Genomic DNA, 144,179 nt, shown 5'->3' on the forward strand with positions numbered 1-144,179 from the left:
TGAAAATTTTCTCCAACCAATCAAAAGAAGATGTACTCCTTTGAAAATTTTGAGAGTGAATGAATGCTGGGTGTTTTCTACTTGCAGGCCAGCTGAAGACTCAACCTGATCACTCCTTTCTTGCCCAAAAACATTTGTACTCTCAAAGTATTTTTTCCCCTCATGATGAACTTAGGAAATTTTCCTAGAAAACAATTCCTTTCTATCACGAAATATCATAAGCCATATTTTCATTCCTAATTTTGCTCAGGTAGATTTGCTTTCTTCCCTGCAGATGACCACACGGATGGCCACATGATGTCAATGCTGGACAGGCAATTTTACCAGTTTATGCTCACAAATGAAAGCTGCTTTCAGGTTTTTCTTTTGCAAAAAGGGTGGTCTCCACGTCTAATCTCATAGTGTAATGACTCTTCACTTTCACATAAGTTCTTTTTCCTGTAGACTTAAAATTCTGACCTTTTTACACAATCATAATGAGCAACAAAATCTGATTTACTTAAGCCACCTCCTTTCCAATCATTATTTTTCCATTTTTTTTTTTTTTTACGTACAAATGTAATGGAAAGTGCTAATGCAACACGACCTCTCTTTCAGCAGCTTTCATTCCTTGAAGATGATGGTACAGAGAGTGCTGCATCTGTGGGCAATGAGGACTATGAGAAATTTCAGTATCCAACTTCAGGCAAGTAAAGAATTTAAAGTACATACTTGTCTGAACTAGGCAAATCCAACAAAGCTCAGACTGAATCTGTTCCATGATATCAATATAACCATAATGTCTCAAGCTGAAGTTATTGTTACCTATAGTTTGGTGGGAAAAATCTAACCCTGTGTGATGAGGTGTGACAATTACAGTCAATTATTAAATTTTGTTTTATTCTGAGGCACATTTAAATTCTGAAGAAGTAATTCTTCCTATTGCTGTAGCTATGTTCATGTTCATACTGGCAAACTTCTGGAAGTTTGAATTTTAAGAATTTGGCCTGCCTGAATGCAAACTTCCCGAAAACTTCTTTCAAAACTTGCGAAACTTCCCACAAAGAGTAGGGAAATTTCCCAAACTCCTGCAAATTAATCTTTTCTAAATTTGTGCAGTCCCAACACATGCAGCTGAAACTTTGTTAAGTTTGTCATGTGACCAGTACACTTCCTGTTTACAGTGCCTCCCAAACGAATTTTCAAGAACTTATCAAGAACTGAAAGTTTGAGATGTTTGACCCGCCAGTGTGAACACGAAGAAGCAAACTTTGTGAAGTGTTCATTGGACAAAAAGTTTTGCCAGTGTGACCTTGGCTTGTAATTATAGCTGCATATTCAACTTGAAGGGAAATCCAAGCTCCTATGGAGAGTCTAAAAATAAATCAATATTACAGCTTTGCAAATTTGTATACTTACACCATTTCTGTATGATTATCTAAAGTGATTTTACTGTAATTTGCGGCCTTGCTAATTTGAATACATTTCTGTTTGATCAATTAAGTGAATTAGTGTACAGTCAAACCTGCCTTAGCAGCCACCTGTCTATAGTGGCCACTGAAAAATCCCCCTGAGAGGAAAGCCCTGTTAAAGACCCTGTATATGATGGCCACCTGTCCAACGCAGCCAGTGGCCACAAATTTTGTTTCCCGCGGTAGATTTTAACCTGTCTATAGCGGCCACAGACCCACATGGAGCCGTAGCCAAGCTTTGAAGCCGTGACAGTCATTCATGGGCAATGTTCAGTGATCACCACCACTGCATTCATCACTCATTCAGTCATAATACTGTAATGCACTGGTGTTAAGCTTTTTTCACGGCTGTACACATGCTACTGTGCAGTAATTTGATAAACACCAGCATTGTTCAATGCATTTAACAACATGTGCGTACGTATACACATACATGTACATGTAAGTACTTATAGATGTATACAACGATGATACATGTACATGTAGGCAATGCACACAAAATTGGATAACCTGTCTATAGCACCCATCTGTCTATAATGGCCACTCTTTTTGTCTGCCTTGGGGGGCTGCTATAGACGGGTTTGACTGTAATATATACCATGAATGCAATTAGAGAATCTGTGCATTTCAATCCTTCAATACCAATAGGTCCCTCAAAGGTGATTAGGCCATCAGAATCTTCTCTGAAGCGCAAATATCCCTACCTCATAAAGGATGATGATGAGGAAGACACAGATGAAGAAGAGATGGATGATGAAGGCCAAGATAATGCTGCTTGCAGCAGTCATAGTTCAAGCAAAAATCAAAGGTTGAACTTTGATCAAAGTTTTTCGCTGCTGGAGCCTGAGAAAGTCTTCACTGTGGATGACAATAAACTGGCAGGTTTGTCTGTAGTGATTATACCCAGTGCTTGTATGCCCTACACAGTCTTAATGCTATACTGAATTCTTGCCTTTACTTTCTCTTCCTGTGCTAAAATTTTGTGATTTATGGTTTCCTGAGCATGAAGTTGCCAAGAAACATTCCTTTAAAATGAAAGGTTATTAAAGTTATGAAGGTATTACCTATCTTATAAAGATGTACAAAAGTTGTCAAATCACAATATATGTAGAACATAAAATGGTCACTCTATTCAGGGAAACTTTGAAATCATGAATTCTATTTATATGTTTGTCAGTTTAATACAAAATTACACTCCTTTTTCTCCTGCTTTGGTGAGGCAAAACTATAATGTAGTGTTACAGAAAAGGTTATCTTTCATATCCTGTTTGTGCATTGACAATGTCATGGGAGCAGCAGTCTGATGTATGAGTTCCATCTTCAGCTGTATTATAGTTACTTCAGTGTGGCCATATATACCTGACACATCGAGACACAAACGGCATTTTTTTTTTTTACAGTTCAGCAGTGAGATTTGAGTTTTTTCCAGTTTGTAAGTCCCATTCTTCTTTGTAAAAAATATTTCAATGTTTCTTTAATTATAACAAATATTCATTGCGTACAATTTTGAACTGGTCTCTTTAACCACAACTCATCTGTTCATAGACGAGTATCCTTCAGACAGTGCTGGTGGTGCCGAGACCTGTGAAGGCATCAGTGACCACTCTGTGTCTTCCTCTTGGGATAACCTGACAAGCTTCCCTGCCATGCAACTGACTGATGTCTTTGGGCTCCTGAGAAACAAATATAGTCAGCAGATGGTGGTAGGTAGCAAGATTTATCTTCAAATCAAAGCTCTTTTGGACTCTTGCTTTGGAGGTGTTGTAATACAGGGTTACTTGAAACCAGACAACCCAATGGTAACTTAACCTGATTCTTTCTCAGGAGAAAATAGTTCAGTGTGGTTCTGTTTTTTATTATACCCCCGCCAAACGAAGTTTGAAGGGGGTATATAGGAATCAGCGGACGGTCGGGCGGTCGGGCGGTCGGTCGGGCGGTCGGTCGGGCGGTCGGTCGGGCGGTCGGTCCGTTGCAAATCTTGCGTCGCGAACTACTTCCTCAGTTTTCAACCGATTCCCATAAAACTTGGCACAGATGTGTGCCTTGGGTTGTAGATGTGCAAGACGTATTTTTTGACAGTACCCAAAAGTACGTTGCCATGGTAACGGCATATTATGGGCAAAAATGGGTGCAAATCTTGCGTCTCGAACTCCTCCCACAGTTTTTGATCAATTTTTATGAAATTAGGTACAGATGTTCATCTGAATATGTTAATGTGCAAGACACATATTTCCGCAGTGGCAAAAAGTGCGTTGCCATGGTAACGGCATGTTATTGGTAAAATATAGGGCAAAATGCTTCATGGCAAAACTGCTTCATCAGTGTTCTTCCAATTCTCATGGAATTCATATTGAATGTTTGTCTTAGGATATAGGTCAGCATGACACATTTCTTGACAGTGACAAAAAGTATGTTGCCATGGTAACAGCTCACATATGAGCCAAAATGATGGAAAATTTTGTGTTGCAAACTACTTCCTCAGTTTTTGCCCAATTTCCATGAAACTTGGTACAGATGTGTGCCTTTGGTTGTAGATGTGCAAGACGCATTTTTTGACAGTACCCAAAAGTACGTTGCCATGGTAACAGCATATTAATGGCAGAAGATCAAGGAAAGATCTTGCGGATTTAACTACTTCCTCAGTTTTTTGACCAAAGCTTATGAAATGTGGCACACACCTTGATCTTGGTGGGAAGATGTGGAAGACATTTTTCGGACGTGTCGGAAGCTGCGTTGCCATGGTAACGGCATATAAATGGCAGAAGATCAAAGAAAGATCTTGCGGATTGAACTACTTCCTCTGTATTCGACTGAAGCTCATGAAATGTGGCACACACATTGGTCTTGGTGGGAAGATGTGCAAGACATATTTTTTGGACGTGTCGGAAGCTGCGTTGCCATGGTAACGGCATATTAATGGCGGAAGATCAAGGAAAGATCTTGTGGATTGAACTACTTCCTCAGTTTTTGACAAAAGCTTATTAAATGTGGCACACACAATAGTCTTGGTGGGAAGATGTGCAAGACATATTTTTCGGACGTGTCGGAAGCTGCGTTGCCATGGTAATGGCATTTAAATGGCAGAAGATCAAGGAAAGATCATTCCTTGGGTAAGACTGTCGTCACGGGGCGGGGGTATTAATCACCTTAAGTGATATTTCTTTGTAATCTGCATACATTTGTTGGCAAACATGCAGCACTACGATCTCATTTTGACATTTATCCTGCACTTTAGCATCTGCTCATGTGGCTTTCCTTTATATTGTTTAGAAAGTGAGAGGAGCATGCATTATGGTAAAACAGACTATATGATGCTATCAACATGTAATGAATGTTCCAAATACTTTATTTACTAGATGAAGAGGACCCAAACAAAAAAGCTGACAGAAACTGTGATCCAGTCTACCAAGAAGCAGATGGACAAATTGTTCATGGAGCTGCACGAAGCAAGGTACATAACTGTGGCTGTGTTTAGATAATATAAAAGTGGATATTTTCTGGTGACTAATTTTTGGTGCTTGGCCGTGTAAGAAGAGTTGCACATGTCTTTAATTCTGTGGAATCAAGACATCACATACAGGAACATATGGCGAGCAAAACATTTTTCGCATGTTTTTATTTTCTTGCTAGTTTCTAGTTCCGCATAATGTGCAAACATTTCAACAACACAACCTCATACAGTCAAAGTGGTTTCACATAATGTCTCGTGTGTTGTGCTCAATGGAAATTTTGAACCACGGAGCAGAGCAGGAATACATGAATGGATATACTGTACTCAGTTGTGACCATCTACCACAAACAGATTTGAATGATGATAACCATGGGGCTTATAATGATGTGATGATATATGTATAAAATCCGACTATATTAAGTTTTTGTTTTAATTCTCATGAACATTTATGTAATACGAGTTAAGTATGACTGATAGCAATCATAGAAGTGTAGATTTAATGATGATAAAAACCTTATGCCAGATACTGGTCTCAAGAAGCTTGTCATTTCTGCGTATTTTTCAAAAGAAACAAACATAGAAAAAATGATTAATGAAATCATCCAAAAAATGGAATGATTTAATCACAATGGACAAGAGAGAAAAAAGTGAGAGATCTTCCAGCTTATGCTTGTGCTTGATTTTGATATCAGTCTTATCAATACATATGCTCTATTATATTTGAATGACCACCTTGTATAATTTTTTGCAATAGATATTGGCCTCATTCACATTGTATTGTGCTTGAGAACCATCAATATGAGGCCGTATACAGCAGTATGAGTATGCACTGTGTGCCAGATCAATTGGGAAGTATCACCCACATTGATATGGGAACATTATGTCCTTTTTGTAACCCCAGAGTATGATATTTGGTAATTTATGTAGGGATTGTTACTGTCTTATAACCTGTAACATGTTCCTTTTCATTGTTCAGGCGAAAGGGCCAAGACAAATTCCAACAAAGTATTCTCTCTGAGTTGGTGCAGTTGGAACAGTGTCTTGAAAAGCTTCACACTCTCCAGGCACATGCTGAACAATTACTGAAGCTGCAGAAGAGGAAATCCACTGAGCATGCAGAGCAGCAGTAAGTGTACTGTAGTGGTGATTATCGTAACCAATAGTAATTTCTTCTCTTTGTTATATCAAACAATAGATCATATTGCAATTTTAATTTGGTCATAAAGAGATGTCATGTATCCTAACAGTGCTGAAGTATGTGGTAACCTTTACTTGAACCATATAAATGTAGCTGATTGTTCATAGTTGGTGTCATGGACAAAAGAAATAAGGAGGAAGTAAGAGTGGAAGTGATGGTAGCAGAGTATAAAACAAATCACCAGATTAGCTTTTGGTCTTTGTTGGCTTTCTAGATTACAAAGAAAAGGCAGAGGGGTAAGTGAGGTACTGTAGCAACATTCCATGCTTTCTTGTTTTTTCAGAGTCAAGAGAATCCGCAGTCTCCATACATCTTTCTTGGAGCAAAGCAGGAATCTTGAGGGTAATATCAGTGAGCTGGTTCAACAGGTCTTCCAGAAAGAAATGAAGATGATGCAGCAGAAGTTGTTTGCAGATATGGTGAGAAACCAGTATATTGATTACAGTATATTGATTGTCAGTCATCTTGTATATCACAGAAAGAGCCTTTAAAGGGGAATGCAACTCAAATGTAGATTGAGTGAATGCTGCAATATTTGTAGAACGCACCAATAAAAGTTTTAGGAAAATTGGACAGTCCGTTGAAAAGTTATGAATTGTTAAAGTTTTAAGTGCAGCCATTGATGGATGAAAAGACTACTACAGTTTGTGATGTCACATATTAAAAATGATATATAGAAAATATAAAGAAATTTCAACCAAATTTCATTTTTTTTTTAATACATGAGATATACACATTCCCTCGATCAACCTGTGGAGATATCTTTCTTTCCATCTTTCTGTCCTACCATCCGTGATCAATTTTGTGTGAGCACTGTTTGAGGTATCTGAATGAAACTTTTGGCATGTGTAGACGAAGCTATGTCCATCAAATTTTTGGCACACGTTCAAGGTCAAAGGTCATGGGTCAAAGTCAAATTCTCAAATTTCACTTTTCCCCCCATCTCTGTAATGCTTGCAGGTATTTTCATGAAACTTCTCTATGTATGTGCTACCCGGTAAAGATTCCCTTGAGAAAGTTCTAGGCCATGAGATCAAAGGTCAAAGGTCAAGGGAAAATGCAAAAATTGTATTCTTTTTGTCCTTATTTTGAAAATGGCTCAAAGTATTATAATGAAAATTGGTGTATTTCCAGAAAGTGATTATTTGCCAATCACGTGAAACCACTGTCTCACATTTGGCAAGATGTTCTATAGACCTATTGGGAGAATACCTGATGAAACGCTATAGCGGAGACATACCATTTGCCAAAGCAACATTTCATGCTCCCCCTAATTTCTTAAAGAGGTAAGTAAAGTGCTCTCTCATTATACTGGACAAAATGAAAATATGTTAAGGTTTCATTATATTTTCTTTTCATCGTCCTTCATACATGACGCCACAAACTGTAGTAGTCTTCTAATCCTGCGATGACTGCACCAAAACTTTAACAAATTGTAGCTTTTGAATGGATAGTCCGATTTCCTCAAACCTTCACAGTTGTGTTCTACTAATATTGTTGCGTTAACTCAATCCACATGTTTCATTTCCCTTTAAACACCTTATTTCATGTACCAAACATAGTCTAGTAATTATTGATATTCATGAGAAGGAAGCTTATGTGGCAAATATCTAATCATTGTAGTAGAATTACAGCATTAATTGTTATTTTGTGATTAAAGAATTTTAGTCAATGTTAGGTTTTATACATGACAAAGGGTAGTAAGAGCTGATGACATCCCTTTCAAGATGGAGAAAATGAAAATATAAAAGATAGACGGCACTCTTTTTATCACTTTCCCATAGAGGCGTTATGGTATTGCCAGTGTAAGCTCTTAAAACTGATACGTATTGTGAATATTGATTGTGACCGTGATTAACGTATAGAATAAACAAACTAGTTTGTCAGTTTTGTTCTACACCCTATAATGTGTTATCATTGTCAATTTTCATGTTTTCTGTTTTGCAGAAACAAGAGCAGATGCAGAAGACATTGCAGTCGTTACTTCTGTTCCGCTAGAGCCTAAGTAACAGATGAAGTCCTGCCATTTTGGTTCCTTTGAATGAAAGTAATTTCGTGTCATTATCTTTGCCATTTTTTTTTTTTCTTGGGGAAAGAGTGTAAAGATGATTTTGTTAACTGTTGTTTACTGTATGCAACAATTTTTTATTCAAGTTGTCATGGTGTACTGGGTACAGCAATTCTTCAAGATACATATGTGCCAGCAATTTCAAAAGCAGGTTGCAAGTCCTTCTTGCAACTGTAAAGGCTGTATATGTTTGTTGTGTTTGGTCCAGGTTTGTCTGCAATTGACACTGTTCCTTGTATCAAACCCGTGCAACTCATGACAAGATTGTTTAGACATCTGGGCCCCATTTCATAAAAAGTTGATATGATAGCAACTCTTGCTGGAAAAGCAATTGTCATGGTAACAGCAAGAATCCAGATTCCTGATTGGCTGTCACTATGGAAAGTTGCTATGCCAGCAAGAGTTGCTATCCTTATAACATCTGTCATGAAATGGGGCTGTGTTCCACTAATATGTAGTATACATACATAGTATATGTAAATATGTAATATATTTCTCTCCTTTTTTTATCATTTTGCTGTATTGAATGAATGAATGAATTGCTTTATTGTCCATAAAGGAAATTCTCTTTTCACTGTTTTTTTACATGTAGTCCACATAGTGAACAAGACAAAAAATTACAATTACATATTACAAATTAACAATTTGTAATATGAACAATTAACAAATATATTCCTATATTATACATTACTGTTTTTGCTTCGTCACTCCTGGCTATACTGGATTTATCACATGTGATAGTAGAGTGAGTAATAAGACAAGTTTTCTCACAAGAGTGGATGTATTTTGCCTGGTCCCACCTATCCTTGTCCTCATCTTAACTTGAGTATGTACACACAATTATCTAATGACACTATGATTAAGCTAACTTTGATCACCATGATCACTGCCGTTCTAGGTATCTAATCTGTTACATAGTATAATACTAAAATGTGATGCAAGTATCAGAAGAATAAGTTTGTGATGCATAGATGCATCAGTCATTAAGTTTCTGTCAGACTTACCAATTATATAACAAAATATCAACTAAGAGAAATACAGTGGTGCATATAGCTGCCTGTGTTTGGTTGTTAATCAAATTCATGGCTGTCACAAAGGGAAAAACTATGATTCATTGTGCCCATAAGCTGTCCGAACCCATTAAATAGCCTTAAATTCTCTTCACAATGTTTCATGAACTTTAAGACTCAGCTATGTTGGTATTGTGTCCTTCATGAATGAATTACAATGTTGACATGTAAATATGTTCAAGTTTGAAGTACACGTAATATAACTTCCCATCTATTTCTTGATACTATACAGTGGACTCTCGTTATAACGAACACGGTTATAACGAAATTTCGTTATAACGAAGTAAAACTTCTGGTCCCAAAATTATCGCCATTGAAGTCTATGGTACAAAATTCGCTTATAACGAACACGGTTATAACAAAATTTTCGTTGTAATGAAATGTTTCTGAGCACCACTGACAAAGAAAAACAAAAGAAATGTGCTCCGTTATAACGAAATGTGAATCGCTTCCGAAAATACGTAGCGGAACAAGCATTTATAGCGTCTCTGCATGGGCGAACGCTTCACATCACTGTGTACGTGTTTGCTCCTTGTGTCCTGCATAGTTTCCGAGGGGGACTTGCATTATTGTAATACAACAATCTGAAATTAAACAAGGTTCGTTTTATTGTTTCGAAGGTACTTTATTACAAAACACACAGATTCTTATACACCTGAATGTCCGTTGGTTCGGAAATGAAATAGGGTTTGTTTATTACGAACAAATTTGCTGTTATTCAAACAGTTCGTTACTACTAAAGTTCGTTAAACCGCCAATGAGATATGGTTCTTATTATGACGGTTCGTTTGTCAGAAAATGATAGGAATTCTAAACATTTGTTAATCGGAACATTAAAAAAAAAAGTTTCGTTAATCCAAAGGTGAAAAAGGTGTGTCCAGTAACAAAACTTTGGAATTACAAACTTCATAATCGTCTTACGATAACTGAACCTACGAAATAACTAACCTTTCTCATTTTTTATTATTATTTACAAACCTTCTTCGGAATAACATACCTTATTTCATTGTCGGATTAAAAAACCTTCGGAACAGTGAACCATTCTCATTTTTTTCATTTACAAACCTTGGAATGACGAAACTCATTTCATTTTCCGATCAACGAGCCTTCGGAAAACGAACAATATATCTATATCTAAATTATGAACTTTCGGAATAACGAATCGTCGGAAGAGCGAAGCTTCAAAATAATGAACAAACCTTTGGATTCCCAGGAATGGCGAAACTTCGGAACAAAGAGTCTTTCGGAGTAACGAACTTTAGTAAGAAACGAATCTTTGGAATAGCGAAATGTAACGGAATCCTGAACTATTATTTTCTATACGACTTATTGTGTGACAAAAACAACTTTATGCTCTCTTTTAAATGTAATATCCAAACAAAATTTAAAAAGTACTTTCCCATTTCACATAGCTTTCCAGTGTACGATGAGAATTCAACAGACATATGATATATGCGTGGTGGTTACCTTGTTTTTGTTATATATTGTATTCGTTCGGTTATAACGAAAGAAAACGGCCGGTCCCGAGCATTTCGTTATAACGGGAGTGCACTGTATTTGTATTATATGCAAACTTCATATTGTAGTGTACTGTGGAAAAGACTACAAGAAGAGCAGTGTTGGTAGATCAATAAATTGTGTTTTCCTGTATTTTACATCCTACATGACTATTTATCAGAGTTTATCTCCAAGACATATGATGTGAAAATATATGCAGACCTGCGTCCCAATGTTATGTATATATGACTATGCATTTTACATTATTATTATTGACAGTATGTCAATAATGATTCAAAGTCCTTTTCCATGTTGCTGTGAATTTATCATATACATGGATATGCATATTTACTCAGGGTGGCTAAAATCACCTTTTTTTTCGAGAGTAATTTGTGTTCACTTGCCCATCTGATCCACTAGCATTTTTTTTTTATATAGCTCTTTTTTTTTTCAAATATAAGTAAAAACTAAGTAGTAATTTGCAACTTCTGCATCTTCTGTAAATGTGGAGACATACGTGTATGGATAATGTATTTACATAATGGGCAGTTTCAGTGAGCTTCATGAAGTTTATGATTTTTATTTATTTATTTTCTAAGGTATAGTCACATATCTAAGAACAAAAATATGTGCACTATCAATTTCACATTAGTTCTGTGGAGTTGGATATTCATGAAACTTTCCTGACACAAAATATTTTGCCTTTACAGTGTCCAGGAAGTAACATTGATAAAAGAGTAAAGGAAATTTACCAAATGAGGATATCTAAGTGCTTTTCCATGTCTGAGGTCACTTGACCTTTTAAAACAGATAACTGTGTTTCTGACAAGCTTGATAAGGCTAGCTATAGAGCTTTATTTGTAGCACACTGATGTTACAGTCTTAGGAATTTAGTGACAATACAGTTGTTGAGCTCAGATATGAACTTTGAGGTTTTAAAGGCCATTTTCAGATGTGTGTAATTCTTATGCCTTGGCCCAAAATAAATGTTGAGCTATCATTTACAAGCTAGTTGTCTCTCTCCTGAGAACAAGTTATCCTAATTTAAAGTGAAACCTTGATTGAGTTTTGTAAATGCTTGTCCTGTGTATAGTACATGAGGTTTAAATTGTGCTGTGGCAGATTTTAAGCAAACTTCCTCCAGGTCGCAGGTCACTGTGCTGTGGCTTAATAGTGTCATGTTCCAGCCACAACCTCAGTGAGGAATGTCCAATATCTATATGATGTGGTAGGAGCCATTGGAATTAAGATTCAGCCACGCCAGTGAAGTGAAAAGTCAAGGTCAAATGTCACCAAAACTATGATAGCTAAAATGTAGTTTTCACGGCATAAATTAGCCATTTATGTCCAGTGGTAATGTAATATAAGTATATAATGACAGATGTGAAAGGTCAATTTATATGGTCACTGAACTTGGGCTTAAATATCACCTGGCATTATTTCAGCAATGAATGTCCAATGATAGTGTAATTTGGTGTGAAGGATGGAAATTCAAATGAATGAATTGTTGATATTGAGGGAGCAAAGGTCAATCTGGTGCAGTGGGTTAGGTCATGAGCACTGAAATTTCTCTTTCTGAAATGAAATGACATACCTTTAGTGAAATACAGAAATTGCATTAGAATTTGGTTTTAGACTTCTTAGTTCCTTTGAGGCAAAGGCTCAAGTGGGCTTTTGTGACCATCATTGATGTGCGACATCCAGGGTGTATTAGCTGTTTACATTTTCAGCTTATTGAGACCAAAATTTCACATTTTCATCTTATTCTTGAAAAACACAAGGTAAAATTTTTTGCCACATTTGTATCATTGCTAGGATGACAAACATTGTACAAATAATCACCATTCCCCACTTGTGGTCGCCACAAGTACAGTGCCTCTTTCCCCATCCTTTTGACTGATCTCCCAAATTAGGTAGTTTTAACAAATCTTCTTGTCTAAAACCAGCACGGAATCCAAGTTTTTGCTGTAAATAGGTACACTGGTAACTGCCGGTACAAGTTAGTTTATGGCAATCAGGGATGGTGGGGGACGAAATTTCACAATTTTTACACTTTCATCTTCTCCTTGAAAATGCATGGTCAAATTTTCACCAAACTTGGCAGGTATTATCCTCGGATGATAGCATGCATATATTGTGAATAAATGCTACAATGTGAAATTTTGATATTCTAGTGAGCACTCCACCCCTGGGTCTCTGGTTTTAAACATTGTGTCATCCATATTGGTACTGCACAAATCTTGCATTTACTTCACAGGTTAGCATGTACATAGGAAGGTCATTTTAATTTTCTCTGTGCTTATTCATCACACAATAAATGGGTTTGCTTTACAGTGTTTCTTGTGATTGTATATAAGTATACATGTAATTATGTTTCTACTTCCAAAAGAAATAAACACAGAAACTAAGACAAGTTTGTGAAAGTGACCGTTCTAACCCTAGAGAAAATACATGAAAAAGTTGAAATGATTGTAAGTCTAGACCTGTGAGTGATTGCATTCAAATCTCATTGTTGTTGTTGGTTTTTTTTTTCTCAATGAATTCAAGAGTGCATTGTTCAGAACATGGAAATATGTATTGCATATATAGAATTTGTTTGTTTTCATGTGTTGCAGCTGTGTTGAGTTGGTTAGAAGCAAACTCAAAGTAACTCACTCTTTTACTTTGGTTGCTCATGTTCACCTGACTGTTATTAAATGCATTGACTTCAGCTTGTTGTGCTAACTTGTGTCTTATTTCCTTTAATATCATCCAGAAGATATAAAGAGTTGCTGTTATTGTCAGTCATCTTTTGTATTAGAATAGTACATGTATCTACTGTATGTCATCTCCTCCACTGTACCAAGAAAATCAATGAATATCTTAATCTTGTGTGTGCCACAGTGTAAACCCCATGTGCCACATTATTCTCAGAACACAACACACAAGCACTTTTTGGAAAACATATTTTGCAAAGCCATCACATGCAACTTTTTACAGAAACGTTATGCCCCCCTCCCCTCCCCCCTTAAGGAATCTTTAAAAATATGTATAACCAGAAGTGGTAATTCAATTCAATTCAATTCAATTTGATTTTATTGTCCATCTCTGGATATTTGTTTTTTTCATGCATACATGTACACATTACATTGGTACATACAAAGCACACGTATAACATAGATACATGATAAACATGATAGACGTCCAAGAGATACACAGCAATACAATATCAATTTTCATTGTTGTATATACATAACATAAAAGGAAATATTAATCTGTATATACGTCAACATTGTGTTGGGAGTGATGTGCATGTGTGTATTAAATGTGTGTCAAATTAAACAATATAAAGATCCTTAAACAATATGGGTGAATGCTTAATGTCTAAATAAATGATTGTATAAAAATCTTGAAGGTTTTGTGTGTGTGTGAGGTAGTAAGTACATTGATGAGTATAGGTTCAAGTTTGTTCAAAGTGGATCCAGGCCAGGGGTGTGCTCCCCTTGGAGCCGGTTGGAGGCCGGGGGGTGGGGGGATGGGAAGGGTCCAATGGGGGCCTAAATTGTACATGCTCATCTTCTTGAAAACCCCATTACCGATTTCAACCAAACTTGAGACGTAGCATCCCTAGGGGGATAAGACCTCAGTTTGCTCAAATGGGCACCATGCTTTCCCTTAGGGGCCCTGGGCGGCCCTGGGTGGCCCTAGGCGCCCACCCCCTCAAGTTCGATTGAAATGAGCATGGACGTTTATAACTGCAGATCCAGGGGTGCCCCCCTTGGAGCCCAGGGGTCCAAATTGGGGTCTAATTTGTAAATGTTGATCTTCTTCTTGCGAGAACACATGGTCAACTTTATTATCGCTCGGGTGGTAGAATATTGTACAGATATGCACCATATTTCACCACCTGTAGGGCTCCCTGTAGGACAACGGGGGGGGGGGGGGGGGGGGGGGGGGGACAGAACTGAACCCCCCACTTAGGGATAAATCTCCTCTCAAACCATAAGTGATAGCTGAGCTATGTGCTATGTGTAGTAGTGACCGCAGTTCGATCTGAGTTTGTGGCAGATCAGGGTGGATGCATGGGGGGAGGGGCAGACCAAATTGAGGGCAACTTTCACATAATCTTTTTCTTGAAAATGCATGGTTATTAGATTTTTACCAAATTTGGCAGAGATAATTGCCAGGGTGATAGAACATATTGGCTTATGAATCTATGCAAGTGCCTGGGCATCATTCCCCACCAGGGGCACTCCAATTAAGGGGCACAATGTGGGTGCAAAAGTTAAGAACTCTTTTTGAATCCTTTATCTAGAACGAGATAAGCTAAGTCAGTGCTATGAGAAAGTAGATTGGTCACTAGGCCTATAGTTTCTACTTTGTTCATGGCAAATCCAGGGGTGGGCTGGGGGCAACACATTTGATTTGTCTTCTTGAAAACATATGGTCAAATTTCTAACCAAACCCTGTGCATTTTCACAGGGGTGGCAATTTATGTACATTCTTGATACAAGGACCACAGAACCCTCTATTACAAAAACGAAGAAGTATTGTTAAAACATTGAAATACTCTTAGTACCGGTAATACATTATTGAATGCAATTTCAAGGTTATTTGCAGTAGATATAGGGGTTCCCTTACAAAAAAAATTGCTATGGTATACCATAAAAATACCATACAATGTATGGTACCATACCATACAATGGTATTGTATGGTATCATAGACTTATACCATTCGAATACCATATGAATACATCACAAATACCATAGCACAAATACCATATACCATACATACACCATACACATGTACCATACATATACCATACACATACCATAACACATGTACCATCCATATACCATACATATACCATACAAATACCATACATCTCATTTACATTTTTGGGACAAATTTATGCAAATTTATGCTACCATACATCTACCATAAAAAAATACCATACAGTTATCATATAACCACCATACACTTACCATATATTGTTAACCATACATCTACCACAGAACCACCATAAATTTACCATATAAACACCATACAGATCCAGCAAGCAGCATATACCTACCATATAACTACCACACATCTACCATATTACCACCATACACCACCACCAAAGCACCATATATCACCATATAGCTACCACAGAAGCACCATATAAGTACCATACAACCACCATACACCAACCAGCAAAGCACCATATACCTACCATATAACCACCATACAGCTACCTCAGAAGCACCATATAGTTACCATACAACCACCATACACCATCCAGCAAAGCACCATATACCTACCATATAACTACCACAGTAGCACCATGTACCTACCATATAACCACCATACACCTACCATCGAAGCACCAGATACCTACCATATAACCACCATACAGCAACCATAGAAGCACCACATATTTACCATACAACCACCATACACCATCCAGCAAAGCACCATATACCTACCATATAACCACCATACAGGTACCACAGAAGCACCATATAGTTACCATACAACCACCATACACCATCCAGCAAAGCACCATATACCTACCATATAACTACCACAGTAGCACCATGTACCTACCATATAACCACCATACACCTACCACCGAAGCACCAGATACCTGCCATATAACCACCATACAGCAACCATAGAAGCACCACATATTTACCATACAACCACCATACACCATCCAGCAAAGCACCATATAACCACCATACAGCTACCACAGAAGCACCACATATTTACCATACAACCACCATACACCATACAGCAAAGCACCATATATCTACCATATAGCTACCACAGAAGCACCATATACCCACCATAAATCTACCACAAAAACATCATACATCTACCATAGGAGAACCATATATATACCATAGCGGTATCATACATGTACCATATAACCACCATACATATACCAAGAAGCACCATACACCCACCATAAATCTACCATAGCGGTATCATACATGTACCATATAACCACCATACATATACCAAAAAGCACCATATAACAGCCATACATCTACCATATAACCACCATATATCTATCATATAGCCACCATACATTTACCTCAGAAGCACCATATACCCACCATAAATCTACCATAGCGGTATCATACATGTACCATATAACCACCATATCCCGAAAAGCACCATATAACAGCCGTACATCTACCATATAACCACCATATATCTATCATATAGCCATCATACATCTACCATAGAAGCACTGTGTGGTAAAAGCATGGTGATTTTGTGGTAGATGTATGGTGGTTATATGGTGTATGGTGGTTATATCCCTAATAGCAGAAACACATCTTAAAAACGTCTTAAAGACGTATTTTCCTGACCAGTAAGTTGTCGTAAAGACGTCATATAACGGCGCAAATAAGACGAAAACTTGCACCAACGCGAGACGTCGTGATGACGTCATATTTTTACGTCATTACGACGTCTTACTGGTCATGAAATGACGTATTTGAGATGTTATTAAGACCAGTAACTGACCATAATATGACGTCTTAAAGACGTAATTCTTAGCTGTCACTGGTCATGACAAGGTGTCTTTAAGACCAGTTACTGACCATAATACATTGTATGACATGTTTAAAACATAATTCACACATTTAAATGGGCATGAAAAGACGTCATTAAGATGTATTTAAGACCTGTTACAAGTCATGACAAGACGCCTTTACGGCATATTTTGGACATGTTACTGGTCATGAAAAGACTTCATTAAGATGTGTTACTGGTCAGAATAAGTCGTAATACTCTGAAAACATTTTAAAATGTATAAATGTTCACAAAGATGTCTGTGTGATATCATTACGGTGTCAATAATTGTTTTATTTTAAATTCTATTTATCATGTAAAATGAGTGGGACAGCATTAATGCATCAAAAAGACAGATTGTTCTATGGTTACAGTATATTAATGTATAATTTACAGTACTCAGTGTAATGAGCATACTTGTCTTACAACTACACCTGTCAAAACCACCTCATAAACTAACACTCAATCACTAACACAAGACAAAAACTACAATACTGCATCAAAAAATTAAATACACACAAGTTGATTAGAAACGTATTTACATAATTCAATCATGAACACAAGAAAAACACATACATTCTATATCTTGAAAAAAGGAAAACATTTTTAAAAATACACTTTGCTGTTAACATAGCAGTTTCCAAGCACATGTATTGAAGGTCTAACTAGTATATTGCTTACTAGAATCAACTGAAAGACCTGAAAATTTACACATACAGAGTAGAATAATTTAACCACCCCCCTCAAAAAAAAAGACCAGTATTTTCAACATTTGGATTTCAATATGCAAATTTCTTATGAATTTTAGGGAAAGTTGGAATTTCATCTAAAATCAATGAAAAATAGAACTCCTTCAGGTTTTCTGTAGAAAAAAAAAATCTTCCAAATGATGTAATTGATATCCATGACACAAATTCGTACAAATTTTGCACATTTCCTATTTTCCTTTGTTTTTTGTTTTTACAGAATTTTCTGCTTTTTAAAAATGAAAAGGGAAAATCTAGCCATGCTTACTTTAGACAATAATAAAATATAATTTTAAAAACTGTATACCCCCTTGCCCCCAATGTCACTGGAGGGGGGTGATTACCCACAATTTCAGAACATGAAATGGCAGTTCTCCACAAGACTGAGCATAGAATTCATGTTATTGCTGATATACTCTGTTACTGTTTCACCTTCCAAAGCTCTGATACAAACTTCCAATTTTTGGCTTGATAAAATATCCACGTGTATCAAACATTTTGAAAGCCTCTCAGAAAAAGCTTATCATACGATTGACAATCTGTAGATGTCCGAATTTTCACACTGTAACATTGGCAATTTGCCGGGGCAGCGGCTGAGCTGCTGCAAGCAAGAGCACAGAAGTGGTCTCAACTGCTCTGTGTTGGTTGTATACCTGCTGCGATGTGGCGTGTGAGAGCCATATGACAGGCGTAGAAGTCCGCATTTCACTGACTGTATATTAGGGAGTTAAGATTGCACCTTGACATACGTTGTAGTCGACATGAACCGATGGCGTCATTTAAGGCTACGTTTACATGGTGCAGTGGACGACGTTCACCCGTCTGAGATGACGTGAAATTGGCGGGTAAGGAGTGAACACATCGACGTACTGTTGAGAGTGAGGCACATGCGCAGTAGCCCTTTCGTTGCAGGCAGACATGATCTCGACTCTGTCCACTAGTGCATGTTCACTGAAATCTTAAACTCCCTATTGGGAAACCACACACAAGTAGACGTGCTAACTACAATAGGTTGTGGGTGTTGACTTTTGTTCCAGCCTTTTTGCAAAATTGTTTATTCCACACTGACGTAGTAATTTCCATTGGATGCTTCCTTGGAGACAAGATACAGCTAGTACAGGGTGCTGAGTAAAGCTAGCTTGTTACTTGCGAATTTTGCTACGGGGCTTGCTCTGGATCCTGAAATGACCAGTCATGTTGGGGATGCCACAGCTGGTTGCTGGACTTAGAGTGCTGGGAAAAGAAGGGGATGTGAAATGAAGATCTGAAATACTGGTGGAACTTCTTTTTGCTACTATAAATTACATCTTAGCCATATACTGAGTATCAACACAAGAGTTTGGGTCAATTTAACATGAGTCACAAAATTAATGCTCATCTAAGTTAACATATTCATTACTCTTCTTACCCATCATTGCTAATTTTCTAGGGCAAGGTGCTAGGTAAGCATGTGCCCGCTTGCCCTGGGCAAGTCAAAGTCGGGCAAGTGTTGTGGAGCAAAGGCAAAAACTGATTGCTCAAATCAGGCACGGAAAATTCTCAAAGTAAGGTGGATTTTTTTTTCTTAATATTCCTCAAATGCCATTATGCAGTTAATGAATTTGATCCTATCAAGGTAGGACAAACTGATCATCCAAATGGATGACTTGGTACTCTCTAGTTACTACAATCTTCACACAAAAGTATATGTTTTCATTGGCTTAAATACTCTTCATAATGATCTGACTTTGCAAGGAGAGGAAATTTGTGAAAACTTTTCAGATTTACCAAAACTATCTTTGTGCTTTATAATCAGTAATGTGATAATCACCTGATTCTTCTATTGCTGATGGTTGCCTCCAACATGGAATCCACACCTAATCTGTTGCCTTTTGACACCTCCTGGTGGCTATTTCATGATTTTCTGTGCCAGAGATAAAAGTGAAAAAGGTGATCCAAATTGTGACTGAGACCACACAAGACAGTACACAAGTGCCATTCATCTACCAATATTTCTTGTGAGCAATGGAGAGTGATTCATGGGCTATGGATCACTTTCCAAGAAATATTGGAAGATGAATTAAGCTTTAGAGGCTTATATTTTTCCCTTTCTATTCAATAAAAAAAACCTAACGATTCAAAGATCCATGTATTCATTAAGCAATAAAAAGCAAGTTACAGAAAACAATACATTTTCTATTACAAATATCAGTCTAAAATTCATATCTACAGTCTCTTTAAATCAAATTATAGGCACACTTTTTGGAGTATAAAAGTGGTGAAAATCAAGCAAGTTGAAAGCAAGCTTCACATAACACATTTCCATCATATGAATACATTGTACAATGTACATCATGTATGACCAAAAAAAAATGAATTAATCTATTCTGCACATATTTTTGTTGAATATTAATTGAACTCAAATGCTCTTTCACTGAAAATGATGTGAATCCTAGCATATTGCAAAAGTAGAGTCATAAGTGCACTTATTTGCCTCTTGAGGGTCAAATCAAATGCACATTTTGCATGTCGATTTTATGCTTATATTACGTACTACCACGGTCATTACTGTATATGTTGTCAATAGATTTTTTTTTTTAAACATGTAAAATTGTCCCTCTCGGGGGGGGGGGGGGGGGTGGCAACTGCCACTGAAAGGTGGACACCATGCTCATTCAACAAAACATGCAAAAGGTTTTTTTTTTCACGGTCAGGCAATGCATGCGCGAACAGTAGAAAGGGTATCAAAATCACAGAAATTTTGAAAAACGGGTTCGCTTTTCAATAGCTCGATATGTGTTCAGGGAATATATTTTACAACTCATGAAAATCTGAATACGAATACTTCATACGGTGGAAAAAATCGAAGGGTCATTACCGGTACTCATTTAGGGTCCATTTTGAAAGTTCATGAACGAGCATGGTGTCCACGTTGCAATGGCAGTTGCCCCCCGCCCCCGGAATTGTAATTGATGGTGATGAATTATGGGTGCTTGTGTGGTATCATACCTGTGATGTACAAAACCCAAACAAGTCATGATGTCCAGCCTCCAGGACTCAGGGTCAGGGGCTCAGAGGGAGCATTGGTCATCATCATACATGTGCCTTTCTCAGCATGAGTGGTAGGGCAGGCTGGTACATGTGTCTCGCATCAGTTCTGCCCTACGTACACGTACGAAGCTCCCATTTGTTGCCGACAAGTGTAGTTCATGTCATGGCTCCTCCAGTCGCCCTCCATTCCTACAAGCACTTTTCATGCTCACTGCTAGCAGCCATACCTTTAAATATGAAATTAAAACAAACAAATTGACAAAAACGATTTCATTACTTCACTGGAAAGTATGAGTTTTGAAAAAAAAGCCACTTCCTGCATTTAAATTGCCACATCAGCAAAAGTAAATTTGTTTCATGTGCTGTATTTTTATAAAGTTGCGTGTTCTCTATAAATTTCTTAAAAGCCTCAATCAACATTGGAAGGCAGTGTCTAACATTGTTCAATCCAAAATTGTTGAATTGTACTTATCTAAAGTTTCATTATATAAATCAATGCAGATTGCAAGAATTCTTATAGAGAACCAATATTAACGAAAACATTTTGAATCGGCAATGTGACAATAGGCCTCCTCCAAAATCCAAATGCAAATTTGACAGTATTCTGCACATAAATAGTAGTAGCATTATGTTTAATTAGTATTAAATTTGCATTCGACATTTCTAGGGTGTTATGTTTCCAGTTCCTCCTTTTTATCCACGAAACATCACCACATACTTGCATGACAACAAAGTTAAAGAGAATTCATTTTTAAAATAGATTTTAACAATGAACACTATAAAGGCTTCATTTAGACAAATACATGTAGCAGGATAACATGATATATTATTTATTTCGCAATCGCAATGTCACTCATTTATCATTATCACTGACAACTGATATATGAACATGCAATCTTCTTGAGTACACACAGCCTCATACTCACAGGCTGTAACACACTAATATGCATGGGTTAGACTGCTTCGTGTTCCATATGGGCCATGGGCTCTGACCTTGTCCTTGTCTGTAAGAATTGTAACATTGTCATTGACAGTGTCAACAACAATAGATTAATTGTGACAATGAATAATATCCTTCCAGTACTATAAGCCTTCGGTGAAGCCTTAATTATGTTGAACTTGGATTTCTGTTTAAGTTACACATGTTATGACTTATGTACAATGTAGTTGCAAGTTCCGTCTTTGTATTTTGTAATGCCACAGTAGATCTTGATTATTACGGCAAAATTTAGGAAGAATCTTGCAAGTCCTAACAAGCACAATCCTGTCAAGCACAGTCCTGAGCCGATTCCAGTTAGAATATTGTTTCCTTTGATCTAAGGTTGCATTTTCTTCTAACCAGCTAACGAGCTACATCGGTACATGTATAGCCTGCATATTCAACACACCGATCTTGATCACTTAAGTCGATCATTTCTGCGTAAGCGGGCTTATAAACTTGCAGTTGCACTGTAAATTACTGCAGAATGTGATTTCATTTTGACAGAAACTGCCCCCACATCTATGTTGGTTACCAATTTAAGCACTAACTGCGACCAGCAGCCCATACGCATAGTGTATGCATGGGGCTGCTGGTCGCAGTTAAGCACCAACACAGAAAATCATATATGGGACTGTGGGAGTAAAAACAATATTTGCCGAGTGCGAGTGGATGGAGAACAGGCATCAAATAAATTCTTACCGAATTTGACGTGGAATTGTTAGTTCTTTGATGAAACCGGCCTCTTCAGCGAACAGATGCTTTTATGCAGTTCACCTTTCCACTTCCAGTCTCCAAATTTGGCATTCAATCTCCGATCTTTCGAGACGTGTCCTTAGATCGCTTGCGTTGGGGACATCTAACGGTTACAGTTCGAACAATGGCACTGCGCTGCGCATACCGCGCGCTGGCGGTTAACGTACGAGCTGTGCTTTTTAATTTTGGCGCGCACGGCCAGGGGATGGCAGAGCGAAGGGGACTATTGGTATATGGCTATGGCAGGGCTCGACACTAACTTTTATTTTTGGTGGCCCGATCGGGCCACCAAAATCATTAATTTTTATTTTTTGGTGGCCCGAAAGTAAAATCTGGTGGCCCGAAAAAAAAATCAAGAAAAACATGAATACTAAATCGGTCCTACTGAACATAGAAAATGAAATATTAAGTATTACTCAAGTGATACATGTACCCATGTCTAAAATAAATGAAGAGAAAATTCAATCATCTTACCGTTATTCTGAGTTCTAAGATTTAGCAAATAGGCTTATAGATTATTATAAAAGTTGATGCCTATTTAGGTGGTCAAAACTTACGTTTGAAACGATAGAGTGGGAGCATTTGCAGACATTTGTGAACATCCGACATCTGTTTTGGCATTATAAAGAGCTGGAAGTTACCGTTATTCATTTCTGATTGTAAAAGCAATTATCCAACATTTACTAGTATTTTAACACCATACGGAGCCGAATGTTACTATTGTTTTTTTTTTTTTTTCAAATGTAAAAGCAAAGAACTGACATTCATTTTCGCATGTTACGGAGCTGAATGTTATCCTTATTCATTTCTGAACGTGAAAGCAAACATCCCCGATTTATTGTAGCATCTAACTGAGCCGATTGATACCGTTAATCATTTCCAAATGTAAAAGCAATAATCTGTTATTCATTTTAGCATCGTACGGAGCAGAATATTACCGTTATTCATTTTAAAATTAAAAAAGCAAACATCCAACATTTGTTTTATTATCGTACGGAGTCGAATGTTATTGCTGTCCACTTCCGAAAGTGAAATGAATTACCTGACAATTTAGCATTGTACGGAGCCGAATTTTACTGTTTTTCATTTTTGAACGTCAAGGCAGACATCAGACTTTAAAGGACAAGTTCACCTTCATAGACATGTGGGTTGAGTGAACGCAGCAATATTAGTAGAACACATCAGTGAGAGTTTGAGCAAAATCGGACAATCCGTTAAAAAGTTATGAATTTTTGAAGTTTCTGCTCAGTCACGGCTGGATGAAAAGAGTATACCATGGCTTGTGATGTCACATGAGTACAACGATATAAAGAAAGAATAAAGAAAATTCAACATATTCAATTTTTTTTGCATAACAAAAGAACACTCCACTTCTCTCTTTCAGAAGGCAGGGGGAATAGTTTACCCTTAACATACGTCAGTAGCAAGTCGAAGAAATGTGCACTTTATTAATAAAGTAAAGTTTTGTGAAATTCTCTTTTTATTTTCCTTATATAGTTGTACGCATGTGACATCATACACTGTAGTAGTCTTCTCTTCCAGCAGTGACTGCGCAGATACTTAAAATATTCGTAACTTTTGAACAGATTGTCCAATTTTCCTCAAACTTTCACTGATGTGTTCTACTAATATTGCCGCATTCTCTCAATCCTTATGTCCTTTAAATATTTTACCATCAAACGCAGCTGAAAGTTACTGTTATTCATTTCGAAATGTAATAGCAAATATCCGACATTTATCTTAGCATCGTATGGAGCAGAATATTACTGCTATTCACTTCCGAACGTATACAAGAGCAATCATCTGACATTTATTTTAGCATCTTCCTTAGCCGAATGTTATTGCTATTTACTTTCGAAAGTAAAAGCAAACATCCGACATTTATTTAATCATCATTCGGGGTTGAATATCATTGTTATTCATTTCCGAACGTCAAAGGGCAAGGGATCATTCGACATTTATTTTAGCATCTTCCGCATGATCTGTTATTGCTATTTATTTCAAACCTGAACGTGAACATCCGGTATTTATTTTATTATCTACAGTGATCTATGGAGTTGAATATTATTGTTGTTCATTTCCGAACGTCAGAGCAAAATTAATATCCGACATCTATTTTAGCATCATCCGGAGCTGAATGTTGTTGCTATATACATTCGAACATAAAAGCAAACATGAGACATTCTTATTCACCTGAACGTGAACATCCGGTATTTATTTTGCTATCTATATGGAGTTGAATATCATGTTTATTCATTTCCGAACGTCAAAGGGATCATTCGACACTTGCTTTAGCATCTTCTGGAGCTGAATGTTGTTGTTATTTACTTTCCAGCGTAAAAGCAAACATCCGGCATTTATTTTCTCATCGTACGGAGTTGAATATTATTAGTATTCATTTCCGAACGTCAAAGCTAACATTCCACATTTTTCAGCATCTTCTGGAGCCGAATATTATCCTTATTCAATTCCGAACGCAAAACCAAACATCCGACACTTCTTTTAGTATCATACGGAGCCGAATATTACCGTTATTCATTTCCAAAATAAAAAGCAAACATCCGGCATTTATTTTCTCATCGTACGGAGTTGAATGTTATCAGTGTTCATTTCCGAACGTCAAAGCTAACATTCCACATTTATTTCATCATCTTCTGGAGCCGAATGTTATCCTTATTCATTTCCGAACGCAAAATCAAACATCCGACACTTATTTTAGTATCATACGGAGCCGAATATTACCATTATTCATTTCCAAAATAAAAAGCAAACATCTGACATTCATTTTAGCATCTTACGGAGCCGATTGTTACCGCTGTCCATCTACAAAAGTAAAGGCAATTATCCGACATTTTGGTGGCCCGATTGGGCCACCAAAATCTTCATTTCTGAAATGTTGGTGGCCCGACGCGCGTTTTTGGTGGCCCCGGGCCACCGGGCCACCGGTAGTGTCGAGCTCTGGCTATGTCATGTAACAATTCTCCATTTTGACAAGTATTTTAGATTTACTAAGGTTTGGTAAAAGATTTAGAGTGAAATATGTACATATGCAGTAAACTTTAACCCTTTTATACAACACGTCTAGATTAGGTTAATAAATGACGTGAAATTGACGTCTTTATCTGGTTGCGGGAATGCACTAGCTCTGGTCAAAAAGCGACGTAAAACTGGCGTCTTAATCCCGACATGAAAGTAGGAGAAAAACACTGGTAATTTATTGGTCAATAACTGACGTAAATGTCACAGCATACTATTCTAGTTGTGCAATTCATTCGCCGTTGAAAGTCGTCATAAAGATGTTGTATATGTCGTAACACGACGTATGACCAGTTGACCTGTTTACGACCAATAAAAGACGTTGTTTGTTTTTTTGCGACGAGTGTCTGCTATCACTAAACCTAAACAGTATCAGGGATGGTGAATGGTCGTCATATAGAACATGTATGGTGGTAATATGGGGTATGTATGGTCGCTATATGGTGTATGTATGGTGGTTATATGGTGTATAAATGGTAGATATATGGTACTTCTGTGGTAGATGAGTGGTGGTTATATGGTGTAGGTATCATGGCGGTCATGATGGTAGCTGTATGGTGCTTCTGGGGTAGTTTTATGTATGGTGATTATATGGTAGAAGTATGGTAGTATTTGGTAGATGTATGATACTAGTATGATATATGTATGGTGCTTATATATGGTGTATGATGGTTATATGGTAGGCATATGGTGGTATGGTTGCACCATTTACCCACCATAGAAGTTATAGAACCACCATGCATACACCATAAACACCATACATAAATCATACTTCGTTCATATAATTACCATATATCTACCATAAACCAAAACAGTTAACACAAATGACGCATTAATCTGCCACAGATATCTACCACAGTCACCATACAATGTTCCATGTTAGCACCTAATATCTACCATATAACTACAATGCATCTATTACCATCATAGAACCAACACTATACTTAACAGCCATATTTTGTTCACATGGTTAATTACCTGTATGAAAACAAAAACCGAGTCATGAAAAAAATGTAACACAATAAAAAAATATTTTAATATATGAGCTGCATATATAACAGAAATGTCTGTATGTACCATATTCACCATATTCTACACCATACGGTATATTGTAGAACAAGCATCTACCATACAGATGTACCATACGCGATCTACTCATCATAATATATACACCATATGTGATATACCATAGAACAAGCACCTGTCATACAAATGTACCATATTTATTCTACTCACCATGATTAACACTATGTGGTATACCATAGAACAGGCATCTACCATACAGATGTACCATATTCATTCTATAATTCTACTCGCCATCATTTACACAATGTGGTATACCATAGAACAAGCATCTACCATACAAATATACCATATATATATGCATTCTATGATACACTATAAATTTACACCATGTGGTATACCATAGAACAAGCATCTACGATATTCATTCTACTCACCATATATTTACACCATGTAGTATACCATAAGACACGCATCTACCATAGAGATATACCATATCCATAAATCTGCTCGCCATATATTTACACCATTTGGTATACCATAGAACGCATATCTACCATACAGATGTACCATATGCACTTTATTCATCGTAAATTTGCACCATGTGGTATACCATAGAACATGCATCTACCATAGAGATGTACCATATGCAGTCTACTCACCTTGTATCTACACCTTATGGTGTACCATAGAACGCATATCTACCATACAGATGTACCATATACACTTTATTCACCATAAATTTGCACCATGTGGTATACCATAGAACATGCATCTACCATAGAGATGTACCATATGCAGTCTACTCACCTTGTATCTACACCATATGGTGTACCATAGAACGCATATCTACCATACAGATGTACCATATGCAGTCTACTCACCTTGTATCTACACCATATGGTGTACCATAGAACGCATATCTACCATACAGATGTACCATATGCACTTTATTCACCATAAATTTGCACCATGTGGTATACCATAGAACATGCATCTACCATAGACATGTACCATATGCAGTCTACTCACCTTGTATCTACACCATATGGTGTACCATAGAACGCATATCTACCATACAGATGTACCATATGCACTTTATTCACCATAAATTTGCACCATGTGGTATACCATAGAACATGCATCTACCATAGAGATGTACCATATGCAGTCTACTCACCTTGTATCTACACCATATGGTATACCATAGAACAAGCATCTACCATACAGATGTACCATATGCACTTTATTCACCATAAATTTGCACCATGTGGTATACCATAGAACATGCATCTACCATAGAGATGTACCATATGCAGTCTACTCACCATGTATCTACACCATATGGTATACCATAGAACAAGCATCTACCATACAGATGTACCATATATGCAATATTCCCACCATATATTTACACTATATGGTATACCATAGAGCAATCATCTACCATATAGTTGTACCATAGATTTACCATACACCATAGAGCCATACCATACATGTACCATACAATTTTTTTTTGTAAGGGTTGGGAAGGCATCAAAAGGGGGAGGAGGCAGTGTTTACATTTAAGTGTTGTTTTTTTTTAACTGCATAGTTAAATTTTGTAAACACATTATTGTACCTGATAGATATTTTTACCAGTATGGAATATGCATTATATGGACACCATGCCCCGGCCCATAGAAGTTTACATTTAAGTGTTGTTGTTGTTGTTGTTGTTGTTTTTTTTTTTTTAAACTGCATATATAGTTTAATTTTGTAAACACATTGTACCTGATAGATATTTTTACCAGTATGGAATATGCATGATATGGACACCATGCCCCGGCCCATAGAAGTTTACATTTCAGTGTGTTTTTTGTTTGTTTGTTTGTTTGTTTTAAACTGCATAGTTACATTTTGTAAACACATTGTACCTGATAGATATTTTTATCAATATGGAATATGCATTATATGGACACCATGCCCTGGCCCATAGAAGTTTACATTTATGTGTGTTTTTGTTTGTTTGTTTGTTTTAAACTGCATACATGTAGTTACATTTTGTAAACACATTGTACCTGATAGATATTTTTACCAGTATAGAATACTTGTATACATGCATTATATGGACACCATGCCCCGGCCCATAGAAGCCAGTGAAGCTGCCCCTGCCCCAAAGTATGCAATGTTCTCAGGTGTGGTAGTAGGCCTACCTAGTCTGCAAGAATGCGTGTAAGGTGAACTTGTGATACTCAGGTGAGCATGAGACGAATGTTGCAGAACCCACACTTTGTAATATATATAGGCCTACTGTATATGCATACCGCCCTGTATGTGCCCGAAAGTTTGTGATTTGAAAATAGACTGTTAGCATACAGCATGCTATGATAACTGATATATATACAATGTACATGTATATATAATGCTACTTTGGAGCAAGGGGGAATTATGTAATTTGTTACTATTTTTTATGGTAATTCGGTAATTAGGGGGAATTTCATAAATAAGACAAAAACAAACATTTTAATGAAACAGTTGACCCCATAATTGATAAATGAAAACTAGCATCCTACACTGTACTCTATAACAAAAGGATATCATTTCCTTTGTTTTATAGGATTAATAGATTTTTTGTACATTAACAATGGGAGAACTCTCCTACAGTACGATATTTTCTGCTGCCCTCTATGTTTCATTTCGCGCAGTTTCAAGAGTGTAGGGTACAGGAAAATGTGTAAACAAACTTGAAAACGAATATTCCGCCGTAAGGACGAAAATTTCCTGTATGGCCCAAATTATATATATACATGTATATATATATATATATATATATATATATATATATATATATATACATATATATATATATATATATTCGAGACTCCTGAAGAAGGTGCATGGAGGCCACCGAAAATTTGAGTACAATAAACTCATTCTTATTGGCGAAATAATGCATTACCAGTTTATTTCTTGATTCTTCTTTATATATAAATATATATATGTTACTGCTCAACATTCACTTTAAATTCTTTAGTGGCCCATCAGAAGTCTGAAATTTTGGTTGCCTGAAAAAAGGTATAATGTAGTACCGACGGTAGCTCAAAATAAATGAAAACATCAAGTGCCCCATCAGGCCACCTAAAAATACCCTTTTTGGAAATTTCATTTGGTGGTCAACGTACCTGGCATCAATTTTTAATTACCCCATTCCACAGCTTATGTCAAGCTTATCTATAGGCCTTTGGATAAAACATAAGAGTAGGCCTATACATAGAATAAGCGCATGCATAGGCCTACCTGGTATATCAAACAGCAGTATTGAACAACAAATTAAACAAATCATAATTATGATGATAGTATACAAATCATTGAATGCACAGGTGAGAGAGGTTGGGGGTGGGGAGGAAACCTACCCCCTCTCACCTCCCTGGGGTACTACATGGCATGGCCGGCACCATGTTTTTAAAAGTGGGGGCCCACTAGTTTTCTCATAAGATTTCTGATGCCACTTCTGGGTTTCATCACACAGCAGCTAACGAAAAGAAAAATAAAAAGGCCTTCCTCCCAGCACAACTTTTTTATTCCACTTCCGGGATTTCTTAAGCTGACAAACAATACAAAAACTAAAACAAAACAAAACTTAACCACATCTTTTTTTTTTTCTAGTGCCACTTGACTTCCAGGGTAAAAAACCGGGGGCATAACAAAGTGGGAGGCTAATCATTCGATCTAGGATCCATACATTTGCTACTCTACAGTAGAATACAGTAGAACTACATGTACATTGTACATGAATAGAGTCTACTGGTGAGGCCCCTACGTGTAAACAAAAACACAAAATTGACTGACTTTTGTACTTGTTATTTATTAAAGTTTCTGAACACGTGGTTCACTAATTACATTCTAATTTCTTTTCTATTTTTCTCGCTATACATCAAATGCCAGCTATCAACGCATATCATAACAGCTTAATATAGTAAAAAAAAATAATAAAAGTGAAATCAACCGGGGCGTGAAGTGGCCGCGCGCAACGCAAATGCCTTGCAAATGCATTGAAAGTACTCTATGCAACCGCAATCAGAAGTTCTGACAGTCATTTGTATTTCACAGGCCAGGATGCGACACGCCGTGAGCCTCCTGGCGCGGGAAATTCAGAACATAGCGCGCGCGCGCGCTTTCTTTTCGATTGATTGACAATGTGACTGACTGCTCTGCATGCTGGTGATGAGGTGGTTGGTTGAGCACACGTGTTTTGAGGTAACGTTGTAACGTGTGTGTGATAACATGGTTCAGGGAAATTACATGTATTGCCAATTGGAAGCCATGGTCCTCGACTGTTAGTCTTTGTGTAGAAGTTGCCTTGAGTTGTGATGAAATCAGGGCGCTTCTGCTTAAGAACCACATGCCACATTATTTTCTGTTCATAGTTTCGTACTTCCGGACAGCAGTATTCATGTACCGCCGTCTTTTTGGTGTGCATCCCATTCGACAGCGTCTTATTTTAGCAAGTTTCGCTATTCGGACTCTCTAACTAAACGCTACAATACGACTTGTCTTCATACGCTTCAACGTTCTCAACAGAATGCTGGCAACATTACATTTGAAAGATGGCACAACGTACACTGGACAGCAGTTCGGGGCCGACTGCAGTGTCTCTGGAGAAGTTGGTAAGCCTGCTACTTAGTTTTACTATGAAATTTAGTCGTCATAAAATTTGCAAACTTAGTGAATGGATAACTGACTCTGCAGCTCTGTGAGTGTGACCACCCCGCGCCCGAACGCGAAGAAGGAAGCGAGAATACGCTTCGCATTTGCAATGGTTTGTGCTGGATTTCAATGACAGAGTCTCTGACTAAATTTACCTTCAGACCCTAGAAAGTACAATTGTAGATAATAAACAATTTGTGTGTGCAGGCAGTGCCATGTGTGACAGTAAATTTAATAGAGTATAAATTTACACTTGATTTACCAGAGCTAGGCAGAGCAGAGGTGGGATAGAAATCTATAACATTAGACTATGACTAGATTATAGGTCTAGATCCTCGCGGGAAGTTATATTTTTGTTGAGGATTACTTAAGACGCTAATATTATATTTTTCTGAAGCGCGTAGCGCTGAGGAAAAATATAGTAGATCTATTCCGAGACAAAAATATAACTTCCCAAGGGAAATGAAATGTTATATTCCTACCGAAGGAAAAAGTCAATAGATCTAGTCTATCTGTTATATTAAATTGTATGACCTAAGCAGGGTAACACCCCCAGTAATGCAGTATTTGGTTACTTTTTTGCAATATTTTTCAAATTAAAATAATACATAGGCCTAGTCCTAGGGAGTAGAGGTCTAGAGTCTAGAGGTTTTTTGCACTATGGTTTGACTGCTTTATGCCATGTACACATTTTAAGCAGCGCCTCAGTCAACATAGCGCAAGCGCAGATCCCCGACATGCATAATTCATGTCGCCCCAGAACCCACCGAGAATGCCTGCCGCTCCACCGCTCAACTCCCGATTGCCTACAGAATCGTTATCTCGACTATCGGCTGTGCGATCGCAGCAAGGAGAGAGAGCTAAAAATATCTTGGCCTCTTCTCTCTCGGGCTCTCTCTGCTCGGCGATGCGCTAACAAGGTCTTACCTTGTTGCTGATTGGCTGAGCCACGACTGCATTGGCCGTGTTGTGTGCATCGTGTCTCGCTTGCTGCATCGCTAGCATGCACAGTGCGTGTAGTCACTGCACACTATCCCGCTCTCGTAACCTGTTTGTATGTACTCTAATGCACTTGTCAATGTAATGACGCACCCCACTACCCCCGGACATGGGTGCGTCATGGTCATTTTTTGACTGACCACACGGGGTTTTTGACGGACACCACAGTCACTTTTTTGACGGACATAACGCTGCAAGTGACGAACACCACAGTCACTTTGTTGACGGACAACACGTTGAAAGTGACGCACACCTCGGTCACTTTTTTGACGGACATCCTCGGTACATTTGACGCACCCCCGTAAATACTGAAACGATTTTTGCATACGTTTTATTCAAGCAATTTCATTTTCTTTTGGTTCGTACACATAATTTGTAAAAGTTTCGGCAAGTTTCCCTTACCATGTAAGCACCGTACCGTCATTCACCGTACATCACGCTGCTGCTACGATATTCCGTACAGTAGTATGTATTCTGTGCATGCAATCCATACACGACAATCACATGTGTGCAGAATGCGCTGTGTGTGCGCGGCCATTGCTAGTGCGTATGTGGTGGATGCACACTGCTGCAGCGCAGGTACACACCACGCCACGGCATTCATATTCCCGCTCGAGTACTGCGTAACTACATACAGCCTAGTCGCTGTACGTAGAGATTCGCACAGCTAACAGCGTCGCGCGTCTGGTCGGGCTATCCCGCGAGCAGAAAATGGCATGCGGCAGGCAGTTCTTCAGCTGCCGTTTCGACAGGAAAGGTTGAACTAAGTTGTTACATCGCTGAACAGTCCCTGGTTTGAGATTGAGTATGCATGATTTGGCAGCCCATGATTTCATGGGTTTGTTGGAGGGAAAATGTAAGGAGAAAGGGTGGCTTTTAAATTCTTTGCTTGCCAGATTCTGGCAAACATTTTTTCCTCTTATTCCAAAACGCTTCCCGACTTTGATTTTCACTTGCCGCGGGATAAGCGCTCACTGTAATTTCACTCGCGGTACGTGTATCCGGGACTGGTAGCGTGCAAAAATGCGTGCAGTTTTCCATAGCCAAGTAACGTACCATGACGCACCCCTCGGTTCAAAATAATGCGTGTTATTTTCCATAGCCAAGTGACGTACCATGACGCACCCCTCGGTCAAAATTTTGACCGACAATGATGGGATTTTGACGCACCCCTCGGTCAAAAATTTGACGGACAAAGCTGGTAAAATGACGAACACCTGGGTCACAAATTTGACGGACCAAACGAGGAAATGACGCATCTATGTCCGGGGGTAGTGGGGTGAGTCATTACATTGACAAGTGCATAACAGCCTCACAGCGCACCGCTGGTATCGGGTAGGTCGCTCGCTACGGAAATCTAACATTTTCAACATTGATCTATGCACTTCAAACATCCTCGCACATACATTGCACATACTAGCACACGGTAAAAGTAGTTATCAAAACACAGATAAATCGCTTGAGAATCCATAAAAAAATATCACAAGGATGAAAAAAAATTGCATGTATGACCAAAACTACTCCTTTGATGACATATTCCTGGCACAGATTGCCGGAAAACTCCATATTATAGGGAGAAATTATACGAAAAATTTGCGTTGTTTTCCAATAAGCAACAGAGGTGTACATGGTATCAACATAAAGCTTATGAATTTAGGAAAGCGATGATATCATTTTCCGAAGGCATTGTGGGAGAGCAAGCTGACCAATGAGGGAAAACCTTTCATAGTTGAAAGCGATAGCAAACTGATCATCAACCGATACTAGTTTGCCATCGTCTGCTATGGTAGGGATCAACGTCATGGTGCGTGCAGTGCGCTGAGCGAGACATGACGTCATCGCTCATGAATGGTGGGAGTGCAAACCGTAGTGTTTTGGTGACCCGTACTCTTAAAACTGGGCTCAATCCGCGCGCGCTTTTGGAAAGGAGCGCCGATTCTGCACTTTTGACGGTAAAATTTGGGATTTTGGATGGATTTGTGGAGGGGGCTAAGGCCCTTGGGAGTTTCCTGTTGTGAATGAGTATGCAAGTATGTGAATTGATGTGATTTGCGTGTGTTGTGACACTTGAACTTTACTGGCTGGTGACAAGTGATAAGTGACCGAATACCGGTAGCTGATAGAATACTGGTACCCTTACCCTACAGTACAAGAAAGAAACTGCTGTATAAAGCAACACGACTTCTCCTTTTTCAAACCCACAGTCAAATTCATGAACGCGCGTGACAACAGCGCGCTAACTGTTACCGTAGTGGTATTCAATCGAGCCATACAATGTAGGGCCTGTGAGTAGGACTAGGGCCTCTCTTCTGTCTGCAGTCACTGGTATAAGCATTGTAACAAGACTGCGGACCTGGCCCTGGTCCAGGTCCTGCGCTGGACTAGTAGCATAGAACTATCGTTATCTAAGAAACTTACTCGTCAGTTCAGGCGCTGGTAGGCCTAATGGGAAATCCTTATATTTTAGCTTCCGGCCCTGTCATGACTGTTTAACTCAAAGATACAACGTAGTAGAGATAACAAGATAGGAAGGCGCACGATTAAAATGGACACAAAATGGCTACCCTACAGTACATGACAATACAAAAGAGAGCTATGTACAAACTCAGTACACCTAGGAACATCATTCATTTCCAAAGGTAGTGTTATCTTTATTATCTTAAAAAGATTTAAAAAATTATAGTCGTAGCTTTTTTTCGATTAAGGGGATTATTTTGAAGAACGAGATTTAAAAGTAATAAGGATTATTTCGTGGAGGTAAAAATTTGGCAATAAACATGATCTCACAATCAAAGACGCTAACCTTGATAAACAACAACAATCCTCTTCATGGACAGCGCATCTCAGGCAAAGACGCACATCACCTCAGATGCGCTATCTTTGAAATTAGGTACTGTGGTCTCAGGTGATGTGCGTAAAATGCTTGAGGACCGCATGCTGTCCATTTGTTTTGTACAGGATTAGCGCGCACTTTCGTGTCTTATTAGTTAAGTGTCTTTGGTTTATCATTTACTGGAGTAGTAGGCTCTATAGCTTCCAGCACATTCTCCAGTATCGGTACGTTCTTTCTCTCTCAAGCTGCATACCAGTTACAACAGTTTGACAAAAACAAATCTGTTGCAATTTCGCAATTCTCGCTTGTAATGTAGCGCGTGTATGCTGTGCATGTTATGCTCATGCCGCTTGTGCACTGTATGTACTGTGGTGTATGGTCACGATTGCATTCGTGTGTGCAAAGCATCTCTGTGTATGTTGCGCGCATCATAACAATTGGTTTTTGATTACGTCACCCCTCCTGACATCAGGTCGCTGTTATATTCCATGGTTGTACGTAATTTACGTCATGTTATGAAAAATATAATGCTTCTTATCCTTGTGACCATGGTCACGTGACAGCATTTTGACCAATCACACATTGATATCTATATAGGTCATATAATAGTAGAACTTATCTACCGGCGTAAGTGTAAAATTTAAAGTTGGTTTTTACCTTCATTTTGCAGTAGGTCTAGTAGAAGTTGCTTAGTGTTAGAGTTAATTTATATCCAGAGCATTTTTGTAACTTCTGAAATTCCATGAAAAGCGGATTGTGAACTACTGTATATGCCAAATATTTCGTGAGGTTTTCATTTTCACGAATTTTGAGAGTCAGGTGCTATTCGCGAAAATAAAGACACGAAAATATTGACTCTCATCCCCAATGTGAATGTGACATACGCTTGTAAATATACTCTTCTGCGTTCGGTACAGGACTCCATGATCGCGAATTTAACCACTCGCAAAATAAAATTTAACCACTTGCAAAATCGTTGGGAATTCCCGATTTGCAAAAATTTAGACTCGCGAAATATATGGTGTATACAATATTTCATATGAAAGAGAATTACATGAAATGATGTTTTTATCTCCAGAAATTTAACTTTCAAATCTCTTCACTCTTACCTCTTTTTTTTTGACAAGCATGCACGAAAAGGTGTCCAAATCATATGTTTGCAAACAGCGCCTTAAAGTTGCATTCTCGTCTGGATCTCCATCCATCGGATTATGAGCGCACAGCGGTTAGAAAATATGCATAACAAGCGCAGGAGCCACTTCCCCCACAGCATCATCACACCGCATTTGCTGTTTGCATGTGTACATGCTCACTCGGTACCCTTCCACATGGCAGTTTACGTCCACGCAATTCCAACAACGCGAGCACGAGAACATGCATGCTAAAGCCCACCGCACACTATACGACTCACGACCTTACGACTGACAGACTTTGGATCCGAAATAAATCGCAATATCCTCAGAATTAACACCACTTGTTTATTTCAGATCCAAAGTCTGTCAGTCATAAGGTCGTGAGTCGTATAGTGTGCGGAGGGCTTAAGTCTTGTCAGTTCTTTAGCTCTGCCAGCATGCCATGTGAGGATATGCATCAGCCAGACATGCCACTAACATACCAGCAGCAGTCTCCATCATATCTACCCAGCACAGAAAGTGTATCGTCCAGCAGCAAATTGCATGAAAATGATGCTGCACGTAAATTATCACCGTTCCCACATGCCTTTATGTTAATACCAAAGAGCCTATCATAATCTTTTGAAAATAACCTCGATTTGGAGTTCAGTCACAAATATCAGTATTCGTAATACTCCCCCTCAATCGTACTCACAGTTTAGTGTTCAGTCGTGTCTTGGAGGAATTGACTAATCATCATGAGCTTGAGCTCTACTGACAACTTGTTTGCAAGTGTGGTTCACTCATGTGATCCTTACATAAATCCACATTACAGTTTTAGCTTCAGAGAAATATGAGAGTAAATGTGATTAAAAGCGCTTTGTTTGTGAGTGTTTTTGTATGTGTAACAAAGGCACATTGCACTGACCATTATCTTAACTCCTATGTAAGTCTTGGAATCAGTGTGTATCAAACATCGTGCATTGCAGAGCTAGTGTTTACAGGTAGCGCAGTCGCAAGCAGTTGGACAGCGTGTGCTGTGTATAGTTGTAGCGAGCAGCATGGCCACAGGCATGGCCATATGTGACCCGCTACAACAAAATGATCCTAAAGTCGGGCGAGGTTGATTATTTGAAAATTGCACGATATAATCCCCTAATCTTTCTGCTTTAGATTGATATATAACACATTTTTTAAAAATAATCGGCTGCGGAGATATCGATGTATAAAAGAGAGCATGTCGAGACGTCTGGAAAATCACTGTTTCGAGAAAAGCGCCCTAAAAGTCTTCCTTTCGACGCAATCGCGATCAACGGACACGCAAGTCAGTTTTCACCTCTGGACAATAGAAGGTAAGCCCTAGCAACCCCCAAAGAGTTCATTCAAGCACATCAGCGTCGGCGGTCTCCTCACCAACCAATCAGTGACCAGGATGTGAGGAGCGGCTGAGCATAGCGCACCCTGCCCGCACGCACCAGTCGACTGGGCAGTGTGCGAGCTTCACGCTTCGGTTAGCAGCAAGCAGCAAACTGACCAATGAGATCACTCTGGTCGGTGTTAGGGGCGGAACCTATCCGTGGCGCTCAATCCGAATTTTCGAACCAGTTTCTGCTTCGTTGAAACGCCAAAAAACATGGCTCAGAAAAACGCTATTTTTTGGTCTTTCCTTTGATCATTTTGCTTCAAAATTTCGACAGATGATAGAAGACATGTTAGACTCCAATAATATATCAAAATCAGAAAATCGTAAGTTTTGACCAATTTTAATGCTCTTACTTCAAAATCGATTTTCACGGCTTCGACCGTGCGCGACTTTAGGACCTTTTTGTTGTAGCGGGTCACATATGTACACACAGCATGCACACACGATACAGCTTCGCGCCACGAACGCCATGTGGCTGGGTTGCGTGTTGAATATGAATATGCATGAGCCCTCAAAAATTATTGCAAGAGGTGTTTTCAAGGTAAAATCCACAGTCAAAGACGTGCAGCTAGCAAAAAGCTAACCACATATAATTGCATAGGCCTATCCTGAACTATAGTTTGTGAGTATACTCACATGCTACACGCTGGTTCAAGTATCGAAGCAGACGCTGAGATATGGAGTTGAGAGTGGTTCTAACAACATTTACACCCATTTATTGTCAGATTCATGTACCAGCGCTCTGATGCGATATAGAGACAAACTTCTTCTTTCATATGACAGGGCTCGACACTAACGGTGGCCCGGTGGCCTGGGGCCACCAAAAACGCACGTCGGGCCACCAAAATTTCAGAAATGAAGCATTTGGTGGCCTGATCGGGCCACCAAAAAAGTTCGGATGTTTGCCTTTGGGCCACCAAAAATAAACGTTAGTGTGGAGCCCTGCATATGATACTAAATTTGTTATACCCCCGCCAAACGAAGTTTGAAGGGGGTATATAGGAATCAGCGGACGGTCGGGCGGTCGGTCCGTTGCAAATCTTGCGTCGCGAACTACTTCCTTAGTTTTCAACCAATTTCCATAAAACTTGGCACAGATGTGTGCCTTGGGTTGTAGATGTGCAAGACATATTTTTTGACAGTACCCAAAAGTATGTTGCCATGGTAACGGCATATTATGGGCAAAAATGGGAACAAATCTTGCGTCGCGAACTCCTCCCACAGTTTTTGATCAATTTTTATGAAATTAGGTACAGATGTTCATCTGAATATGTTAATGTGCAAGACACATATTTCCGCAGTGGCAAAAAGTGCGTTGCCATGGTAACGGCATGTTATTGGTAAAATATAGGGCAAAATGCTTCATGGCAAAACTGCTTCATCAGTGTTCTTCCAGTTCTCATGGAATTCATATTGAATGTTTGTCTTAGGATATAGGTCAGCATGACACATTTCTTGACAGTGACAAAAAGTATGTTGCCATGGTAACAGCTCACATATTATGAGCCAAAATGATGGAAAATTTTGTGTTGCAAACTACTTCCTCAGTTTTCGCCCAATTTCCATGAAACTTGGTACAGATGTGTGCCTTTGGTTGTAGATGTGCAAGACGCATTTTTCGACAGTACCCGAAAGTACGTTGCCATGGTAACGGCAAATTAATGGCAGAAGATCAAGGAAAGATCTTGCGGATTTAACTACTTCCTCAGTTTTTTGACCGAAGCTTATGAAATGTTGTTTTGACCAAAGCTTATGAAATGTTGTTTGGCGGGGGTATAACCAGTCACTGTAGCGATATTTCTAGTTAGGATTTGATATGTTCAAATGTAGACAATACCCAGTAACATGAGCCCAATTGCTGGTGTAAATGTACGAAATACACAACTTTCCTAATCACTAGATATTGTCTCTGGACTGTCACTCAATCCTTTTTTTAACCTACTGTATACGCCATATATTTTGCCAGTCTAAATTTTCGCGAATTGGGAATTCCTGGCGATTTCGCGAGTGGTTAAATTCGCAGTCGTGGAGTCCTGTACTGAACGGAGAAATGTACACACGTACGTCATATTCACATCGGGATCAGTCTTTAATTTTGCGAATAGCACCTGACTCGCGAAATTCGCGAAAATAAAAACCTTGCGAAATATTCGGCATATGCATCAAATTGTAACATTTGCAACATCAAAATGCAAAAAGTTCTTACCGTGGGAGGGGGGACACCCCCCTCCCACACCCAGTACCTGGGCAATTAGGCTCTCTAGCAGTAAAAGCAGTTTTAGTATGTCAATACATTGTATGTGACAACACAAAATATTGTAACTTAATAAGAAATTGCCTAAGTTTCTTTTCTTATGATGAGCTTCATTTTTCTTCAGTCGCTGTGTGTGCACTTGCAAGATGATATTTGAAGTTTGCGACTGGAGTGCCAAGTGGTTATGCAAAGATATGGTGACCTTTAGTGATTTTTTATGCCTCCGCCACGAAGTGGTGCCGGAGGCATTATGTTTTCGGGTTGTCCGCCGTCCTTCCGTCTGTAATGAATTTTGTGGACAGCGTAACTAAAAAACCTTTTGAGGTATCCTAATGAAACTTGGCATGTGTGTGTATTAGGGGGTGAAGTTGTGCCTATCAACTTTTGGGTGCACATGCTCAAGGTCAAAGGTTAAAAGGTCAAGGTCAGATACGTAAAAGTTCGCTATTTCCTCCATATCTATGCAATGCCTGAAGATATTTTCTTAAAACTTAGTGTATACACGTATTACCCAATTAAGATGCTCTGGTGAAAGTTTGGGGTCATGAGGTCAAAGGTCAAAGGTAAAAAAAGTCAAGTAACAATGAACTTCACTTTTTTCTCCGTAACTTGGAAATAGACCAATTCGTAATTCCACTTTGCGCATGAGCAGAAAAAGGTCATTTGTACCAACAGGCATTTTGGTTTATTAATTCACTGACATAAGTATCTGTGATGTGATCCTTGTCTAAATAGTGCTTGCCAGCACATCTACCTGATAGCAAGCCTGGTATTTGGCAATATCAAAAGAAAAAGGTTGTTATTGCAAACCATACAAAACAATGAATTAGATGCCTGCTAAAGTGTCAACTGACGGACTATTCTGGTCACCTGTTCTAAACACAAGTTCATGCTTTGTTTGAACACGAATTCCATAAATTGGTATGTCGGGCAAGCTTTTTTAAATGCATTATACCGCTTTAAAATGAGTGAAGTGCCTAACCAACTGAGAAAAAAGAAAGGTCATTTGCACCAAGGTGTACATGAGCTAATTACGAACTGGCTTATTGTTCAAGGTATCTTCATGGAACATAGCATAAATACATGTACTGACTGGTAGTGATTATCTAGAGAATTTAGGGTTCATGGGGTCAAAGGTCAGGAGTCAAAGGTCAAGGCAACACTTCAACATTTTACTATTTCCCTCATATTTATGCAATGCCAGCAGGATTAATTTTTTTTACACTTGGTGTATGCATGTATAACATAATAGAGATTCTCTGGAAACTTTTTTTTTTCATTTTTTTTTTTTTTTTGCCTCAAAGGTCAAAAGGTCAAAGATCAAGGGAAAGTGCTGAACTAACTTTTTCCTCCATATCTCAGAAGTGGCTCAAGTTATCTTGAAACTTTCTTCATATTAATGCATGTTCTGCCTGGCAGTGATTATCCTATGAATTTTAGGGTCAAAGGCCAGATGAAAATGGTAACAATGTAATTTTCAATACAGAAATTGCACTTTTTCTCCATACCTTGAAAATTACTCAATGCATAAACTTATGAATGGGCAAAGTCAAGTTTAAGTCCTTAAATCCCCAAATACATGTTCTCCTATTCATCCAATTAAACCTTCAAAGGTACTGTAGGTCAAGGAAGGTGAACATTCAACACATTTGTGACAAACTTGTCATTTTGATATTTTGCCAATTTTGTGAAAATATAATCACACATTTTCCACATGAACTAGAGACCTATGAGGAGAATCATGCGGAGGCATACCAGTCGCCTTAGCGACATTTCTAGTTTCTTTCTCTCATTGCTGCCTTCCCATGGAGCTGTGTGGCCTCAAATTGCAGCCTTGGAACTTTCATATCTCTATCTCTCTTCTGTATGATTGTTTGTGTATGTTTGTGTGTGTGTGTTTGTGTGTTTGTGTGCCTGTATGAGTATTGTGTCTGTGTGTGTGTGTACATTGTGCATCTCTATGGAGACTGCTCAGAACACTGTACAAGTTGAAATTTTTGTGGTTATTTATTTTCACAAGTTGCCTTTGAACTGCAAAAGTAACAATGCACAAGCCAGTGCAGGAATTTGTAAATGCATTTATGAGAAGAAAATGTGGTAATCAAAATATACCTGTAAACATATTGTAACCATCTTAACCAGGCATAGTATTCAAATTGTGACCAAGAACATGACTGTCACACTTTGCAAAAGGATAAGGAAGGGTTGATAAGGGAAAGAATTCGCCTGTTTCTGTATTTGTTAACTCTGTGCCACATTTGCACGTCCGACTCAGTCGATGATGTGCCAACTTCGCATTTTCTGCTCAAATGCACAAGCGATCGACAAATCACCAAATGCCGCAGTACAATGAAAGCGTTTCTCGTGCTTGCGTTCCTCTCACATATACATTGTAGCTTGCATTTTATGTTGTGATTGACTAGCAAGCAATGTTCCCGTGTAATTTCTAAGTTTCTGTCACTGTTTTGTGTGCAAAAGTCATGCCTTTTTTACAGTAGTATTTAGCAACGGACTTACTAGTCGTTTGAAAGAAAAACAATCATAGATTTGTCATACAATTAACATCAAAGCAAAAATTGGCATTTTCTCTAGATACAACTTTACACACTGTATGTCCAGCTTAACATATATCTATTAAGTAACATAGATTTGATAAACAGAATGTTTTGTCAAAGCATGCAGACGTTGGTGTTTCAGAATAATGTGGCACTCTGGGGGTTTCCATCATGGCACATAACAAGTTAAACAAATGTCTATCAGGTTGCAGATGTCAAATGTAGCCTATTTAGCTGCTGAATATGATTCATACATGTACATATGTATAGGCCTTCTTTGTGTGGTGGTAACAGGATCTTCAATATTTTTTGCATGCTGTCCAGATTCATATTAATTTTTTTGCTTTGTTTTTTGTTTTAGTCTTTCAGACCGGCATGGTTGGCTATCCAGAGTCCCTGACAGATCCATCCTATAAATACCAGATCCTGGTCCTGACGTACCCACTCATCGGCAATTATGGCATCCCTGCCAATGACAAGGATGAATTTGGTCTGCCTATCTGGTTTGAGTCTAACAAGATCCATGTCTCTGCTCTCATTGTTGGGGAGCTGTCAGAGCATTACAGCCACTGGGCGGCCCGTCGATCACTGTCTGATTGGCTGAAAGAGAACAACATTCCAGCCATACAAGGTTTGTCTAGCTCGATGACAATAACTCTCATTCTCAAAATTGTGTAAGTTTAAGTCATGAACAGCTCTCATTCGACAGGAAAGAAGAAGGAAGGACAATGAAAGGCAGCCCATGAAATAGGCATACATGTATTTTCAATAGTGCAATTTATGCTGTCGATACTGACAGTTTCAGAACAATCATCTCTGAGCACCTCATATAGGCATTTTTATGCCTCCGCCACAAAGTGGTGCCGGAGGCATTATGTTTTCGGGTTGTCCGTCCGTCCGTACGTTCGTCCGCATTCGTTTACGCGATAACTTGAGTAATATTGACTGGAATTTTACCAAACTTGGTCCAAGTATAAAGTATGATGGGGCAATCAGTTGATTAGATTTTGGGGGCAATTAGGTGAATAGATTTTGGGTGAAATCGGCCAAAGGTCAAGGTCAAATCATAAAATTGAATCTGTTTACGTGATAACTCAAAACTGGATGAAGCAGCTTTCACCAAATTTGGTCCAAGGCTGATGTATGATGGGGCAATTAGTTGAGTTGATTTTAGTGACATTGGCAAAAGGTCAAGGTCAAATGCTAAAAATGTTGCTATTTTTTTTTTTAAACTTAGTGTAGACATTTACTACTGCGTAGAGATTCTCCAGAGAGTTTCATGTCATAAGGTCAAAGGTGAAAAGGTCAAAGGTTAGGTGAGAATGTTACAATTTCACTTTCTTGCAAATGGTTCAATGTATCTTCATGGAACTTGGTACATACGCATGTACTGACTGGCAGGGATTATCTAGGGAATGAAGGGGTCATGGGTCAATAGTCAGGGGTCAAAGGTCAAGGTCAACTCAAAATTTTACTATTTCCCTCATTTACTAGTATGCAATGCGTGCATTATCATTTTTAAAACTTGATATATGCATGTATTACCTTCTGTAGATTCTCTCAAAGGTCAAAGGCCAGGTTTAAATGCCAAAAAAAAAAAATTGATTTTGTACTGTAATTACACTCTTTCTTCATACCTTGAAAATTAATCAATGTATAAACTTACAAAAGGGTCGGTCAGAAGTCAAGTAAAAATCCTCACTTCCCCAAATGCGTGTACCTGCACTCTTAGACAATTATAGCAAACCTAGTTCAAGGAATGTGAACATTCAAGATGTTTCACACAAACCTGACATTTCAATATTTTGTCAGTCATCACACATTGTGAAGACATTGTACCATACACCTATTGGGAGAATAATGCATTATGGCGGAGACATCAGTCGCCATAGTGACATTTCAAGTTTTTTTCTGTCGCCAAGTACATTGTAGTTCTAAGTGAAGTGCCTTTTGCAAGTTTTGTTGTAACTACCTTTGGACAAGTTCGTAGTGTGTTTTGTTTAACTCATCAAGGCTTGCACATATTGGCTCTTTCATTTGCAGTATACAACATTCGGTCCAGCCTTGTATTTTGTTGGTAGATGAGATGCAATGCATTGTCCTGCTGAGGCAACAGACTAGGATGATATGGAAGCAAGAATGAAGAAGAATGACAGGAAAAAAAGACCCAAACATCTGGATGTAATCTAGAGATTCCTATGTACCTTCTAGGACCTATGCACCTTACACAACAAATGTCACTTTATTATGATTGACGTTTTACAGGTATTGATACCAGATCCCTGACGAAGAAAATTCGAGAAAGTGGCACCATGTTGGGCAAGGTGAGACAGACACACTTTGTTTGCTCTTCAAAATCAGATATGCACCGTTTTCATCTTGGCAATAAACTGATAGCCTGTGTATTTTGTCTAGCAAATTACCCAAGTATTGTATTGCCAAACAAAGATAATGAAATCTCTTTAGAGGTACAGGAAGAATGTATAGTATCAAGTAATGGAGTATTGTGTAATTGATGAACTGCAGTCATGGTGATGGGCTGACTGATAGATATTAGGAAAGATGGCTGAGGGGGCAGTGAAAGCTATAGTGCCTTCATGACGTATGTAGCTTTTAGATTAGGGTAATTGCACTCTCTGAATTGTGATCATAAGAATCATGTTCTGCATGGCTTGTAATGAGAATTGTGGTTGGACTGTCAAAGCAAATGTATAGAAAAGTTTTTGTAGTCTATCTTTGAGTGAACAAATTTCTCTTACCTACATTTCATATATGTTTTTAGCAAATTACACAACATATTTTCCTTTAGAGTTTGTCTGCATCATGAACTGATATGTTTGTCTGGGTCTGATCCCCTACAGGTGATCATGGAAGGAACCAAGCCAGAAAGCATTCCTTTTGAAGACCCAAACATACTTAACCTCATTGCTGAGGTCTCTACAAAGGTGAGTTGAAAGTCAGGACTGTCTATAACTTACATTTTTGTACCAAGACAACCAAGACAAAAAACAACACATAGAACCAAAGTGCTATAACATATTTGATCATGTTTCCTTTGACATGTCGTGGTGGCTTCATTTTAGGAATAAGACAGGTAGGATTTTGAAAGGACATCACTGAACAAGTTATCCAACAGTTAATCCAAAAAAGTGATTTTCTCCAAAATTTGAGGTACAGAGTCTTGTCACCTCAGCAGCTATGGTTTAAGACGAAATGGTATTATGTGTGCCATGCATTTCTTTAATGTGATCATTACAAACTATAGGTAGTTTTGTCAACTCCTAAGAAATTATATTCCAAGATTTGTCCAAATAACACCTTTTATCTGTGATTGATTTAAAAAATGCTAGAATGCTGTGAATTGCACAATGTTACAAATATCTTCTGATTTCTTGTGGACATGTAGCACAGCCAGTGAAGATGGGTGGAAAACTAGGATGGTAGTAATAATTCAAAAACTCTTGCTGGACAGGTTGCAAGTCCAGAAAATTGTTCAAGCTTTTAAGGAAAGATGGAAGAATATTCGTTACCCCCTGCTTGTTCACGAAATACGGGCAAATATCTATGGTCTGGTGCCATATTCCATGAGGCCTGAGGCCGAATGGAATATGACACCAGACCGTAGATATTTCCTGTATTTCGTAAGAACAAGCAGGGGGTAACAATTTAATCTTTTTAAGTGTAAGTGCTCACCTTCTTTTCGCTGATTTCCTGAAATCGCCGGCTGTCAGCCATGTTGACTTACGTCTCGCGAGCTGATTACTGTATGTGCGCATCGTACACGCGCAACTAGCCGTAAGACATAACCTGAGATGTGCCGTCTTTGAAGTTGTTGTTTATCAAGCGTGTTTGAGTGGTCTCAGGTGATGTGCGTAATATGCTTGAGGACCGCGTGCTGTCCATTTGTGTTGTACAGGATTATTGCGCACTTTCCTGTGATCTTTTCAGTTAAGCGTCTTTGCTGTGTAACCTGGAATATCATGACGTCATATCACGGAATACAGAAAATATTCAGTGGTTGGTCAGTCTGAGTGTGATTGACCAACGAGATTACAGAATTCACAATCACTAAAAGATAATTAAATATATTGAATGAAAAATACAATGACAACAGATGATAAAACAGGTTGATATTAAGAAATGTTATTGTAAGTCATATTCCGGATGCTGAGGAGTTATCGGAGGGGCATTCAAGACATCTTATATAATTTTAGATTGTTTAATACATAAATTAATAGTGCCATATATAGAAATTGAAATGTGGAATTTACTGTGGGCCTTGAGCAAATACATTATAAACATACATGCTGAAAAAATTCAAAGCATAATACACTGATGAAGGATGATGACATACATGAACAAGAATTGTGGGAGACTCACATATTCCAGTAATGTCGCATTGTAATTCCATTACGACATGCTCAACAAGTTCACCTATTGTAGAATGTATGCGAGATTTCTTCCTTTGTTCTTCCTTCTTTGAATGCCCAATCATGCATTCATGCAAGTGAAGCTGCTATGTTATTATCCTTGTTCATTGTGATTTGTTAGGAATTTTGAAAACATTCTTATTCCTCACCCCAATCACTGTAAATTCTAAAAAATCCCACCCCAAATAAAAGACCCACCATCAGTATTAAAACTGATGGTCTTTTTACTGTTGGTATCATGTACAGCAACCTGTGGTTTACAACAAAGGAGCACCACTTCGCATCATGGCCATTGACTGCGGCTTGAAGTACAACCAGATCCGACTGCTGGCTAAAAGGGGTGCTGAAGTCACTCTAGTGCCATGGGATTATCCCATCAAGAGTGCAAGTCAGTATTGAAAAACAGTCTGTATTATCATGGCTATAATTAAGATGAACCTCATTGTTCATGCAAAACCTAGGCATATTGGCATGTCATGATAACCCCAGCCCTAGACGAGAGATGGTATTTTTCTTTTCAATTGTATTAAATTTGTCACCATGCTGGGAATATATCATACATTTTAGAGTATTGATAGAAAAAGAAAATATATTGTGGCCATGAGATCTATGAAATGCTAGCTCAGAGTTTGGTCATTGAAATTCCAGATGTAGTTCAGTGACATTTGCTCCTGTGACAATTGCTCCCATGAAATATTGGTATGCTATTCAAAGCCAAACATAAATTCTGCCTGCAAGTATTACCCCAACCCTAATCTTAATCCTCACATCAAACTAAACCTAAAACCCTATCACAACCCTAAGTTCTTGAAGAAAGTAAGATCAGAGCAGTTGTCACAGGAGCAAATGTTGTGTCACCTCCAGGTGTACATCCAGAGGTGTAGATACATGTAGAATATACAAAATAAAGTTGGAGACATAGTAATAGAAGTGCTTCTCAACCGAAGGGCTGCGGCCCACCAATAGACCACAATGTCTTACCCAAATGGGCTGCGATGTCTGAACAAAATAGAAATTAAAAAAATTCTTATTTGACTTACGAATGTAACTTGGCCTCAAAAAACTTTGTAGGAGCAAAAGTGGGCCTTGGAATAAAAAAGGTTGAGAAGTGTGGAATTAGAGCCCATGGCCTCCCTTTAGGTTACTCAAAAAAAGAAGGAACAAAAGAAAGAAAGAAAGAAAGAAAATAGTTCAGCATTACTGAAGACAGCTTGTTCAAGTTTGTACAAGCTTTTATTGCAGTAGAACAATTTCTGAAGACCCTATGTTCATGTTCATTTGTAGGATATGAATAAATGAGCCATGTTCTCATGCCTCTCTCTTTGAATGAGCAATTTTGTGGTTGCCATAAGTCAAGCCCTCTGTTTTATGTAGCAAGTACTTAAAAGAAATATTCTGTGTATTTTGCCACACTGATTGTTTATGTCTCATATGAAGGACACAAACAGCTGCAAGTTATGATTGTAATTTGTATGAAGACTTCTTTTTTTTACTCCAGAAGTGTGATCTTTCTTTACAGACTACGATGGTCTCTTCATCAGCAATGGTCCAGGAGACCCAGAGAAGGCAGACATCACCATCAGAAACATTCGTGCCATGCTGGATGAGCCCTCCCCGAAACCAATCTTCGGAATCTGTATGGGTCACCAGCTGACCTCATTGGCTGTGGGAACCAAGGCTTACAAAATGAAGTAAGAATATTGAAAACTCAATCATAGTTATTATGTCATCTTGTGAGCCATTTGTTGTCATATCAAAGTCATCACAAATAGTCATTCTGTACAGGGTTGTATGCATGATGCATTGCTGCACAATGAAGTAAGCATGTTTGGTCACCATTCAAATCATTTGTAAAGATACTTGTTTATAAGGCTTATAACATTGCACATACAAAATGTGTTTTTAGTGAACTCTAGTTTGACCTGACCAGTTTGCAGATAGCTTATCTTCTTTGTGATGTAAAGACCCCAATTAAGTCAATGCCTTTATGCAATAACACAGAGAAATCAGGTTGCAACCAAGGTTGACTTTCTAATTTCCACTGCAGTGATGCCACATCTAAACAAAACAATCAGTACACTGCATGTTGTTTGCTCAATATCACCATGTTTGGGTTATTCATTCAATTTTTCTTTCCCAAATTAGAGGAAAATACTGTGATGATAGAATTGCATGAATGGAGAATCCAGTTTATGGAGAATGAAGGATAAGACTGTTTGTAATGAAAAGAGCTGGAATTTTCTAAATAACATTTAAGATGCATGTTTGCATGATATGCACATGAACCAAGTACACTGTGTATGCTGCCTGCCCAAACTACATGGAGCAGAAGTAAGGCAGCATAGAAAAAGGGACGTTTCTACCTTGCTGGGCTGAGCCCCTGTTACCACATGTGCACTGCAAAATTGCAGGGCTGAGGCCAAAACCACCAGAGGAAGTCCCATATTGGGCTGTGGCTCCACCCTACATTCCCGTTCACACCAAACTAATACCCCCATCTCACTAAACGGCGATTCCGCTACGATCATCAAAAATTGACAAAGCGCAGCGGATCGTGGCTTGATCGTTTTAAATTTTCTCTATCATATCTTGAGCGGTTCAGAAGCGCGGAGAGTCGCCACTGTCGCCATGGTTGCTGCCATGGTTTTAGAGCGTATCACAATCGCCTCATGGGCGCATTAAAAGCGCCACATTCATAGCTCTTACGGGGTAGTAATGCGTAAAGTGTAACTCAAGCGCATCAAAAACGGTCCCCATCTCCCATGAAAATTATTATTGTTACGTCACAGGAACCAACCATGAAAGAAAGAAAGTGATGCTCCAGACCAGAAAGGTTGACATGGAGAAAAGCGTTTGAAATTCCTTTTTCCATGTACACTCAGTACGAATCTACTTTGTTTATTAAATTGATTGTTAGATATATCTTTATAAAATTGTCTCATTGTAGGATACGATTTGTAGTTTGCTCGTAAGCCGGTTCTTTGATAATTATATACACATTTTACCCTTTTGGATTGAATAGATGACTTAACTAATTGTGCAATTTCACATCAGGTTGTAACTTGTGTGTTCTAGAATGCTAAAATGTAAGGGTGAAACCATATTCTGCATTTCCATGTTGGTTGGATACTGACAGCTGACTGAAGAAATTCAAATACCCCGATCGCTTGATGTCGTAGCATGAGCCCGGTGTAAACGTATCACTGTCGTTCCGATCGTATCACTGTTGTTGCGAGGTCTTGATAAGCGTATGAATATCGCAGTACAGTCAGTTCGATTGCAGAAGCAGCGCATCTTGTCGCCTGGAAATGCGCCAACAACGTGGCAGAGTCATATTATCATCATGGCACTATCGCCTACAGCGCAGGTTGAGCGTGGAGAAACCATAGTGTAGTCGCCTCAGAGGCCAAAAATGGAGACGGACGGCGATCACGCCACAATTTGTAAATTTTCACAGATCACCATGGTCGCCTTCCTGGTGAGATGGGGGCTTAAGGTCACAGACACAGCTTTTGGCCTAAGCTTATGCTTTTTGTAGCACAATTATTTGACGAAATTTTTAATCAAAAGTCCTCTCATGTCATCCCTAGGTACGGAAATCGCGGACACAACCAACCCTGCACCCACAAGGGGACAGGGCGGTGTTACATCACCACCCAGAATCATGGTTTTGCCATTGACACCCAAAATCTGCCCAAGGGCTGGGATGTGCTCTTCACCAATGAAAATGACCACACCAACGAAGGAATCATTCATGACACCAAGCCCTTCTACACGGTCCAGTTCCATCCAGAGCACATGGGTGGCCCCTGGGACCTTGAGGTCCTCTTTGATGTCTTCTTGGACACAGTGAAGAACTTCAAGGAAGGGAAAAAAGGAATGTAAGTAAGACTTTGAAATATGCTCTGAATATTGATTATATGGTGTTATGCATTAGCAATTAACAACCAGCATGATTTATAAATATGTATGAAAATGTTACAAGTCTGCTGGCAGTCTTTATTTACTGTCAGAATAACCTGAATAATGTAGAATCCTATTATTTAACTGAAATGTTAGATTCCATTTTGACAGATTATGAATCAATTTCTGATAAGTTCATAATATCACTCACCTGAACTTTTCTGTCACATCTGCAGCTTTGTCCAATGCCTGTGCAAAGTGTGTTGATGCTTTACGGGTAATCTTCAATTGTTCTTGTACTTGCTGTAATTCAAACTGTTTGAGTTTCAAGAAAGGTTAAATGACATTAGTGATGATGAGATTCTTTGCTTTGCCTTCAGGCCAACAATCAAGCAACAAATACAGGAGCGGTTATCTTTCAAGGCTCTTCCAGGAACACCAACCTCCTCCACTCAGCCCAGGAAGGTGCTGATCCTTGGCTCTGGTGGTCTGTCCATTGGTCAGGCTGGAGAATTTGACTACTCAGGATCACAGGTAATCAATCGGCAGTGATCACTTAAGATTGATGGAAACGGGATGAGTGTATGATAAAGAGAATAACAGTCATAAACATTTATTGTTGGTATTTACTGACATTAAATTATAGGGTAGTCCATTGGTTATACAGGGGAGTTCGACCGTAAGTGTAATTATGTTCTTTGACTATTTAGATAACAGAGTTTTTTGCTTTTACACTTTTTCGTTTACATTGTGTGTGGATGTGTTTTAAAGCAAAATGAAAACAATACATCATATTCTTCATAAAGATAATTTATAAGAGTTTAATGTTCATGTGTTTCATTATTTCTTTGAAGTTACTGTATGTCTATGCTTATGTTGTAAATGAAGGGGCTTAGGTTGACATTACAGTGCATGGTAATCTGACTGTATGCCATTGCTGACTGACTGCTCTGTTTGTCCTCAGGCCATCAAAGCACTGAAGGAGGAAGGTATTCAGACCATTCTCATCAACCCAAACATTGCCACAGTCCAGACCTCCAAAGGCATGGCTGATAAAATCTACTTCCTACCAATCACACCTGACTATGTCACCCAGGTAAGAGGATTGCCCAGAGTGGTCCTGAATGCATTCTGTTTTATAGGCATCCTTCTGTGTGTATGTACCCTATCTTTAAGGAAACACAAAATCAATTGATTTTTCTCTATACCAGGCCCAGGAGATTGCTTTTGGCAGATTTGATAATGCTCATACTGGTCCCAGTTTTTGGCAAACTTTTGACAAGTATGACTTTTTAACATTGTGAGATCACTGTATAGGAGTTCAAACATTTAAAAGAAACATCAATATTCATACATGTTGTCCATTCTGCCTATAGATGGTATTTCTGGAGCTCTAGGGTCCACTACTCTTCCAGGAAAACAAAAGAATGGGACATAGATTCTGGTCTTAGTATTAACCAAGGAAGTTTGATAATTGCCCAGTGAAGATTTTTTTTTTTTAATACAGCAAATGTGTTGTTTTATTGGAAGGTCATCGAGAGTGAGCGGCCAGACAGTATTCTGCTGACCTTTGGGGGCCAAACTGGCCTAAACTGTGGTGTGGCTCTCCAAAATGCTGGGGTACTCACCCGCTACAACGTCAAAGTCCTGGGAACACCAGTCAAGTCCATTGAAGACACCGAAGACAGGAAGATCTTTGCCGACCGTATGCAAGAAATAGGGGAGAAAGTGGCACCCAGTTCAGCAGCCTACTCAGTGGAACAGGTACATCACTCAGTGAATTAATCTTTCATCCTACAAGTGCATTTGTGCAGTGTACAGATAAATCCTGATGCCCGTAAATCATAATTAAAGGAAGATAGAAAAAAGAGCAAGCTTCTCTTAAAAATAAAGTACCTTGGTAAACTAATGAGGCTAAAACTTTCTTGACTTATTTGTCTTCCTTCAGGCAGTAGAAGCGGCCAAGAACATTGGCTATCCTGTTTTGGTTCGGGCAGCCTATGCTCTGGGTGGTCTAGGCTCTGGGTTTGCCAACAACCCCAACGAACTGGTCAAGCTAGCTACAGCAGCCTTTGCTCACACCACCCAGGTCCTCATCGACAAGTCCCTCAAGGGATGGAAGGAAGTGGAATATGAGGTCGTCAGAGATGCTTTTGACAACTGCATTACTGTAAGTTAATGCAACCTTTTCTCCATTCTAACTTTCATCCGTAATTTGCAGATGTTGTTTCCAAGGGATGATATATTGTATGTAACTTTTTATACAGTGAAGACTATAATTGTGGAGAAAATTCTTGTTTTTAGAATATCTTGTGACAAATTGAAGGGCCCGTTTTTGCATGAAAAGTGATGGTAGAAATACAACATAATGTCACCTGTAACCAATTCCTTTTTTTGATTTACAAATAAGATATTATGCAGCATAGCCAACGGCATGTGAAGAAATTGTGAAAATGTCATTAGTATGCCATGATTCTGGTCATCTGACTTTTTTTGCAGCAAAGTTTCATCACCCATTATTTCCATTGAATCTTGAATAGACAACATCTCTCCTGGCTGTCCTGGTTCCTCACATGAATAGCACAGAGGCTCCCTGTATGGAATCTTGTAGGAATAGAGAAGTAATTGTTCGCAATGATAGTGATATTTCAGGGGAGATGTGGAAACTACAAGCCTATGACAGAATTTGCAGGAAGTATCAGCTGTAATCAGAAAGACGTCATACATGTACCCTATCTCACCGATTTGTTGAATATAATGAGTTGATGTCAGTTCATTTTTTTTTTTTTTCGTGGATGTCATAATATGTCACTCTAGGTGTGCAACATGGAGAACATTGACCCACTGGGCATCCATACTGGAGAGTCCATTGTAGTGGCCCCAAGTCAGACACTGACCAACTATGAGTACAACCTGCTTCGCATGACTGCCATCAAGGTCATCCGCCATCTTGGGGTTGTAGGAGAGTGTAACATCCAGTATGCCCTGAATCCTGAGTCACATGAGGTGAGGGGGTAGCTGCCTTTGTGGGCCATTTTACCATTCATTGCATTCTCAGTTTGTCACAAAAAGAATGTGGATGGATGTTTCTATGGTACTACTCCCTTTCAAGCCATATTTACTGTCAGTACTAAGGCATCTGGAATGAAATCTACATCTTGTAATATGCTAAACTTGGCAAGTTTAATCCTATGCCCCAGATAATGATTAGTTGAGTCTACTGTACGGTTTTTATGCCTCCGCAACGAAGTGGCCGGAGGCATTATGTTTTCGGGTCGTCCGTCCGTCCGTCCGTCCCGTTTTGTTTTTGTCGATATCTCAAGAACCGTGTGGTGGTTTTACATCAAACTTGGTATGAGGGTATATCCTTGGGGGATAATACTTTGTGTGGATTTTAGGGTCACAGGGTCAAAGGTCAAAGGTCACAGGTTATTTTGTGAAAAAAAAAATTGAAATTTCATGTTTTTCTCCATATCTCGCAAATGGTTCAAGGTATCTTCATGGAACTTAGTATATATGCTTGTACTGATGGGCAGTGATTATATAGGGAAGTTGGGGTCGTGGGTCAAAGGTCAGGGGGTCAAAGGTCAAGGTCAACTCCTCAAAATATCACTACTTTCCTTAGAATGCAATATGCCTGAAGGTTTTTTTTTTTTTAAACTTGATGTATGGCATGTATTACCCATTATATATTTTTTGGGAAGTTTCTTGTCAAAGGTCAAAGGTCAAGTGAAAGTGCTAAATTGCACTTTTTCCTCCATATCTCGAAAGTAACTCCAGGTATCATCATGAAACTGACATATTTATGCATGTTCAACCTAACAGTGATTCTCTTTGGAACTGTGAGGTCAAAGGTCAAAGGCCAGGTTTAGATAATGCTATTTTCCCATTTGATACTGAAATTATACTTTTCCTCAATACCTTGAAAATTACTCAATGCATAAACTTATAAAAGGGTCAAAAGTCAAGTAAAAATCATCAGTTCCCCAAATACCTGCACTCTGACATTTTAATCATTCATCCAATTGAACCTAGTTCTAGGAAAGTGAACATTCAGCACATTTGTGTCAAACCTGTCCTTTTAATATTTTGCCAGTTGTGTGAAACTGTCATCACACATTGTCAAGACATTGTACTATAGACCTATTAGGAGAACCATGCATTATGGCGGAGGCATATCAGTAGCTGTAGCGATATGTCTAGTTCATTTTGGCATCATGTAGTTTTCATTCACTGGAATGAGAATAACTAATTCAACACGTGCGCACAGTTTAATATACAGTTTAGACAATTTTCAAGTGCATTTGTCTGTGACAAAATGTGCCATGAAAAAAGGCTTTCATTAGTGATATTGTTTGATTGGTTATTTGTCTTTTGCCACGTTCTAGCGGTGTCTTTGGTAAACGTTTGACAAGAAGTAAGGTGCCCATGAATTTTCTGTGGTAATGGAATATGCATAAGATTGGCATGAGGGTAATTCCATGAAGTTGGGGCAGTGTCCATGTAGCTTCGTGATATTTAAAAAATACATTTCAGCATAACTCAATATCAATTATGCTATACATTTATTGTTTCTAGGCTTTACATTTGCATTGAGGCCACACATTTTCCTGAAAATTTTGTGCCATTCAGACTCAATTTTGATGAAGTTATTAAACAATATGTAACAGTGTCCTGTAGCATCGTGACGTGTCCATGTAGCATCGTGATATTTTAAAATTTGGTCCGAAGAGACAAATTATGGCAATTAGCTTGACCAAAATTTGATGCAGTATGCATTTACAAGATATGAATGAGACAGCTAAATATCTCAAATTTCCTATACACAGTTTTAATTTTAAAAGAAAATTACAAAATGTATCACGATGCTATGCAGTGTCCTTTTTTGTTACATTTGGTGGACACTGCGTAGCATAGTGACACATTGTGCAAATTTCTTGTAAAAGTTAAACTGTGGAAAGGAGAATTAAGATATTTAGCTATCTGACTAATCTAGTAATTATGCATGTCATATCAAATTTTGGTCAACCTAATTGCATTAATTTGTCTTTTAGGACCAGATTTTAACTATGACGATGCTACATGGACACGTCACGATGCTACAGGACACCGTTACATATTGTTTTAATAACTTCATCAAAATTGAGTCTGAATGGCACAAAATTTCCAGGAAAATGTATGGTCTCAATACAAATGTAAAGCCTATAAACAATATATGTATAGCATAATTAGTATTGAGTTATGCTAAAATGTAACACTTTGTGCCCCAACCTCACGGAATTACCCATATACTACAAATAGACCAAGTTGCAGAGCAAATGCCACTACACTCAGTGTATTTTACTGATATTAATAGATGTAGAGAATGATATATTATGCAATATCACAGAGCTTGCTGATTTGATCGATTGATTGATATCTTTGATGATGCTTTTCTGAAAATCAGGTTTGAGAAAATGGTATATTTTCCCAATGATGAAAATCACAAGACTGAAAAGTGATCTTTCCTTCTGTCGTATCAGCATGGTTCATCACAACTAAATCTGTTTCACATAGAAAACCCAATAAAATGGGTGATGCACACCTCGCATTTGAATCTGAGTCTAGTGTGTAAACCCCTTCATGGAATTTCCTTTGAGAGTTTAACTGTGATTCTTCCTTGTACATTCATTTTAGTTTGGTGTAGTGACATGTCTGTAGAAAGAAGAGTAAGCAAAAATTAAGACCATGAGGTAGGCAATAAAGTGATGTGGTACTCATTAGAATGTATGTCCTCGTATCCTGCCATTTTGCAGTTCTTCATCATTGAGGTGAATGCCAGACTGTCCAGGAGCTCAGCCTTGGCTAGCAAGGCAACAGGTTACCCCTTGGCCTACATTGCAGCCAAGCTTGCCCTGGGCATCCCCCTTCCAAGACTCCGCAACTCGGTCACCAACTCCACGACTGCCTGCTTTGAGCCCAGTCTGGATTACTGTGTGGTGAAGATCCCCCGCTGGGACTTGAAAAAGTTCAATAAAGTCAGCAAGAAAGTGAGTCGAGGAATTATGTTTTTACTAAATTTAGCCACTCATTATTACAATTTTGTGTGAATTGCTTGTTGTTTTCTTTTGGTCTTTTATGTACACTTACCAAAAGATTAATGTTGTGATTGTGCTGTAAGGTTGTATTTTTTTTTTTTTTTTTTTTGGCCTCTTTTTAGAACTTGTGTAGACAACACAGAACACCAGTATGGAAGTTTTCTTTCCATTTGCCAAGTACAGTTGATAATTGCCCAATTTTCTGTAGAACCTATATGCTTTCAAAGATCAGTGGTGGTCTTTAGTTTTTTGAATTGTAGATTGCACCACAGAGTTCAATCATATTGGATGTGTTGCTGTTTATACCACAGGGGGAAGAAGGAGACTTGCAGATGGTGGGTTTATTTCTCCAGCAAACTGTCCATTCATCCATCTCACCATTCACAATGGATGCCTCAAAAGTATTACTTTTGTTGGTTGTGTTTGAACTTGCTTTAAATTTACAGCATGATGTAATGCAGTACATATGCCACTGATTGCCTGGTGTCACTGTGTTTGCATATACAGAAACGTCATTGCAAAACAAAATGCATGGTACGTGTACTTCTCAAGTTAAAATGTGGTCTACATAATCTAATCACTTATACCCATGTGTTTACTGAGCCCATGAATTTGTGAACTAAACATGTTGATAATTTTAAAGTAATTGAATGAAGATGGCTCCCAAGAGATGTGCTTTCCATTACTGTATTCATAATGTGCCGTGATCTCACAACTGCATCATTTCATTTGTTGCTGTTTCAATGATTGACAGATTTTCTGGTACATCATGAGACCATGAACATGTAATCAGTAGAAGGGATCAGTCCATGCAAGGTGTTCAGTTACCTTCAGTGATCTCCTCATCTCACTTTATATTGATTGCAGTACTTCCCATTTTTCTCTTTTTGCATGATCATTAGATGCAATGGGAAACCATGGTAGGTTGTTAATTCAAACAGCATCATCAAAATAAGAGCAGAATAGGGCAGGAAAATCCCAGAGCCACCAAAAATGAAAATAAATGATTCACCTGCCTGTTAAAAGAGTAGTGATTGCTGAAAACTATTGGTGTGTAACAAGTGGTTGTGTTTCCCATTAGATTGGCAGCTCCATGAAGAGTGTGGGGGAGGTCATGGCAGTGGGGAGGAAGTTTGAGGAAGCCTTCCAGAAAGCTCTCCGCATGGTGGATGAGAATGTGTGTGGCTTTGACCATGACAAGAAGAAAGTGTCAGATGAGGTAAGTAATGTTATGACATTGGGGAAGGGTCAGAGTAGTTCATTCAACTTGGCATAAATACTTTTGAAAGACTTTAAAACTGTGCTTGAAAGGTCTTGTTACAGAAAGACCTAGTTACCTCGTTGAAACAAGATGTTAAATGATGCATACATAACCAGCCGTAGACTTTTCACATCCTGCTGAAAAAAGTGATCCAGAAAGCTTCTTAAGGAATTATCATAGTTGTAGATTAGTTATGATAAAACAATCCAGAAAAGCCCTCGGAAACCTCAGTCAAACTTGTGGAATCTCATCAGACTTCAGAATACTTGCAAAAATTTTATGCATTAAAAAATAAATGAATAAATAAATAAAATATGCTGTCTCAGAAAATTCTGTTTTGTTAACCTAAGTTTACATTGTTGGGGTTTTTTTGTGTGCGTGTGAATTCAGAGATTCTTACATCTAGTAAGACTGAACAACTGCTGATTTGATTGATTGATTGTTGATCTTTGATGATGCTTTTCTGAAAATCAGGTTTGAGAAAATGGTACATTTTCTGAAATGATGAAAATCATAAGACTGAAAAGTGATCTTTCCTTCTGTTGTATCAGCATGGTTCATCAAGTTTCAAACAAATGACATCAGGGAAACAGCTTCAACTTGTGGAAAACGAGGGGGGGGGGAAGAAAGAAGTTGCTGCTGCGTTCTTCAAGTCTCCAGTACTTGTATTGATTTTCAGCTGGCAAAACACAGCTGTTCCAGGGTGAAAATCTGTAGAGTGAATCAGTCAGTTTTAAGTTGCAATTTCTCAATGGTGCGAATATCTTGTCATAAATCATATTGCTATGACACCTTTTCCATATGATTTTCTTAATTTTAATCTCTTGTTACAATGGCTTTTAAGCAAGTGACATTGTAATAGAATTACAGTGCTACAGTATTGAAACATATAGGCCTCCTATGTCATCATCCTTGTTCAGTATTATGGTTTGGATTTTTCAGATTATTGGTTTATCTGTTCAAGGACTGCAGTGAATTTGACAAGTCTGTACATGGTGCTTATCGATTTATGTACAAGATGTGAAATTTTGTAAACTGTCTGGAATGCCCCATTGATTGGGTGATTTCATCATGAGCATTTAAAATGTTTGTGTGTAGAGTGGTACCTTTGTAGATGACTACAAAAGTTTCGAACATGTAGATAAAATTCAATGTCACATCCTGAAGAGTACCATGATATTGTAAATAACTATGCCTACAATCCATGCAATGTCCAAATTGATTCATCGTAACCAACATATGTTCTATATAAAATCATAATTGCAGTGTTTCTGAAGTGTATTTCCTTAGTGCCTAATAAAGCTAAGAAGGGATAATATGGCTCAGACCACATTTGAATATATTATGAAATGTTTTATTCAGGTATGCTTCAGTTCAACATGTGTTGTACAACTGAATGCAAGTGCATGTATATTCAAATGACATCTTCAGTATCAACCCGTTGAGGATGAGTCCCAAGTATTCTTGGGCAAGTGTCTATGGGAAATGAGTGTTGTAGCAAAATCAGCCCGTCCTCAGCAGGTTAAACCATTTACCCAAATTTGTCAACATGGCTGTCAACACCTTTGACATGCCCCAAACAAATAATTATCTCCTATAGGCTTATTCCCATACATTGTACGTAGTCAAATGATATTGGATTGTGTTTGGACATTAAAGGCATCTCAAATTGCTCCAATTTATTGTTATATACACAAGTGACTATATGATGTATAGGTTTCATTTTACTTTGGGTGACCAGCAGTAATGTATTGTTTGACATAAATGGTATTCAGTTTGTAGTGCTGGCATGTACAAGACTATGTGATCATAAGCACTAGTTTAAAAAGTGGCAATAAAACAGAATGTCACCTTTATAAGATAATTACCCAAGTTATTTTTCACAGTTTTGACAAAAAGGATAGAAACAAGTAAGTTTTAGTTGGTTTTCTAAATTTTCAATTTTGATTAAAGATTCATCTCATAACAGTTGGAAGATTGCACCATTTGGGGGTTATACCACTAGCTGTATCTCATTCAACAGATTAGACTGGCAAAAATCTAATTTTGGTAAAATTATGCATTTGGTAATTATTTTATGAGGGTGATGAGAAGTTACAGTAAAGACTGTTGAGAGATGTTGTCTTTATGTGATTCCTTACTCACAGGTCCTCAAGATCCCTACAGATGAGCGAATCTATGTTGTGGCTGCAGCACTCAAGGCTGGGTACTCCATTGACAAGCTGTACGACCTGACCAGGATTGACCCATGGTTCTTGCACAAGTTTGCAAACATCATCTCTTGCTCCACAGCCCTGGAGACAGCTAAGGGTGAACCAGACAGGGACCTTCTCCTCCGGGCCAAGAAGCTGGGCTTCTGTGATAGACAGATCGCCAAGTGCATCGTCAGGTAATGAATGGCCGCAAATGTGAGGCTACACTCTATTAATTGCAACAAATTGCCCTTCATCCAAGTAAACATGCACCAATTATTCAGTGTTTCAAGTAATAGCCATGATAAAAATCATGAGCATGCATACTTGGCTTTGATGCAAACCTACAATCTTCTGATTGTCATATCCGCTAGACTATCGAGCATCTGCCTATGGGCAATTCCGCGGTTAGTAACGTTACATTTGAACAAATTTAGATATTTATTTTTACTACTAAATCACCATTTGTTCATTTCAAGGAAAAATCATGTTAAAAACATGTTCATCCTTCCCAGGTTTTTGATATAGAAAAGAATGAATACAATCCAACAAATATTAGAATTGTTATGGCAACTTAAAGGGCTGGTTAGTAACGTTACGAAAAAAGGACATGACAAAAAAATCAATGTCTTGTAACAAAAAGTGTGCAAAAATTCAAGTTACTTCAAACAAAATGTTGCATTAATTTTAATTATTGCATCATGACAAATGTCCACGCAAAATTTTTTAGCAGTTCAACCAATAATTTATTAGCTAGACCCCCAAAAGCATGGTTAGTAACGTTACGGTTAGTAACGTTACATTTGTCCGGAGTAATTCGGCAGGTCATTTCACCCTTTTTTAATTGTCAAAATGTCACATGACTTCTGGAGTATTTTTTTTTTCAATTTCAATAGTTTATTTATTTCCATCATCACAAAGAAAAGAAAAGAAAAAGTTGACATAATCCAAAGTGATACAATTTTTTTTTTCATTTCTCTTACACTCGTCCGATAAAGGATTTTTTTTTCAATACAATATAAATTATACATGAATGATGTCGTAAAAAAGAAACAATGCACTTTGTCATGGCAACAAAAATAGTAAATAATCACAATGATGGAAAACAGTGTTCCACTAAAAAAGCCACACTTGTAAAACGTGGAACACTGGAACAAAACAACAACAGCACCAATTTGTTATACCAATAAGACATATTCATTTTAAATTCTTCTATATACTATTGTACATTTTACTCATTGATATAATGATGTTGATACTATGAACAATACTTACTAGGATTTTAGGATGCAAACGTATAAACTATATAACATATCACATTTGTGGCACAGACACTATGGGGCCAGGTGTGCCAGGAAAATTGAACTGAAAGGAAGATATGCAATCGGCCACAAAAAAACATAACGACGACAACAACAACAACAATAACACAATACACAGAAACAACAGAATTTGAGGAAATGCACTCAGACAGATACTGGACAACGAAGAACGAGGAAAAAGGAGCAAGGAAGAATAGAGAAGGAAAAGGAGAGGGATGGAAAAGGTCTGTGGACACACTACAAAATCTCAAGGAAAAGTGAAACATGACGGGTTTTTTCATTGAACAGAATTAACTGGTATATTTAGAAAACAAATATTTTTTGAGTTTATACCTAAATGTAATTAACTTCACAGATTCTTTTAGATCATTATCTAAGCTATTCCAAAATCTGGGTCCGGTATAAACAAATGTATTTTGAGTGTGTACAGTTCTAACTAAGGGAAGATGAAATTCTTTAGATTGTCTAGTGGGATAGTTATGTACGTGGTATGTATTTAAATGTATTTATCTTTTACCCTTTAGCAAAACTTTGAGGAAAAATCATCAAAGGAACCCACTGTAATTTGCATCTAAGGGCAATTCCACGGTAACTGACGTTACACGTAAGGATTTTCATGAAATTGTTTACCTTGTAGTTTTGTGAATGAAAGCACCTTGGGCTTGCAATTAGCATTGATGAATAAGTTCATGAGAATGAAGAAATAGGTGGAAAGTTTTTCTCTCAAACTGCATTTCTTATCACATAGCAAGTGAAAATGTGTCGGTAACTGACGTTACAGAAAAAGGACATAGAAAATTATGGTGTAGATGTAAATGGAAATATCTCATGTCCCTGACTTTTAGCCTTTATGTGTTTGATATGGCAATACACCTAGGTTCTTAGGAACAGGTGTGCAAAATAATGTGCACTTTAGTTGTCTCCTTTTACCACCATGCCAATTTCAGTGAAGGCATGACGGTAACTGACGTTACGTAACTGACGTTACACTTACATTTGCCATAGGGTTTACACATGCAAAATCATGATTGGGAATAGCTATGTGATATTTCATAATTCTGACCATTCAGAATAATTTGGTTGATATGGAGTCATACCTTGGTTCATCAGTCATACATTGTAAATACACAATGAAATGAAACAGTAGTCCATTTTCTTTGTGTTCTATGAAAACTTAAAGGTAAACATGTCAGTAACTGACGTTACGTAACTGACGTTACACATACTTTGCCGTGGGGTTTACAGAGAACTAATTTATTTAACAGGTTATCACACTGCTGCAATGTACCAGTGACAATCCCAGGCAACTACAGCAACAAATTAAAACAAAATCTAAAGACACAAATGATATTGGGTAGGCCCTTAGGGGGCACCCCCCCCCCCCCCCCCATGCCATAGCACAGTTGGGCAAAAATAATGTAAATGCACAAGAGGATATTTCTTGACATTTGTCTGAAGATTTTATTTTTTCTTCAACATTTATGATTACACAGAGCCATTAATAGATTAAGCAGTCCCAAGTATAAATATATTGACATGACTAAGGGCTTTTTTGTTTGTTTGTTTGTTTGTTTGTTTTTTAATGAACAGGAAAGTTTTTATCTACATAGAGTGCTCCACCCATAATACCTTGTAGTACTACACAAAACATGGATATTTTTGTGCTTGAAAAAAATATCAAAATATCTTCCAGGTCATGGGGAAAAAAACATGTATCAACTCATAAATATGCATAAATATGTATGAAATCTATTGTGATGTATTTCTCCTTCTTTTCTTTATTTAACCCCTGATGATCTCCATCATCAATTGATTTAAATGAAAAGTGTCGCACTTTTAATATTTCTCTGTGAAGAAGAAAAATAAATGCTTTTTTGGTCAAAAGAGCATTATTGTTTTATTCCTAGCTTGAAGTAATTTAACTGTTTTTCTTTTCCTTTTCACTGATATATCACGGCTTGCAAATACATTCGAGATACCAAGAAATCGGACTTTGCAACGAAAGAATACTAAATTCAATCCGATAAAAAACTCTTCCTGTTCATAATTATCATGTGTTGTATTACAAAATGTCCCTGCATGAATAGAATAAAGTAATCAACAAATACACACTGTATGAACAATTTTTTAAAACCCTATAGAATCCTCTCTCACTTTGAGCAACATCAGTTTTAAGTTTCAAACAATAATGAGTACATGCCTTACGTACCATAACACAAGATGAGCCATGTTAACTACACCACACATTTAAGTGCAAGAGAAGAAATATCTGTTTGTGCATTTGCCTTGAGGTGTAGAAACTTGACTAAGCTTCCTGAAAAAAAAAATGCCAGCAAAAGCAAACATTGGTGAAGATTGTTAAACTGTTGGTATACAGCTGTGCAGAAGTTTGTTTGTTTGTTTTTTTTTTTTTAATAGAAAATGTGGTTAACATGTAATCATGTCATTGATTAGGCCTACAAACTTTGGTAGCTTTATCATCCCGTAGGACTGGGAATGTACTAATTTGAGTGCATATACTGTATGTGGCAAACTAAACTTCCAGATGATTTAACCTTAAACTTGTGCTGAATCAAAAATCGAAAGCTCAAGCCCCCCCCCCCCCCCCCCCAAAAAAAAAAAAAAAAAGATAATCATGGTAAATGAATGAATAAATGAATTTAGAAATAAAATCAAATTAAAAAAAAATATCCATGGACATACCATGGTAATGACATCATTTCCTATGAAAGGGATTGCTGCTCTTTGTTGTAAGTTGACTTCCCAGATGTATTGAAATGGCCAAAAGTCAAAAAATTTGCCTCAGTTATAATTACTGTCATGGTAACTGACGTTACATACTCGTGTATGACGTTTCGGTAACTGACGTTACACATCTTGTAGTGTTCATTTTGACTCTCCAGTATGCCAAGTATCCTTATATCTGGTATTAAAATAAAGGCATATGGGCATACATTAGAAATCCCAAGTTACATCATACAGCTCACTTCCTTTGATGAATAAACTTAAAAATTCCTTGTTTTTGGTAACTGACGTTACATCCATCATTATCAAAGTAATTAACAGTTTTTATCAAATTCTTTAAAGCTACCAGCTTTTTTTTCTATCGTGTGGTGAAAGACTTCTCTGGTTACTGCATACATATGAAAGATTGCTGTTTAGAGTACTAATAAAGTGGATATACAGAGAGTAAGTTATGCGACAATACACTCTTTTCACCATTGAGTTATAGGCATATTTTGGAAGCCATTTTGAAAATCAAAATGGCCGCTTTTATTGAAAAACATAATGATTCTTAAAACTTCAACTCAAGTACTGTTTGAAAATGTATGGTGTTTGAAACAAATATCATTTTGAATTTTTGGCACCTGTGTCCTAGTTACCGTGGAATTGCCCCTAAGTGAATTTCAGCGTCCCCAGTCCCACATGTACATTTTAAATGATGGTTTTAGATCTTGCAAAACCGATAAATATGAAAAATATAATCTACTGAATTTGAAAGACCTGAATGATTGGTGAACATCCATAGCATTAGTTGATACGGAAATTAAAGAGTAAGATAATGAGGCACATTTCTTTTATCCATGTCATGTCCACCTAACTGCGGAATTGCCCCTATGTGCTATATGATCCATTCATCAGTGTTACAGATACATGATGTGCAGTCACATGAAGTGGTATTGTTTTATTGATAACATCACCTTTCTGAGAATTCTGTGTCATTTCTTCTTCTTTCTTTTTCTTTTTTTGCCTACTTAGATATAATGGTCCTTCAAATAGGACTTCAAACATAATTTGAAAGGATTGGCAATTAATATTACAGGAGTTTTATGCCATCAGCATGTACAAATGTTAGGAGTTGTGATGATTACCTGTGAGCAAAGCTTTGATCAGTTTCCAACCATGTTAGTCTTCACTGGTTAAGGTTTGTTGCTGACAAAGTTTTGAAGTAATGCTTAATGGTAAGTGGTCTTCGGATGATCCTCACAAATAACTAGATTACTACAATACATCATGAAAGAGAAGCTACATGTCATTTATTAAACTTCTGTTATCTTTGCAGCACGGAACTGGCGGTGCGCACTCTGCGGCAGAATTACGGCCTTCACCCGTTCATCAAACGGATTGACACAGTGGCAGCTGAGTGGCCTGCCAGCACAAACTACCTCTACCTGACCTACAATGGCAAGAGCCATGACCTGGACTTCCCTGGGGATCATGTCATGGTGATTGGGTCAGGTGTCTACCGTATTGGTAGCAGTGTAGAGTTTGACTGGTGTGCTGTCAGGTGCATCAATGAGCTTCGGAAGGTCAGTCTTTCCTCTCCTTTATCTTCACACAACAGTTGGGACAAGATACATTAAAAAATGAAAGCTATGATGTTGCATGTTTCAAGTTGTCTTCTCTCGATCTCTCACTTTGCCTTGTCTCAACGTAACATTTTCACTAATTATAATACATTTCCTTGCAATGTTAGACCTCATTAGATATTTCTTTTTTTCTGTACAGCAATTTGCCTGTAATCCTCAGTATAGGCACAATATCTTCACTCTCAGATGGGCATGTTTAGCCCTTTTTACACTTGTGTGTCTTAACCCCGGACTTTCTCTGACCCAGGACTATCGTTAGTCCCGTACCAATTTTTTCAGCTTTTTACACTGGCCAATTAGTCTCGTACTATCTATTGTCCGGGGCTAAGGAGAAAACTGACCTTTTTACACTCATATTTCTTAGTCCGGTACTTTCCAAGCCACGTGAATATTCATGATTACGCTGTGTACTGTACACGTACACGCACGCACCGGCAGCACTTGATTACCTCGTTTCTGATTGGTCAGTGAGGGTCGGACTTCGTCTCCGTCGCTTAGCCCAGGATTATTTTTTCGTTCTGTTTACACTCACTTGCTTGGCACCGCAATTGTGGTGCTAACCCTGCTATTTTGCAGGGCCAGATAGTAAGGGATTATCGGTGGGGCTAGCCCACTTTGGCAAAAACGAGTGTAAACAGAAAGTGGACTAAGGATAGTCCCGTACCAACGGTGGGGCTAAGGCCCCCCTTAGCCCCACCGTTGGTACGGGACTAAGCAAAAATTTACAAGTGTAAAAAGCCCTTAATATTACTTTGGATTTTTTTTCTAGTGAAATGCGTTTAATGGGGTGTTCAATCCCCCCTCCCCCCATTGAGGGGTTGCAGTATTACTAAAAGAGAAATATCATCTCTTGAAACAATTCCTGTAGAATGGACGTAAAACCATCATGGTGAACTACAACCCAGAGACTGTGAGCACAGACTACGACATGTGTGACCGTCTCTACTTTGATGAGATCTCATTTGAGACTGTGATGGACATCTATGAGCAGGAGCAGCCTAGTGGCATCGTACTCTCCATGGGAGGCCAGCTGCCCAACAACATTGCCATGGCACTGCACAGGCAGCAGGTAAGTTGAAGGGTGCAAGGGAGACCCCCTCAGGATACCACTCTCTTCTAGCCTGACATTTAGATCACATGGTTGTGTGCATGTACAATGATGTGATGAACTTACAGTCAGCCAAGACATTCCCCCTGGTGTCAGATGTTATACTAGGGATGCACTTGTGCAGCTATGAACAATTCTGTTTGCATAGATATGAATTTCTTTAATTATTTTAGGATGCCTGCATGCAAATGTAGCATGCATCTATATGTTTTCTAAAGCTGACAATTTAGTTGCAATATAATGTCATTTGTACAGACTAATTTAGCACATGTGCCACTTGAGATAAGTTACTTTTTCAGTTAACTGTAATGTTCCCGACAGATCAAAATGTGACCTTGAATACCCACTAGGTTTTCAAAGAGATGAATTGCCCCAGCAGTGCATGTACAATAGAAAGTAACAGGCATCACAGTGATATGTTCCTCTCATCTGTTCCCAGTGTCGCATCTTGGGTACTTCCCCCGAGTCCATTGACAACGCTGAGAATCGTTTCAAGTTCTCCCGTATGCTGGACCAGATTGGACTCAACCAGCCCCAGTGGAAGGAGCTCACTGACATCAAGGTGAGAGATGAGTGGATGTCAAACATCTACACAGAGTAGGATTGGCTTGCAATGCAGAGAAAAAAGTGTGAAATTTGTTTAATACTTACGACCTATTTCAGAAGCTATCCACCCTTTTCCTGCTGTTTTAGCATTTAATGTTGCATGAAATGTATATTAGATATTCTTAAAAGTGTGTGGCCCAGTAGTTGCTGAGATTTGGCCTGAATCTGTAAGTAGAGAAATAACCATGGTTGGCCCAACGCTGATACATCAGTGTTTGCGTAGGATGCAGCATTGTTCATGCATTGTGGCCATTTTATTGTCAGTCCATCCAGTTGTCCTCAATAGTTTTAAACTCAAAACTGGTCCATTTCTTTCTTCCTGTAAAAATGAATACATGCTCATCATGGTTAAAAGAAATGCTTTGAATCTGCAAACTACATACACACCACTTCCCACTCCAGGAGAGCAGTCCTACCAGATGCTTTTCTAAAGGCTCCTGGACCACTGAGATACGTTGTAATTTGTATTTGCCCCTGATTATGTGTGACATATGTGAATATATGTTGTTACAGAAGACCTTGTCAAGTCCTCTTCATTAACAGTTTTGAGTCCTCAACCTTATAATATCTTGTCAGATGTAGTTCTCAGTCGCTGTCTGGTAACTTCAGCTCAAATTGATTTGATTTTCCTAATCCTTCACTCGGGGCACTCAGGCAGCCAAAGACTTCTGTGATAGGGTCAGCTACCCATGTCTGGTGCGCCCATCCTACGTGCTGAGTGGAGCCGCCATGAATGTGGCCCACACCCACAGTGACCTTGAGGCCTTCCTGAGCAGTGCTGTGGCCCTTAGCAAGGAACACCCTGTCGTCATCTCCAAGTTCATCCAGGAGGCAAAGGTTTGTGAGTCATCCTTACTTTAGTCTCCTCCTATCAGTCTTGTTATGTTTCCTACTTCAGTCTTATTTCACCAGTGTATCTTGTCAAATATGATGTTCATGCCATCCATTGTAAAAGCTTTGCGTACATTGCATTGATATACTATGTGACACCTCTAGCTGTTGTCACAATGAGAATACATTTTTTACATGGTTCATAATCATCATAAGGAGCCATAATGAAGCTGAATGGAAAAGTCAATACATGTTTAATGGCAGAAGCTTATGTGTAGATGTTTGTACACCTTCTTTACACATGATGCCCAAACCAAATTTTATATTTTGGTCATCTGCAGGACTTAGTTCTCTCTTGTTGTACGAGGTATCTATGCACAGAAAGTCTCCTATAGCTTGACTGTTAATATGTCTTTATAGGACACTGCTTCTCAACCATTTGGCCACTCTCGTAGGTGGGCTGTGATGTTGGCCAGAAATTAGATGAAAAAAAGATTAATATTTGATCTAACTGGGCCTCAAGAAAATTGTAGGAGCCAAAGTGGGCATTGGGTTGAAAAAGATTGAGAAGCATGGTCTTAGGATATATGTACAATTGTATCAATAGGTATACAAACAAGTGATCAGTACAAAGTCTAGGCTTCTTTTAACCTTTGTTTGATCCACTAAACTGACTGAGATGATGATGCATGAACAACAGAATAGATTAATATACAAAGCAGTGCACTCTTCTTTTACTATGAAGTTGCCTTACAGGAGGAGAAAAGAGTTAACCTCATACATTCACAAGGAAATGCTCAAAGACATAAATATTTGACTGTATCAAGTATGGGATTGATAAGGGGCATCTTCTGTTCACATTCACTCTGTCAGATTGATTCATGTGGCTGTCAAATGGCTGTATGGTATCACATGGTCATATTTATCAATTTACAGGAAATAGATGTTGATGCTGTCGCCAAGGATGGCCACATTGTTGCCATAGCGATCTCTGAGCATGTAGAGAATGCTGGTGTGCATTCTGGAGATGCGACCCTGGTGACTCCTCCTCAGGACCTGAACCAGGAGACTGTGGATAAGATCTACTCCATCACAGCAGCTATAGGACTCAGTCTGGAGGTTAATGGACCATACAACCTTCAGCTTATTGCCAAGGTGAGGCCCATATAGCTCTCTATCCACAGCTAGCAGGAAGGAACTGGTCAGACTTCTCTCCCATGGCTCTCAAAGTTGTAAATGCTTCATGTAGCAGAAAATCGGTTCCTGAATTGAACTTTTCATGGTAGGCAATATCTTTGCAACATACATCTTACATGGGAAGGATGCTTGACAGAGCATGTCATTGAATTATGAATAGTGAAATGAAAGCAATTTTTTGATGAGGACAAGTTTGATGTGGCATACAGATTTATGAAGAAGAATATTTGCTTTCCTTATTGCAGCTGGCTTGTAATATGTTTCATATTGGTGATGACAGATAATAACAGATAATAATCATGGATAATAACAATTTTTGTAGTCATTCTTCTTGAATGGAACTAGCTTGATTTGTTTGATATTACTCCATTGTTGAACCAAGGAACTGTTTGTCTCTAGGCATCTTTTACCCTTTTTGTCATTGTGGATTCTTTGCTTCAGGACAATCAACTGAAGGTGATAGAATGCAACCTGCGTGTTTCCCGCTCCTTCCCCTTCGTCTCCAAGACCTTGGGAGTTGACTTCATAGCTCTGGCTACTAAGGTCATCATTGGTGAGCCAACTGAGACTGTTGGGAAGTTGCCTGGCAATGGCAGAGTTGGAGTGAAGGTGAGCTGTCACTGACGTTGAGACAATAACAGCTGTCTATCACGCAGTATCGTGGCTTATACAACTAACCATACTTTTATTCTATTATATCAGAATCTGGCTTTTCTACCTAATAAAAACTATTGGCAGTATCGTTGTTATTTGTATTCTGAGTGTGCACGGAGTATCAATAATATTTCACTACAAAGCTGGCTTCTGATATTAATAGTTTTTTTTCATTCAACGCTATGTGAAACATTAAATGAGGTTTCTGTAATGGTAAATTGGAATGTCACGATTTAGAAGACATTGTGTAATTTGATTCAAAGAAAGAGTTTGTAGGTGAGCTAATATATATATATATATATATATTGTAATTGCTCCGTGTATTGGCAGTACTAGAAATAGCAATGATAATGTCACAATAGAGGAATGCATTAAATGCCAATTGCCTTGATTTTAATTCAAAATCTGAATTTTCGAAGGCCTCCCCCTTCGTCAGGGATGAAAATTCATGAGCACTTTCATCCCTGACGAAGGGGGAGGCCTCCGAAAATTTGGATTTTGAATTAAAATCAAGGCAATTGGCATTTAATGCATTCCTCCATTGTGACATTATGTATATATATATATATATATATAATGGTATTATTATCCGCGTGTTGGAATAAGAGCATGAAGACGATGAAGACAAACAAGTTGACATAATGCATTAGAATCCAACTTCATTTATTTGTAAACCAAATTTTCGACCCTTGCACGGATCTTGCACTGTTACCCTGAGGAAGATCTGTGCAAGGGTCGAAAATTTGGTTTACAAATAAATGAAGTTGGATTCTAATGCATTATGTCAACTTGTTTGTCTTCATCGTCTATATATATATATATATATATATATCATTCACCTGCTCAGAAGTATGAAAGATACTGTGTTCTCACCATTTCTCTTGTCATTAATCTTCTTTCCAGGTGCCCCAGTTCTCATTCTCCCGTCTGGCTGGTGCTGATATGCTCCTAGGAGTAGAGATGGCCAGTACAGGTGAGGTGGCGTGCTTCGGTGAGGACCGCTATGAGGCCTACCTCAAGGCAATGATCAGCACTGGCTTCAGGATTCCCAAGAACAACATCCTCCTCTCCATTGGCAGCTACAAAGTAGGTTCAATCTTGCCTGCCTCATAGGACCATGTGACAACCTAGTCCAAAAATTTCTTTGATTCATTGGGCTTTCTTTCTTTCTATTCAATCTGATATTTGTTTTTTCTTTATGATCTAAACTTTACAGACCAGGGGTGGTATTCTGAAATCCTTCCTAGAAAGAAATTTTTTCCTAAGTCAAGATTTTTTCCTAAGTGGTATTCTGAAAATCTTCCTAAGTTTCTTCCTAAGTAGACTTAGGAAGAAACTTAGGATGGGGGTGGGAATATGCAAATTTCTGACTTAGGAAGAAGTTGGTATTCTAGAATGCACTTAGGAAAGAATTTCAGGAAAATATTTAGGAAAGCTCCACCCCTGTCCTAAGTACGTTGTTAAGAATAGCAAACTGCAAGCATCGTGATAGGCGCTCTTGTCAGTTATTGCACGCACATGTACTTTGATGCGCGAAATGAGCATGAGAAAGGAGACATGCCGCGCACTCGTGTATTTGACCCTACGTCATAGTAATATGCGATTGTCATTGGTTAGTTCCTTATGATACGGCATTTCGTATTGGCTTAGGAAAGGACGTGGTCTGGGATAAGGATGGCCTAATTTGCATTAAGAAGTGCCCAGAAGAAATTTCAGAATACCAATTTTGTCTTTCCTAGGCACTTCCTAAGTTTCTGACTTAGGAAGAAACTTAGGAAGAAACTTAGGAAGATTTTCAGAATACCACCCCAGGCTCTTGAATTTTAGTCCAATGTGACCCTGCATCACAAAACCAGCAAAAAGTCACAAGACATGGATTTTTAGTTAAGATTCTGAAGTTTTAGAATAATGTATAACTCAATTCAAATGGACTCCCCTAACCTATCTGAATATTGGAAAGAAAGCACGCACTCTTGAAAAGTGTGAATTGAAAAAAGAGGCTCTGAAGTTCAGGGTCTATTCAAGCACTTAATCTTTACCAAGCCATGCTAGCAGTGCGATGAAAGGGACAAAACACAGAATGTAAACCACTAGAGCAACAACAATGAAGGGATTATTAGATTAAGCTGAAATTGAGCATGCTCTATTAACACATTCTGTCCATGATTAATGCCAATTTCAAAGCCATTATCCAGGGATTTTCAAAAAATGAAAAGGGGCTTCTAAGACATACTTGATCATTTTACTCTCCCCCCAAAAAGGGTTGTAGAAAAACTGCTAAAAACACACTTTCCCATTCATGTTATGCTCCCAAACTTGGAATGATGTAGAACATTATCATGTTCCATCATATCTAGCATCATGATTTCTCGAGAAGGATTGTTGATTTCGACTGGCAAAACTATTTCTATGCCACTCAATTTATTATGCTCAGGGCAAGATGGAACTCCTCAATGCTGTGCGTACCCTTGCAAACATGAACTACAAACTCTATGCAAGCATGGGAACAGCCGACTTCTACAATGAACATGGAATTAAGGTAAGAATAATTTACTGGTAACTAGACATGATAAGAGTGAAAAACTTGACAGTCATTGTGCAAGAGTCATTCCAGTCAGACTTACCCTTGTGTGTTGTTTCCACTGTACAATGTTCAATTCTCCCTAAGTTTTTATTGATGAATAATTACATTGGAATAGAAGTTGTTAATAAATCCAGGAATCTCATCTAATACTGAAAATAAACATATTTTTGTCAGTTAGGGCCTATGGTCGCGGCCTAGAAACCTTGTTGATAAAATGTATTTAGTTATATTTTGTGCATTTGGTCACAAACTTACAAGACATGTTACCAAAAGTATTTACCCACATAAATAGACTTACTTAAAATGATGATATTAATCTATAAAGCTCAGAACCTAGTATGTACATATATTCTGTGCTGCAATGGCTCCTGAAATGTTTGAAAATACTGAACAGTTTTAAAAAAAAAAAAAAAATGAGCCTTGATTTAAAGACCGCTACAGTTGAGGATTTCCTGATTTGAATGGTAACTTATTCCACAGTTTTGGTGCTTTACAGTCAAATGCTCTCCTTCGAACCATGATGTTGTGGAGGTGTCGTGGCTGAGTGGATAAGAGCGCTCGTCTGTGAACGACATGAGCGTGGTATGGTTCGTGGGTTCGAGCCCATGCCAAGCCCGACACGTTTGCCCTTCAGCAAGGCACTTTATCCACATTGCTGCTCTCCACCCAGGAGTATAAATGGGTACCCGGTAGGATGAGAAAGCTTATGTTGGTTGATCAGCATGTGCGCGCCTGTATAAAATGGCTGCGACAGGCTGGAATGCTCCCCAGGGAGTGGAGAATGAGCACTGTTAGTGCTGGTTGGAAATAATGTATCCAGTGACCGGGGTAATAATAGTCTGTAAAGCGCATTGAAAACCCTGAAGTGTGTGAAATGCGCTATATAAAAACCAGCTATTATTATTATTATTATGACAAGAATGATAGTCATTGTCTTGACATTCTTCTTCCAGATCCAACCTGTGGACTGGCCCTTTGAGGAGGAGAATGGAGAGCAGAAACGTGCCAACGGCAACGAGCCTCTCAGCATGTTGGATTACCTGGCTGAGAAACACTTTGACATGGTCATCAACCTTCCAATGAGGAACAGTGGGGCACGCAGGGCATCCTCTTTCATCACCCGTGGTTACCGCACCCGACGTATGGCCATCGACAAGGAAATCCCCCTCATCACTGATGTTAAGAAGGCTAAGATGTTTGTCGAGGTGAGTCAAACTTGCCCAGGTAAAAAGTGAGAGTGACTCGTATTTGAACTTTCTAAGTCCTGATATTATCAATGAATTCAAGGCCTGGATACCAGTGTCAATGACACCCGAGGCAGGGAAGTAGTTTTCAAAGTGGCACAAATATTGTGAAACAAGATTCAAAATGTTCTCAGCGATAGCATTGTATTATAGAGAATAGATATTTTACAGCATACCTCATGAGACACATTTCATAGTGAATAACATCCCATGTAGCTGCAGGGCTTGCAACAACCAAAGCAGATTAACTTTTAACCCTGTGTACATAATGTACTATTGTTGTGAAGTACAAGTAATATCCTAGGGCTCCAAACCTGACTTGTCTGCTCACAAAAACATTGTGCTGAAATTAAGAACCCTTTGTGTGTACTGTGTAAAGGCTCTGCGTCGTATTGGAGGTGCCCCTCGTCTGAAGACACACATTGACTGTCTGACCTCTAATCGCATGGTACGCCTGCCAGGCCTCATCGACGTCCATGTCCACCTGAGGGAACCTGGTGCAACCCACAAGGAAGACTTTGCCTCTGGTACAGCAGCTGCCTTGGCTGGTGGCATCACACTGGTTGGAGCCATGCCTAACACGTCACCATCAATCACTGACATGTCCTCATTCCAGCTCATCAAGAAGGTGAGGTTTTCATTGCTGGATACAGGTTTGTTTATGAGTAACAAGCTTGCTTTGGCATGGCAATTTCTGTGATTATATAAATGTACAGAAGCATCACCAGGAAAATCAAGAAAAAATGCAAGCTTTGTGTTTCTATTGAATACAGTAGCCACACTTCCATCTATCATGGTCCTAAGATTCGGGCAAGGTAACTCCCATTCCCAGTGTTAATATATTGAGTGTGATGAAATTATGACTAACCTCATCTACAATCAGAAATCCTGCTAGAAATGTTGTTAATATGCATTTATAGATAATTATAGGCTACTTGAGGTGACATTCTGGCACTGTTCTAGAAAGTTTTCAATCATTTTTCATTTGGCACAGCTCGCCAAGCTTGGAGCGCGATGTGACTATGCCCTCTATGTTGGAGCAGGACCAGACAACTGCAATGAACTGCCACTCATTGGCAATGCAGCCATGGGGATGAAGATGTACCTGAATGAGACATTCACCTCCCTCAGACTGGATGATGTGACAACATGGATCGAGGTTTGTCTTTTATTTTTAGCAACTCGCTGTATTTCGTATGTTTGATGTGTAGGTAGTTTTGGCTTGTTACATCATCTCATTTCATAGTCTTGTTCAACACACTCCATTGACAGTCCATTTTACTTGTCTTGACCAACTTCAGCCAGTTTTTCTCCAATTATGTGCTCTGAAAATGTCACAAGAACTTTTTCAGTTAACTCCAGACTATTCCTCCCCAAAGTATCAACTTTTTGTGATGTTTTGCTAGAATATTCTTGGCAAATTTGAGTCTGTGGTGCCAATTGTGTAGAAAATAATCCACAAAAAATAACACTTGTACAATATTTGGTCAGTTTGAATATTTCATTTTATACATGATTTCATTAAGAGAAAGAAACTAGAAATTAGTAAGTTGAATGAAGGAATAATCTCATGAGAACTTTTGTATTCTTGCTTCAACAGCATCTGCAGAGTTGGCCTCGTCACCTCCCCATTGTGTGCCATGCTGAGGGTAGGACCACTGCAGCTATTCTATTCATTGCTAACTCCCTGCAGAGGCCTGTCCACATTGCACATGTCGCCAGGAGGGACGAGGTAAGGCAATAAATATATTACATACATGTCTTTTAGCTGAAAAGGTGACTGGGCTCATTGTTGGAGCATTGACGGTATACAGTGGTAATGAACATCTAGATCTCGGCAGTCTGTTTTCTTTCTTTTCTTTTCTTTTTCACCATCTAACCTTTTCAAGAGTCTTAGTAAGCTTATCCTGGTAATTAGTGTCATAATATGTAGTGCCATGATTTGATACAGAAACAAGTTTGTTTTATTTTATATTGATACTTGCTTAAGTTCACTATAATCTGCTGGTACCTCTGTATCTCATCAAGCTGTACTAGGTAGTGGTCAGCAGGTGATGTCCACTCTGAAATGCAATTGTCACAAGGATGAAGTTGTGGATAGGTCAGCATGCCATCATATGACACTTAATATTTTCTGTTTGCCAAACCCTCTGAGGATGTGGTCCTCTGTGAGTCTTCATTCAGTTTGTGTCCAGGATTAGAGCATGTATATTTCATTAGTGCAAACAGTAGCAAAAAGGAGATGATGAGGTTGACAAGAATATGTACATCTTGTCTTTTTTCAAGTGTAAATCTGCTGATGTGTAGGATATATTTTGATGGTTAAGTTTGATGTGTTACTCTGCCATCAAATCATGTCTTTCATGTTAGAGTTAGACAACTGTTGACCACTCTTCCATCCTTAAACGCAGATTGAAGTGATTCGCATGGCTAAAGAGTCTGGCATGCAGGTGACCTGTGAAGTGACCCCTCACCATCTCTTCTTGACTGAAGATGACCTAGAGGTCATTGGTCAAGACAGGGGTCAGGTTAGGCCCTGCCTGGTGACAGCTGATGATCAACAGGCACTGTGGGATAACTTGGACATCATTGACTGCTTTGCAACAGACCATGGTGAGATAGGAAGAATATTCTTGTAGAAGGATTGAAGTATGCTTCATTTCATCATCCGTAGTTCATCTATGACCACATGTAGAATTCTGTGGTATGTTATTTGTTTTAGACCTGTGAGCCCAAGTTCTAAAGTAAAACTTATGGGACTATTCAGAAAATGTGAAAAATAAAGTGATTTACTGCTTTTGGTGAGATACTAGGGTGGTTATGACCTTAAGGTTCTGTTTACCTTTGGGAGCAGTGATTTAAAAAATGTTCAGGTTCACTTTTGATGCATATGTCTAGGTCGGTTGTATAAAAAAAAAAACCATCATACCATATAACATGTTTGTGATAAAGCTTAAAATATGAGGAGATATCACTATTTTTCTCATTAAACCATAACTGTATACGGTTTAGTCTGGAAACATTACTATTATAACTATTGTTCACTTTTTGAATATTTAACAGTACTTAACATTGATTATACTGGTTGAAATTCTTACATTGGTTGTTTCTATCCCTAATTCTCATTTTAGAATTATTTTAAAGCACTAATGCTGAGTTTTTGTTTCATCTGCAAGTTGTAAATTATGCCTTTACTGTGTGAAGTCATGAAGTAATATCAAACGCTTCTGTGTGTCATTATATTCAGTTTTTGTCAAAACCCGCCAACCATGGTATTTATATATGCATGAAAATGACAGTTTTCTTTTAATTTGGTTAGGGGATTGTAAGGTGGTTGTCAAAGGTCTTGAACTGAAAGAAATATCACTGACAGTTAATGCCTATCTGTAGGGTAACTTAAACCTCTTGCAATATATTGCATAAGCAAAGTTATGACCATGATATTCTTATTTGACGTGAACAACCCTGACTTTTGAGAAGAAATCTGCCATGAAGATAGAAGAAGGACTATGTTGAACTGTCCCAGTATAATGTAGATCACAGATGTTTTCTTCCAGGTGTTTTTAACTTTCATACCATATCAGTGGAGCCCCTCTAAACTCTCACCCCAAAGGATATGAATTCTCATGAAACCATTTGTTTACTTATATTAATGTTGATAACGACTTCCATACATCGTCATGGTATCTTGCTGTCTCCAGCCCCTCATACATTGGAAGAGAAGAACAGTGAGAAGGCCCCACCTGGCTTCCCTGGACTGGAGACTATGCTTCCTCTCCTCCTTACAGCTGTCAATGAGGGCAAACTCACCATCGAGGTGAGGAAAATGATATCTCTACATCCAAGATGAGTGGACTGGTGTCTTAAACTACAAAAAAAAAGATATATGAAAATATCCCAAAATATTGTGTCATTTATTGACTGCATGGTGAAGTCTTGTTTAACATGTTATATCAAAGAATTATGCCAGCCACATGTAGATGCGCTGACTCTGCTACACTTCAGACAAATAACATAAACCGAATCTGAAACATAATGTATCATATTTTCCAATTTGGGAAATGAGGTTAAAGCCTGTTAAACATGAAAACACTCTTACATTCACATAATTATGGTCAATGCTTTTCATGGATAGTCTAGACAAATATACTCAGTTAGGGATGTATTTGAACTAATTGTGTCAAAAGGCATATGATGACCTTAATTTGCCACTTTTCCATTGTATTTCTGCAGCCAGATGTTCCGAAGCACAAGATGTTTTGACATCAGGGCCTAAGTTGAGCATCAGACAGCTAATGCTGTCATATTTCCATCCTTGGGAAGTTTGTAAATCACTGTGGATTAAAATCTGTGAAGGAAATATGCATAGAATGGGAATATTTAGTAGACAGATATAGTGAATATAGTCATTAATACATGTGTAAGTCTACATATCTCTTCCTTACACATCATCTCTTCTTCAGGATATCATTACTCGTCTACACACCAACCCAAGACGAATCTTTAGTCTCCCAGAGCAGAAGGATACCTATGTGGATGTTGACCTGGACCAGACCTGGGTTATCCCATCCGCCATGGCTCACACCAAGAGCAAGTGGACCCCGTTTGAAGGGCGTAGAGTCAAGGGGGCAGTCAGGAGAGTGGTGCTGCGGGGAGAAGTGGCCTACGTGGATGGACAGGTAACTCAACTTCCTGTATTTTCTTTGACAAAGGATCTCCTGGTGCCATGGCTCTCAACCTTTTTCAACCTGAGGCCCACTGTAGCACTTAAACTTTTTATGCCTCCGCCAACGAAGTGGCCGGAGGCATTATGTTTTCGGGTCGTCCGTCCGTCCGTCCATCCGTCCGTACGTACGTCCGTCCCGTTTTGTTTTTGTCAATATCTCAAGAACCGTGTGGTGGTTTGACATCAAACTAAGTATGAGGGTATATCCTGGGGGGATAATACTTTGTTTGGATTTTAGGGTCATGGGGTCAAAGGTCAAAGGTCACAGGTTATTTTGTGAAAAAAAAGGTTGAAAATTCATGTTTTTCTCCATATCTCGCAAATGGTTCAAAGTATCTTCATGGAACTCAGTATATATTCTTGTTCCAATGGGCAGTGATTATCTAGGGAAGTTGGGGGTCATGGTTCAAAGGTCAGGGGGTCAAAGGTCAAGGTCAATTCCTCAAAATATCACTACTTTCCTTATATTTATGCAATGCCTGAAGGGTTTTTTTTAACTTGATGTATGCATGTATTACCTGATATATATTCTATGGGAAGTTTCTTGCCAAAAGGTCAAAGGTCAAAAGGTCAAAGGTCAAATGAAAGTGTTGAATTGCACTTTTTCCTCCATATCTCAAAAGTAACTCAGGGTATCATCATGAAACTTACATATTTATGCATGTTCTACCTAACAGTGATTTTCTTTGGAACTGTGAGGTCAAAGGTCAAAGGCCAGGTTTAGATAATGCTATTTTCCCATTTGATACTGAAATTATACATTTTCTCAATACCTTGAAAATTACTCAATGCATAAACTTATAAAAGGGTCAAAAGTCAAGTAAAAATCATCAGTTCCCCAAATACCTGCACTCTGACATTTTAATCATTCATCCAGTTGAACCTAGTTTTAGGAAAGTGAACATTCAGCACATTTGTGGCAAACCTGTCATTTTAATATTTTGCCAATTGTGTGAAACTGCCATCACACATTGTAAAGACATTGTACTATAGACCTATTAGGAGAACCATGCATTATGGCGGAGGCATATCAGTCGCGGTAGCGATATATCTAGTTTCTTTTAGTACCAGTCAAATTGAATACAGGTTTCTTCTATTTCATTTTTGGCTGATATCATGTCTCACCTGCTAGACCTTTGCAGCCCACTGTTTAACAAGCAGGGTTAGAGCGGATATGTGAAAACCAATTCAACTTGCATATTTTCCTATAATGTCCTGTTGTAATTATGTGAAATTATCTATGTGATGCTGCAATGACTTAGCAAGGGGACAATTAAACATTGTCTCTAACAGGTATTCTGAAATTAATAAGTGGATTTAGGTTCCTGTCAGCCAATGAAGGAGCCAACATTCTGTCTCCCATTCTCTCTGATTTACAGGTTACGGTCTCCCCAGGGTATGGTAGAGACGTACGCCTCATGCCAGATGGCATTCCCCAGCCTGCACCCCTTTCTGTGCAGATCACACCAAACCCACAGCCTTCCTCCAGACCAGCCTCACGCCCCTCGTCACGCCCCTCATCCCCTCACCGTGTCGGTAGGGATGGGGAGACCAGGTTCCAGCTTCCACCCAGGGTTCACAGGGTGTCAGAGAGCATGTATGGTAGGTACCTTTTTTAGTTTTCCTATTAATAGAACACTGGAGCTTTCTGTACTACATTGTGTGGGGAGTGATCATCTTCTGCACTGTCACATTGCTGTTCTGTACAACAACATAAACCCTTAAAAAGAGAAATGGCTTGATGCTCTCTTAGAAAAAAGAAAAGAAGGGCAGAGTATGTGTGTAACAATCATGTATTCATAAGCACAAAACACAGATGGTCATTGCATCATCTATTTCAGAGACAGAAAGTTTGATGTGACTAAGGCCTCGTGGCACTTGGCTTTAACCCGTTGAGGATGGTGTGATTTTGGTACAATACACATTTCCTATGGACATTTGCCTGAGCATACTTGGGACTCGTCCTCAATGGGTTAAAATGTAGATACACTGCATACAGCTATGATGGTTATGTTTGATTCCCATGTACTTGCTTAACCCTATTCTAATTGAGGGGGTCAATTTGACCCCCCCTCTACATTTCGCACCGCGATTCCGCAACGCGCCAAGATTTTGCCGCGTCATTTCATGGCTCTTTTCTTTGAAGTCTCCCGCATATTTTTGAGACCAAATTTGCGATGTCTGGGTACACCGTTCTGAAGTTACGTAATGTTTTGCGTATGCATGTCAACCCGAAAATGGCTCAAATTCATGATATCGGGTGCAAATCCAATGCAAATTGTGTTTTTTGGTTAAATTGATATAAATTAGATTATTTCAACTTTTAACCATTGAAATTAATCAATTTTAATGTAGATAAGCTTGATAAAGTGCCTGCAACAAATTTTGGCCAAAAAACAGAAAACAAAAGGTCAAAAAAATGAAATACATAAGAAATTAACAAAACAATGAAAACAAAAGAAACTGATTTTGATTGTGCTATTTTTTAACAAGAAAATTGTTCAATGTGTCTTTAGGAACTCTTACACAAAAATTTAGCAATCATTCAGTCGTTTTAATGGAGTTATAGGTGAAAATATGATTTCATGCATAAATTTGCATAGTTAATTTACAAAAAATAGAAAATCAAAATTTTTCTTTTGTATGACCATGTAATCTTGTAGTTGACATCCGGCTCTATGTTTAGGCAAAATTTTGTGGCGATCGCGCGATCGGCGGCCGAGATCTGAAGGGGGGTCAAATTGACCCCCCCAGTAAAAACTTGGTCTCAAATAGCCTAGTTAGAATAGGGTTAATATATGGCTGAGTCTATTAAATCTGAAAAAACAAAAAAACAAAAAAACAAAAATGACTCTTGCACCTCTGCGTTTGAAGATTTTATAGGCAATATGTGGCTATAATTTGGCTTTGGTAAGTCAACTGGTGTAGTGGGCAAGCTTGACTGACCATGGTGCATAGATTCAGTAATCCTTGTTTAGTGTACATGTATTTAATTTGATGTAGGATTAGATTATAGAAACAGATTGATTATTGTATTGTGTGCTCATAGGAATAGTTAGTGGGTAATTCCGTGAAGTTGGGGCACAAAGTGTTACATTTTAGCATAACTCAATACTAATTATGCTATACATATATTGCTTATAGGCTTTACATTTGTATTGAGACCATACATTTTCCTGGAAATTTTGTGCCATTCAGACTCAATTTTGATGAAGTTATCTTAAAAAAATGTAACGGTGTCCTGTAGCATCGTGACGTGTCCATGTAGCATCGTCATAGTTAAAATCTGGTCCTAAAAGACAAATTAATGCAATTAGCTTGACCAAAATTTGATATAATATGCATAATTACTAGATTAGTCAGATAGCTAAATATCTTAACTTTCCTTTCCACAGTTTACTTTTACAAGAAAATTTACACAATGTGTCACTATGCTACGCGGTGTCCACCAAATGTAACAAAAAAGGACACCGCGTAGCATCGTGATACATTTTGTAATTTTCTTTTAAAATTAAAACTGTGTACAGGAAATTTGAGATATTTAGCTATCTGACTAATCTAGTAAATATGCATATTGCATCAAATTTTGGTCAAGCTAATTGCCATAATTTGTCTCTGAGGACCAAATTTTAAAATATCACGATGCTACATGGACACGTCCCGATGCTACAGGACACCGTTACATATTGTTTAATAACTTCATCAAAATTGAGTCTGAATGGCACAAAATTTCCAGGAAAATGTGTGGCCTCAATGCAAATGTAAAGCCTACAAACAATAAATGTATAGCATCATTAATATTGAGTTATGCTGAAATGTATTTTTCAAATATCACGATGCTACATGGACACTGCCCCAACTTCATGGAATTACCCTAGTACATTGTTTTCTTCGGTGGCAGGTGGGTTTGTGGAGAACTGCATTGTGGTTTGTGTAGTGATCACCAATTATTACCACTCCAGTGAAGGATATTTAGTTATCAGGAAGCATAATTTCTTCTGAATTCAGTCACAGAAGAAAAAAGGCCCTACATCTGCTGCTGTAAACAAGGATGCTCATTTGGTTCATGGCCATTTAATGATTCTTCCTAGAAAGCAATCTCTAATCACATGGATGCCCACATCAGGCACTAGGGTAACAAATACATTTTCTCCGTTGGTACAGACTCTAACTTGATGTCACCGCCTGTGGTTCCTTCTGGGAGTGGACGTGCTGGTTTCTACACCTCCCCTCAGGGGGCCATTTCCCCGTACTCCCATGGCGATGCACCCCCACTCACTCCCCTCCAACCAGCTCCCACTCTCACCACATCAGGGCATTCTCTGGCTGGAAAGCACATCCTGAGTGCAGCTCAGATGACCAAGGAACAGGTGAATCTTACACTCATATGATCTCCTATCAAACTCAGTGGAATCTGGCTTGTCTGACTTACAGAATTATGATGGTTTAGAGACCCAAGCATATGACATTGCTTTATGTATGTATATTCTTGTTGGTAAGCGAAAGAAGTGGGAATAAAAATTGGTTGTGTGCATATTTTCTGCAGCACATTTTTGTGGAGGGTTGTTGTTGTTGTTTTTTTGTTACTATCTGCTCATTTGCTGTGTTTACTGCATATGGACAGTGAAGTTTCTCAGATGTGCACCATGATGTGTATCACATGATATACTGTAAAACCACTAACATTCGTGACATGAAACTTTAGCAAAGTGGAGCCAACAGCCTTATTTTGCAGCATGAAACGTTACATATCACCACTGGCATTCAGTGCATTGTGTAGACAAACACTTTCACATGCATTTTATTTTCATGAATCTTGGCTCCTTGCAAAATTCAGAAAAGAATTGTGGGTTTAAAGTAATTGTGGAAAATGAGTAAAGAATGGAGAATCCTTTTGTTGTTTTTTCTTACATGTTGGAAGAAAACTTAGTGGCAATAATTGGTTTTGAAAGAAAATTGTCTATGCCTTGTGTAACACTCTTAAGTGTTAGGTAGGGTGCTGTTTACGTATCCTCTTTTGTCAACATTTAATTGATTATTAGTTCATAACCTGTCACATGTTTGTGTACTGTGAAGTGAAGATTATATACATCAACACCTATTGGACAAACTATGCTCAGGAGATAATTTGGTAAAGTTTTGATTAGTTGCAAGCCTCTGTGTATATCCCACCTTCTGTACATTGCTTGGTAGATTCAACTCACTGTGTCTCAGGTTCACACTGACAATTGCTACAAGCACTGAACATTTTCATTAAAAGTCATATTTCACTAAAGAAATTTGTTGTGCAGAGATATTGCACAAAAATTGCCCTAAGCTATAAATACATCAATGTCAAGAAAATGTCCGACTTAATAGTGGCCTCCCAAGTATTCAGAGCCAAGTATGACTTATTCATCCTCTAGCAAAAAGATACTGCTCAAGTGACAGAGTCAAAAATGCAGATTAAAAAGAAACATATAAACAAGAAAGTAGTTGAATGGAATTAGTCGTTGTGTGCTTCATGTTGTCATACATGTCCACATTGTAGTACAGTACTCTCCGCATAATCGGGTACACATAGGTTCGGGCAGAGCGTTTCTTACCCGATTAAGCGGCGTACCCGATTAACAGAAGAACACGTCTCATTCACAGTTGACACATACAATGTGTGTATGTACATCATACATGCATTGTACACTGCACCAAACACCTACGCTGTATGCTTGAACACGCATGCTTGCACGGCACATTATACATACCTTACACTTGCTGGGTCACGAGCAATAATTTACACTCTTTTTACGAACAAATATGTCTTCAGAAAACTCATATTTAATCACTCCCCAAATGATTGGTCTTCTTTGCAAATTACAGAGAATATCGATTACCCATGGAAAATTTGACATTCATGATTTCTTAAAGTGTTTTATCTGCGATAAAATGTGGGTAGAAATTATGTTAGAAGAAAATTCTTTACCCATTTATGCGGAGAGGCAACCCGATTATCAGGTAAATTTAATGTGCATTGGAACTGATTTTGACATTACTACCCAATTAAACGGAGTACCCGTTTAAGCGATACCCGATTACGCGGAGAGTACTGTATATTCATAGAAAAAGGTTGATTCGGCATGTATGTATTGCAGACTGAAGCTGTCTTGTTTTGTTGGTCTGCCCTAATGCATGGATCACTTGTTGACTAGATCTATTACTTCTTCTTTTCCACAGCTTCATTATCTCTTCAATGTGGCCCACAACATGCGTATGAGTATACAGAAAGATAAGGTCGTGGACCCTGTGCTGAGGGTAAGTTTGAGTGGTTTCTACACAGGAAAATATTGTTTATCATCAGATACTTGTTCAGACAGTGATGATTAAAGAAGTCAGGTTTCCATATTAAACTTTCGTTCAAATTGTTGTCTGTTTACACAATCAGGAATACACACTTTGAAATTCACAAATATGACAGTCTTAATAACCTAAATTATGTTGGTATTTGTGGTGTTGATTCAGGGCAAGGTGATCAGTCTCATGTTCTACGAAGCCAGTACCCGCACTGCAAGTTCCTTTGTGGCTGCCATGCAGCGCCTTGGAGGCAGTGTGATCCACTTCAATGCCAGCACATCGTCACACCAGAAAGGAGAAAGTTTGGCAGGTAAGGGCAATCTCCTTGGTCTTCTTAGCTGCCTTTCTCACGTTTTGTCAGTCTGTTTTCAGTCAATGTAGTGAATGATAAGTTCTCACAAGCAAAACAAGCTTTTTAAGCCATTTTTGTTGGTTCCTTTGATGTGGACCAAGTTTATATTGTATTCTATGAACCTGTGTAAATAAGTTCATATGTTCTCACATATTCCTCTACATAAAGATACTGTTCAAATGATGGCAAGCTATTCAGACGCTTTGGTCATCCGCCATTCTGAGCCTGGGAAAGTGGAAGCTTCAGCCAAGGTGTGTCGTAAGCCAGTCATCAATGCTGGAGATGGGGTGGGGGAGCACCCAACACAGGCCCTCCTGGATGTCTTCACTATCCGAGAAGAAATTGGCACAGTCAACAACCTGACCGTATGTTTAACAAGGGGGCCAATCTCACCTCAAACTGACTGTTCTAACTCTACATTTTTTTAATGTTCAATTCGGTATATTGTTTAAACATAAAATGAGAGTATGTAAGTGGTGATACCTTTATGATTGTTTTTATTTTTTATGGGAAGGGGGATTGGTGTAATTGTCTCACACAATGCATTTTGTGACTTTCATTCATGGTAATAATATCATGTTATATGTTGTGCTTTTAGCTTGTGAGTCTTTGGTTAACTCAGTGATGCCTGGAGTGTTGTCAAGAAAACAAAGAAAATTAGACAGGAGCTGTGTTTATACCTGTATATAGAATATGTTATTTTTGTGAAAGATTTGGGATGCTGTACATGAGTGTGTTTCTAGACTCAATTGACATTAAATGAAAGGTGTGTCATGTACCTTGTGTGTCCAAATTTTAGCAGCGGTTGTTAAGTATTTGATGTGTTACTACCAGTAATCTTCTTCCTCCTCAGGTCACCATGGTAGGGGACCTAAAGCATGGAAGGACAGTGCACTCCCTGGCCCGCCTTCTCACCCTCTACAAAGTCAGTCTGCGCTATGTCTCCGTTGAGAGCCTGAAGATGCCTCAGAATATCCGAGACTATGTAGCCTCCAGGGGAATCCCCCAGGTGAGTTTCAAGGGAAAGCAGTTGCAGAATTTTTCCAGTTTTTGGTTATATTTGGAGTCAAGTTTTCTGGTGTGGTTTTGAGCTGCAATGCAATTTTTTATAATGTAGAAGTAGTTAAAAAGAAAAATTGATTTAAGTGTAATTTTGTCTTATTTGAATGTGTTATATATCTGCTTTCATGTGCATTTTATAACTAGAATGAAACCACATCTTCTTCTTTACTTTTCTTTTCTTTTCACTCTTGCCTGGGAGAAGGGAGTGGCGCTGGGAATGAGGCCAATTAAAATGAGTGAACCATTTCCCAGTAAACCGAAGCTTCATTGTACTTTGATAAAATCCTGTAGGACATCTTGTCTTCCATTGACAATGTGTTTTATAATGCTGTTGACCCGACCTTGTTGACATTTGACCCCTGTAGGAGGAGTTCTCTAGCCTGGAGGAGGCCCTACCAGACACAGATGTTCTCTACATGACCAGAGTGCAGCGAGAGAGATTTAACAGTGAAGAGGAGTATGAGAAGGTCAGCAAAGCTGCCCTATGATGGGATGATTATGATGATGCTATTGCAGGGTGCTACATAACTTTTTTTACCACTTGCTCAGTCGGGAAAGAAGATTTTTTAAATTGTTGCAGAACACTTGCTGGAACATGAATTTTACTTACCCGAAAACAAAGTCCAGTAAAAAAAGAAAATGTTAAAGAAAATCACTACTTTAGGTTTAGGATTTAATGAAACACAACCATTTGAATGTACATCACACTTTTGGTTCGATCGAGAGTTGGTGTTATATTGCATTAGTGCTTCTTCTTGTAAATTAAACACATGTTGGAAAGTTGCTGAAATAGAATTTTAGTGCATTGCATCAAGAAACAGTCATTATCACTGGACTTCTGTGTGGTTGATTTTGTGGGCTTATAAGGAGGAAAAAGTGAAAAAAGGGTGGCTTCAAACCTCATTGTTCCAAAGCACTTGCCAACTTTGATTTTTACTTGCCCTTAGCAATTAGGCAAGAGTTTATATGGCACCCTGCTATTGATTCTAATGACTTTGGTCTTAATGATGGTAATGGTCTTTGCGATTATGAAGATGATGGTGATGATACAGATTGTGAGATCACTGTGGTCATCATGCAAAACTTTGTTTAACCCTATTCTAAGTGGGCTATTTGAGACCAAGTTTTTACTGGGGGGGTCAATTTGACCCCCCCCCCCCCCCCCCCCCCCTTCAGATCTCGGCCGCCGATAGCGCGATCACCGCAAAATTTTGCCTGAACATAGAGCCGGATGTCAACTATAAGATTACATGGTCATACAATAGAAAAATGTTGATTTCATATTTTTTAATAAATTGATTATGCAAATTTATGCATGAAATCATATTTTCACCTATAACTCCATCAAAAAGAATGAAGGATTCCTAAATTTTTGTGTCAGAGTTCCTCAAGACACATCAAACAATTTTCTTGGAAAAGAAATAGCGCAATCAAAATAAGTTTCTTTTGTTTTTTATTGTTTTGTTAATTTCTTATGTATTTTATTGTTTTTTTGACCTTTTGTTTTCTATTGTTTTTTGGCCAAAATTCGTTGCAGGCACTATTTCAAGCTTATCTACATTAGAATTGATTAATTTTAATGTTCAAAAGTTGAAATAGCCTAATTTATATCAATTAAACAAAAAAACACAATTTGCATTGGATTTGCACACAAAATCATGAATTTGAGCTGTTTTTGGGTTGACATGCATATGCAAAACATTGCGTAACTTCAGAACAGTGTACCCGGACGTCGCAAATTTGGTCTCAAAATATGCGGGAGACTTTAATGAAAAAAGTCATGAAACGACGCGGCAAAATCTTTGCGCGTTGCGGAATCATGGCGCGAAATGTCGAGGGGGGGTCAAATTGACCCCCCCTCGACAGTTAGAATAGGGTTAATTATTGTTTATACCATTCTGTGAGTGGCAGCTCTCATATCTTTGTCATTGGGGATATTGCAATGTAGTAACTACAATTGCCATAGAAACATAAGAGATAATCAAATTCTCTACTTCATACAAATGGCTGTGAGAAGCATGATAGTGAATGTCCATTGTCTGTATCTCTCTCTCTCTCTCCTGTTTTAGTGTAATAATCGCATGGTCCTCACTCCTCACATCATGACCAAGGCTAAAGAGAAGATGGTGGTTCTTCATCCATTGCCCAGAGTTAATGAAATCAGGTGAGTTCAATACTTCGCTCAGGACAGACTGCAGTATTTTTTACTTCAAAGGTTATGTGTGATTTGCCTTGTCTTGAACTATGATTGTTACCTTTCCTTATTACCTCCGCCAAGGGAGGAGGTTATGTTTTCGTTGCTGTTGGTTTGTTTGTTCGTTCGTTTGTTTGTTTGTTTGTCCGTGTGCAAAATAACTCAAAAAGTAGTTAACGGATTTGGATGAAACTTGCAGTAGATGTTTAGAATGATACAAGTAACAGATGATTAAATTATGGTAGTGATCTGAGAATTTTGGGGGAATTTATGAAGGATTTTTGATATTTTGGCAGGTAGGGTCAATGAACTCGGGAGTTAGGGCTGCGCGTATTTGAGGTTTGCATGCGCGCACTAAAGTGCGCAAGTTTTTGCTAGGGAGAGGTGCGCCGTGCAGCTGAGGGTTTATGATGTAACAAAGGCTTCTATATTGGGAAATCGGGCGACTTTCAGCACATGTTTGTCATGCTATAAGTATGTATGGGTGCCAGGTGGAAATCACTGATATCTCCAATGACAGAACAAGGTCAGTGGTGGAATTGAGCTGCATGCTTGGCGGAGCTCTGCGCTCTCAGAGTGCTTCTCTAGTTATGCCTCCACCACGAAGTGGTGCCGGAGGCATTATGTTTTCGGGTTGTCCGTCCTTCCGTCCGTCCGTAATGAATTTTGTGGACAGGGTAACTATCAAAACCTTTTGAGGTATCCTAATGAAACCTGGCATGTATGTGTATTAGGAGGTGAAGTTGTGCCTATCAACTTTTGGGTGCACATGCTCAAGGTCAAAGGTCAAAAGGTCAAGGTCAAATGCTTAAAATTTCACTTTTTCCCACATATCTATGCAATGCCTGAAGATATTTTCTTGAAACTTAGTGTATACATGTATTACCCAATTAAGATTCTCTGGTGAAAGTTTGGGGTCATGAGGTCAAAAGGTCAAAGGTCAAAAGGTCAAGTAAAATGTTAAAATTTCACTTTTTTCTCTTTATCTTGGGAAATTGTTCAAGGTATCTTCGTGGAACAAAGTATATATGCATGTACTGACTGGCAGTGGTTATCTAGGGAATTTGGGGTTCATGTGGTCAAAGGTCAGGGGTCAAAGGTCAAGGGCAATACTTCAAAATTTTGCTGTTTTCCTTATATTTATGCAATGCCAGCAGGATTATTTTTTTTTTAAACTTGATGTATGCATGTGTAACCCACTAGAGATTCTCTGGGATTTTCTTTTTTTTGCCAATAAGGTCAAAGGTCAAAAGGTCAAAGATCAAGTGAAAGTGCTGAACTTACTTCTTTCTCCATATCTCTGAAGTGGCTCAAGTTATCTTTAAACTTAGTACATATTTATGTATGTTCTGCCTGACATTGATTCTCTTATGAATCAAAGGCCAGATGAAAATGATAACAATTTACTGTTCAATACAGAAATTGCACTTTTTCTCCATACGATTTATACCTTGACAATTACTCAAGTGCGTAAACTTATGAAAGGGTCAAAGTCGAAATTAAAGTTCTTAAATCCCCAAATACATGCTCTCCTATTCATCCAATTAAACATAGGTCAAGGAAGGTGAACATTCGATACATTTGTGACAAACATGTCATTTTAATATTTTGCCAATTTTGTGAAAATGTAATCACACATTGTCCACATGTACTATAGACCTATTAGGAGAATCATGCATTATGGCGGAGGCATACCAGTCGCCATAGCGACATTTCTAGTTTATTTTATTATTGTTATTATTTTTTAATGTGATCATCATGTTCATTGCCTGGTAAATATCACACTGTTGACTTGTGGAATGGCCTACCTTTATTAGTACATGCATGTGCATACAGTTTAACCTGTGACATACTCTCTGTTGTATAAAAAGAAATAAGTATACATGTATATATACCTCTGCCAGGAAGTGGTGCCAGAGGCATTATGTTTTCGGGTTGTCCGTCCGTCCTTCCGTCCATAATGAATTTTGTGGATAGCGTAACTATCAAAACCTTTTAAGGTATCCTAATGAAACTTGGCATGTATGTGTATAAGGGGGTGAAGTTGTGCCTATCAACTTTTGGGTGCACATGCTCAAGGTCAAAGGTCAAAAGGTCAAGGTCAAATACATAAAATTTCACTATTTCCACCATATCTATGCAATGCCTGGAGATATTTTCTTGAAACTTAGTATAGACATGTATTACCCAATTAAAATTCTGTGGTGTAAGTTTGGGTCATGATGTCAAAGGTCAAAAGGTCAAGTAAAAATATTAAAACTTCCCTTTTTTTCTCCATACCTTGGAAATTGTTCAAGGTATCTTCATGGAACAAAGTATATATACATGTACTGACTGGCAGTGATTATCTAGAGAATTTAGGGGTCAAAGGTCAGGGGTCAAAGGTCAAGGGCAACACTTCAAAAATTTACTATTTCGCTCATGTTTATGCAATGCCAGCAGGATTATTTTTTTTACACTTGGTGTATGGATGTATAACCTAATAGAGATTCTCTTGAAATTTTTTTTTTCTTTTTGCCTCAAAGGTCAAAAGGTCAAAGATCAGGTGAAAGAGCTGAACTAAATTTTTCCTTCATATCTTGGAAGTGCTTCAAGTTATCTTGAAACTTTTTACATATTTATGCATGTTCTGCCTGACAGTGATTATCTTATGAATTTTAGGGTCAAAGGCCAGGGGGGCATTTCATGAAGCATTTTGGTCGGATATTTTTCTGGCAGACTGTTACAAGCTATGGAAATCCCTGCATCTGATTGGCTGAGAGCCCAATTTGTCCGACAACTTGTCAGACAAAATGCTTCATGAAATGCCCCCCAGATGAAAATGGTAACAATTTACTAGACTATTCAATTCAGGAATTGCACTTTTTCTCCATACCTTGAAAAGTACTCAATGCATTTTTATAAACGTATGAATGGGTCAAAGTCAAGTTAAAGTCCTATCCCCAAATACATGCTCTCCTATTCATCCAATTAAACCTAGGTCAAGGAATGTGAACATTCAACACATTTGTGACAAACTTGTCATTTTAATATTTTGTCAGTTTTGTGAAAATGTAATCACACATTGTCCACATGCACTAGACCCATTAGGAGAATCATGCATTATGGCGGAGGCATACCAGTCGCCATAGCGACATTTCTAGTTTTAGTATCTTATCCAATGCTGTCATGTATGGTGTCATTACTTACAACTAACTGTGTCCTTTGAAAAGGCTTGGATGAGGGCTGGGGACATTTTGCACTGTCACCAATTACACTCACTACATTCTCCTGATATTTGTGCAGTAGATCAAACAAAATTTGCCACTTGTTTATCAGTATACCATAGTGACTGTCAGTGAGGATGGACAACATCTCTGACCATAGAGTTAAAGTGTAATTTCTACATGATCTGACTTTCTCTTCTTCCTTGACAGTCCTGCTGTGGACTCTGACCCCCGAGCGGCATACTTCAGACAGGCAGAGTGTGGCATGTATGTCAGAATGGCTCTTCTGGCCATGGTGCTTGGCAGAGCGTAGTCACCAGGGTGCTTCTCTAAGAGCTGACTTGAAAGGTTTCATCCTTCCAGAGCCTGGTGTAGGAATGGCAGACGGAACAAGTAGTCGCGATGGCAAGTGTAGCTCTTGACCAGGTTCTGAATAATTTGTCTCTCTCTCTCTCTGTTTTCGTCCTGTGATGGTGCTCTCTATACATGGATTGTCCTTGTCCTACTGTTCCTCCCTCTAAAATTCTAGATTTCTTGTGACTTCACAATTACTGGTATATTTTCATTATAAGTATGGGACCATTGTTGTGTGGTATGGGTCAAAGAAGGAATCTTTACTAAACTTTCTGTGTAAGATTGATGGAGATTCACTCTGAGTGAAGAACACGTAGGTTGTCTGTATGATTGGACAAGTATTGAAACACAGTATATGCATTACACCAGTATTGTTTATTAATGGAACCAGTGTGTACATTTTTGTATCTTCATATACATACGTTATAACTTTTTGTTCAGGTGGCTGAAAGATTGAATTGAAATATATATGGAAGATGTTACAGTGTGGTGGAGAGGTAATGGCCTTTTGATACATTCAAAGGGATTTGAAATCAGTATGGTGTATTACTGGTGAAAAAGAATTGCATTAGCTAGTGGAGAGGGTCTTATTAAGTAAGATGTATCACATTCATTTTTATGTCATTACATGCTATTTTGTACTGAAGGAAAATTTCAGTTGCACTCAATAAAATTGATTATATGATTTCTCACAAATTCGTAGCTAATCATTGCTTTCCATTTGTTATGTGTTAATGGAAATTTGGATCATAAGCTTAACAAAATTCAAGTGAAAGTTTGACTTTTGTAATATCATTCAAGCAAGAGTCCTATATAAGTATGACAGTGACCCATGTATTGTTCTATCTGAAGCCATAATTTGTCTGATGATGTTGTTCTAGGAGTGCTCGTAGTTGTGTGTGTAGATTAAGATATACAAGTACATTCAAACAGGATCCAAGAAAATAGGTAAACTGAATTATTGGATCACAGCTTTTGAGATGAAGCAGATGAGATTAGCAAAGAGCCTCACAGCAGAATATAGAGGATCCTTTATGTTGTTGAAATTTACATACAGGGTAAAGGCAGAAACAGGTATAATCTGCCTTAATTTGTTTTCTTTTGTGTACTTGCTTTGTTTCTTGATGGTGTTTATAGCTTATGGCCTAGAAATCTGTCAGATTTTTGGCCAGTTTTTTAAGGGCTGTGTAATTATTCTTGAATTGAAGTTATTGTGATACTATGCATGCAATCAGAGGCCAAGCCCTGTGTGTGTATCATGTGAATAACCAATATGAGTCGGTCGACATAATTGTTTGTTGAGTGTGTAATTGTATTATCTATAAAGCTGAACATCATTGCCCGTGAAAGGAGAAAATGTTCCTGAAAGTGTTTACAGAAATGTTGTAGAAGAGAAAACATGAAGAGTGTATGCTTTGAGTTAGTGCAAATGTGTCTTAATCTGGATTTATGAGACAAAAATTATTAATATTATAGTAATTCAATTTGGATTAATATGGTGAAAAAACATTGGCCTTGCTGTACTTAATATGAGCTATCAAAGGAAGATCTCTTCTTGTCCTCACCCCCACTCATTTAGACACATGATGTAATGCAACTTGTTGCACAGATTTCTACAAGTACAATTTGTATGAGTACCATACAATCAAGGGATTTCAGTTATACTAGACATCCACACTCGATCTTAAATTTTCAAGGAGATGTCATGTGTACCAGATTGCAACACTAAATCCACTGCTGTATTGAATTGCATGGTTTAGGAATGCCATGCTGTATCTTTTTGTGTTGATTTTATGCTTACAAACCATAAATAGCATGGAACAAGATTGATACATGCACTTTCGTATAATTTGTTGACCTAGGTACGTTTGTTTCCCATACCTGTTAACAACTTCTTCTTTTTAACTTGTTCTCGATTTTGCAAGTTGTTTGGGGTTTTTTTTGTGACAAATTGTGTAGAGATGATTTTCAGGATGTACTGTACAATATTATGTTATGACATAATCACATTTGACAATGTCTGTCACTGTGGGGTTCAGGCATACATTCATTTATGTTTAGTCTTGATCATTGGCCTTTTTTGATTTGCTGAAAAAGGTTGCCACAGAAGAGCTTGGAGGATGTTGGACTCAAGTTGGCAAAATCATGGTTGATGTATCCTCATTTGTGGTGTATTTATCAGGGAGCCTGATATTTTGAATTGTAGAGGTTGCCACAATGATTCTCTTACTTTCTTTGCTATGAAAGCTCTAATGCTTTGTATACACATATTTTCAGACATGAGTCTTTTGGACCCACTTTGCCTCACAAGAGGTGAAGACAGGGGAAGAAGACATCTGGCAATATTGTATTGACTCATTATCTACCACTACTCATCTCAGTGACTCTTGTCACTTGTATGTGCAAGTACCAAGTATGACCATTCACAGGTAGATCACTGATCTGAATGCATGAAAGGAGCAGAGAGAAACTGAGGAGGAGGGGGGGGGGGGAGGTGGGCCTGATGGCGAATACAAGGATTTTATTTTGAAACTTTGTTTTTGATGTGTTTTTATCAAAGGATACAGGGCACAAATATGCACAAATAATTTTTGAATGGAAAGTTTGTATTACATTACATGTAACACTTTGCACATGTTTATGTTATGTCTGTGCTTGCTTATTCCTTCTCTTCCCAGTAATAGTTGCATCATTAAAACAGAGTCTACAGCATAATAGAGCATGCACCACTTTAGCGGGAAAGTGTTGACATTTGCTATACATTGTATTTGTTTTTTTTTATGCCTCTGCCAGAAGGGTGCCGGAGGCATTGCATGTATTTGTATATTTCCTGCTTTACCAGTTGAAAGAATTGATAAGGTTTATCCATTCTAATTTCCTCAACTGATTGTCAGAGACATGAAAAGGAATACACAACTGGTACGATATGTACTTGTACACACAGAAAGAGTTATCGGATGGACTTATCAATACTGCAGGGTAAATAACCAGAAAACATTTTTGTTTAAATAATTTCTTTTGCCTAGTTTTGAAGTGTGTATCAGTTTGATTTACATCCTAAAAATTGCGCTGTCAAATTTAATCTGTAATACTTAAGTTATACCTAAAATTATGTCAAATACGGTGCACTAATCTTGCAGTTCTGCTGTCGGGCTATCTCTGGTAATGCTTTTGTCATGTAAAAAGATGCCTCTCTTAATCTGTCTGTAAGACAGTGCTGGAATAAAATTTGTGTGGAAAAAAAAGAGATGGTGACCTGGTTATGTGATTCCTAGCTCTGTTTACATAAAGTGATAACTGATTAGATTAAGTGCTCCCAATTTTATGCTATCAAATACGATCGTAAACGTCTTGAAATTCCACAGAATTTCACATTACATGTACATGTAGGCCTACAATGTACTACATTGTAAGTTTTACACATTTGTGCCAGAGAGTTGTGACATGAGTATATACGATTTTATATAGCGCCTAAATAGATCCTTGTCATTTGATTGGTTGTTTGACATCGATCATTCGTCCCATTTCACTATGACGTTATCTTCCGTGCAATTGTGGCTCCATTTACTGTGCAAGTTTGGATCCATACGATTTGCACACACGCTAAGTAGCCCGGCACACTACGCGTGTAAAACGCTTGCATTCACCACAGTATGTGAGTGCGACAGCGCGCTTGCGTTTGCAATGTGTATATTCGACAGCGCACGTGAGCATAAAGCGCTCAGTGAGCGCTCTCTCAATCTCAGATTCTCTCTTGTGTCTAAATATATTAAAACATCAAATGACAAGGATCTATTTTAGGCATTATATGAAACAAAAAATAAATGTTTTTCATTCGTGCAATGGACAGAATACACTTCATTCCACGAAAGATGAAATCTTTGATTCATTCAGCTCGGCTGCGCCTCGTTGAATGGATCATTTCATCTTTCACCTCATGAAATATTCTGTCCATTGCACTCATACACATTCATTGTTTGTATGAAATACAGTCAAATCGTTTGCAGCGGCCACTAAAAGAATCCCCCCCCCCCCCCCCGAGAAGAATCTTGTTAATACCCCGTGCAAAGCAGCCACCAATTTTCTTTCTTCCCCGTGGTAGATTTTAAATTGTGAATTGCGGCCAGAGACCCATACGGAGCCGCAGCTGAGCCGATAATTCAGTGTGTTTTTCTGCTTTGCAGCCCGACCGGTCATAGTTCAAGGCTAGCAGTTTAGTGATCGCTGCTGCTGCAATCATCAACCATTCAGGCATACCAAGGAAAAACTTGCTTGCTCTACATATGTACGTTAACGTACTTGCAACACGACCCGGATCAATACTGGCATTGTGAAATGCATGAAACACACGCGTAAGTATACAGAATACACGTACATGTAAGTACAATGTGTGTGTGTGTGTGTGTGTGTGTGTGTAATGTATGTACATGTATATATATATATATATATAGTGTGAGTCGTGTGTCTTCAGCTAATGATCGAACCCCTGGGTCGTCGCATCTTTTTGGGAGTGTGTATGTAAACGAGAGTAAAGAGGCGGTAGACGTTGCTTAATCCTCACGAGTGATTTTACTCAAGCTTTTGGGCTTCCTGCCCTTTGTCAAGACTGGGGACAAGATACAAAACATGGATATTATATACACAAATAGAAAATAATAATGATGATCAAAACAATAGCGGAACTGATAACTACAGTGAAAGAGGCAGAGACGGCAGGGAATAATTACACAAGTGGGAGTGTATATATGCATCAATCTTGCATAATATAACTTGCAGATATACAATCACAAACAAGCATACAAAATATAAGCATTTACAAATACAGTGTACGTATGACTAAACATCTGCACACACACAATGGATACGGATGTGTGCGCACAATCACACATGTGAAACTCCTCGCGTATGTCAAAGCAGGCAACCATATAAACAACTAGAGAGGGGCCGTCAAAGGCGGCAGACCCACGCCTAAGTACAAAGTCGGGGTAAACATAATGTGCATTCGGTCATCTACCAGAATTCGGCCACTTAATTGCCAGTGTGCTTTATCACCAGCCAGTGAGTTCTACCAAAGATCGTACACTGAAGTGTACGATCTTTGGTTCTACAGTCACATCACACGCAAATCACATAATTACACATACGGTATTAACACTCATTCACGTACAGGAAAGTCCTTAAGTCTCCTCCAAAAATCCATCGAAAATCCCAAATTCCACCGTCAAAAGTGCAGAATCGGAACTTTTCCAAGCGCGCGCGAATTAAGTCCAGTTTTAAGAGTATTGTCTACGCGACGGGTCGCGGAAAAAGCGCTAAAAATCGAGAAATACGCCGTTTTCTTGCGGGATATTTTGATTATAGCAAGCCGAGAGTGTGATGATATCAAAGGTCGTATGAGTGTACGATCTTTGATGGTATCCACAAAAGCAAAAAAGAAAAACAAAATTTACGTACCCCCTAGGCAATTACCCCTATGATTAGTGTCTACGGGAATTATTCAATGCAAGGGTTGAATGCAAATGTCTACTGCACCAGTATTCGGCCACCAACGAGCGCTGCAACGTCCCCGGTGCAATTTTGCACCAACAGTGTAGAGCGCGATGCATTTTCAGCGGCCTTGCACACGCATTGACATTGAGCACGCATATCGTGCAGTGTGACTGCGACCGAGCAAAATGCTCCTCCAACGAAAAAAACAATCAATGTTAATTTGAAAAATCATCAAATATCAAAGGTCGTATGAGTGTACGATCTTTGATGGTATCCACAAAAGCAAAAAAGAAAAACAAAATTTACGTACCCCCTAGGCAATTACCCCTATGATTAGTGTCTACGGGAATTATTCAATGCAAGGGTTGAATGCAAATGTCTACTGCACCAGTATTAGCCCACCAACGAGCGCCGCAACGTCCCCGGTGCAATTTTGCACCAACAGTGTAGAGCGCGATGCATTTTCAGCGGCCTTGCACACGCATTGACATTGAGCGCGCATATCGTGCAGTGTGACTGCGACCGAGCAAAATGCTCCTCCAACGAAAAAAACAATCAATGTTGATTTGAAAAATCATCAAAATACGGGCCATTGTTAACACTTCTTTGATGGTTAACACTTCTTTGATATTGCTCAAAATTTAATGTATGAGAAGACCAGTGTTTTCGCATTTAGTCTGTTTTAGGAATATTTTGATAAGAATAGTACACGGAATGTGGTTTAATTGTCACAGGTGTCAGTGTCAGCGCGATATGAACACCATGTGTTACAAAGGCAACGAATGAAGCTTTGTGTTTTTTGAGGGGGATTTGTACTGAAGACACATAGTCTAAGAATGTTTTACAGTGATTCTGATACATAATCTTAGAGATAAAGAAGCAGTGGAAATGTGGTATCGTAGCATGACATTGCAGGATGGATCGCGTTTTACTGATAAGATGTTCTAACTCCCTATGGGTTGATTATCATTCTGTTATCAAGATAAAGAAAAAAGAATTATACGGTAGATTTCGCTGATGAGATTATTCTGGTCAGTGAGAATGAAGAAGGGGTGAGGGACTCTCATCCGAAAGAATTGGGGTTGTTGTGTAACAGAAGAAAGCAAGTTTGTGTCAAGGGACATGCTGTCCTAAATTCTCTTCTCATCTCTCTGATTCAAGTGAATAGAATTCTGTTTATAAGCCAAGGAGATTTTTGCAAATTACGTTAAACACGTGATAAGCAGCGAGTTCAACAATATTTCACGTAACCGAAGGCTTCCAAACCTTATGGTGAATGAATGGTGTTTTTGTTTTTATTTTCATTTTGGTAATCACATTCAAAGGTGGCTTATTTTTGTCTGCCTGATTTTGTTTTTTGTGTTGTACTGGGGACAAAAAGAAAGAAAACAGATAGTCCAGTAGCCACGAAGACGGATAGTGACATTTCCGAACGGTGCTTGGCCTTTACCCCTTGTTATATAAACTGTAAAGAATTGTATAGTATTTGTTATCATGAAAATAGAGTGGTAGGCATGCTCTCCTTTTTATGGGTAGGGGACGTTCACAAACTAGCACAGGTGTCATAAAAGTATTGACCTGTGTTATAAACACTGGACCAGTGTATTCGTGTTTTTTTACAAGATGGGGCGAGAGATTCTGATAGGAAAGTATTTGGGTTGTTGCATAACAGAAGAAAGGGACACGCTGTCTTTACGTGAATAAAATGCGCATGATAAGTCAAAGGCGAGTTTTGTAAAGATAAACACTTGACAAGCCTCGAGTCCAATGATGTATAATGTGACGGAGGTTTTCCAAACCTGGTGAATGATGTCTTTTTGTTTTTGTAGTCATCTATCACATTCAAAGGTGGCTTATATCTTCTGCCTGATTTTGTATTTGTGTGTTTTTGTATCGTAATGGGGACAAAAAGAAAGAAAACAGATAGTCCAGTAGCCACGAAGACGGGTAATTACATTTCCGAACGGTGCTTGGCCTCTACCCCTTGTTATATAAACTGTAAAGAATTGTATAGTATTTGTTATCAGGAAAATAGAGTGCTATATATGCTCTCCTTTCCATGGGTATAGGGGACGTTCACAAACTAGTACAGCTGTTTGAACCTGTGTTAAAAACACTGAACCAGTGTATTTATGGATATTTACAAGATGGGGCGAGAGGTTCTGATTGGAAAGAATTGGGGTTGTTGCATAACAGAAGAAAGGAAGGTTTTGTTAACACGCTGTTTTTAAGTAAATAAAATCCCGTGTGATAAGCCAAAGGCGAGTTTTGTAAAGATAAACACTTAACAAGCCTCGAGTCCAATGATGTATACTGCGACGGAGGTTTTCCAAACCTGGTGAATGGTGTCTTTTTATTTTTGTAATCATCTATCACATTCAAAGGTGGCTTATTTCTATCTGCCTGATTTTGTTTTTGTGTGTCTTTGTGTTGTATTGGGGACGAAAAGAAAGAAAACGGATAGTCCAGTAGCCACGAAGATGGGTAATTATATTTCCGAACGGTGCTTGGCCTCTATCCCTTGTTATATAAACTGTAAAGAATTGTATAGTATTTGTTATCAGGAAAATAGAGTGCTAAATATGCTCTCCTTTCTATGTATAGGGGACGTTCACAAACTAGCACAGCTGTTATAAGAGTATTGAACCTGTGTTAAAAACACTGAACCAGTGTATTCATGGATATTTACAAGATGGGGTGAGAGATTCTGATTGGAAAGAATTGGGGTTGTTGCATAACAGAAGAAAGGGACACGCTGTTTTTACGTGAATAAAATTCGCGTGATAAGTCAAAGGCGAGTTTTACAAAGATAAACACTTGACAAGCCTCGAGTCCAATGATGTATACTGTGACGGAGGTTTTACAAACCTGGTGAATGATGTCTTTTTATTTTGGTAATCATCTATCACATTCAAAGGTGGCTTATTTCTTCTGCCTGATTTTGTTGTTTGTGTGTTTTTGTGTCGTATTGGGGACGAAAAAAAAGAAAACAGATAGTCCAGTAGCCACGAAGACGGATAATGACATTTCCGAACGGTGCTTGGCCTCTACCCCTTGTTATATAAACTGTAAAGAATTGTATAGTATTTGTTATCAGGAAAATAGAGTGCTAAATATGCTCTCCTTTCTATGGGTACAGGGGACGTTCACAAACTAGCACAGCTGTTATAAGAGTATTGAACCTGTGTTAAAAACACTGAACCAGTGTATTCATGGTTATTTATAAGATGGGATGAGAGATTCTGATTAGAAAGAATTGGGGTTGTTGCATAACAGAAGAAAGGGACACGCTGTCTTTACGTGAATAAAATGCGCATGATAAGTCAAAGGCGAGTTTTGTAAAGATAAACACTTGACAAGCCTCGAGTCCAATGATGTATAATGTGACGGAGGTTTTCCAAACCTGGTGAATGATGTCTTTTTGTTTTTGTAGTCATCTATCACATTCAAAGGTGGCTTATATCTTCTGCCTGATTTTGTATTTGTGTGTTTTTGTATCGTAATGGGGACGAAAAGAAAGAAAACAGATAGTCCAGTAGCCACGAAGACGGGTAATTACATTTCCGAACGGTGCTTGGCCTCTACCCCTTGTTATATAAACTGTAAAGAATTGTATAGTATTTGTTATCAGGAAAATAGAGTGCTATATATGCTCTCCTTTCCATGGGTATAGGGGACGTTCACAAACTAGTACAGCTGTTTGAACCTGTGTTAAAAACACTGAACCAGTGTATTTATGGATATTTACAAGATGGGGCGAGAGATTCTGATTGGAAAGAATTGGGGTTGTTGCATAACAGAAGAAAGGAAGGTTTTGTTAACACGCTGTTTTTAAGTAAATAAAATCCCGTGTGATAAGCCAAAGGCGAGTTTTGTAAAGATAAACACTTAACAAGCCTCGAGTCCAATGATGTATACTGCGACGGAGGTTTTCCAAACCTGGTGAATGGTGTCTTTTTATTTTTGTAATCATCTATCACATTCAAAGGTGGCTTATTTCTATCTGCCTGATTTTGTTTTTGTGTGTCTTTGTGTTGTATTGGGGACGAAAAGAAAGAAAACGGATAGTCCAGTAGCCACGAAGATGGGTAATTATATTTCCGAACGGTGCTTGGCCTCTATCCCTTGTTATATAAACTGTAAAGAATTGTATAGTATTTGTTATCAGGAAAATAGAGTGCTAAATATGCTCTCCTTTCTATGTATAGGGGACGTTCACAAACTAGCACAGCTGTTATAAGAGTATTGAACCTGTGTTAAAAACACTGAACCAGTGTATTCATGGATATTTACAAGATGGGGTGAGAGATTCTGATTGGAAAGAATTGGGGTTGTTGCATAACAGAAGAAAGGGACACGCTGTTTTTACGTGAATAAAATTCGCGTGATAAGTCAAAGGCGAGTTTTACAAAGATAAACACTTGACAAGCCTCGAGTCCAATGATGTATACTGTGACGGAGGTTTTACAAACCTGGTGAATGATGTCTTTTTATTTTGGTAATCATCTATCACATTCAAAGGTGGCTTATTTCTTCTGCCTGATTTTGTTGTTTGTGTGTTTTTGTGTCGTATTGGGGACGAAAAAAAGAAAACAGATAGTCCAGTAGCCACGAAGACGGATAATGACATTTCCGAACGGTGCTTGGCCTCTACCCCTTGTTATATAAACTGTAAAGAATTGTATAGTATTTGTTATCAGGAAAATAGAGTGCTAAATATGCTCTCCTTTCTATGGGTACAGGGGACGTTCACAAACTAGCACAGCTGTTATAAGAGTATTGAACCTGTGTTAAAAACACTGAACCAGTGTATTCATGGTTATTTATAAGATGGGATGAGAGATTCTGATTAGAAAGAATTGGGGTTGTTGCATAACAGAAGAAAGGGACACGCTGTCTTTACGTGAATAAAATGCGCATGATAAGTCAAAGGCGAGTTTTGTAAAGATAAACACTTGACAAGCCTCGAGTCCAATGATGTATAATGTGACGGAGGTTTTCCAAACCTGGTGAATGATGTCTTTTTGTTTTTGTAGTCATCTATCACATTCAAAGGTGGCTTATATCTTCTGCCTGATTTTGTATTTGTGTGTTTTTGTATCGTAATGGGGACGAAAAGAAAGAAAACAGATAGTCCAGTAGCCACGAAGACGGGTAATTACATTTCCGAACGGTGCTTGGCCTCTACCCCTTGTTATATAAACTGTAAAGAATTGTATAGTATTTGTTATCAGGAAAATAGAGTGCTATATATGCTCTCCTTTCCATGGGTATAGGGGACGTTCACAAACTAGTACAGCTGTTTGAACCTGTGTTAAAAACACTGAACCAGTGTATTTATGGATATTTACAAGATGGGGCGAGAGATTCTGATTGGAAAGAATTGGGGTTGTTGCATAACAGAAGAAAGGAAGGTTTTGTTAACACGCTGTTTTTAAGTAAATAAAATCCCGTGTGATAAGCCAAAGGCGAGTTTTGTAAAGATAAACACTTAACAAGCCTCGAGTCCAATGATGTATACTGCGACGGAGGTTTTCCAAACCTGGTGAATGGTGTCTTTTTATTTTTGTAATCATCTATCACATTCAAAGGTGGCTTATTTCTATCTGCCTGATTTTGTTTTTGTGTGTCTTTGTGTTGTATTGGGGACGAAAAGAAAGAAAACGGATAGTCCAGTAGCCACGAAGATGGGTAATTATATTTCCGAACGGTGCTTGGCCTCTATCCCTTGTTATATAAACTGTAAAGAATTGTATAGTATTTGTTATCAGGAAAATAGAGTGCTAAATATGCTCTCCTTTCTATCATAACAGAAGAAAGGGACACGCTGTTTTTACGTGAATAAAATTCGCGTGATAAGTCAAAGGCGAGTTTTACAAAGATAAACACTTGACAAGCCTCGAGTCCAATGATGTATACTGTGACGGAGGTTTTACAAACCTGGTGAATGATGTCTTTTTATTTTGGTAATCATCTATCACATTCAAAGGTGGCTTATTTCTTCTGCCTGATTTTGTTTGTGTGTTTTTGTGTCGTATTGGGGACGAAAAAAAGAAAACAGATAGTCCAGTAGCCACGAAGACGGATAATGACATTTCCGAACGGTGCTTGGCCTCTACCCCTTGGTATATAAACTGTAAAGAATAGTATCTGTTATTATGCAAATAGAGTGGTATACATGCTCTCCTTTTTATGGGTAGGGGACGTTCACAAACTAGCACAGCTGTTATAAGAGTATTGAACCTGTGTTAAAAACACTGAACCAGTGTATTCGTGGTTCTTTACAAGATGGGGCGAGATATTCTGATAGGACAGAATTGGGGTTGTTGCCTAACAGAAGAAAGGAAGGTTTTGTTAACACGCTGTTTTTAAGTGCATAAAATCTCGTGTGATAAGCCAAAGGCGACTTTTGTAAAGATAAACACTTAACAAGCCTCGAGTCCAATGATGTATAATGTAACGGAGGTTTTTCAAACCTGGTGAATGATGTCTTTTTATTTTTGTAATCATTTATCACATTCAAAGGTGGCTTATTTCTATCTGCCTGATTTTGTTTTTGTGTGTCTTTGTGTTGTATTGGAGACGAAATGAAACAAAATAGAAAGTCCAATAGCCACGAAGACGGGTAATTACATTTCCGAACGGTGCTTGGCCTCTACCCCTTGGTATATAAACTGTAAAGAATAGTATTTGTTATTATGCAAATAGAGTGGTATAAATGTTCTCCTTTTTATGGGTAGGGGACGTTCACAAACTAGCACAGCTGTTATAAGAGTATTGAACCTGTGTTAAAAACACTGAACCAGTGTATTTTGTGTAAAATGAGTCCGTATAAATATTCTGAAATAGAAAGATTGGGAGGTTGATATTATTGGTCAGGTTTTGAGGAAGTATATTAGGTAAGAATAACATATTGAATATTGACACTGATTATAATATAATATTGATGGTTATGAGTAGATTTTTTTTTCTTTTTAAATGAAAACACAATGGGAAGTGGATCTTCACAGGCTACCAATCAATGAGCAGTCGAATGCATCTTCTGTGTAGATATCCATTTGCACGAATGACCAATCAGGTTTTACTACATCGGCTGCGGCCAATCGGGCGCTGAGGATAATAGACAGAATACAATCCCGATAGTGTAATAAAGCGGGAATTTCAGTGCGGCTGCACGTTGTTGGGGGAGAGGTAAGGATGATGGGGTTTCTTGGCGCGAAGGTAGAGGAATTGTCTGGGTCGGGAGAATGAAATTCCGCTGATTCTCTGGAGACTGTGTTTGGGCAACCGGTTTACGTGTGTGCAATGTATGTATCAAGTGGTGATCTTGTATCCCCCCCCCCCCCCTCCCTGTCCTTTATGGATCACACACAGAATGGTGAAATTGCTCGGTTTTTTTTTTTTTTTTTTTTTTTTTCAAACGCATTTATGTCCCAACCCCAAATCCTGACACCATTATTCAACTGATTATTATTTTGAAGTCATTCAACCTTAATAACATGTCCTACAGTTGAATAATAGAAAGACAGATTATTTGTTATACATGTTATAGTTGTGTACACAGTCGGTAGGAAACTGTGGGATGATGACATTGTCGGTTCAATCGTTTGTGTGTTCATGCCGGCTGCTGACGTTGGTGAGGCTTCTTGATTTGGTGGGTTTCCATTGTTTCCTTTTTTTTTTTTTTCTTCTTCTTTTTCTTGTCGGGCTGGTTTGTGGCTACGCTGAAATACCTGTAGAACAAAAGTAATGTTCTAGGATAGTGTTTGAACAGTTTTTTTCTTTCTTTTCATTTTTTGGCAATGGTGGTTAATGTATCGACATATTGTCTGTTGAGAATGATAAGGGCGTTAAGTTGTCACTTAACCCAGTTAGGTAGATATAGTTATACGTCGGCTTTCATATTGTTTCTCAAGTTTTCAGTGACGTTTTTTTTTTTTTTTTTTTTTTTTTTTGTTTGTTTGTTTGTTTTTTGTTTTTTGCTCGGTAGAGAATGGGGTATGACAGGTTTGGTCGCAGCCGCCGAGGAAATGACTTTCGTTGTGTATTTTTCTCTCAATACCGGTTCTTGAAATTATTTTGGTGTGTAAAAACCGAAGTTTGTATATAGGTATTGTGAATCGTTGATTCTGGTGCGTGAAAACCGAAAATTGTATAAAAAGGTATGTTAAACATTGATTTTATTTTAGGTTTCTGATTGGTATATAGTATTAACATCAAGGTTATTTATTTGTAAGTACAGTAAGATGAATGCAATATAGATGAATGTGTTGTATGGTTCTGTAGTTTTTTTTTTTTTTGTATTTTGAGGGGGATATTTGTTCCAAGATGACGAAATAGTTTTAACAGGATATGTTTTTTGGTATATTTATTTACAAGGAAATGTATTAGTACTAGACTGATATAAGTGTTAATGATAATTGGAGATTTTTAATGTGATGTAAAAGCGGGAAAGCGGGGGCAACGGCAGAGCCTGTATGTACTGTCTTGTTTTTTGTTTTTGTTTTGTTTGTCTCCGTTGTTGCTAATGCTTGTGCGAGGTGTGTAGTAGCATTAGTAGCAGTAGTTTTATTAGTAGTTGTAGAAGTAGAAGTAGTAGTAAGACTGTGTATTGGTACAGCCTTTCAAGCAGAGAGGCACATTTTGTTCTATGTATGTTGTTTGTTGGAAAAAGCTCACTGGGTATATTAGAATTCTTTTGTAAATATGAATAAGATTGATATTATTTCGATGAATTGTCGTGGTTTGGGCAATCGGAAAAAAAGGAACGAGGTTTTTGATTTTTTGAAAGTGAGTAAATTTCATATATGTTGTTTACAGGATACTCATTTCAATGCCTTAGAAGAAGAAAATTTAAGAAGAGAGTGGGGCAGTGATTGTTTTTTTAGTTTTGGCACATCAAATTCAAGGGGCGTAGCGATATTATTTCGTGAAGATATCACTATAGATATAAAAGGATATGAAACAGATGATAAAGGTAATTGGTTGATTTTAGATATGAAGTTATGTGAAAATTCATTTTCTTTGGTTAATATTTATGGGCCAAATACAGACTCCCCGGGGTTTTATGAAAATATTCAGAAGCTTATACTTAAAAGAGAAAATTCGTTAGTTATACTTTGTGGAGATTGGAATTTGGTACAAAATTTTGATTTGGACACATATAATTATGTACGGTTAAATAACCCTAGAGCAAAGAAGAAAGTGGATGAAATGAAATGTGATTTGGAGTTGGTAGATCCGTGGAGAATACAACATTCTACAGAGAAACAGTTTACATGGCGTCAAAATAATCCTTTGAAATTAGCTAGATTAGATTTTTATTTGATATCTAAGAAAGCATTAACATTGGTTGATAAGGTAGATATAATGTCAGGTTTTAGGACGGATCATTCTTTGATTACATTAAGTTTGAATTTAGGATATTGTAGGGGGCCGAGTTATTGGAAATTTAATAATACATTATTGAAAGATGATGTGTATATTGAAAAGATAAAAGAATTGATTACACAAACAGTTAAATTTTATGCGATAAATGATATCTCTTACGATTGTAGAGATTGTCAATTTGTTATTAATGATCAATTATTTTTTGATACATTATTAATGTTGATAAGAGGTGAAACAATAAGTTATATGAGTTATAAGAAAAAATTGGAAAAGAATAAGGAAAAGCAATTAGAAAAAGATATAATTGAGTTGGAAGGATTGTTGTTAATACAACAAGATGAAGAATTTATTTTAGAGGAATTAAAAGAAAAGAGAGAATGTTTGGATAAAATTAGACAGGAAAAAGTGAATAGTATATGTTTTAGATCGAAAATTAAATGGATGGAATTTGGTGAAAAGCCTTCAACATATTTTTTGAATTTGGAAAAGAGTAATGTTATAGATAAGCAAATTTTACAATTGGTGGATAAAAATGGAAAGATATTAAATCAGCAACAGGAAATATTAGAGGAAGTAGCAAATTTTTATAGTTTATTATATAAGAAGCAAAATGTTGAAGATATGGATTTACAAGAAATTTTAGAAGGTCAAGATATTCCAAGGTTAAATGAAACACTTAGATTGTCTTTAGAAGGCCCTTTGCAAATAGAAGAATTGGATCAAATGTTGAAAAATATGAAAAATAATAAGTCACCTGGAATGGATGGATTTACTGTAGAATTTTTTAGAGTATTTTGGGAAGATTTGAGGTTTTTAGTGTTGAGATCATTGAATTATGCATATACAGAGGAAAATATGTCTTTTTCTCAAAAATTGGGTGTTTTAACTTTGATTCCTAAAGAAGATAAAGATAAGTATTATTTGAAAAATTGGCGACCAATTTCTTTGTTGAATGTAGTTTATAAATTAGCATCGGGATGTATTGCGAATCGAATTAAGAAGGTTTTGTCTTTTGTGATAAGTGAAAACCAGAAAGGGTTTTTATCAGGTAGATTTATTGGAGAGAATATTCGCCGTTTATATGATTTGATTTTGTATACAGATGTCAAAGATATTCCAGCATTATTATTATTGATTGATTTTGAAAAAGCTTTCGATTCAATCTCTCATGAGTTTATAACAAAAGTGATGTCATTTTTCAATTTCGGTCCCTCAATAATTTCTTGGATAAATATTTTATATGCTGATGCTTTTTCGTCTGCTCAGATTAATGGTTTTTTTACTGAGAGATTTAAGATAGAAAGAGGTTGCAGGCAAGGCGACCCTCTTTCTCCATATATATTTTTGTTGTGCAGTGAAATATTAAATTTGATGATTTCTGGACCTAATTCATTTGAAGGGATAAAAATAGATAATATGTTTCATAGAATAGTTCAATATGCGGATGATACACTGTTGACATTAAATGGTACAGAGAAGGATTTATTTATAGCAATGAATATTGTAGATAGATTTGCAAATATATCTGGTTTAAAAATCAATGAAAATAAAACAAAAGTAATATGGATAGGGAAATGTAAGAATAAAGAAGATAGAATGTTGCCTGAAAGGAATTTTCATTGGGTGTATGAAGGAGGTTTTAAGTATCTGGGTATACATTTTTTTGTTGATTTAGAGAGAACTGTTCAGTATAATTATTATGACAAAATGGAAGTGATTAGGAAACAAATGAACTCTTGGCGTAAACGCTCTTTAACAGTGCTTGGTAGAATTGTAGTTATTAAGTCATTGTTGTTATCAAAATTGAATTATTTGTTTTTGTCTTTGCCAAGTCCTAAAGGTAATTTTTTGAATGAGATAAATGATATGTTTTATAGTTTTATATGGGAAAGGAAGCCGGATAAAATAAACAGAATTCAAATGTCTCAGACATACGCACAAGGTGGAGTGAAAATGATAAATATTTACACACAGGTTACAGCACTGAAAATATCATGGATTAGGCGATTGTTATTTACAACGGATAAATGGTCAGAAAAATTATTGAGTATATTTTTACCCCGTACCCATCAATTAGACATGAGTCTCGGAAATGCTTTTTTTTTTGAACAAGCCTCACATACGTGTAATCCCTTTTGGAAAGAAGTATTCGCAGCTTACGGCGAATTACTTTCGGTTTATTGTAATAATTTTCAGTGTCAACCTTTGTGGAAAAATAATAAGATTACTATAGGAAATGCGTCGGTTTTTAAACGAAAGTGGTATCAAAAAGGAATTCGTTTCGTTAATGATTTGTTAGATGAAGAAGGAAATGTATTATCATTTACTGCCTTTAAGAGGAAATATGATGTTGACGTTAATTTTTTAGATTATTTTGGAATATGTCATGCGGTTAAAAAAGCAGGTTGTGATAGAAGTATGAATAATATGGAAAAGTTTTGTCAACCAATTATACCTGATATTTTACAATTGGTTATAAAACATTTTAAAGGATGTTCACATATTTATGCTGTTTTGTTAAAGAATAGAAATAATGTATATCAATGTAAAGGATTTTTAAGATGGCGACAATTGATACAACTTGAAGAAAAGAAATGGCAATCTTTTTCGTTGGCCCCGTTTAAGAGCACGGAAGATGTTAGTTTACGATGGTTTCAGTTTAAAATAGTTCATAGAATTTTATATACAAATAAGATGTTGAATAGAATTGGATTGGTTGAAAGAAGTGAATGTTCATTCTGTAATGTGAATGTTGAGACTTTAATACATTTTTTTAGTGAGTGTCAATATGTTGATAGATTGTGGGTTGAAGTAAGAGAATGGATTAATATTAACACGGGGTTAGAAATAACATTTACGACGGAAAATAAATTATTTGGTTTTGGGGGTATTAACAATTCGGCATTGAATTGTATTACCATGCTTGTGAGATATGAAATTTATGTTTGTAAAATAAGAAAAATAATACCTCGTTTTGATTTATGTAAATATAGTATAAGGGAATATTATGATAGAGAGAAATTTATCGCAAGAAATAATCATAAGTTGCAAGTGTTTCAGAAAAAATGGTGTCTTTTTAGACACCTTTTTTCTTGATGTATATTGTATTGAATTCGAAAAAAAAAGCATGATGTTATTTGAAATATGTTGTAATATGTGTATAGATGAAAGAGAATAATAAATATCCCAGTGAGGGAAAAAAAAAAAAAAAAAAAAAAATACGGGCCAGTTCGTGATGACGGAGAACGAACTTTCATAAATCTAGAAGGACATAGTCCCTCAAATAGGCCTAAACGTAAATTTCGGAATTCTTACGAACATTTGAGCAGCGAAGTCGGATCGTTGGGGAGTTTATGTCTTCGTATGGTAGCGGAAAATCGCAAAGTGAGAAACGGGAAATTTTCGGAATGGTCACTATACCATGGGGTCAAAACTTCAAGGTCACACAGAATTTGCAAGGGTCAACCGATTATCACCAAAATCTAATCGATTCTTTCCTGTCATTATCCAAACATTCCCTGAACATTTCGTGCAAATCCGTTTACCCGTTCTCTTGTTATCTTGTACACAAACAAACAAACAAACAAACAAACAAACAAACAAACATACAAACAAACAAACAAACAAACAAACAAACAAACAAAAAACAAACAAACAAACAAACAAACAAACAAACAAACAAACATACGGAACCCTTTACATAACCCCCTGCCGATTTTCATCGGCGTGGGTAATAACGGCAATTAATGAAATCATAATAGTAATTGAATCAAGGAGTGTACGTATGAATAAGCGGAACATAGGTACACACAAAAAGAGCACATAAGTAGCGTTCTTAACCGGGAATGAGTATGTAATAATGTGACGGCAGGGAATAATTACACAGGTGGGAGTGTATATATATGCATCAATCTTGCATAATATAACTTGCAGATATACAATCACAAACAAGCATACAAAATATAAGCATTTACAAATACAGTGTACGTATGACTAAATATCTGCACACACACAATGGATACGGATGTGTGCGCACAGACACACATGTGAAACTCCTCGCGTATGTCAAAGCAGGCAACCATATATACAAACAATAACGGCAATTAATGAAATCATAATAGTAATTAAATCAAGGAGTGTATGTATGAATAAGCGGAACATAGGTACACACAAAAGGAGCACATAAGTAGCGTTCTAAACCGGGAAAGAGTGTATAATAATGTGTTTGACAGCATTCAGGGTTACAGGATCTATAAATACGTAAGGTGTGAGGTGCACACTTCACATTTGGCCCGGTTACATGCCAGCAGTCAATTTGCAGCCGGTTGTGGGGAACCGGAACATTCTGGTGGTCATTGGAGAAAAACATAAAAACGGGGGTGGGCTAGGGGACAACTAAACATTTAGTCATACGTACACTGTATTTGTAATTGCTTATGTTTTGTATGCTTGTTTGTGATTGTATATCTGCAAGTTATATCATGCAAGATTGATGCATACACTCCCACCTGTGTAATTATTCCCTGCCGTCTCTGCCTCTTTCACTGTAGTTATCAGTTCCGCTATTGTTTTGATCATCATTATTATTTTCTATTTGTGTATATGATATCCATATTTTGTATCTTGTATCTTGTCCCCAGTCTTGACAAAGGGCAGGAAGCCCGAAAGCTTGAGTAAAATCACTCGTGAGGATTAAGCAACGTCTACCGCCTCTTTACTCTCGTTTATATATATATATATATATATATATATATATATATAATACGTAAATCGAAACTAACAAGACAGATTGCCGTGATTTTTTTTTCAATACGAAGTACGAAAACTTTAATGACCCGTTAATATTCCTGTGTGATATCTGAGCTGATTTCGAGTCTCCCTTCAAACAAACAAAAATACACACACACAAAAATGAAAAAAAAAAATCCCATATTAATACATGCATTAAAAACAACAACAAAAAGAACAAAAACAGAAACAGCCATCAGGGTCATAAAATTTTTGATTAATACGACTTCCGAATGCAACTTGTTGCATTTCCGTTCTCCTTACATACAGTGATCTGTGTTACGCTATTACATTGGCTTATTACATTGAACATTACATCTGAATCGGGCAAATAAAAGAAAAAGAAGAATTGTACTTTTCCTTAGGAAGGAATTACGAAACATTATACTAATGATTTCTTATGAACACAATCCTAAACAGTTTCATTTCAGCTTTGGCATCAATCCAAGGTAAAACCAAGGTAAAATTCAGCCATCATGTGTTTGTTTGACCAGCCCATCCCCCCCCCCCCCCCCCCCCCCCGCGTTCTGCGGTTTTTTACATATACGGTATGAGAAATACAATCGGACTTTTCGCATTGATAACTTTCAAAAATGATTACACAATCGAAATGCAATTTCAGGGTATATTAACATGTTACCTACGTCTTGCCGAAAACCCCAGTGAATATGTTTCCGTGTCCACGAAAAGAAAAGAAAAGAGAAAAAGATGTGGATATTTGTAATGGGTCCGGTTTTTCTCCTTTTTTTTTCTAATTTTAGCCCTTTGATGCTCTTGGCATCCATTATGAATGAAAATGTTTTTGTAGCTGCTGGTTATTGCTACTGACTCTTATATGCTGTAATGTATGATACCCGGGCACCTTGTGTAATCTTGGGTTGGCTCTTTCTTATCACGCCACTCTTCCGCCGATCCGTCTCCCGATTTCCACTTCCATTCACACTTCATCATCCGATCATCACACACACTGATGCTCTGTACACTTGCGCTGCTCTGGCACGGTACGGTACTCACAAACTTGCAGCGAATCACAATCAAGTAACTGTGCTGTGGTATTGTCCACTGTGTTCTTTAATGCATCGTTTCATGTCTGACTCACTATTTTCTACACTTGGACACTTGAGACACGATCGAGCATCAATGAAGGTCAACACGATGAATTCTTCACTGCCTGTCTGTTCTACATCCTTACATGATTACCGAGCAGAAAAGGTGAAAAGGTGGAAAAGCGGTACAAAGTGGGAAAAGCAGAAGAAGCAGATTGACAGATTGTGCGCCTCCCCCGGGTCACAATCACAGCATCCCTCACTCGTTTCTATCAGCCAAGTCCTCTCTTCTCTTTATATGTACTGCCTATTATACTAGTAAGATGCATTTTTAGATTCGACCACAAGGTGGCGCTATTCCTGTTAAATCGGCAGTAACATTCCGGCCCCTTAATCTTCAACACGCTCGCCGGTGAAAATTATCTCTTTCTGTTTCCTTGAAACCATGGTAAACCATGCACTATCTGTGCTTAAGAAACTTCACTTAGGTTTCTACACAACACTTCAATGTTCTAGTAACAAAATCAAATACGAACAGATGGTTATCTACCATGCATACATTTTAGTATGAAACAAACTAGAACAATTAATAATGTAAAACACATAACCCAATGCTCCTTTGAGTTTGGCACTTTAAACTGTTCTGACTGATGAGCATCCTACTCAACTCAATACAAGGCATGTATTTACTCAAGGCACTTGCACCTCCTGCTGCTCTTTCTACTAGAATCAATCGTCAAATGATTGAAATCACAATTTCTCTGAGTTTAGCTTTTGTGTTTCAGAGCGTGTTTCTATACAATGTACACGACCAACCTTAAATGCACAAATCCTTTGAAACTCAGCTTGTCACTCTACAACTAGGAACAATTTCTAATGCAACAAATATACGGAATACCAGATAACATGTTTGTCCATAACAACAAACCACCTTTGTTCAAATACAAAAACTTTCATTATGCATTTAAATCCTCCTTTGGCGTTTTTAAACCTTTAACTGATTCTCTTCTACCAACACCTGTCAACACCAAATCTACAAACATTATCACCTGATGAACATATTTGCATACACTATTCACTATTAATAGCATTTACATTGTATGTACCATGTTGTACCTCAATGATAGCATAAAGCAAACAACATCAGAACAACAAATCACCACTTGGTTTTGTCTGATTCTGAAACAATAAAATATACCTTGATAGTATACCACTGCTTCTATCTCTCTTGTTCTGACTTTGTGATCTCACAAAATCCATGTTTACTCTGATCTTATACTAAAAAACTACAACAACTCCCCATAAAATGAGAATACAATGCAATACACTTGCAATTACAAAGTGCACTTTTGTCTTCACACTTTTCCCAAATTAACTACACCAAAACCAATGGTTTACATACCAAATTCTATGGTTAACACCTTGAATGATTTGGGAATATTTCTCTTTGTACATCTGTACCAAACTTCTTATGTTCCATCTTGAATCTTGAGTCAAATTTATGTCTGCACAGCATAACATAAAAACATAATATCATACACTTTAATTTACAGTATCCTATAAACTGTTCCATTATGTCATAAAGCATTACACCAAGTGACTCACACACTGAAGTGAGCATAGACCAAACAAAATCTATCCAACTTTTAGACATATTACTGGGAGTCTCTTTGTCAAAAACTCAAACTTTCAGTTTGCTTCTGAACTGAATATGTTCACTGCTACAGCTGTATAACATATAATGTGTACATGAAATACTCTAATCTCATATACCACTTTTGGCAAATTATTACTCTTCACCTAAAAAGCAAATTACCACTGGAGCTATATTTTCTTGATGTCATCTCCAAAAGCACACATACTTTAACACATCCATATGATGCAATATCATGAGGTATATCCACTAGTCAAAGAAATATTCTTCTTTTAAGCATCAAAGCATGTTTCTAGTGGTCAACTGGTGTAGCACTCCTTTTCATAATCACCTTGTGACTCAAAATGCAATACAAACGTGTAACAAATAACACAACTGCCTTTACCTTGTGTTACACACCAGAATTTTCTCTGTTATGAGTGGATCATTGTATGTCTGACCACTGTTATTTTAGCTTAAACACAACAAATGCAACCATTTACATTCATACTCTTCATGCAACTGTGGCCATGAAGTCCAATATCGCTTGAAGCTTATACAGTCAGCTTGTTACAGTCTCTGTCTGTATATCTAATATGTCCAATTTTCTTCAAGTTCCATATTTGTTGCTTTCACATATGTTCAGTGTGCGTCACACGGTTCGGAGTGTCCTTATCATGCACTTGAGCAAACTTTGCTGAATGCGAGATGGCACATACCCGGTGATCACAAAATCATGGTGAACTAAAAATGTGGCGGCGCTTGGCTCGCACCACAGCTACTACACATTTGCTAATACATTTGAAGCAAGCTACCATGTTCACACTATTCCAACACGCGATTCACAAATTGTTGTGCTGCATAACTGATCCTGCTGCATACACGCTCCATGTAAACGTCATGCTATCCTGCTTGATGCTCCAAAACATACAGCTGTGGTCCAACTTCCATATCAAATCTATTTGTGGCGGCGCTTGGCTCGCACCACATCATAAGCACAAAATAATTCACAAAATTCAGGATCCCACAACTAATTACACATCTCCTTCCAGCAAAAGGCACAACTTGCTGATAGGCCGCGTATAAGCACCCAACTTTGTCTTCACTTCTACGCTGCGAACGTAGCCCTCAGCATCTGGTAGTGTGCGTGTCACTCTCCCCAGCAACCAGGTGTTTCGTGGCAATGTCTGGTCCACCAGCAGCACCAAGTCACCAACCTGGAGATTGCGTTGTGGTTCCACCCACTTCTGCCTCTGCTGCAACTGGGGAAGATATTCTTTCGTCCATCTGCGCCAGAACAGATCTGACATGTACTGCACCTGACGCCATCTTCGTCTGGCATACACATCAGTCTCTCGGGTCACCGTTGGTGGTAGTTGTGGTTGTGACTTCATTAGAAGCAGATGGTTTGGAGTTAATGCTTCTAAATCAGTCGGGTCATCTGACACCTTGGTAATGGGTCTCCCATTAATGATGGCTTCTGCTTCGCAAAGGAGTGTCTGCAAACCTTCGTCATCTAGTGTTTGCTGCTTTACAAGGTTAAACAGCAACTCTCTCACTGTGCGTATCTGTCGTTCCCAGACGCCGCCATGATGTGAGCCCCCGGGAGGATTGAAGCTCCACTGTATGTTGTGTTGCAGCAGTGCATCGTTGATCTGTGCTTGATTCCATGCATCTATCTCTCGTTTCAGTTCTCTTTTTGCTCCGACCAGATTAGTGCCATTGTCAGATCTCATTACTTGCACTGCACCTCTCCGTGCAATGAACCTTCTAATGGCTGCGATGCATGAATCTGTACTGAGACTGTCAGCCTTCTCGATATGCACTGCTCTGACTGCAAGGCATGTGAACATCACACCATATCTTTTCACAACTGAACGTCCTCTCTTCACATCCAGTGGGCCAAAGAAATCGACTCCTACCCTTGTGAATGGAGGATCATCGGGCTTGATTCTGTCAGCTGGTAAGTCTGCCATCTTCTGCTTAAGAACCTTTGCTCGGTTACGTCTGCATTGGATACAGCTCCCCGTTATCTTCCGGACGGCAGAATTTGCACTTGGCATCCAGTAGTTCTGGTGAAGTCGAGCTAGTACATAGTTTCTCCCACTGTGCCCTGACATCTTGTGTATGTGTTCTAGGATCAACTTTGACACATGACTCTTCTTAGGGAGAATTACAGGATGTTTCACATTCATGGGAAGTGAACCTCGACTCAGCCTTCCTCCAACTCTCAGCAGGCCCTCATCCAGCTCTGGGTCAAGTCTATAGATAGGACTTGCTCTTTTCACCCTTGTTTTCCCTTCTCCTTTACTTGCTGTTTGAATTGAGCCTTCGTTCTGTAGTCCCTCAATTTCACATGGGAATGCTTCACTCTGGGCAAAACCCACAATCTTTGCTTCTGCAGCTTGCATTTCCTGAAGTGTCAGTCTCCCTTTCAGGGATTCATCTTGAGAAGTGGTCTGCTCCTTCTTCTGACTCATCCATTTCTCAAATCGCCTCAACCAGCACACTGCCCTTTTCAGTCTCATCCAGTCTGAGTAGTGATGGATAAGTTTGCTTGTGGGATTTGAAGTTTCCTCTTTGGTCACTTCCGTGGCAAGGCATGTTTTCTTCAATTCCAATTCAACATGCAGATTGCTTGGTGAGACTTCACTTCTTGTCAGCCACTCCTCATCTGGTGTTTGGAGGAACTCTGGGCCTTCCTTCCAGACATCTGACTGCAGAAACTTATCCGCTTCGATTCCTCTTGAACACATGTCGGCAGGATTAAGTGAAGACTCCACATACCTCCACTGGTTTGGTTTGGATCCATCTCGAATCACTGCCACCCTGTTCGCTACGAATGTCTTGAATCGTGACGTGTCATTACTTACGTAGCCAAGAACAGTCATACTATCAGTCCAGAAGAAGGTCTCATCTACCAAGATGTCGAGCTCTTGCTTGATCATGTGGTCAACCCTGACCGCTACAGTTGCTGCTGTCAATTCCATTCTAGGAATAGATACCTCCTTCAGTGGTGCAACTCTAGCTTTGCTCGTCACAAACTTCATTTGTACTCTTTCTGCATTTTTCCATCGCAGATATGTGACGCTGCCATAGCCTTTTTCACTGGCATCACAGAAATGATGCAGGGTGACTGACTCTGGCTCAAAATCTGGCGGTTTCAAGCATCTTTCCATCTTGAACTCCATCAGCCTTGGTAGTTCGGTCTTCCAGGTGTGCCATTTCCTCTGCAAGTCCGGCGGAATCTTGGCATCCCAGCCCAACCAAGATCTACACAGCACTTGGAGCAACTGTTTGGCTGGCAACACAACTGGTGCTACACATCCTATGGGATCATACACAGAGCTCACAGTGGATAAAATCCCTCTTCTTGTTTCAGGTTTGTCCTTCAGATTGATCGTCACACCCAGCGTATCTTCATTTGTAGACCACACAATACCCAGCGCCTTCTCAGTGATCTCATTCTTGACATCTAAGCTCAAGTCTCGAACACTCTTTGCTCTTTCCTCCACTGGGATCTTGGCTAGCACCTCTGGCTCATTGCATAGCCACTTCGTCAGACGAAATCCCCTTCCTCTACAGATCTCTGTCAAGTCTGACACCAATTTCTCAGCCTCCTGTACACTCTGCGTTGAACACAAACAGTCATCGACGTAGAAGTTTCGATGCACAGTACGAATGACCTCATCTGAGAAGCTACCTGTCTGGTCCTGTGCTGCTCTTTTCAAGGCAAAGTTGGCACATGATGGTGATGATACAGCACCGAAGACGTGTACCTTCATTCTGTGCTCTGTCAAAGGTTGCTCAATGTCGCCGTTCTCCCACCACAGAAATCTCAACATGTCTCTGTCTCTTTTAGGTACACGGATCTGTGAGAACATGCCCTCTATGTCTGCTTGCATTGCCACTCTGTCTTGACGAAACCTGGTCAATACTCCAAACAACTTGTTCGCAAGATCCGGCCCCTGTAGCAGCTCCCTATTGAGAGAGAAGTCTCCATACTCAGCTGAGCAATCAAAGACGACCCGCAGCTTCCCTTTTTGAGGATGTACCACACCATGATGGGGAAGATACCACACTCTTCCATCAATTCTTTGTATTTCTTCCTCAGGTACTTTCTCCATGTACTCTTTCTTCATCATGGAGTCTACAAAGTCAGTGTATTCCCTTTTGAAGTCTGCTTGTCGTTCAAACCTTCTCTTCAAATGGCCTGCTCGCTGCATTGCTTGAAGTTTGTTATTCGGCAACTTCACATCATCTCTACGGAAGGGAAGAGCTATTTCATAATGACCATCTTCCAGCTTCATTGACTGCTCTACCTTCTTGATGAAGATCAAGTCTTCCTGTGACGTCTCTTCCTTGTCATCAATTATCCTTTCATTGAAATCTTGATTGAACAGCCTCTCAAACTGCTGGTCAATGTCAGCCTTAGCCTTCACTCTGTGAGACTGGATTTTGTTTCCTTTAGCTCCATCCCTTGATACACCGTACACCAGCCATCCAAGAACTGTTCTGCATGCAAAGGGCCCATTTGGAACTTCACTGCTTATCACCTCTACTGGCTCCATTGCCCTCGGAACATTGCTTCCTATTAGCAATCCCACATGCGCCTCTTCTGCTAAGGAAGGCATTTCGATGTTCTGCAGATAGCGCCACTTCCGCACATCCTCTTGCCTAGGAATGTCTTCCTTGTCTACTGGTATGTACTGTTGTGAGTAAACTTCTGGCAGTCGTATGATGTTGTGTCCCTGCACATCCATAACCTCTAAGTCTCTCAACACTTGGCTGGTCGTAATCTTTTCGTCTGTCATGGTAGACATGTGGAGGTTGATCGTCTTGCCTTGCACATTCAACGTTGTTGCCAGCTTTTCTGTGCAGAAGACCGCGTTACTGCCAGAGTCGATGAACGCATATGTCTCTGTGCACACACCTGTCCTTTGTGAGCGTACTCTGACAGGCACAATGCCTGGCAAGGTGTCATTTCCTGGTGAACTTGTGTTTAAGCTGCACTTAATTGCGTTTGATGCCACCGCTTGATTTTTGTTCTCACTATTCTGTTGTGGCTGCTGCGTAATAGTGGCAGAAGCCTCTGGTTCTATAGCTTGCTGCTGAGTGCCAGCCGAGTTGTTCTCCCTTTTAGGTTGATCCACCTTAAACTCCCTATGCAGCAGTGTTGGGTGTAGTTTGCTACAAATGCTGCACTTCAATCTCCTCTTGCAATTTCTTGCAAAGTGGGCAGCACCTTGAAGACAGCTGAAGCACAGACCTTCTTTTTTGCAAAATGACAGGCGGTCTTCATATGGCTTGGATGCGAGCACTGTGCAATCAGCCAGAGTATGTGTCCCTCTGCTGCAGAACAAACACACTTCCTTCTTGCTCTCTGCTTTTGCTGCAGGCATCGCCGATGTGCTGAAACTTGATTTGCCTGCACTTGCAGACACCTTGCCTGTGCCTACGAATTTTGCTGGTGGTTTAGCCTGGTACTTCAGATTCCCATACACCGGATTCGTTGCAATCCTTGCTTGCTTGGCGATGAATGACACCACATCATCGAAGGTTATGTTGCCTTGCTTCTCCTCTTGGATGTCATCTGCTCGATTTCTCCATTTATCCCTCAGCTTGTATGGGAGCTTTCCAATGATCAGCCTTATGTTGTGAGAGTGGTTGACCTCTGACTCCATGTTGAGGTCCCTGGCAAGATTGTGCAGCTCAGTTACAAAAATCGAGAAGCGATGGAGTTCTTCTCCATCTTCTGGTTGGTTGTCAGGCCATTGCACTGCTTTCATCATCATTGTCTCTACGATGAGCTGCCTATTGCCAAATTTCTTTCGTAGCAAATCCTTCGCCTTTCTGTAGGCCACAGTCTGGTCTTGGCCGTACATGCAGCTTTTCACGATGGCATTGGCTTCCCCCAATGTGTATTGGTCCAAATAATACAGCCGATCCGAGTCACTGCAAGTCTTAGCTTCGATGGTATGTTCGAATGCTCGCACGAAGGAGTGGTAATGTAGTGGGTCTCCTGTGAATGGTTTCACCTGCTTTTGTGGCAGAGAGGCCTTCATGTTTTGCTCAACGAGCATCCTCATCAGCTGATTCTGTTGCTGTAGAAATGACAACATTGCTGCATTTTCTATTCCTGCAGCACCAGCTGGTGCTGACATTTCCTCACGTGTGTTTCCATTTGCATGCATATTAGGCGGTTGCATTCTTGAAAAGCCTATATCTAAGCTCTCTGGTGTCCTGAGTGGACTTGATGGTTGAGGCATGTATGGGTCTTGATGATACATTGGATAATCATCCGACGTCTGCTCATCCATCTTTACAAATGGCTATCTGAAGTCACTTTGCTCCCAAATAAGCAAACGTGAACTAAACCTTGAAACTTGCTGCTTGCTTCCAGCCTGTTTCACTCTTAGTCCTGGTACTGCTTCATCAAGTCTTATCCAAAACTTGTTTAATCCTGGCCTTGCATTTACACTGTAATGTTTGCAAGTAACGTCCTTCAGGATTTCTGTAGTCCTGGCCTTGCTTGAAATATCATCCAAGACTATGCTGCTTTGGTCCTCCAACTCCTTTCAATACTAGACTGCCGACTGTAGATCTAGTCCAAGCTGGCTTCCAGTTGTAGTCCTACTGGTACCAAAGCAATTTGTGTACTGTATTAGTCCTATCCTTGCTTGTGACTACTCGTAAGCTGTAGAGTTCTAGATCCTTTGTTACAAGGCTCTACAGCTAATTGGTCCTCCAACACTAAGATCCAGACGGTCCAGATGTAGATCTAGTCCATACTGCCATGAAGTTGTAAGAGTAAGACCACCTTCTATATCCAATTGCAGTCATTATCCGGTTCGGACTGGGTTTAACAGTACTCTCACACTAAATATTATTATGTTAATAAGATCTACCAGACCTTTTCCCCTTTATCCTGGTCTTCTGGTCCAAGACTCTTCCACCATAGACTAGGTGCTAGTCAATGTGGCCTTGTTTCGACATCTATTTGCTAATAGTCTTGGCCTTTATACCTGCAGATCTGTTCCAAGACTTTTTAACTTTAGTACTTAGTCCTGGCCTTAGTTAAAGATCATCTGTTCCACGACTATCCTCAGTAGAGTCCTGGCCTTGTGTTTACTTAGATCTGTTCCAAGACTCCTTCGCTTTAGTACTTAGTGGTTTCTAGTCCTGGCCCTACTTGCAGATCTGTTCCACGACTATACTCAGTAAAGTCCTGGCCTTGTGTTTACTCAGATCTGTTCCAAGACTCCTTCACTTTAGCATTTAGTCCTGGCCTGTATACTTGCAGATCTGTTCCAAGACTCATTGTACTGTTGTAGTAACGGTAGTACTTACCGGCACTACTGGTGAGTTGCAACTGTAACTTGTCTTGTAGCTCAGTCAGTATGTCTTTCAATCAGGTTCCAGGTCACAACTGAGGGATGCGCGTACAGGCAATCCCTTTTATACCTCCCCTGTAGACAGGGGGGTTAGGGTGAAACCGCTAGGGGGCGCTACTACTACATTCCCCCCCGTTTTATAAAACAAGGGGCATAATAGGAAAAAAAAACAACCCCGGCCAAAATAAAGACCTAACTATAACCCCCAAATCCCGCACAACCGGGGATCTCGCAGAGCCCCACCCATGGGAATGCACAATCTGACCAGCCCTCGGGGGTCTGCCGAGGGCAGTTCAGCGGGCCACCGCCTAGGTCACTCATGTACTGAGTGGAGGTGCAAGGGACCGTTGATGTAGGGAGGGAGTAAAGACCCTATAGCCCCAACTAGCATTAAAAACAACACCTTAAAATAGGGGAAACACCCCTCTCATGGGATGACCTAAGTCCCAAAATATAAGACTGTTCCTATTACAAGGAACACCAATATACAAATAAAAACCGCCAAAAAAAACCTTCTTAAAACAAAGACGTGCGTAGACTGCAGCAGAAGCTTAGTTGGCGAACCATAACAAATATGTTGTTCTGGCCACCAAGACTCTCATAAAACCTTAATATGTGACCAAAATAAATTAAACACTTCCCTAGCCTAGCATCTGTTTTAAAAAATAAAACTGATAAACCGAAAATACCTTTAATTTTTTTTTTTCAAACAGATACCTAACCAAATCTTTCTTATCCTACAAAATCCTATACAAACTATACTTTATCCTTACGTGGGGGTCTGATCCTCCCATTAGGTTATAAAACTAATATCTAGTGGTGGCAGCCACCACTCTCTTTACAGGTATTGGGCTGTATCAGCTCCAAACGGGCATGGGTGTACTTCTTACACCCCAGAAAGGTGATGGGATCTTCCTCATTGCCTTTTAAACATACTCCTTCCTAGTGTCCTAACCACCAGGGAAGCTACTCGCCCAGCATACTGGGGAGCTATGCAGGGTAAACCCCTACCCGGAAGGTGTGATAAATCCACCTTCCACAATCACAGGATAAAGCATAGAGGTGGTTTATTACACCTCTGTTAACACCTTACAGGGGGGCGGCCCTGATATCTATGCCTATCCCATCCCTTTCACCTTACTGCATAAGTAGCGTGGGATACCACCAAGCATACCCTGGGTAAACTTAATCCCAAGATCTTTCTCTGGCTGGTGTATCACACCAGTAATCCTCTTCAAGGTGTTTGGAGGGATGATTGCGCGTTTCAACAAGCACACGCAAGAAGCTCGTCCATATGGTGACTGTTCACCATGCATCATTGGGATGCGAACATTCCCAATTTCCAGCCGTGAATGTTGTAGGTGCAGTATAATTCTATACTTACGGAGGAGATCTAACCCCAACAGCATTTCACCTTCAATAGGGGCCACATAAACCTCCGTTAAGAACTCACAACCCCCTAGCTTGATCCGAATGGGGTCTACAATCATACCTGGCATCCTCAAATCACGGCCATCTGCGGAAATAAACACATCCCTGATCTTTTGTGGACAAGGTTGTAACTTTTCATACACCTTGTGGGATATGATCGATATTTCCGCCGCAGTGTCCACCACTGCCTTTAGAGAGTGGTTACCTACCTTTATAGGTACTGCAAACAAGGGAATTGATCTCACCTTGCATACAGCCACCTCATCTAGGGGTGTTTGAGGGTCCAACTCCCTCAAGGGACTCACCCCACAGGATTTATCTCCATCTCTTGACTGACCTGTATTTCCTTTCTGACTAGAGGGTGCATCGCCTACCTGCTTTACTCCCTCTCTGTCTGGTGACAATATAGGAAATACTGGGATAAATTCAGGCTGGCTACTGCCATCCTCATCTCCAGCACTGTACTGGATATCAGTGGAAGGTTGGCCCTCAGTTGTGCAGGTCGGAGCAGGGCCTAATCCTCCGACCCCGAGGAGTTTGACTCCTCGGTTTTCCTGAGTGGCACCTTCTTGTTGTTAGGTCTGGACATATTTGGGCAGTTCCTTTCAACATGCCCTTCCTTTCCACAGTGGACGCAAAGGGGTTGCTGTCCTGGAGAGTTTGGAGCTCCCCCAGAATTACGGGGGTTCTGTCTCTCCACTTGTTGATTCAACTGTTTTCCTAAGGAGGACAAGTTGTCTAGCTTCCTTCCCATGGATCCCAGTATGTTTTCCATGGATGCTAGGCGATCCAACCTCTTACTCAGTCGCTCAACAGAGCCTTCTAAATTTGATAATCGGCGCTCCATTGTGGGCAAAGGTTGGCCATTTCGTGTACCTCCTTGACCTGAATGGAAGGGGGCATTTTCCACCCTACAGTCCTGGGCTTCTCCCTCATCTTCTGGGTTGAGGGCCATGGTCTTGACTTGGCGTGGCCTGCCATACACTGCTATACGGGAGTGTTGATACCACCGTAAGGCTTCCACTGCGTCGTCTACATTCAGGGGGTGTCGGTCAAGGGCATACCACCCTGCCTCCTTGTCAGTACACCCCTGGCATAGACGGAGTACCAGCTGTTGCTGCACCGCTCTCTCTGGGACTTCTGGAAATGCGCGACTAGCAAGTTCGTTCAAACGATCCGCCCATTCGCAGAGAGATTCCTCCGCGCTTTGGCTGGCAGTGCTGAACTCTAATTGCGCGGCCTCCACTGGCTCCTGACGATCGAACCGTTTTGCAAAGCGATAGACGACTTCGCAATATTTGAGCTCCGGCTCGCGACTAATCAGGAGCTCAAAGAAATTGCTAGCCTTGCCCAATAGGCACCAGCATAATTGATCCAAACGCTGGGCCGGGCTCCAGTTTCTCGCATTTGCGAAAGCCTCAAATTTGCGGCAAAACGCCCTCCAATTACCTGTTCCATCGAAGGTAAAAGTCTTTGGGGGGTATTCGTAACCCCAGTGGTGTGGTGGGTCCATCCCAGGCCTATCATTGGAGAAGTCATGGGAATCACTTCTCCTGGCAGAGCTAGGAGGGTACCCCTCCTGCCTACCCCGCTGGGTTTCATTGTAATCCCATTGCGATGCCCTGCCACCCATACGTGTGTATGAATGCTCTTTGGGTAGGGAGTGAATATTCTCCCTATCTCGGGAGTACTCCCTATCATTCCAACTCCTCCCTCTGGGAGCTCCACGTCGCTGAAACCTTTTCTGTCCGATTGCTACACCCTCAAATTCTTGGGAGTCGGAGGCAGAGGTGTCATGATCGAAAGCACCTTCATATGACTTCCCACATAGGGTGTCTTGTCGGGATCTATCTTGCTGCAATGAGCAGTGACTCAACTGCCCTGCATGGGAAGATGGGGTCTTCTCTGTTTGATCCTCCCTGGGGGGAGGATATACATCATGGGGGTACGGGGAAGTCCCCCAAGATTGGACTCCTCCCCTTGATGTCTCAATGAGATCAGCAGTCGCAGTGTCTGAAGGTAAAGACTCTTCAGGCTCTAACTGCGGACAGAACACAAATTTCGGGATGAGATCCTCGATCCCTGCAATGTCAGAGGACTCCAACAAGTCCTGAGTGACATTTCCATGCTCATTCCGGAGCTTCAAAATGTCATCGACTTGGGTTAACGACAATCCAAGACGTACAAACTCACTACGGGATAAATAATTAATGGGCATCGCCATGACTAACACTCATACAAACAACGTATTCCCTCAAAGAATTGTTTAAAAAAGGTACCAATAACTAAACTAAATCAACATATACTATGAAGAAAAGACCTTAAACATATACTCACTGGTACTAACCAATGATATACCAATTACCACAATCTGTAATTATCATAATCAGCAACACATCATTTAACACACAAACTATTACTCACTTTAGTTTTTACTACTCAAACACTCCCAAAATACTATTCAAAACAAACACCAGATACAATTGTAAACATATATGGCTACTAATTACGAACCTAAAATGGGAAATTACAATTCGTTTCTGTTGCCTGGTGACACTTGAAATATAATCACAGCTGTTCCGATCTCACTCCTCCCCTATTATCACAAAAATAGGGAGGTCACAGTAACAACTCAACTTGGGTAAGACTCAGGAGTCTAGGACCTACAAATATAAAACCAGAATAGAATATGGCAATGCTAGAGAAATAAATCTGTGCTTGCAGAAAAACAGATATTTATGAAAACACAATCTCTTTACGCTTTAAGTTACCATACAAACACAAAAACAGAAGCAAAACAATCAGTCACAATTAACTTTACCACCAGCACAAGTGAAAAGGACAACATGCAATCAATGTATGCGACACACTCCACGCACAGCAACAATACAGCACACGTCATAAGCAGTAGAAACTTGGCCCAAGTCAATTGTGGTTACGGATACAGAACTATTTTCGTATCTGCAAAACAATCCAAAATGACAGTAAAAGCATGAAGGTTTATACACTACCGATATTCAAAACACATAGTTATCCGGATAAACAAATCAAAAATGAACGGAGTAATGTATCAGATACAGTGTACTCACCGGAATGATGTCCTTCAGCACCGCAAAATGATGCAGACTGAATGAGCCAAATTGTAGCACCAGCCAGTCGAAGGACAGTCACACAAACAATTAAAATTTATTGTATAGACTGTTGCAATTCCGCACAGCAAAAGGAGAAATGCAATCCAATCCTCCTAAATAAAGGAGAAAATAATGACAGGCCCTCCTCACCAAAGAGGAGTGAATGGTGCCCACCAACTTCCTCCCTCCTTCCCAATCGAAAAGAAGGACGTAGCACTTCCTCACGTAAGGGGGGGGGGGGAATACCTCCCACAAAAGGTGGGGAAATGCAGACTTCCGCTGCCACTAACTAATCGCGGGGCAAAATACTCCCGCGAAAATAGAAAAACACGAACGTTCCACGAGTAAAGCAGCCTACCGAGAGGAGAGCACTGGAAAGGGCAAAATAGAGGTAGCAAGGAAAGTCAGAATGACAGTAGAAAATGAAAATGTCGACGCAACAAAGAAAGAAAGAATGAGCGCGACAATAGAAAACGCGATCGAGAAAGAAAGGAGATCGCGCTTCGAATCTCGCAGGTTGCGAAAAGTAGGAGAGCGCGACAGAGAAAACACGAAGAAAGAACACGAATAGCCGCTCTATACGAATATACACTGAAAGGGGAACGCGATGCCAGAGAGGTCCAGCACAACAGGCGCGCAGCTCACCGCAGGGAAATACCCTCCCTCCTTACACACGATGGACGTGGAGAACTGTGCACGCCAGAGCCTGAACACAATGGAAGCTTTGACAGAACGGCTAGCGAGTGCAGTGAATACACACCGTACACACGAGCTATCCGGCAACGCTATCGCGCGAAATATCAGGCAAGTTAAAACTCGCCTGAACTGGGACACACAGGTATACACAGGGATACAACACGAACGAATACAGTGATATCACGCAACGAATGGGGCAAGGGAGGTCCACCTACCCAAGCCACCGAGACACACGTGTGGAACGAAACACGTGAAACAAATATGACAAATGTAGATCTAGCACGCAGACGACCACCACGCAATACACGTAACGCGTAGAGGTCTATACAGGGCTAGACCGAGATCTAGACCTGGACCACGTTTAAAAAGAAAAACGCACCACGCAAACAATGACACTCGCACTCACAAGCTGAAATCACGCCGAAGAATAATTTCAGCAAACACCATCGACAGTCAAACTAACAAACGAAATACGCTTGCAACTAGAACAATCAGAAAAGATGATATTTCAATGAATTTGGAGCTCCCTGAATACAGGTGGGCCTGGTCTAGTGCAAGATGTTACAAATCACACACTGTCACTCAAACAATCAACACACTCCTCCTCCCCAACAAACAAAATTACCAATGAAAACGATTACACCAAGACAATTAGACAAAACAAGCACAAGACAAATTACACTACAGGAACAATCGACAAACGTGGACACCGCCAAGCTCCCTCGCGCTGCCAAGAGCTCTCGCCTCGGCTCCGTCGCATGTGCTCCACCCTTCGCGTATCGGTGCGGTATAGGAGTGCAACGCCTGTTGGCGAAAATAATAGCGGCAGCGGAGTCAGCTTAAATTGCGGCTCTATGTCCACGAAAACAATGGCACAGGAAGTAGGACAATTGTCCGTGACGCCACTGTTGTAGTAACGGTAGTACTTACCGGCACTACTGGTGAGTTGCAACTGTAACTTGTCTTGTAGCTCAGTCAGTATGTCTTTCAATCAGGTTCCAGGTCACAACTGAGGGATGCGCGTACAGGCAATCCCTTTTATACCTCCCCTGTAGACAGGGGGGTTAGGGTGAAACCGCTAGGGGGCGCTACTACTACAGTACTTTAAGTACTTAGATCTAGTCCTGGCCTTAAGTAGACCTACTAGCAGTAGCAGATCTGTTCCAAGACTCCTTCGTAGAGACTAACGTTAGAGTACTTAGTCCTGGCCTTTCTTGCAGATCCGTTCCAAGACTCCTTCACTTTAATACTTAGTCCTGGCCTTATTGCAGATCTGTTCCAAGACACTGTCACTTTAACGTTAGTACCGATTGCAGGTACTAGACTAGTCCTGGCCTTACATTGAAAGAGTTAGACTTTCTTTCCTTTCATCATTCATATTCCAAGACTAAATCTAGATGTCTAACTACTGAACTAGCCATACTTGTACTTGGTAGGACTGGTTTAATTACTTCACTGTATCCACTGAAGTCGCCTCTGTTCCAGTTCATGTTGAGACTCACTGTTTCCACCCAATCAGTTCTGTCACTACACAGTCTCATTCTCCAAACGAGGCAATCTTTCAACTGAAATGTAGCTGCTGGTTATTGCTACTGACTCATATATGCTGTAATGTATGATACCCGGGCACCTTGTGTAATCTTGGGTTGGCTCTTTCTTATCACGCCACTCTTCCGCCGATCCGTCTCCCGATTTCCACTTCCATTCACACTTCATCATCCGATCATCACACACACTGATGCTCTGTACACTTGCGCTGCTCTGGCACGGTACGGTACTCACAAACTTGCAGCGAATCACAATCAAGTAACTGTGCTGTGGTATTGTCCACTGTGTTCTTTAATGCATCGTTTCACGTCTGACTCACTATTTTCTACACTTGGACACTTGAGACACGATCGAGCATCAATGAAGGTCAACACGATGAATTCTTCACTGCCTGTCTGTTCTACATCCTTACATGATTACCGAGCAGAAAAGGTGAAAAGGTGGAAAAGCGGTACAAAGTGGGAAAAGCAGAAGAAGCAGATTGACAGATTGTGCGCCTCCCCCGGGTCACAATCACAGCATCCCTCACTCGTTTCTATCAGCCAAGTCCTCTCTTCTCTTTACATACTGCCTATTATACTAGTAAGATGCATTTTTAGATTCGACCACAAGGTGGCGCTATTCCTGTTAAATCGGCAGTAACAGTTTTGCTCATAACTTTCAGGGCAGCTAAACAAATTAATTCAAATTTTGTGTATATAGATATAATGTCAATACGGAAGTATATACATATGCAAAAATGAAAACATTGTTGTTCATGAACATCTCGATGTAAAAAACAAAACAAAAGAAAACCAAACAGAAAAACAAACAGAAGGAAGAGCTCAATCTAGTTTCTACCAACATTTGGAAAACTCGGGGATCAGCTTTCTGTTTGATGCTATTCATTGTTCATTTCTTTAGTTGGAAATGATCGGAACAAGCTGTCTCTTTTTCAAGAGGTATTTTGTGCGAGAATACCGCAGTGAACAACTTGTTATTTGTAAGGCGTGAACACAAGGGCAATATGTTTCCTTTGAAAACTTGGAGGGAAGGGACTTCTGAAATGCTTTTCAAAGGTCCCAATTTCTCTGTGACCACTGAAGCAAATTGACTCAAAGAGGTTTTCTTCAAGATGTAGGTAATAACATTAGTTATGATTTCATATCTTGGTTAGATCGTTGCAGAAATCCACCTTTTCTTTTTCTTCTTCTTCTTCTTCTTTTTTTGACATACAGTACATGCTAAAATGCCATACATCAGATTATAACTCAAGGTAAGTTGTTAGCAAATCTACTAACATAGATAAGAATAATGTAAAAGGCAGAGTAAAACATTTCAGATAAATTATGATTTTGACTGATTTCAGTATAAATTTTGAGACATGAAAGACTTGGGCTCCAGATTCTACATATATAGACTGATATTATATTCAGAGTGTTTAGTAAAATGATAAAAAGTCGTACTGTTCTGGTATTTACAAGAAAATGCATCAAAATTGCAAATACATATAGTTTCGGATAAATGAGATTGGATAGTACGGCACAAAGAAAGTGAGACAACTCTAAAGGGATGATACATCAGCTACAGTGATATTCCTCGAGTTGCATATACTGACACGCGTAATTCTTTTTATGCGAATTACTGACACCTCACACAAAAGCAGGAATACAAAACCCTTACCAGTCTCGTTCATATAAAATTGAGAAACATGTAAATCGGTAACTTCGAATAAAGTACACATAATTCGTATTTCGACTAGCAGGCATATCACTATATACGACGTGATGTTCATCATTTGTTGACCTTTAAAGATAATGCCCGCAACAGGATCTTATCTTGAGGTAGTCTCTTTTGCTAATCGTGCAGACTGAAAAAAAAAAAAACTTTAGATAATAAAGCCATCACAACACAAAGCTTCACTTTACGTTTCGCAGGTGATGACAGTTATCCAAGAAAGTTGTCCTCCTCCAGTTATCTCATGAATGCCTGTATGTTATAAATCTTGTTTTGTGTATTTACGCGAAAAAAAAAACTTAACGTAATTTAGATGTTTTACTGCACAATGCAGATTCCGAGAATGAGGCTGAAAATAATGTGTAAATTTTGTTTCCCGTGAATAACAAAGATTTGGACTTACAATGTTTCACATAGGAACAAGATACTCAGTTTGCGAACCAGGAGCGAGAGATGTATACCGTTCCGTTTGGTCCCCACTCTGAAGGAGATCTTGGTATGTTTGTTTGTCCGATTTGGTCAGGGACTGGTAAGGTGTTCCCGCGGTCTCACTCGGGAGTTCTTCGTATTGTGCTTCCTCCATGCCAGTTGGGTTTCGTTTCGGGAGCTCGGGTTCATTGCCAGATGTAGGTGCGTAATAGTAACCACCATCGATAGTGGCGTATCTGTGAATATCGTCTGCTGATGGCTGTGCTGGTGTATTTGCAGTCAGCACAGCCACGTTGTCGACACTCTTGCTGTAAGCAGCATTCGATGCTGCCGTCACTCTTTGGTTACCATTCACTGCAGCTGGATTCTCCTTCGTCTGTTTTACCCTGCCAGCACAAAACGTTACGTTTAGTTATGATTATTTTTATTCAGTTAATGAACTGCATGCTCGACATGTGGTTTGCTTGACATGGACCTAAAAATAGCTTTGCCATTATGGCAGGCTTACTCAATATATTTGAAGAAAAGTGAATCTATTAAAACATAAAAAGGTATCTACAACCTTATACTTACTGGAGCCCTATACACAGAACTACGTGTATAAGTATACCCCTAGAACTATGACACGTGACCTCTCTTGCGTTGCACTTAATAACGACAAAAAAGAAGGACAGAATACAAGCTACCAGCTCTTCGATAAGTGGTCACACTTTTGTCATGTTCTTCATCAAAATCCACCAAGGAGGTTATCATTTTGCCGGCGTTCGTTTGTTTGTCTGTCTGTTTGCGAAATAACGCAAAGGTTATGAACAGATTTGGATGACATTTTCAGGAAAAATTGATAATAATACAATTGGGAACAGATGATACTTATTGATAGTGAACCGGATTAGATCGCACGCTCACCTTTGCGACCCTCAATTTTCGATTTCTTACTTAGGACCAAAACTTTGGAACACATTGCCACGAGAAATGCGTGAACAAAGCAAAAGATCTACATTTCGTAAATGCCTTGCAGATTTCCTACTCTAATAGATATTATATTGTATCAAGTATTATTATAGTTTTCTGTTAGAAAATGAATGATGTATAAATATTCACAGTCATTTCAACTGACCATGCAATGATTTTTCTTTTGTATTTAGCTTTTAGTATGGAGATCAAGGTGACCAATCTCGACTAGCACTGTCTTGTGCTAACCTTTGGTTTCCTTGTTAACAACAGCAACTTTGTAGAATTATGCTACATGTATCATATTTAACTCTCAAATATCATCATTTAATCATGTTATTGTAAAGGAGTAACATAAGTATTTTTTCACATATTAACAAATTTATGTATGTAGATACAATTGTGTTATGATTCTTATATGTACATGTTCAAAATGTTGTTGGTAATAAAACTTCAAACTTCAAATATAGAGTCAGATGTCAGCGAGGCCTGGTCGGCAGTGAGTGTATGTTTTCATTGTCAAGGAATCTAATCATGCAGATGATATGAATGTAGGACTATAATACAGGGTGGAATTCACAATATGGGTTGAAATGAGATTTTTGCGGAAGTCTGCACTCTCTGAAAGCTTTTCTAGTTGATTTATTTTTTAAAGAAAGAAATTATGGCCATGTTCTTTCATGGTTTCATTCAGAAGTCGAAGCAAACACGGCCCGTCCGATATCTTACCCTCTGTTCCTGGCACAAATAATACAGATGACACCAATTAGAAGTAACACCACAACTCCTGCTCCCGCCCCGATCCCGATATAGAGGGCTGCAGGGAAATAAAGAGTGACACATTATAAAGATGATGACTGGTGGCCGTGGTGGGGGAGGGAACATACCGAATGTTCCACCCGAAGGGTTTGAAATGCTATTGAGGGAGGTTATAAGTCCCGAGACGAAGTCGAGGGACTTATATCCTCTCGAAATAGCATTTTAAATCCTGAGGGTGGAACGTTTGGTACATGTTCCCGACAACAAAAGTCATCATCTGTTATATTATTATGGGTTAGTCAAATACGTCAACGTCAACCACCAGCACGACACACTCGATCGATCGCTCGCGCAGAGCCAAATTCACTGCGCGCGCGGTCCTAGGCCTTCTTTTATTAAAAATGTTACGTGAAACTAGGGAGCTTTAGATTTTAGACGCGCGGACGTTCAAAGGGAAAAAAATGTTCTGAGCGTGCGCAGAAGCGCGGGTCAAGTTGACGCACGCTTCTGCGCACGCTCAGAACATTTTTTTTTCCCTTTGAACGTCCGCGCGTCTAAAATCTAAAGCTCCCTAATGTTTTCCCATGGGAGAACATTACAAAGAATGTTCGCCCATGGGCGAACATAACGAATGTGCCTCCATCACGTGACTGTGTTTAGCCAATCACTAACCGGTATTTGACTAACCCATTTAATATAGATATTTAACGCATTGAAGGATCTCATTTCGAATAGTTACGACGTTCTCTTGGTTACTGTAAGATCGATGGGCGCTAATTTCAGGAGCTGAGAAAAGTAGAACCATGTTTTTAGAAATAAAACTTAGAAACACTGGACATACGATGTCACTTCCGAGAGGGGAGAGGGAATGGAATGATGTATGAATGTACGCTACCTGTATTAGACGCGACTACTGGTGGATCTGTCGATGCTGGGCTAGTGTTATCATAAGAGTCGTATGAGCTGTACATTGAGAATGAAGACGTCCATTCATACGGAGCTGTGACGAGATAAATGATAATGAAGTACAAAAAGAAAGATGTTAGACAGCCTAATCCAAGATGTACCTTCATTATGGTGAGTTTTCCGTTATTTATGCGACACATCACCCTAACTATTTAAATTGACAGTAGAATATCAGTAGGCCTATATCTATTCCTCCGAAATAATGCAAGTTTAAAACAGCCAGTCACATCGTCACAGTAGACCATAATGATTATCTCTGTCATAGGGTCAACTGGCAGGACCTGAACTTATCGACATTACAATTAACATTGCAACAAAAATACTGACACTAGACGGATGGAACAAACTGTAATCTATTGCAAAAAGAAAAAAATATTGCTGCGAAAAAAACAAAATAGAGTGATGCCAATTGTATTTACAATATCCTATGTCTAAGAGAAGGATGCAATTTTATTGAAATAATAATCAAACTTTGGTTTGTGTTGGTAAAAGAAAGATATCAAAATTTCTATGTCACCTGAAATTACATTCAAAGGCCATCATTTACACTTGATGACGAGTCCAATTCAAGTGTCTTTGTCTTAGAATTATCAAACACGTAACGATTGACAGTGAAGATATCTAATACGCTACATATTTTAATGAGTCGTTGAATGTAAATGTTATCTTGTTCAATGAGTTGCGTTTCTACAGCTTAAGATAAATCATATTCAAAGTCACTGAGCATGATATAGAACTAGGTGAAAGTGCATACGTATCTGTAAATCTCATATACGTACTCCATAGATGCACAGTGACGACAAACTGGCCCCTGCTTGAAGGAGAGAAGGTATACAAAATGACATGAAGAACGTCATTCTCGGCGGAATACCCAGGCATGAAGATTCCACGTCGACCGGACATTCCGGACAGGGTGATGTTAATGAGACCCGATTCAGAGTATATCGTCACGTAGTCATTGTTATCAAGGCGATAAGAGGCCACGAGCTCGAAATCAAGTGCGCCATCCGTGTCCATTCTCACTTCCCAATGGCATTCGTCGTTACCATTATACCTTCCTGGAAAATTCTAAGATGTCAGCATAATACGAAAGAGGAGAAAACAGTTGTGGCTTGGTGAATAGGAATATTACAAAAAGAACATCACCTTCCATTGATCACATTACCTCAAGTTTGATAGAGAGAAAATTACACTGTTTCTAAACTTTTATCTACATTTAACCTCGAAGGCAACCCTGCTTAAATACTCCTAGCCTGTGATAGAATGTGAGAGCTTGTTCGCGAAAAAAAAATATATATATAATTTTATATATGAAATTGGAGGGCCTTGACATTCAGCTTTAAACATGGCTTTATAAAATACGTCTTTAAGACTGCACCGGAGGAAGATCAACGGTTCTGTGAAGGCAGAATAACTGAAGTACACAAACGTAGAGAAATTACTAGTATCTCACTGCGACAGAAATGACGTTAACGTTCCCCTAAACTGCTCGACTTCAACAATCTATGGTACTCCAGAGGACGATGTACAATTTGGTGTTTACTGCTATTCGAACGTATCGAAATACCTCAATTATGTTTTTTTTTTCATACATGGTTTATATCACTCTAATATGCGCTGTCTGCCAACTATAGTATATGTCTTTTTACTGAATAACCCCGTTTTGCATACCACTAGCTGAACGGAGGTCAACAAATCAACACCATTTGCAACCAGTTTATATGCTACTGACGCCCTGCTTCGACAAAACACGCTATATATAGATATGATCTTGGTTCAATGTGGATTCATCAAATGCCTCTAATATGGAGTATATCATACACATACTGATATTTTAAGTATTTTACAATGAATACCATTCAAGGCTCACTGGATTCATGTCGTATTCGCCTTTCGTTTCTTGCAATATATCGCCTTAAATAATTTCAGACTTGTTCACAATTCTCTACATGTGGAGTGCGTGTATGTTGATCATCTACAACTGGTTACAATGAATTGTGAATGGTGCGGAAATCGAATTTTGCAAAGTGGAACAATTAAGACAGTAAAACCCCTATCGTGAATATCGCGCTCCATCTTCATATAAGCATTCCCATTGATTTTGTCATTGTGTCTGTAGTCGTTGAACATTTACGAAAAGTCAACGTTCAAGATGAAACATCCAGAAACATCGCAACATAAACTCAATAATCGTACTGACTTTTATATTATGGAATGTTTCTCGAGGCCGTCCTCAACGAGTGATGTACGTTCCTTATTTTACTATCCCTGTTCTAGTGCAGTAGTGACAAAACTATTTCTCATGGGACATAAAGCAGAGAAAATTACAGCCAGTCATCTTTAATAAACAAGAATATTTGGTGCGATCTGAAGGCTTACACAGGATCATTTTCTTTTACCGATAGTAAGGTTTGAGTACATTAGGCAGTTGGACCATAAGTACCACGTATAACATGTATGATCATATGGGGCCTACAGTAGTATACTAATATTTCGTTTGCTTTCAGTATGCCGTAATACTTTTTTTTTTTAATTTAAGCTCACCCCCCCCCCAAAAAAAAAGACACATTATACAGAGAAGAGGAATCAAATTCGTGATCTTACTATAGAAGTTATGTATACCGCCTCATCTTGCCCTAGGAAGCGTTCCGCATCACAGAGACCAAGATTTGCTGCACAACAAGTAAAAGATATAGGTAAAGAGTGGTCAGTCTGGAAGTGAACAAAAATCTTCATATTCATTAATGTGAGTCCATTAAGATGGTCATACGCATTTATGAATTTATAATTGGACACAAATGTACATCAATTTATTGATTAAGCAAAGAGCAGCTCTTGTTGCTCTGGCAAGACTATTTTCCTTCAAACAACTGACAAGTCTTCATGATTTCATTGGGCATCAAATTAAGCAGTACACCTTACGGTGTCTATCATATTACATTCAGCCATTTTTTTTTTTTTTTGGGGGGGTGCATCTGGTTAATGTTATGCATACTTGAACCACATGCTTAAAATTCTGAAATGATTAATGTACAATCCGTCAATAGATACAAATTTAGTGGAGATCTTGTGACTACGTTTCCGATCTTGACATGTTGTGGTAACTTACAGTAGTAAACGCTCATCGCTTCGCCGCCTCCACAGGCTTGTTCTCTATCTCCTTGACATGGGATTTGGCAGTCTTCAGAACTTTCCAGTTCTTCCAACTCGTGAGGATTGAAGGTGTGGTTGCAATAACACGTTTGTCCGAAAGCCATGGCAGCGATGTCTAGGCCGCGGTCATGGCAACGAGTAGTACAATCTTCAAGAGTCTCAATTTTCCCGTCCGAGTTAGAGAGTGTGACGGCAAACGCGTCATCTCGGGTGGTGAAACAACCTAGATACCCTGGGACTACACGAAGAGAAAGAAAAATAAAATATCAGGGAAGAATGACGAGAGCCAGGTAGGGTATAGATGATAGAAAGATAGATAGATAGATAGATAGATAGATAGATAGATAGATAGCTAAATAAATAGATAGATAGATAGATGGATAGATAGAAAGATAGATAGATAGATAAATAGATAGATAGATAGATAGATAGATAGATAAATAGATAGATAGATAGATAGATAGATAGATGGATAGATAGATAGATAGATAGATGGATGGATAGATAGATAGATAGATAGATAAATAGATAAATAGATATATATATATATGTATAGATAGATAGATAGATAGATAGAAATAGAGATAAAAATAGTCTTTTTAGTATAGTCTTTTTAGTATTCTAATCTTAGCTGAAGAATGTGACATCAGTATTTTGTGGCACACTAGCAACTACAATGTAGACTAGACTTCAGGTGTGAGTTTCTTCAGTTCGTCTCCTACAAATTAAATTTGTCAAGATGCTGATCTGTAAATTAACAAATCATCATATGACTCATCATGAAGTAATCTTTCCTTTTATTCGAAACTTGTGGCTATGATAGGTGTGTACACACATACTTTTGATGATGTTTTAGTGCACTGGTTGGCAGCCAACTGTGTTTCAAAACAGACTTTCTCTATAAACTGATATGATAACATAGGAATGAGATTAATGTGCAAACATTTGTAGTGCATGCATTTGTAGTTTGTAGTTTAGCATAGCTGAATATGGGTAATCCAGCCATCTTCTTAGATGGAAATGAACAAACGAACAAAAACAAAAAAATGTATTATACTGAAATGATTTATCTGAGTACTCACATAGACAAGAAATGCTTGGCGCCTCGCTGCAGTTATTGATGTCTTCACATTCGTACGGAATCGTAGAATTATCGTTCATTTCACAGGTGACATACGAATATTCAGGTGTTAAGTATGAAGCAACCGTGCGTATTATCATTGCACCAGCAAACCCTTGGGGAAAGAAAAATATTGTACTTTTTGTTATTATATTATTCTTTTCATGAAAAAAACACACATTCCATCAACTTGATATTAACATTATAACGTGAAAGATAACAATTGTTTCCCCTGTTTTCTGAAAGCGGTTAGTCAAGTGCCCTTTCATTACGCTAGAAAAGTGAATTTTTGAGGAATTCCCTCCTTTATATTTCTTTACATTGTTGCCCTCACATAATGTCGTCTCCTCATCCAGCGGTTCCAACATCAAAACTTTCAAAATTCATAACTTTTGCATCGATTGTCCGATTTTCCTCAAACTTTCACTGATGCGTTCTACAAATGTTGCTGCTTTCATTCAGTCCACATTTCTCTTTGGGTTTGGGTTTCCTTTAATATGTTCTCTACAAAAGGAGGCACAAAAAAGTGAGTCGTCTGCTATTGAGGTGAAGACGCTATATGGCGTCATCATGCATATGCATATGATTAGGCATATTCATACGTCTGAATATAATACTCCTTCCGTATAAGGAGAGGTTGTTTTCTATTTGATGAGTGGTCACAAATGGACAGAGAGAGATGACTGGAATATCTGCGAGCGTTCATTGAACTAGGTGCAGCATCCTTGACCTCGAAACACGTGACCTCGAAACAACATGGACGTGCTGTGATTTAAGCTCTGTAACTACGAGGTAAAATCCACCTGCATCGTTGTTTATGGCGTTGAATATTCGACGGAATACAAGGACAATTGTAACAATTCTGACATTTCCTTCAAGCCTGAGGTCATTTTCCCTAAGAAACCGTTCCTTTAGCCTGCAAAATCGCAACGCTGTCTCTACCATGTCCAAACCACGCAGCTACGCCAAGGAATAGTCTCTGACTCAATTTCGTAAAAACCAAGTTTGAAGGTTTCGCGCAACAAGTTTTGGGTAAGTTAGACAAAATGAACGATGGAACAATGGCAGAGGTACGTCGAGAGATTAAAACCATCAACGATACCATTGCCGAACTCCAAAAGTCAGCGCAGGATTCAGCAGATAGGTTGACAGACATCGAGAACAAGAAGTTGCCTCAGTCAGTGAAAGACAGGAAAAAAACGGAAAAGGAAACAAAATTTGCTGTTTTATGGGATTAAGGCCGAAACTCACACACCCACACACTCACACAGAATCCCACACCCAACCGCAGGCACTGCTGGATATTCGTGGCGCCATAAGCAGCTTGGCTTCTCTGACCAAGAAACCTCTCCAATCCTTTTTGCCAACGTACATCGCCTGCCTCCCAAACCCCGACCCAACCACGCAGGAGCAAGTGGAGATACCCTTGAGACCCCAACCCGATTATCGCGCGATTCATCTGTATGTTTGATAGGAATGCCGTTCTTCAGGCTTTCGAGACCAGACATCGTTCACCTGAAACCCGGCCATGCTTCACTGTGAAAACAGACCTCCCCCAAGTTCAAAGCTCGTCGCTACGAACTTGAATCAGCCGCGTACAGACTCAGAAAGAAAGTCTTCTCGAATCCGCTTGGAAGGAACCCAACTTATCCTGGAGTCACGCAACAAGCGCTGTAGAGCCCACTAATGTCAAAATCGACCACTTTGATGTCAAAACAACCACTGATGTCATAACACGTCGACTACAAATGTCATAACAACCACTAATGTCATAACACGTCGACGACAAATGTCATAACAACCGCTAAAGTCATAACACGTCGACAACAAATGTCATAATGACCACTAATGTCATAACAATCATGTCGACGACAAATGTCAAAATCTGATTAACCACAAATGTCATAACACGTCGACGACAAATGTCAAAATTTCCATTTTTACTGCAAATGTCATAACGCGTCGACGACAAATGTCAAAATTTCCAAATTTACTGCAAATGTCATAACGCGTCACAGGGACGGATCCAGGAATTCCGTAACGGGGAGGCGCCTTTACACAATCAAACTCTGGTGTGACCTCCCCCCCCCCCCATTTTCTTCTTTTATTTCTCTTGTTTTAACAAAATATAGAGAGGGGGCACCAGAGGGGGGTGGGCCCCTTTCGATCCGCGATTGCGTCAACAGCAAATGTCAAAATCGGATTAATGTCATAACACGTCAACCACAAATTTCATAACGCGTCACAGGGGAGGATCCAGGAATTCCGTAAAGGGGAGACGCCTTTACAAAATCGAAGACGAAGCCCCTCCCCTTTCTTTTCCTTCCTTTAACAAAAATGGGACGGGGAGGGGGCGTCGCGCCCCCTCTAGATCCGCGACTGCGTCAACCACAAGTTAATGTCAAAACCAATTGTTTGCATTTACAGGGGCGGATCTAGGAATTCCGTAAAAAGGAGGCGCCTTTACAAAATCAAAGGCTTCCACATCCCCTCCCCATTTTTTCTTTTTATTTCTGTTGTTAAAAAAAATAGAAGGGGGGGGGGCAACAGAGAGGGATGCGTCCCCTTTCCATCCATGATTGCGTCAACCACAAATGTCAAAACTCATTGTTGTATTACAGGGGCAGATCCAAGAATTCCTTAAAGGGGAGGCACCTTTACAAAATTAAAGCTGCCGCACCCCCTCCCCATTTTTTTCATTTTATTTCTATTGTTTTAAGTTAAAGAGAGAGAGAGAGAGAGAGGGGGGGGGGAGGGGGCACCAGACATGCCACAGGGAAATGATCCGCGATTGCGTCAACCACAAAATAATGTCAATATTGCTTGCCTTACAGGGGCGCATCCCCCTCTGGTGCCCCCATGTCTATTTTTTTTTAATAAAACAAAAAATATAGAGAAAAAAATGAGGGGGTGGGGGAGGTGTGCCAGCCTTTAATTTTGTGAAGGGGCCTCCCCTTTACGGAATACCTGGATCCGCCCCTGTAATGCAAGCAATGAGTTTTGACATTTTGTGGTTGACGCAGTCGCGGATCCATAGGGGACGCACTACCCTCCTGTGCCCCTCCTCTCTATTTTTTAATTTAAACAAAAGATATAAAAAAGGGAGGTGCCAGGCTTTACTTATGTACAGGTGTTTCCCCCCCCCCCCTTCACGAAATTTTTAGATATGCCCCTGTAATACAAGCATTGAGTTTTGACATTTGTGGCTGATGCAATCGCGTATCGAGATGGGGCGCATCCCCTTCTGGTGCCCCCTTTCTATTTGTTGTTGTTGTTGTTGCTAAAACAACAGAAATATAATGGGGGGGGGGGAGACGGCAGCTGTAATTCTGTAAAGGCGCCTCCCCTTTACGGAATTCCTGGATCCGCCCCTGTTATGCAAGAAATGAGTTTTGACATTTGTGGATGACGCAATCATGGATCGAGAGGGAGGCGCATCCCCCTCTATATAGTGCCCCTTTCATTTTTTTTTTTCTTAAAACAACAAATAAAAAGAAAAAAAGGGGGTGGCAGCTATTAATTTTGTAAACGCGCCTCCCTTTTACGGAATTCCTGGATCCGCCCCTGTAATGCCAGCAATGGGTTTTGACATTAACTTGTGGTTGACGCAGTTGCGGATCTAGAGGGGGGCGTGGCCCTCCCTTCCCGTCTTTTCTTTTTGTGTGTGTGTGTGTGTGTGTGGTTAAAACAAATAATGAAATGAAAAAAGGGGAGGGGGTTGCGCCAGCCTTTGATTTTGTAAGGCCGTCTCCCCTTAACGGAATTTCTGGATCCGCCCCTGTGATGCGCCATGACAGTTGCATTAACTTTGGAAATTTTGACATTTGTGGTCGACGTGTTATGACATTTGTGGTTGACGCAATAGTGGATCGAGAGGGAGCGCATCTCCCTCTGGTGCCCCCTCTCTATATTTTGTTAAAACAACAGAAATAAAAAGAATAAAATGGGGGGGGGGGGGGGTTCGCACCAGCCTTTGATTTTGTAAAGGCGCCTCCTTTTTACGGAATACCTGGATACGCCCCTGTGACGCGTTATGACATTTGCAGTAAATTTGGAAATTTTGACATTGTCGTCGACTGGTTATGACGTTTGTGGTTAATCCGATTTTGACATTTGTCGTCGACGTGTTATGACATTAGCGGTCATTATGACGTTTGTCATCGACGTGTTATGACATTAGCGGTCATTATGTCGTTTGTCATCGACGTGTTATGACATTAGTGGTCGTTATGACATTTGTCGTCGACGTGTTTTTGATTGAATCATTTCTTTATTCAAGAAAATGTTTATACATAACCAGGTCAATTATCTCTTTAGATAATTGCAGGTACACATTGAACATACAACACAAATAACATCCATGAAATTAATGTGCCAGTATCAACAATAATATTTAAAACTAACAATCATTATAACATTTATATCAATTCTTTCATATATATATGTATATCGGACGTTTATAGAAACTTCACACTCCGGGCGGACCAATAATCAGTCGATGTTCTGCTTTTTTGTTTTCTGATTTCGTTTTGTACATAATCAAGAACTCCATTTACTTTCCCATTGACATTAGTGGTTGTTTTGACATTAGTGGTCGATTTTGACTTTAGTGGGCTCTACAACTCAAGGGCCAGAAAACAGCGATATGGGACCAATACATTGAATAAGTGGTGAGAGATTTTCTTTTCTAATAAGTTGTCAAATTTACATCTAGTCTGAGTCTATGTTATATCACAGCTTTCGCTTACAACACCCTGCCTGTTACATCAATCTGACGCCATTTTGTTGCTTTTGTGTGTAATTCAGACTAGACTTTATACCAGTTATAAACGCCATACTTCAAGTGAATTGAATAATTGATAACTACATCCGTTAAACATAGGTACATTAAAAGTTACTGATATTTAGAGCTTCTGTGTAAAGTAGGCACTGTTATTTCATTTTCCTAAAATGGCAGCATATAACACATGATCTGCTGTAGTTCTTGTTTTGGGGAAAAAATGTAGGGCCTAATAGCATGATATCCCGATGAAGGTGGATTGAACCTCTGTTGTTCTTTTAAGCTCAGTCAGTACTGTACCTGTTATAGCTATGGTTTTGTGCGTTCATTTCGTGTCGGTAGTTTTTCTCTTTTCATTTTGTGAATCCCTGTGTCGTACAAATTTCGAGTTTGTACCTGGAGTTTTATCTTGTACACAGGGTGACGATATGAAAATGTTCCACTCCCTCTCTCCTTTAGTGATAGTAATTTACTTTATAATGTGTGCATTCTTCTCATCGAGAAATTACCAGGTATCGTTACTTACTACTAATACGATATGTGATTGTCATGCGCCGTAATAAAAATTCATGTATTTATGTCAAGCCCGAGTCACCCGGGCAACCTACTTTCCTTTTCATCATCATTCGATTACGTAACTCTGATTGTAAACAAGGATTGTTCAGACGGAGGCACTTTTGATTGTAAACAAGGATTGTTCAGACGGAGGCACTTTTGGTCGGAGGTACTTCGGAGGAAGGGTCGGAGGGAGCTTGGTCGGAGTAACTTCGGAGGATAGGTCGGAGTATAGTACCCGTCTGAACACGGTCGTGGTAACTTCCTCCGATCGGAGGAACAGGGTCGTGGTTGAATTTCAATTGCTGCGCCATGAAATTTTACTCCGACTAGAAATACGTCCGAACATGGCTATACATACTCAATACTTGTTGGTAGTGTACATTACTATTCGTGCATTGCGTGGTAGTCATGGAGATGAAATTCTCTACACTTTTTCAATCCGTTGTGTTGATGCCCCAATAGTTCATCATAATGGATAGTCTT

At 38.9% G+C, this 144,179-nt stretch overlaps 4 protein-coding genes and 1 long non-coding RNA gene across 5 annotated transcripts in view; 2 read left to right on the forward strand and 3 right to left on the reverse strand.

Moving 5' to 3' along the window:
* The first annotated feature begins 561 nt into the window (after positions 1-561).
* LOC139732693 (uncharacterized) lies at positions 562-8,098 on the forward strand. The gene is made up of 7 exons (XM_071643548.1): positions 562-685; positions 2,100-2,333; positions 2,997-3,154; positions 4,808-4,902; positions 5,879-6,028; positions 6,384-6,519; positions 8,048-8,098. The coding sequence occupies exons 1-7, from the start codon at positions 562-564 to the stop codon at positions 8,096-8,098; spliced, it is 948 nt and encodes a 315-aa protein (XP_071499649.1).
* A 10,485-nt stretch (positions 8,099-18,583) lies between these two features.
* Positions 18,584-22,896, reverse strand: LOC139732664 (uncharacterized). Its single transcript, XR_011711040.1, has 4 exons — positions 22,740-22,896; positions 21,017-21,285; positions 19,839-19,931; positions 18,584-19,261 (listed from the first exon to the last, which is right to left on the reverse strand). It is a non-coding gene; the product is annotated as an uncharacterized lncRNA (long non-coding RNA).
* Positions 22,897-31,149: 8,253 nt separating this feature from the next.
* LOC139732676 (multifunctional protein CAD-like) lies at positions 31,150-92,782 on the forward strand. Its single transcript, XM_071643531.1, has 39 exons — positions 31,150-31,501; positions 43,079-43,348; positions 44,983-45,041; positions 45,579-45,662; positions 47,394-47,535; positions 48,667-48,838; positions 50,738-51,028; positions 51,431-51,584; positions 52,015-52,146; positions 52,581-52,814; positions 52,999-53,220; positions 53,868-54,056; positions 56,846-57,079; positions 58,209-58,346; positions 60,536-60,777; positions 65,966-66,212; positions 67,141-67,341; positions 67,820-67,942; positions 68,641-68,823; positions 69,754-69,972; positions 70,456-70,623; positions 71,572-71,754; positions 73,103-73,207; positions 74,206-74,457; positions 74,876-75,124; positions 75,491-75,655; positions 76,097-76,228; positions 76,908-77,109; positions 78,198-78,313; positions 78,960-79,175; positions 80,602-80,824; positions 83,387-83,592; positions 85,433-85,510; positions 85,718-85,859; positions 86,070-86,266; positions 86,755-86,910; positions 87,329-87,430; positions 89,033-89,127; positions 92,574-92,782. Exons 1-39 carry the CDS (start codon positions 31,417-31,419, stop codon positions 92,674-92,676), a joined length of 6,711 nt encoding a protein of 2,236 aa, XP_071499632.1. The 5' UTR covers positions 31,150-31,416; the 3' UTR covers positions 92,677-92,782.
* A 23,316-nt stretch (positions 92,783-116,098) lies between these two features.
* LOC139732694 (uncharacterized) lies at positions 116,099-121,384 on the reverse strand. The gene has a single exon (XM_071643549.1). The coding sequence runs from the start codon at positions 121,382-121,384 to the stop codon at positions 116,099-116,101; it is 5,286 nt and encodes a 1,761-aa protein (XP_071499650.1).
* Positions 121,385-131,389: 10,005 nt separating this feature from the next.
* Positions 131,390-144,179, reverse strand: part of LOC139732695 (uncharacterized) — a 15,989-nt gene continuing 3,199 nt past the window's right edge. Inside the window, exons 3-7 of the mRNA XM_071643550.1 lie at positions 136,690-136,757; positions 134,865-135,153; positions 134,015-134,119; positions 133,090-133,177; positions 131,390-131,795 (exon numbers count right to left, since the gene is read on the reverse strand). Coding sequence (XP_071499651.1) covers positions 131,390-131,795; positions 133,090-133,177; positions 134,015-134,119; positions 134,865-135,153; positions 136,690-136,757 — 956 coding nt within the window. The remainder of the gene's footprint in view (positions 131,796-133,089; positions 133,178-134,014; positions 134,120-134,864; positions 135,154-136,689; positions 136,758-144,179) is intronic.

This window comes from Diadema antillarum, unplaced genomic scaffold, assembly GCF_040938485.1.
Source record: "Diadema antillarum isolate AM-2024a unplaced genomic scaffold, OU_Dant_1.0 seq00000442_RagTag, whole genome shotgun sequence".
NCBI classification, from domain to species: domain Eukaryota; kingdom Metazoa; phylum Echinodermata; class Echinoidea; order Diadematoida; family Diadematidae; genus Diadema; species Diadema antillarum.

What these genes read in the sequence shown, in the direction of transcription:
- LOC139732693 (XM_071643548.1), top strand. Translation starts at nt 562, where the DNA reads ATGGAAAGTGCTAATGCAACACGACCTCTCTTTCAGCAGCTTTCATTC. An exon ending in ATTTCAGTATCCAACTTCAG is followed by an intron (nt 686 to 2,099) that starts GCAAGTAAAGAA and finishes CAATACCAATAG; the next exon opens with GTCCCTCAAAGGTGATTAGG. An exon ending in AGAAGTTGTTTGCAGATATG is followed by an intron (nt 6,520 to 8,047) that starts GTGAGAAACCAG and finishes TCTGTTTTGCAG; the next exon opens with AAACAAGAGCAGATGCAGAA.
- LOC139732676 (XM_071643531.1), top strand. Translation starts at nt 31,417, where the DNA reads ATGCTGGCAACATTACATTTGAAAGATGGCACAACGTACACTGGACAG. An exon ending in CTTTTGACAACTGCATTACT is followed by an intron (nt 53,221 to 53,867) that starts GTAAGTTAATGC and finishes ATGTCACTCTAG; the next exon opens with GTGTGCAACATGGAGAACAT. An exon ending in CTCAGATGACCAAGGAACAG is followed by an intron (nt 83,593 to 85,432) that starts GTGAATCTTACA and finishes TCTTTTCCACAG; the next exon opens with CTTCATTATCTCTTCAATGT.
- LOC139732694 (XM_071643549.1), bottom strand. Translation starts at nt 121,384, where the DNA reads ATGGATGAGCAGACGTCGGATGATTATCCAATGTATCATCAAGACCCA.